Source organism: Rhinoraja longicauda, chromosome 6 (genome assembly GCF_053455715.1).
Source record: "Rhinoraja longicauda isolate Sanriku21f chromosome 6, sRhiLon1.1, whole genome shotgun sequence".
Classification (NCBI taxonomy): domain Eukaryota; kingdom Metazoa; phylum Chordata; class Chondrichthyes; order Rajiformes; family Arhynchobatidae; genus Rhinoraja; species Rhinoraja longicauda.
In genome coordinates this window covers 70,577,523-70,678,793 of record NC_135958.1, presented here as the reverse complement: position 1 = coordinate 70,678,793, position 101,271 = coordinate 70,577,523, and the positions used below count along the sequence as shown (strand labels likewise).

General features: G+C 40.4%; 2 protein-coding genes and 1 long non-coding RNA gene across 3 annotated transcripts; 1 reads left to right on the top strand and 2 right to left on the bottom strand.

Moving 5' to 3' along the window:
* Nucleotides 1-712: 712 nt before the first annotated feature.
* Nucleotides 713-16,511, bottom strand: amz2 (archaelysin family metallopeptidase 2). Its single transcript, XM_078401871.1, has 6 exons — nt 15,902-16,511; nt 13,248-13,421; nt 10,830-10,958; nt 9,009-9,172; nt 4,493-4,674; nt 713-851 (listed from the first exon to the last, which is right to left on the bottom strand). Exons 1-6 carry the CDS (start codon nt 16,155-16,157, stop codon nt 713-715), a joined length of 1,044 nt encoding a protein of 347 aa, XP_078257997.1. The 5' UTR covers nt 16,158-16,511.
* An 11,502-nt stretch (nt 16,512-28,013) lies between these two features.
* gna13a (guanine nucleotide binding protein (G protein), alpha 13a) lies at nt 28,014-92,150 on the bottom strand. The gene is made up of 3 exons (XM_078401303.1): nt 91,617-92,150; nt 50,177-50,227; nt 28,014-30,208 (listed from the first exon to the last, which is right to left on the bottom strand). The coding sequence occupies exons 1-3, from the start codon at nt 92,127-92,129 to the stop codon at nt 29,636-29,638; spliced, it is 1,137 nt and encodes a 378-aa protein (XP_078257429.1). The 5' UTR covers nt 92,130-92,150; the 3' UTR covers nt 28,014-29,635.
* LOC144594582 (uncharacterized) lies at nt 91,716-96,090 on the top strand. Its single transcript, XR_013547407.1, has 3 exons — nt 91,716-91,997; nt 95,654-95,814; nt 95,943-96,090. It is a non-coding gene; the product is annotated as an uncharacterized LOC144594582 (long non-coding RNA).
* The last annotated feature ends 5,181 nt before the right edge of the window (nt 96,091-101,271 follow it).

Here is a 101,271-nt window from a genome sequence, read left to right as displayed (position 1 = left end):
CAGCTGCAACTAGCAACCCATAAACAAGGGTGGGGAGATAAGTACTCAAGATCCCCAAGCCAGCCAACAACAACAGCAATCAAGAGGGAAGTTGGGTCAGAAGTGTCTACTAAATTTACAGAAGAATTGACTGTTTATTTTATAGACATTAGGTGGGGTTGTTTGCTCTGAATATACCTTGCAACAGAGTTTGTTGCTTCAGGCCAAATCAACTTGCAACATGGACCTCAAGAAGGCATTACTTAAAGCTACTCCTTACTTGAGATAAATAGTTCCTGCTTCGTTTTTACCATTTAAAATGTGTGTGGGCTTCCTTAGGGACCACATAACACTCAAAAATCAGACAGTGAACGGTTCAATTTCATGTTCACAATTGGGTCCACGTGAATGTATTCGCTCCCATGTCAAAGTTGACCAAAATAAATCCAGCTAATTAAATGTTCAAAAAGCAACCCAATATTTTAAAATAAACTCTTATGACAGACTTTTAAGAAAACTCACTGTGAAACCCAGAAGTGAGTTTATAAAGCATTTGATGCCAACATTTTTAGAGTTTCAAATGAATATGTTCTCCAATACCATTAAAGGTTGAAGTTAATCAGCATGTGATTGCATTATAACGAATTTAGTGGAGTTTGCACAAGAATAGGTTTAAATACAGGTCTAAAACGTTATACCTGGCCATTTCATAGTGAATCAAGCTGATTAAATTTCACTCCTCCAAATGCTGCAGACACTGCAGTAACCACTCTTTCCAGTCTTTAAATGCTTCAGTGGGCTTGTGAGATACTAACATGGTTTGAACCAAAGGGTCAGATTTGGAATCTTCCTCAATCCACCTCAACAGTGCCCTAAAAACAAAACCGCAAGATGACACACATACTTCTTCAAATTAGATTCAGTTATTCACACACCTTCAATTACTGGCCAATTCCCTCATTTGATATTTAAACTACTGAGCTTATTTTAATATTTGCATCACTTGGCTGGAAAAACATTTTAGAAATTCAAGCAATAGTTTTTCTTTGTCCATTCATTTCCTAAAATATGGCTCTTCTAAAACCTGTTCCAAATAGAGAACAACAAATAATTTATTCATCGTATATTATACAATAAAGTCTGGCCTAATTAATTAATAAGAAATATCTAACATGGTCACAAAAAGATAAATAATGTCAGAATGTTTTTTCTTAATTCTGATTCCCAATAGAGACCTATACTGTTCCATTAGTTGGTTTCTCTCTTGGAGGCTCAAGATACCAGCAAGTTGGAGAATTTGAACCAGCAATTGATTCTGACCAGTTCCTTTGAGACAAACAAAACCCAGACAGCAGACGATGGGACAGCAGACCCTTCACCAGTCTGAAGAAGGGTCCAGAACAAAACGTTGTCCGTACATGTCCTTCCACAAAAACAATGCATTGTTCCTTGGTAACTGGTCCAACCAATCCCAGTGACTGTCAGATAAGACTACCTGGAGATGATGAGAATGTCGTTAAAGAAGTGAGTACAAGCAACAAGAATTGGATGGAGTGCAAAGCCAAGATGAAACAGAAATTGGGAACGTGGGAGCGGCGCTCCTTCTTGACAAAGCGAAAGTGCTAGGTCACCAGACATGTCATGCTCTCGGTGTTATTGTATCTGATGCAAGTGTGGCCATAACGTGATCCTGTGCTGCAGAAGTCCTATATCTCAGCCGGAGATACAAAATGAATTGTGGCCAAAGTCACACAATGTACAACTCTTCTAAGTAGAGTTGGGAGCAAAACCGCACTCAACATAGCCCTTGACGACTACCACAGTGTATGGCGGAAGCAGCCTGGGATAAACCTTTGATAGCAAACAAAATGTGTCACTACATGCTGAAGTTCTATCTGTCTCTGGTGTTGTAAAGGCCTTGTTGAGACAGAATATTTTATTCAGTTCAACTAGAACATAATACCTGTCCCTGGAAGAAAAGTTCACACATAGAAACATCATTGACCACAAGTCAATCAGGCAGTGGCCTGAATAGAATGTCGCCAAAAGTGCTATCCTCAGCTAAGACCCTGCTCTGCATTGTCAAGAGGAGGGAAGACCCTATACTGTGGCCTTTCCCTAAGATTTTTTTCAACAGTGGAACCAAGGTACAATGAATGCCTCAGCAAGTAGTTCCATATTTGCCAGTCTGCAGCACTTCATTGGAGCTAACTACCTGTACTAGAAGGTTACATTTCAGGCAACTAAAGTGCAGTTTTCACCAAGATGCTGATCAGAGCACTTTTTAAACAAAAAATCAATATATACATGTTTTCTAAATTAGCATTTAATGTGTCCAGTTATAAACAGGTTTAACATATTCTGCTAAATTACAGTACATTAAAAAATATATATCAGTTTCCTCTCCTGACTACACAGCTGCATTTCAGTATTTAAATCAGCTGATGAAACTGTTTTACTTCCCCAATAATCTCTTATTCACATGGAATTTTTGACTGGCAGTGATTTTGTTTCAATAGGAAGTTAGAAAATATTTAAAATGTTGATTCTTGTTAAATCTTCATTGTCAGGCGGTATTATGTGAACAGGAGAAAAATAATTAGGGCAATGACCCTGATATCTATTTAATCTTTTCATACACCAGGGATTGGAAATTCAGTTATCATCTTATCCTACACTGTCCACGTTATTTGGAATGGAATACTTTAATGTCACATGTGACTAGGCACAGTGAAATTATTCGCTTGCACACCCAATGTATACAAATACCAGCCACCTACAGCGCTGACAAAGTTACAAAGCACGCCGGCTCCTCCTTCTGTTCTCCCTCTCTCCACCACCCCCCCAACCCCCCACATCATTTCCCCTATGCGGGTCACCATTGTCCTTTGTTCTCCCACCCCCTCAATATAATATACATTACATTATACCGATATGGTGACAATGGTGACCCACTTGCATTTGCAAATGTGTGTGATATGTGCTGTGCATACGTTCTCCCAATTGTTCAGCAAAGAAAATTCAAAATGATTATAAATGTAAATTAAGCATTGAACAGATTTTTAAGGAATCATATGCAATGTTTTTCAGAAAATTTAGAACATAAGAAAGAGTATTTCCTTTTGTATTTGTCTCACATACCCACTCTGTTATTCAACAAATGTGACAGATCTATTTCCTCAGCACCCCTTCTCTGCGCTAATTCTCTATCCAAAAGTTCCCTTTATGTCTGAAAATCCATTCACTTTTCGCCTGAATATTCGCAGTGTCTGAGCATCTGGAGTCTAACTGGGTGGAGAATTCTAAAGATTCACTACTCTGTGGAGAAGACATTTCTTCTGTCCTTTACTGCTGATCTTTAATTTGGAATCTGTGCTCCTTGAATCTATTCAGGGATCATCAATCCATATCTACCATGAGAAAGGGCATGAGAATTTTTTTTAACCAATCAATGAGATCATCACTCATTCCTTTAAACGCAAGATAGCAAAGGCCAAGTCTCCTCATAGAACAACACCACCAACCCATGAACCAGCTTGATGAACCAATGCTGCACATTTTCTATCACAGTATAAGGTTCCTTCGGTAGGGATACCAAATCTATACATTTCATTATATCTATACAATACCATCTCTCTTGAACACTCTATTTCTCTGTTGCACAATGTGACAGCTCTAAGATAGCTATTCTTACTTTGCTTTTACATATTCCTTTATGATTTCTATTGACTTCTGCACCTTTGCCAATTAATCCACCCAATGCCCTAATGTGTGTCATATTAGTTAGTCACAATTTTATTCTTGTTTTGATACATTAATCTCTAAATCACAGGGCACAAAATCTAAGTACAGTATCACCAAATATACTACTAACAGATAAAATGTAAAATCGAATCTCCAGTTGACCTCCCAGATGCATGCAAAAGATTTGCTATCGCTTTTTCAAAGAGAGTAAGTAATCTTCGGGATTCTGCAAAATCCAATCTCTCACACGAGTACTACAAAAACAAATTATCTAGTCATTAACACAATTACCTCTGTAGTCACTGTTATGTAAACATTCCAGCGGTCAGTGTGTTCTTTGGCCACTGCAATAGCCAATGTAAAAATTAACATCTGAATTTCTTACATAAAAGTGACCACATTTTAAAATGTATCTCATTGTTTGTAATGCCCGGAGATTATGAAAAAACAGACTTCTTGCTCCAGATTTGTTAGATCAGCAGTACTGATCATTGCATAATCAGCAGTATTGATCAATGCATTCTGAATATTTTATGTTGAGCAATATTCCCAAGCCGCCCAAAATCTAATTATGAAGCGCTGTGCAACATACCTCTGTATTGAACAGCATAAGAGGTTCCTGATTTTGAAATCTAACCTTAAAGTTAAATCAATGTGATGAAATTATAAAGGATTGTAATAACGCAACTTCTACAAATTAATGAACAATTTGCCAAATTTTCATTGAAACATTTCATAATATATCCCTGATAAAAAAAGCAACTCAAACACTACCTTAAATCTCTCTTTAATATCAAAATTGATGGCAAACTGCAGCTTTCGTAGGCATATAGGGCATAAGACAATAGGGCACTGATCGGACTCGTCTAAATGGTTGGATCCCTGCATAATGCAATGCAGCCACTGGCAGTGCTGCATGCCAAAAATGTGCCCAATTTCATGAGTTAAAGTCTGAAAATACAGAAATATTTTTGTAACCAATTCTGATGTAAAACCTTGAGCAGTAATTTTAAAAAATCATTTAATATAATAATTTTGTAATATTATATCTAAAAACTGTATTAATTAAATGTGTACACTTTAACAGACCTTAGTTAAAATTCCACTCTCCATAAATGTATTGCAGAGTAATATTTTTGTTCAAGATTACTATAGAGAGAGAGAGGAGAAAGAGAGAGTATGATACAGGAGAGGAGAAAGAGAAAAAAAAAAAAAAAAAGAGAGAAAAAAGGAAGGGAGGGACAGAGACAGATAGATAAACAAAATGTGTCACTACATGCTGAAGTTCTATCTCTCTGGTGTTGTAAAGGCCTTGTTGAGACAGAATATTTTATTCAATTCAACTAGAACATAATACCTGTCCCTTGAAGAAAAGTTCACACATAGAAACATCATTGACCACAAGTCAATCAGGCAGTGGCCTGAATAGAATGTCGCCAAAAGTGCTATCCTCAGCTAAGACCCTGTACTGCATTGTCAAGAGGAGGGAAGATCCAATACTGTGGCCTTTCCCTACTATTTTTTTCAACAATGGAACCAAGGTACAATGAATGCCTCAGCAAGTAGTTCCACATTTGCCAGTCTGCAGCACTTCATTGGAGCCAACTCCTTGTACTAGAAGGTTACATTTCAGGCAACTAAAGTGCAGTTTTCACCAAGATTCTGATCAGAGCACTTTTAAAAAAAATCAATATATACATGTTTTCTAAATTAGCATTTAATGTGTCCAGTTATAAACAGGTTTAACATGTTCTGCCAAATTACAGTACATATAAATATATATATCAGTTTCCTCTCCTGACTACACAACTGCATTTCAGTATTTAAATCAGCTGATGAAACTGTTTTACTTCCCCAATAATCTCTTATTCACATGGATTTTTTGACTGGCAGTGATTTTGTTTCAATAGGAAGTTAGAAAATATTTAAAACGTTGATTCTTGTTAAATCTTCATTGTCAGGTGGACAGGAGAAAAATAATTAGGGCAATGACCCTGATATCTATTTAATCTTTTGGAAATTCAGTTATCATCTTATCTTACACTGTCCACGTCATTTGGAATGGAATACTTTAATGTCACATGTGACTAGGCACAATGAAATTATTCACTTGCACACCCAATGTATACAAATACCAGCCACCTACACCGCTGACAAAGTTACAAAGCACCCTCCTCCTGTTCTCCCTCTCCCCACCGCCCCCCCAACCCCCCACATCATTTCCCCTATGCGGGTCGCCATTGTCCTTTGTTTCCCCCCCCAAAATAATATACATTATATTATACCGATATGGTGACAAAGGGAAGAAAAGAGGAGAAAAGGGGAAAAAAGGAAAGAAAAAGGGAGAAAGGGGAAAGAAAAGAGGGGGAAAAGGGAGAAAAAAGGAAAGAAAAAAAGGGGGGAAAAGGGAAAAAGGAAAGAAAAGGGGAGTAATAGGGAAGGAGAGAAAAAGGGAAAAAAAGGAGAGAAAAAGGGAAAAGAAAAGGGAAAAAAAGGAGAGAAAACGGGAAAAGAAAAGGGGAAAAAAGAAGATAAGGGAAAAAAGGAGAGAAAAAGGGAAAAGAAAAGGGAAAAAAGGAGAGAAAAAGGGAAAGAAAAGGGGAAAAAAGGAGAAAAGGGAAAAAAGGAGAGAAAAAGGGGAAAAAGGAGAGAAAAGGGGAAAAAAGGAGAGGAAAGGGGAAAAAAGGAGAGAACAGGGGGAAAAAAGGAAAGGAATAGGGGAAAAAGGAGAGGAAAGGGGGAAAAAGGAGAAGAAAAGGGAAAAAAAGGAGCGGAAAGGGGAAAAAAGGAGAGGAAAAGGGAAAAAAGGTGAGGAAAAGGGGAAAAAAGGTGAGGAAAAGGGAAAAAAAGGTGAAAAGGGAGATGGAGAGAGAAATAATTACAGATGATGGTACACATCGAAGGCATGACAAAATGCTGGAGTAACTCAGCAGGTCAGGCAGCATCTAGGAGAGAGGGAATAGTCTGAAGAAGGGGGACAGACAGACAGACAGACAGACAGACAGACAGACAGACGCCAATATACAGTCGCGAGAAAATAAGGTGGAGACAGAGCAAGATCGATTTACCAAAGGGACATGAGGGAATGTTGTGTGCTCTATCTCATAGTGACATTACTCACCCTAAGCTCCCCAGGCTCTCTCCTGGAACATCTAACATGGAAGTGACGTCCCTTCTATCTCCCAAGGGAATTCACCTCCATTATCTAAGACCCATGCTACCCTGGCCTCAATCTCATCTCACTCCTCCCATCAGGAAGAAGATACAGGAGCCTGAAAACCGTGACCACCTAGTTCAAGAATAGCTTCTTGCCAGCAACCATCAGGTTGTTGAACATTACACACCACTAACCTTTACAACCATTAACTTCTATGGACTATGTCTTTGATTGCACCATGGACTGTTTTTTGTACTTGTATTAGTTAATGGGAGGAGTTGGCTGCGCCTAACGGCTGCGGCTCTCTGGCAGTCTGTTGTCTTTTTTTCTTTTTTTTTTGTTTGTGTCGGTGTTGGGATGGTTTTTGTTTCTGTTTTTGGCTGTGTATGTGTGGTGGGGGTGTGGGGTGGGGTGGGGGGGTGGGGCGGGGGGAAACCTTTATTTTATTAGGTCTCTTCCCCGGGGCGCGGCTCGGCTGCGGGCCTTAACATTGCCGGCGCAGCTCGGCTGCGGGACGTTTCAGTGCCCGGTGCGGCTCGGCTGCGGGCCTTAACATTGCCGGCGCAGCTCGGCTGCGGGACGTTTCAATGCCCGGTGCGGCTCGGCTGCGGGCCTTAACATTGCCGGCGCAGCTCGGCTGCGGGACGTTTCAGTGCCCGGTGCGGCTCGGCTGCGGGCCTTAACATTGCCGGCGCAGCTCGGCCGCGGGACGTTTCAGTGCCCGGTGCGGCTCGGCCGCTGGACTTAACATCGCCCGGTGTGGCCGCGGGACGTTTCAGTGCCCGGTGCGGCTCGGCCGCGGGACGTTTCAATGCCCGGTGCGGCTTGGCCGCTGGACTTAACATCGCCCGGTGTGGCCGCGGGACGTTTCAGTGCCCGGTGCGGCTTGGCCGCTGGACTTAACATCGTCAGCGCTGTTCGGCCACGGGACGTTTCAGTGCCCGGTGCGGCTCGTCCGTTGGACTTAACATCGCCCGGTGTGGCCGCGGGACGTTTCGGTGCCCGGGGCGGCTCGGCCGCGGGGCCTTCCATCCCCTTGCGGGGGCTGTGCGTGTCGTTTGCCTCGGTAGGGGTCGAGCTGCCTGTCCGTGGGTGCGGGGGGAAGAGAGGGGAAGTTTTGTTGCCTCCATCACAGTGAGGGGGTGTTTGGAGTCACTGTGATGGATGTTTGTGTTGGGGTCGGGTGTCCTGTGTTCTTTTCTTTTTTGCTGTATTTTGTGTGACTGCTGAAATTTCGCTCGGTGTTGTGCCGAGTGACAATAAAGTGTTGTTATGGTTATGGTTATGGTTATTGAATTTGTTGATTGTGTGTATTGTGTTTACAGGTCTGCTACAAGATAGAATTTAATTATTCTGTTGTTGGTACACGAGAATGAAACACTCTTGACTCTTGAGATTCACAGAATTTAATTTTGGAGGAGATGATCATTACAAACCATCTCAGACAAGGCTGTGTCAGGTACTTTACAATTTGCTTCAATATTTGTCAAATGCTTACATTTCCCAAGGTTCATACTCCTAATTACAATACAATCCTTGGACTACGTGTTTGTGTACATTAATTCAGGACAATGGTTGATTATGTTTAAATATCATTTAAATATCAATTAGTCTGATGACTCATCCAGAAAATACACATAAATTACAGCCACTTAGTTAAGCTAAGACTTTTGAATGGTATTTTGCATGAAATCAATACTTAAAGAGAAGTTTCAATTATTTTACATAATTATTGGTCCTTAAGCTTCAAAGATCAAAATTAATATTTTTGAATATTTCATATTTCTAATAACGTCTTGAAAGTCTCAGATTTACTCATTTAGCTAAACCTGGATCCAAAGTAGCTCTCACTCGCCTAAATATGTTCTCATTGACAATGAACTGATTCTAATTAGGTCAAGCTGACTTAACTATCAGGGAGTACAATTCTTCTGTAATTTAAAACAACCACAAAATCTTTATTTCTATTTCCACATAAGCTTGTCAGAGAGATCAATAGGTTTTTCGACATTAGGAAATATTGAGATGAGATGACAGAGATGGCTTATTTAATGGTGGATCAGATGCAAGGGGTTGAGTGAACTACTACTGCTTTTATTTCTTTTGTGCTTATTTTATACACACCTACCTTGCATGATCTTAGCAACAGCTTGCTTGTTATGGATGGTGTGTAATATCCATCAAAGACTGAATAATCATCAGAAGCTACAGGCTGCTTTACTTTCAGTTTTCCCTTATAATTCATGGTGTAAAAATCATCATCGTATCTGGCAAAGCTGAAAATCCCCATTCCTGCATTAAAGAGAAATAGTTTACTTTAACTGAGAATTTCAGCATTTCTCTACAAGAAAATTAAATGTTTTTTAAAAAAAAGTCTATAATCAATGCCTCATCTTTTGAAAATATATTAAGATTATAGCATAATGTTAAATTACTTAATTTCCAAAGAAAGAAATACTTCTAATAAAGAAGCATGTCGAAAATGCTTGCTAGATATTCAAATGATCAAACAGAATTAACTTTTTTCTAATCTTGTGCCAATAATGTCACAATTCAGAATCTTCATGTACATGAGAGTGATCTTGGTCATTGTATCACAAAATGCTGGAGTAACTCAGCAGGTCAGGCAGCATCTCAGGAGAGAAGGAATGTGTGACGTTTTGGGTCGAGACCCTTCTTCAGACTGATGTCAGGGGGGCGGGACAAACAAAGGATATAGGTGGAGACAGAAAGATAGAGGGAGAACTAGGAAGGGGGAGGGGAAGAGAGGGACAGGGGAACTATCTAAAGTTGGAGAAGTTAATGTTCATACCGCTGGGCTGCAAGCTGCCCAAGCGAAATAAGAGGTGCTGTTCCTCCAATCTTACAGATGTGGCTGTGGTAGCGAATTTGGGTCAAAACGTGGTTGTAGATTAGGAGGGCTGGAGAAATCACAGAGGGGGAGCAGCGAGAGAGCATGTTGCTAAACTCTCGTCGAAGAGAGAACTTCTTCAAAGTAGACAATGGTCATTGTAAATCACCATATTATTGGCAAAATAATGGGGTAATAACCACCGAAAGGTATTTATTCACAAAATGCTGGAGTAACTCAGCAGGTCAGGCAGCATCTCAGGAGAGAAGGAATGGGCGATGTTTTGGGTCGAGACCCTTCTTCAGAATAATACCCTATCTTCAGAATAGGTAGATTATTCGCACAAGGAGTCAAAGCAGAGTTGATGTTTGAGAGAGAATAAGTTGTAGGACTACAGGGAAATTCGATTAAATACTATTATTTAATCTAATGGGCTGAATTGCCTCCTTCTGTGCTGTTATGAAAATAAGAACTATATTGAATTGCTGGTTGGAATTTGAATAGCTGTCTAATTTCATTAGTTGCCTTACTTGAGTAAAATGTGCTCCATTTGTAATCTTTTCCACCACATCAGCACAAAACCTCAAATAAATTGAATCAGGAAAATAAGATGGTACTTGTGAAAGACCTTTGAGTGTAACTTAGATTTGCAGCTTTATCAGTGGAAATAAAAACAGACAATAATGTCAGCCCTCCTTTGCAAAAGCACAATAATAAGTCTTAGATTTTCAACAGAAAATCTTTTCAAGTGGGATTTCCAAGTCAAGTGGGAAGAATTACAAGGCACGTGTCAGCCCAACATGCTTCTGTCAATAGAACTGGCAACAGTTCCTCTAGACACTTCACACGGGCAAATCAGCTGTTCCTACATGTGCCTTTTTAGTTACTTTGTTGTGGCTTCATTATGAAGCAGCCTAAGGCCTGAAATTAATATACAGCAAAGATATACACAAACAACTACTGTAATGATTTCTATTCTGTAGGTTTCATCCTAAATTAATGGCCAAGAGTACACCAAGAATGGCCAAATTAGTAAATATTTTTTGAATGTTAACACAAACAAAAAGTACAGGAAATATACTTGCTGAGTTTCTATACCTTCTGTAAGGGATGCTTGTCCAAACACAAAATTCCAGGAATCTTGTGGATAAAGGTCAACCATTGTAATTCCAACAATGCAGAATGCATCTTTGGGCTTGCTCTTCTTCAGGTATTTAAGAATACCACCTATGTAAATATCAAGAATTTTAACATGGAAAAATAAAAAATTAACATTACCTACAAAAATATGTGTTTTTTAGGTTAGTTTAAAGATACAGCACGGATACAGACCTTTAGGCCCACCGAGTCTGTGTCAACCGGCAATCCCCATACACTAGCATTACCCTACACACGAGGGACTATTTACAATCTTTACCAAAACCAATTAGCCTACAAACCTGTCTGTCTTTGGAGATGTGGGAATTTAAAAAAATGATGATTTTAAAATCGTTAAGAACATTACCGACGCAGTGGTGCTGGTTTCCAATGGGCACGTTGACGGACGCACCACACATCTGTCCTCCATACTGCTGGCAAGCTCCTATTTTGTCTCCACATATGCGTCTTCCATCAATATCTTCAGCATCGTCTTGATTGGTTGGCCCGGGTTTCGTCTTCCATGGGACAGCACAACCTTATTTGCTGGTATTTCCGGATGGCGGTGGCAATGACCAGCGAGCCTCATCCTTCTCGACCTGATCTTCTCGGTTAGAGGTGGAATCTCCCCATAGAGCTTGGCGTTGGTGATGTGGTCCCTCCAACTGACATCCAACTGAGATGTGGGAAGAAACCCTAACACCCGGGGAAAACCCACGCGGTCATGGCGAGAACGTACAAACTCCGTACTACACCACCCATATGAAGATCAAACCCAGGTCTCTAGCACTGTAAGGCAGCAAATCTACCGCTGCACCACCATGTCACCCCTCAAAATTGGATACTGACAGAACAAGGGGCCACAGTTTAAGAATAAGGGGTAGGCCATTTAGAATGGAGATGAGGAAGAACTTTTTCAGTCAGAGAGTGGTGAAGGTGTGGAATTCTCTGCCTCAGAAGGCAGTGGAGGCCAGTTCGTTGGATGCTTTCAAGAGAGAGCTGGATAGAGCTCTTAAGGATAGCGGAGTGAGGGGGTATGGGGAGAAGGCAGGAACGGGGTACTGATTGAGAGTGATCAGCCATGATCACATTGAATGGCGGTGCTGGCTCAAAGGGCTGAATGGCCTACTCCTGCACCTATTGTCTATTGTCTATAATCTGCATACATTAACTCAAATTACTGACCTTCTTCAACAAAGTACTAAAATCTATTGTTCTATTTAACAGACAAATAGCAGAAACTAACTGGCATGCTGATCCATTAGGTTTCCTCCACACTGTGACCACTGTTGCCTCCACACTACTCCCATCTTTTCAGGATACTTTTTTTGAGACTTTAGCAAAAACTTATTAAGGTCTTAATATCCAAATCATTCTCAGTCCCCACTCAGTGGCAGTCCAGTTTGCTCATTTAGGATGCTGTTCCAGAATGCTTAAAAATGGGGAAAATTGACAAAAGGTTCTTGTGAACTACTGATGATGTTACTTTATATACAGCACAAGTACACGTGTCCAGCTGACTCAATTTAGCTGGTATTTCTAAGCAGACATAAAATCACGAAACCGCTGTTAATTTCTTCTTGATTTTAATGAAAAATCTTATATTTTATATATTTAATATTAACAGCTGAACGAACAATGTGATAGTTTTTTCTAATCTAATGCCCCGACGTGCAACAACAGCGGCAGCGACAGCGACAGCGTGTTCGCCCGCCCCGGATTGGACTTATCATCGGCGGAGCCGGCCGTCTTCGGAGGCTGCGGGAGCGGCTTCGGGAGCGGCTGCGACGCGACTCGCCTTGGGCTTGGCCCGCTGTGGACCGTCCGGTGCGGCCTGCAACCACAACAACCTGACTGCGGGCGAGGACAGCGGGAGAAGGGAAAGACATTGTGGCCTTCCATCACAGTGAGGAGAGAGAGGATTGGAGGAGACTCACTGTGATGGATGTTTCTTTGATGGATGTTTCTTTTTTTGTGTGTTTTTGGGGTTGGGTGGTTTGAGTGCCTGTTTGATGCTTTTATTGTTGGACTGTGTTTTTGGGGGTTTTGGGGTGTGTGATTTGAATGCCTATTTAATGCTTTTATTGTTGGACTGTGTTTTGGGGGGTTTTTGGGGTTGGGTAATTTTGGGTGCCTGTTTAGTGCTTTTATTGTTGGACTGTGGGTGATTGAATTAACATTTTGTTCAAGATGGCCGCGCCGTTGTGTTTGGCTGCCTGCCACTGTATGTTTCTTTTTTTTCCTGGTCAGATGTGCAGCACTTTGGTCAACGTGGGTTGTTTTTAAATGTGCTATACAAATAAATTGACTTGACTTGACTTGACTAATCTAAATTCCGATAAACACCATATTTTAGTAAAAAAATATGAGTAACAGTACCTGTATGAATCTGCAGATTTTCTGAATATTTATTGATACGAAACATACAACCAGTGTGGGATACTGGAACTGACTCCTGGAATTTGACTTTCAGCCCAAAGAAAAATGCTTCACAGTATTCCTTTAACCAATGTATGTATGTGTTAGTTGTTGCCTCCGAGTCACCAAATGTACCTGAACATGCCACATAAATTATAAGGAAAGAATTCAAGAACATTTTTAAAGTCGAATGAAATTCTAGATTAACCATCTACTGCATACAATGATTATTGAAAAGTGATTTGATTTCATATTAAAGTGCATCAGTGAAAACCAAATAACTTGACAAAAAATGTCTCGAACGACCAAAATGGCAAAATAAAATGTAAGTATAATATTGGTACATCTATTACTTCCCGTCTACAAATAACTGGTAATTACTTATAAAACAGACGGGCAGAAAAAAAATTAACCATGGCCATGGTAAATGGATTTAATTATGCAAGAGTTTATTTATTTTCAACAATTACAGTCGAGGTTTAATGTTAATTGATCTTTCATGTTTATTATTCTAGAACTATTAAACAGAATACCATTAAATTTATTTGTCCACTTGATCTAGTCTTATTGAGGTCTTAATATATTTTCTGTGTAATTCACAAATTTAAGATGCTTTGTGATTTTATTTCGTCACGGACAATGGTGCATGTTGAACTATAAACTATTGCAATTATTATTTCCATTTTGCCTTTACTATCATGTGCCAAGTCCTTATTTATAGATGAAAATGCAGACAGCATTAATAAATTAATATACCACACTCATGTTTTTGACAATCTATGTAGTTTTAATTAGATTTTTTAATCTATCTATATCTGTTAGCTTCTTTATATAAATTGTGGAAATTCACATATCTACAATAATCCAGTTAATTGTCCAGTCATCTCTTGACATCCTTAAGTCCCTTTAGAGCATTCTCCTTATGCCAAACATACTTTTTTTATTCTCAACAGGTTTCAAAATAAGATTTATTTCTCAATCCAAATAATATTCTTTTACCCACAACTATTTTCTGTTCCCAATTAATGCAGCTTCAGTTGCTCATGCTGTGCTGTTTTTCATTTGGCATTCTATGAAACACTCTATTCATTATATTTTGAACATCCAAGCACACCACACAGACTGAATTCTCTTTGTCTATAATATTGATGCCTGAAAAACTGTTGCATTTGTCAAACACAACTAAGCTTTTAATAGTTCTTTCTGGCTTTTCCTTCATTAATTATTCATTTTATTTGTTTACTACTTTTATTCATGAATAATGTAACTTAAGTGTTTATCACAAATGATAGCAAGAAAATTTAAAATATTTTAATGGATGACTTGTATTTAACACTTGCAATTAACATTTGAGTGATCCAAGAATCTACAGTAATTACTCTCCATGGTCTTAAACACTTCATTCAACTGCACTTTCAGTATTGTTTATCAAACAATACATTGCTACTGATCTAAACAGGAAGTCCTCTATCAAAGATGTTTTCAGTTCAGAGGTAATGGCATTCACCAGGTATCCAGCACTAAATGATACTGCAATATCTTCTATTTGCACCATTTGTTTTATCTACTCTTTTTCAAGACTAGGGACTGGAATAAAGGAATCTTAATCATGTGTCACGGTTCACCTTGAAAAGTGAATTTAATTAAATATTTCAAAGCTTAAATGAACAACATGGAACTATGAATTATTCACATTGTTTATCCAATGAATTAAAAAAAACTTAATTTTCTTTCATTATACATGGTAAACAGAATATTACACAGCAAAACATGCTGCAGCTTCAAAATTAGTCTTGCTACTCTATCAGCTGGGACCTGAAAATTTATCTGGCTTAAAGACAGCCCAAATGTATCATTCAGCTTTACATGCTGCATAAAGTGATATAAAAGCCAGTAATTAAATGGATTATTCACACTGACTTTAGTTCAACAATTTGGCACAAGTTTTCAGTTACTTGGAAGTTTGTCCACTCATATTGAAAATGTTACTTCTGGTAGAATATAGAAACTACTGACAATCTGTAATTAAAGTTGAATAAATTGAACAGGACAGAACATATCATCTATGCTTGCAAAGTTTCATGAAATGTTTGACAAAGAAACTGAAAATTCCACAGCAGTTTGTTTTCTGTTCATGTTTCTGTTCAATGTTTCTTGGTTTCAATGCATCTGATATAATCTTGCCGCATTCACTTGCATATTTTTAATGTGTATTTATTAAATTGAACAAGAAACCTTTTTTATAGTTTGGATGTTTCAAGATTATGGACTAGAATTGCACAGGTGTTGAACAGTGAAGAGGAGAACAAATAAATCCAAGATTTTTAAAAAGGAATACTGGAACTGACAGTAATTGAGGAACGTTGGGTCAACTAGATGCCAGAAGGAGGTAAGAAGGGAAAATTAGATGGTCAGGAAATGAAATATAGGAAAGTATAAAACTTTTACAAAATTCAATGACAGTGTTAGATGGAAATCAAGGCAGCTGTGCATCATGAAGGGCTTCATTTATGGACAGAAAGTGCTTTTTATTTTCTTGAATCGTCAATTAACAATCAGAATCATTTTGTAATCCAGTCATTTTATCCGAGTGAAATAATTTTATAGAATCTTACCAATGATCTGAATGTAAATAATGTTTTTCCCAAGAACTGGTGTTTTTCTGTGTGAGTTGGTGTAATATGTGTAGAAATCTTGCTTTGGTTCAGGATGGCTCAGGATCCAATCGGACTTTGATTGTAACTCAATGGGTTTGAAAAGAATACTGTTTGCCTTAAATGCTTCTTCGAGGAATCTTTTCACATTGGGACTGTACTTCTGATACATGTCAATAAGGTCCTTATGATTAGAAATTAGGGCAGTCCTCAGCATCTCTTCAGTGTGTTTGATTGTCTCCTTTGAAAAAACAGATGACTACAAAACAAAATTAAAATTCAGTGTTAATTTCATTTAAATGCTGATGTGACCATCACTCTGCCTCTTCAATCCTCCACATCACTTAACTGGCAAACGTAGCTATACCTGTGTCCATGCATTCTCGCGTCACCAAATCAAGCCATCATGTCTGTTAAATAATTCTACTCTCCTGGATTGTCACTCTCAAAAATAGCTTTGTTCCATTTTGATCACCAGGTCTCTTATTTCCATCAAAAACTGAGGAAGTAGAGGTTAGGAAGTATAGGTAGATCTACAGATATCACCTAGCAGAAATGGTGGAAGTCATTGGAACCCCAGTGTACACGGTCAAAGATGAGACCTCTCAATTGCCCAATGACAGGACTAAATGTCTGTTAGAACACTGACTTGATGATCATGTGCATATCGATAATTTCAAACAATCTTTTACTGACGTTGTTCACAGCATCACATCAAGTGCATAAGATGGGGAAGTGGGGATAACATGGTGGCGGCCATACTCACTCACAATGCCTGAGCTCACTGTCTGAAGGTGCACTGTCACATGACTTTTCTGCAATCATGTGACAACTCTAGATTTTCCGTTGAATAGCAGCAGTTAGAGAGATTTTCAGCAGTCGCTCAATTTTTAGCGCTATAATTTCATAATTAAAGATATGACTTTCGAGACCTGAGCATAAATTCCTCGGCTCCACTCCACTATGGAACTCAAGTGAATGCCAAAGACTCCATGGCATTACTCTGAAGAAGCACAATGGTGTTACCCACATTTTTGTCAGCAAATGTCACTTCCTAAAATGCCTCTGTGAACTTACCTGTGACACCCAGGGGTTTAAAGTTAAATGCCTATTTCTTTGCCAAAATATTTCTTTAATAATTACAATTTTTTGTGGATTTTGCCGTCCATCGTGGGTATTGATCTTCCCACCATCAAAGGGATTTACAGGCAGCACTACCTCAGATGCCATCCTATAAGGTTGGTAATTTCTAGCATTTTCTGATGTTACAATATCTGTATAGGCACAAAACTAAACAAAAAGGATTAAAAACTTGATCTGTCAGAATTTTTCATTTGCACTACTTTCAGGCGATAAATTTAAAACTAAATACTTAAAACCTAAAGTAAATGATGACCATTATTTACGTGATATAAAATTTGTCTGAGAAACCTAGTCTTAAATCAGCAACTGCAGTTCCATGGGTCTACCGAAGAGCACCCAAGTCAGACTTTCGACATTGCTTCCCTTCAACAGGAAATTCTATCGTTACAGTTTCAGCAGTTGTTGCCACATGACACCAGAATCCTTCCATGCTTTGTCACCTTTGCTTTTGGGGGGGGGGGGGGGCAGGGCAGTTTCTCAAGCAGGCCGTCCAAGTTCAGAACTGCAGGCCGAACGCACACAGAGCAGGAGCGGGTGCACACTCTTATGTACGGTGGGCCCGGTCGCAGGCCCACCGCACTCGTAGACACAAGGATTCCCACACGCAGCCAGGATCGAGCCCACCCCAGCCAGGTCGCCGCCTGCCTGGGGCGCTGCTGCCGCCACCGCCATTCGCTTCAATGGCGACGACGACGACGACGACGAAGCGCAGGCGTTGGCGCGCCCTAGTAACCGTGAACGCACGAGCGTGCGCGAGCCGTGGGGGGGGGGGGGGGGGGGAGAGGGGAGTGCAGGTGACGGGCGCGGGCACGAGCCTTGGGGGAAGTGCAGGTGATGGGCACGAGCGGGGGCACGAGTGGGGGGGGGGGGGGGGGGGGGGAACAGGCCACGGGCGCCTCTACTTTCAGCAGCCGACAAGATGGAGGAGTGCGGATGTGCGCAATGGGAACTGTGTGTGGTTTGTCTTCTCCCCAAACCCAAACTTGTCATTGTCTGTATAACTGGTTTTCACACAGCACACAGCTAACAATGGACCGTTTCCTTGATCATCGGATTTTTTGGTCAGTCTGAAGAAGGGTCTCGACCCGAAACGACACCATTCGATCTAACCAGAGATGCTGCCTGTCCTGCTGAGTTACTCCAGCAGTTTGTGTCTACCTTCGGTTTAGAACTTTATCCCAGGAGGGAAATCGATTCGCCAACAGTCATAAAAACACAAAATACATGAAACATACAACATGAAATGAAAGTGACGGGTGGAAAGGCTTGGGGGATGTGAAAAGATTGGGGAGTGGGGTCAGTCTCACGACAGAAGGGGGAGGAGTTGTTAAGTTTGATATCCACAGGGAAGAAGGATCTCCTCTGGCGTTCTGTCCTGCATCTTGGTGGAACCAGCCTGTTGCTGAAGGTACTCCTCAGGTTGATCACCGTGTCATGGAAGGGGTGAGCTGTATTGTCCAGGATACTCCACAGTTTGAGCGTCTTCCCCTCCAAGACCACCTCCCATGAATCCATGCTTGTTGATCTTATTGGCATCCGCAGCCTTCGCCCTGCTGCCCCAGCACACAGCAGCAAAGAAGATGGTAGAACATCTGCAGCATCTTACTGAAGACATTGAAGGAGTGGAGCCTTCTCAAAAAGTACAGCCGGCTCTGCCGCTTCTTGTACTCCCTGGTAAACTGAACATCCACACCTTTGATGGAGACAGGGAAGAGGGGTGTCCCCTTCCTCCTAAAGTCCAATTTAAACCAGCATTTGCAGTTCCTTCCTCCACGTTACTTTTATGCACATCTCTCATATGTTCTACACTGTCTATATCTCTAGTTTCCCTTTCCCCTGACTCAGTCAGGTCTCAACCTGAACCGCCACCCATTCCTTTTCTCCAGAGATGCTGCCTGACCTGCTTACTCCAGCTTTTTGTGCCTATCTAATGTTTAAACCAGCATCTGCAGTTCCTTCCTACACATTAACTGAGGTTTGCGTACTAGGCGTTCACCGTGTTGAATCATCTTCGAGTTCGGTTAAGTAGGTCGAATCATTGCCTAAGTCTGCAGGTTTTTTGTGTGTGTGAAGGGTGGATGTAAATCAGCAGGCAGGGTTGATCTGTGGGTTGCGATGCGCATAATAAATGTAATTTTGCCAGTGACTTACGATATAATACGTAGGAAGGAACTGGAACTTCCTACTGGAACGATATAACTTTTTGGTTTACACCGAAGACAGACACAAAATGCTGAAGCAACTCCACGGGTCAGGCAGCATCTCTGGAGAGAAGGTATGGGTGATGTTTGGGTGGAGACCCTTCTTCAGACGGTGCCAGGGGAATGGTGTGGTGTTAATTGGCACCTTCTAAATAAACCAGTACCATATGCACTTCATTCTTAAATGTGACCCCAATTCAATGTTCAAAAAAATGCCCTACAGTATCACGTGGACTAGTTTATTATACTAGTAAAATCTGGCCCGCTGGGCATTTTCCATGATTTCGCTATTTATTACACAAAGCATAGGCTAGTGCTAACTGTACTCATTGCCTATATGCCCTCGCCTTATCAAATATGTTGTAGTTGCTCGATCTATCCCTCCCCCATATTCTCCTTCTTTCCCCAAGCCACCCCGACCTGAAATGTTAACTTTTTTTCTCACAAATCCCACTGAACCGCCTAGTCATTCAGTTATCTAAGCCATTGTCCCAGTTGAATTACAAAGCTTATACTGACAGTGTTTCTTCCTCTTTTGCTTGTACTGACACCAGCCCTACAAATTAAACCCATTTCTTCCACACCAACATTTGAGCCGTCTTCAATTCTCTAATTTTATTTATCCTCTACCAATTTGTACACAGCTCGTGAAATACCGAGAACATCGATCCACTGTCTTGACAATGGGCCTATTCTTTAAAGTACAGTTACATAAAAGTTAACACGATTCAATGTTTGACATCCGGGTAGAGTTTGATCCTGTCCTCCAGAGATAATGTTTCAAGATGTAATTTTATAGTTGGGGCTGAGGACAAAAATGGTCCGTGACTGCCGCATTGATATCTGCTAAACACACGAGAAGGGGTCACGTGGAATGTTGGACTGGATACAATCTAACATTTTCTAAACAGATTACTGGTTAGATTACAGAAACTGACCACTACAACCTCTTAATTCCACATCGTTAGATAACATTATGCAATGTTAAGATTAAGTTTCAACAAATGTTACAATAAATAATCCACAAAAACATCAGTAAACCAAACCAAAGAATAAAGATTCTGCCCAATGTTGAACAGCCAAAATCTATACTTCCAACAGTTGGAAGAAGCTATATTAACAAGTTATCTAAAATATAAATAAATAGAACAATGGCAGTGATTTTTATTCAAAATATTGCACACTGCAAGCACGTTTATAAAACTGATGAAATAATATTTTAAGGCTGACAGTAGCATCAGTGCAAGGAAATGCTAGCTAGTAGCAACAAATTTAAGATTAAAGTTAGTGAATTCATAAAGAATGATTGATATATGCAAATATATTTATGAGATAATGGAGTGAATACCTGACTAACTGGGCATTTTCATTCCTCTGAATCAATCCCCAAGTCTTACATCGGCAAATGCTTCGGGGTTGCCTCCTACACCTGTGCAGAACTCATTGCTTTCATCAATTTTACTCCTAACTACTACCCTCGGACTATCTCTGACACTGCTCTCCTCTTTCTGAATCTCTACGTCTGCCACAGGGAAAGACAATGTCTACTGAAAACGCTCTGACTCTCACAACTGCCTTAATGACACGTCTTCCCACCCTCTCTTGCAAGGTCACCATCCCTTACTCTCAATTTCTCTATCTTCCACATGTTTCCAAGATGAGTCCTCTCGAGGACATCCGTGATGTCCTCCTTCTTCAGCTCCCCCCCCCCCCCCCAGCTGCTGTGGATGGAGCCCTCGCCCATGTCACCGTGCCCCAGCAGTTCTGCTCTCACTGCCACTGCCTCCCCATAGAATTAATAGTTCCCCTGATCCGTACCTTTCACCTCACCGGTCTCCACATCAAACATCATATTCTTTGACATTTCAGCCACTTTCAACATGATCCCACCACCAGTCATATCCGCCTGTCCTCATCTCTTTTGGGAGACCTTGTTCTGAAACTCTTTGGATCACTCACCCCTTCCCACCTAACCTACTCCCTTCCCATTGCAATTGCAGGTAATGTAGCACCTGCCCATACACCACCTCTCAGTTCCATCTTGGGTCCCCAGTGGCTCTTCCACATGAGACAGATTCACATGTACCTCTTTCAACCTCGTGTATTTCATTCCATTCTTCCGGTGTGGCCTTCTTTACATCGATGAGACCAAGCATAAATGAGTCAACCGTTTCGCGAACACTTGCACTCTGAACAGCAAGACCTGATAAGAGCTTCCAGTTGCTACCCATTTTATCTCCCATTCCCAAATCAACCTTTGTGTCCTTGGCCTCTTCCATTGCCAGAGAGAGGCAAACTGGAAGAACAGCAGCTCATTTTCCACTTGGGTAGCCTAGTACCCAACAGTATGAACATCAAGTTCTCCAATTTCAAGTAATAACCCCCACTTTCCCGCTTCCTCACTTCAGTGCACACACATTTCTCCGCCATAATCACCCTGCTCCTTACCTCCATCGTCATCGCCTTGTGCATCTCCCATCCCCAATTCTCAATTATTTTTTATTTCTCTCTCCCCCCCCCCCCCCCTCCTCATCCTATTCCATCCTTATCCCTCCCTCTGGCTTTACTTTTCATTCCTCTTTCTTTATCGACACTCTGTCTCTTTTTCACCTCATATTTGTCACTTACTCCACCTATCTGCCAATCAACCCCCCTCACCTGTATCTACCTATCCATTGCCAGGCTTTGCCCCAACCTATCCTCTCTTTTCCTGCTTTCGTCCTCCAGCTCCATCAGTCTGAAGGGTCATCTGTTCATTCCCTCCAGATGCTGCCTAACCCACTGAATTCCTGAAGCAGTGTTTTGCTCAAGATTCCAGTATCAACAGTGTCTTGTTTTGAATTAATTTGTGCCTTTTCTGTTAGTAATTCCAAGGGAAACTCCCGTTGATACCAATAGGTGAGATTGGGATACAACTGAAAATTATAACTTGCTAAATGAGGATGTTCCCTTTGCCTTCCACTCTACAAAGACAATTATTAAAACAGATAACGATTTAATCTTAAAATTGAACAGCACCATTTCATTCCATTTGGGTAGCCTACAATCCAACAGTATGAACATTGAATTCCAGTAATACAAAGTCATGACAGACCAAACAAAAATTGTATATGTTTAATACACGTCAGTAAATTTAATTTTAGGCATTAATGGCTGCAAAGACAAACTTCTGCATGGTATGTACAGACCAATATAACAGCAGCAGTATAATGAAACAGCATTACTATTAACTAAAGCATTAAATCAAAACAAGCAGTTACTCTCAGCTTTCCAATCGGAATAATTTACTGCCATTTCTGAATGAAGAAAAATATACAACAAAAAGTGAAAGTAAAACGATGTAAAAGATTCAGTCCATATCCACCCCCCAAATCCATGAAGATATAAAACCACAAAAATGTTCCTATACAATAGTATACTGGTTAAATGAATAGTTAAAATACTTTTAGCTAAAGCATTGTTTAACCATTTTTTGCTTTTATTTAAAAGAAAACAATTATTGAATTAATCCCTGTGCTAAGAGCCTACTTTCTATAAATTTGGATATTTTGCTTAAAATATTTCCAATTCAAGTAATGCCACTGAAATTATCAAGATTCAGATAAGAATGTCGAGACTAATGGAGCATGTTGTACAAATTCAGAAAATATGCATATTTCTAAAAACTGTTTTATCAGAAACTAGGCAATATGACTAAAGTCACACACCAAAAGGTAACAAAAGCAAACAAATTCTTCTAGCAGCACCTTACCACTAACATACATTACAAATAAAAGAAAGCCTTAATCTGACTTGAAAAAAACATGTATCTTCTTGATCTTTGACACCATTTTATTAAACCGACAACTCAAATATTAACTAAGTACTGCATTAATAATGTGAAGACAATTGCATGATACACTAATATCTTTATTAAATGGACAAATTGCCAGCTGTGAGGGATCATAATTAGTAGAATTAAGTCTGTTTATGGCAATACATTTTTAAAAGTTTTGCTTTGGCTTCAGCAATGCACAGTTATGTGTTAAGACATCTCTCAACCAATTATTAACCTTTCTCCAATAATAGTAAAAACATCAGAGACAGCAATCTTCTGCCAACAGAACACAAAGGCAGTTCTACATACTTATGGAGTAGTATACATACTAATTATCCACACCACCTCACATTTAAACAGAATGAATGTCCTGATAAAGGCACTCAGGTGCAGAACAAATCAAAGAATCTAAAAATCACAGGTTTATTTCCAGTTTGTGCTGAGATTCCTGAACTCGAATCAAATAGTATAGAAGGGGGGGGGGGGGGGGGGGAGAGAAGTAGAGCAAGTACCCTCAGTAACTAATTACAAACAGACGACAACTTTGCTGGAAAGTGCACATTAATTTTCAATAAGAATTAGGTACGGAAGTGACGTAACCTTGATTGCATAGCCTGCCCAAGTCAATAGGTAAATGTTGGCTAATACATAAAGAGTGTATGGTTTCTGGTATTTTAAAAACAGCTTTCAAGTGTAAAAACTTTGAGAAAAGATGACAATTGCAGGGATGAAAATTAAAGAGAAAATAATTAAAGATCTTTAATTTCTCATAATTATGTTTTTTTTTTAATATAAAGTCACTTTTCTTGCCAATTTGCTGAATAAAGTTGAGAATAATAATTAAAGGTACTGGAGATTTTCCAATGATTCAGTGTCTTGAACATGAACTTCACAAAGCAAATGAATTACAACCCTAAAACTGTACTTCAGCTACCCCCTTGAGAATGAAACCTGGTCTAGCACAGTATCAGCACTATTTTATTTGCACATTACGAGCCAAGCATAGTACCAGAGGACCGTTATTAGCACCCATGAAATAGTACCTCAAAAGCCAGTGCCTCCAATAAACTAGAAAATTGGGGAAAAAAACACATTTGGAAATTGGAAGTAGTATTTGCAAATGAACAGAGGTCACAAAGTTAGGTGTTCACATGCACTGTTTCAGTAGCATCAAAACCAAAATCTACTTTGAAAATATCACATGGTGTCCTCTAGCATGCTGCCTCTTCGATTTTCAAAATCAATATACTTATAGACCAGAATTTCAATTCTAAAGACACTCACTGGGGACCATTTTTTCCTCCCATCCTCTAAGCTGAATAGGTAGTCACAAAGTTCTACGCTACTCTTTTACATTTCATGCATGCTGGAGATTGTGAAAACAGAGACCGTTTTGAATGAAGTTGGGACATGCCCATTCTGTTTAATAGGTCCGTCTGAAAATGTTACTCTAGACTGCATATGTGGATTGTGACATTGTCAGTTTCTTCTTCTCATGGTGTAACACTCCAATGTAACTATTGTCTAATCAACATACAACATATAGGAACTATATTCTTTATTATTAAGCTTTTGAGAAAAGTTACCTTTGTACATACCATTAATGTTATTATCCAACTATTAGCAAATTAACACTGGCTGGTGAACCAACCAAATTACAATAATCATTAGCCATTGATTCCTATAACTAACTTTTCATTCATCATACTAGTTTAGGAACAATGATGCAACATTCATTCATTGTTAGTATTACTGACAACAGCCTATACAGAAATTCACTGATTTTGTTGCTACAGATTTATTTTATTAGCTTGTTAGACATCCAATTTGAATACAATTAATGTGGACAAGCTCACAAACATTAATGAAAAGCAAATTTAACTATTTCTGGATACTTTGGATCTATCTTCTGAAAATAATGACTCACAATTAGTTTTGATGTTTAAGACTGCTGTGAATTTTATACACTGTTATTTATTGCTTTTTTTTTAATGTTGCATCATTTTTAAGACTATAAAACTAATTTTTAATATTTTCAACTTCAAATTTATTGGAAAGTGCATTTCAATAATCGGCACATGCAAAGAGAATCTAAAAATAAAGACAAATCAGAGATATCTCTGAAAATAAAATGTATTTTGTATGACATAAGATGACATAATGGCATGAACCTTGTCTGCATAGAAATTGATATAGTACATAGGTTGCTATCCTGTTTAAGGCCTAAACTCAGCAAGACTATTAAATGAATGATGCTCACTTATTGACTAAGAGTACCTGAATGCAAGGTTTAAAAAAATATCCTTGAATTAAATGAAAGAACAAATTAAATAAATAATTAAGTGGGCTAGTGCAAGAAGTGGCATACAGGTTCAGAAACAGCCTTGAGGAGTCATTGGCAATTTAGATCAATGTAGATAAGTAAAGTTAAAATCTTTTTGAAGTTTTAATAAGCTGTCTTATTTTCAATAAATGAAGTTAAACATACCTCAGATTGATTTACCAGAGCGCTAAAATGAAGGACAAGATCAAACGCCTTCACTAAAGAAAGTGCCGACCTTGTACAAAAACCAATGGAAGCTTAAAATTGGCACACAAGTATTGCCTAATGTTCATCTTAAATTGCTTACAGAATTGAGCAAATAAACAGCACTTTTGGAAGTAAAACTTTCACCAGAAAGTCCAGAAAACAATCGAGTTTTCTGTGTGTTTACAAAGCATAAAGGGTTATGAGTGTCATATTCACATTCAATAAATCAAGCTAGTTAGTTCTATGATTTGGTTTTGCAATCTTTGTCATAAGATAAATGGAGGACTCAGTCTTGGGTCTAAAATCATCTATGTATTGCAGGAAGATTTTTTCTAGTTTTTTTTTAAAATTGCTCTGAGCGTCTTAGAACTGTACATACATGGAAACAGATCCTTCAGCCAAACTCTTGCAAGCCAAATGAGAGTGAGAGAGAAAGAGAGATCGAGCAGCAGTGCAGTGTAATTTACCACTATTTATGCAACAATGGTATAATGAAGATATCTTTTAGTTTAGTGCCATGCCTTTTTGTAGAGAAAAGGGTACCAGTACATATATAACAGTTCGTGCCACACTATTAGCTGCTGCACATAATCTAGTTTTTACGTTTTTAAGAGAAGCTGGTACACTGTACTGGCATGTACCATCACAAAAAGAACACTGGTTTAGTGTACAAATTATTGAGTCTGCATAGAAGGAATTATTTACAGTATTGACTGCAAGTTCGTCTTCAACTGTGTTTTGGATTAAGTGGAGATGAACATCCTTAAGAATCATCTTTATTGCCTCACAGAATGGAGATGATTACTCGTTTACTGAAGAGTATTATACTTTTAGTTGTCAAATTAGTAAAGATTGCTTATTACTGAAGGCACTTTTCTATCGTACTAACCATCCTTAATTGACAATCTCAATAGATGACGAAAATGAGCATGGTACCCCCCAGCAAATGTTAGGCAAAAAGTTATATTGTTAAAGCCTTTAGCCAATCAACACCTACGTCCAATGAAGGCCTTCAATGGGCAAGAAAAAAGGAAATGCATAACACCATTTATTCAAAACAACTCTTAAGAATAGTCACATTTAGTATCTGATCCATTTAAGCATTGGTTTAAGTAATCAATAGCACAGATGTGTTTGTCTTGAATATGTGGTTATTTTTTAAAGTCTTGAGTTCAGTCAGACGAGCAACTATAGTTTCCAGTTTTCCCCACAGATTTATAGTAACTCAAATGAAAATTAAGGCTTTTACAATGTCAGCATAAGTCACTGCATAGCGGGCACAGTCTATTTTGGAAGATTTTGTCAAATGCAGTTTGATAATCTTAAGACAGTATAGTTTCTCCAGTCATAACAGCCTAATGCGTCACAGTACATTTTAATACATTGCGTAGACTACACTGGAACATGCTACTTTAAAGTAGACAGATATAACAAAGATTTAACCCATGTCCTAGTTCTTGCCAAATTCATTTTCTTCAAAGCTACATTCAATGATACTGTCTGTATTCATAACATTTCCTAGGATTTTAATATAGTTTTTATGAAAAGGTAAATAAAATCCATGCGTACTGAACAAATCAATAGTAAATTTTGTCTAACAGAAATCAGAATTACATCAAAGAATATTTTTCACGAAGCATCTTCGAGGCTTCACAATATTCTGCCCACCAAATGTGCCATAAACTTTTTCTTTGGTTCTCATCATATAATTGACAGATAAGTGGCTCAACTAACTTCTAGTTATGAAAACAAGCAATATACTACAAGATACTGGAAATCTGAAATTAAAAACAAACTACAGTGAATACTCAACTGCCTGGCTGCATCTCTAGAGAAAGAAATTGAGTCAACTTTCCATATCAATGTTTTTCCAACAGTCATCAACTTTTATAAGCCATCAAATTGAAGCATAGGCTGGAAATCGAAAATAAAAACAGAAATTGTTGTAAATACTCAGGTCAGGCAACATCCGCAAATAGAGTCAATGCACCATTAACAATGAAGGATTTTGAATCAGTTTCTCTTTCTACCACATCTTACCCAACCTGTTGAGCATTTCTTCCATTTTCCATTTTTAATCAGCAACCTACACTGTTTCTTCCTCCACAAATGCTACCCGATCTGCAACATGCCCAGCATTTCATCTATATTCCAAATTCTGACTTTTTCTTTAAAGAATGCAAATTCAGATCATCTTAAAATGTATTTGACAAATTGGTGGTCTCTGCAGACCTGTCCCCCGAACTGACTTTCTCTTTGACCAAAACCACTGAAAGACAAAATCAGGTAGGAACCAGCTGCAAACATCTGCAAATGGCACTTTGACAATGAAAATATTTGTATCATGCAGAATGTTAAGAAACCGATATAAAAGACAGCATATAATAAAAAAGTTTTGATTTATAAAACTATTCAAATAGAAAAAAGTAAGCAACAAGTGTGACAAGCCTGTTATTCAATAGGGTTAGAATTTACTACTTTCTGACAGCCCAAACATTGAGGCACATGTTTTAAATACTAAAAAAGGCAGTAATATATTTTAATAGATGCTACAGTTAAGAAAACCCACGATAGAACATACTGTTTTCCCTGCAATTTTCAGTTATTATAGTTTCAGCTTTAACAACCAATGTTTTTAACAAAACAATGGACAACATTTTCACTGTAAATTGTACATTGATAGATTTAGCAAATTGTTATTAATAATGACTGCTCAGCTGAATGGGCCTGCAGACACGAGTGAATTCTAAACCCTGTATTTAATTAGGTCAAATTTAAAACTAATTTAAAGTCAAACTGTTTAAAAAGCAAGTATTTATCCATGATTAGCACTGCAATAGTAGTATTTTGCAACACTGCAGTTTAAGGAAGTAAAAGCTAATTTTCAGATAACTTTCAAAAAAGGCAACATTAATCATAATTATATTAAATTATGTCATTACAATTTTAAACAAACAGTGGGTATATTTCAAGCACACAGTAATATCAAATACCTTAATATCAAATATATTAACTGCAACTTGCACTGAAGACCACTGGATCAATAATAGAAAAAACTCTCATTGCTAAATAGAAATTTAATGGGCATTTTTACTGAGGTATGATCCACAGATTAAGCTGTTAATGACAAACGTTTAGGTCGGGAACTTTTTAAAAAAACAGCCCATTTTACTGTAGCACCAAACAGTAAATTAAATTTTGGCTTACTACATTAGGTTATGATCAGTTGGTATGGCATGGTTGTATCAGCACTATTCTAAACAGTAAATTTGGCCACAAATCTAGTACAATTATGAAGCAATTCTGCTAAATTTGTCAAGTCGGTACTATTATAATACTATGTTGCAAGACTGCAAACATTAAACAAATTCTCTTTTCTGTGAAACTTCCAATAGGGAGGTGTTTCCCTTAAATCCAAATTTACACAAATTACAACTGCTTCACATTTCAAGATGTTCCACACTTTGACTATACCTCAACAGTAACCAAAAGGCAAAATTTAAAAACTTTCTAGGAAGATTTTAAAAACAATCTGAATATAACAAAAGCAATACTCACTCCCTAAAGGAATACTTAAGGCGTTGCTTACTTGTTTTTGTAATATTCAAAAACATTTTTTGCACTGAAATAGCCCTTTTTATTTTGGGGGGTGGGGGCTGGTAAGGGGTTGAAATAGGAAGATAGTAGATATTAATGTTACAATCCCCACAATGAACACCACAGCTTTGCATTATCTGGCAATTTTTTTCACATATCTTCATTTTTGAAGAAACAAGATCGTAAACTTGCTGGGTTGTCTAAGTGCACGCACAGAATACCTTAGCACTACCCAAATGGGAGCAAAAGCAATTGAAAAGCCAAGTCAGAAAAACAAATTTGGCATTAATCTGATTAAGCAGTTTACAGCGGCTGCCTCAAGTTTCTGAAGAAAATGCAACCTTAATCACACAATGGTGTAAGCTGTTGTCAATGCCAAAAATTAAAATTAATGAAGAAAACTGATGTCACTGAAGCATCAGCTGCTTAAGGTTGTCATGGAGAATAGTGTCTTTGACGTCACGGAAGACCAGACGAATATTTTCGGTGTTAATGGCGGTGGTGAAGTGATGGTATAGTGGTTTGTGTTGCTGGTCTCGACGTTTGTCACGAAAGCACTGCACAAGGAACTGTTGGACATCAGAGAGCTCATGGGGACTTCCCTCATATTGAGGAAAGTAGTCTCTGATACTAATAGTTTTAACCTTTTCTTCTAGCAAGTCCGTCTTATTAAGGAAAAGAATGATGGAGACATTGCTAAAGACTCTGTTGTTGACTATCGTCTCGAAGATGTTTAAGGATTCACTCAGGCGATTCGTCTGCCGGTCTTCCATCAGCACTTGGTCAAATTCACTTGACGACACCAGGAAGAGAATGGAAGTCACGCCATCAAAACATTCAAACCAACGCCTCCGTTCTGATCTTTGTCCACCTACGTCCACCATCTTGAAGGGCACATTTTTAATTTCAAAGTCGTATTCATGTATTCCTTTAGTGGGCCTTCGTGCCAGTAGAATGTCCTGTTGTGTTGGAAGATATTCCTAAAAAAGAAATCAGAGCCAAATTAATACCAAGTACACAGGTGGCAATGGTTCAAGCCAAAATCTAACATATCATTGTACAAATAAATGGATACAACTTCTTCATGCGCATCTGGACGCAGCATCTGTGGATTAGACTAAATGCTTAAAAAGATTAGAGTTCATTTTGTGACACAATACTCATTTCATGAAAACAGCCTACAAACATCACATATAATTAAATTCAATCCTTCAGGACCCCCAGCATTCTACAGTGAATTAACTTGTTTCTTACAACAATTTTCCCCCCAGAAAATAGCACCCAAACGCCATGAAAAGATTTCTACCAAAATTTCAAACTGAAGGTGGATAAATTGTTGGAGGGGATTCTTAGGGACTACCATCATTTGGATAGGTACACCTGGCTTTTGTATGGGAAATAATGTCTCACAAATGTTAAAAAAAAATAAAAAATTTTAAGAGGTCACCAAGAGGATTGATGATGGCAGGGCAGTGACAATGTCTCTATGGACTTTAGCTAGGCCTTTGACAAGGATCCAATTGGTAGGCCAGCTTGGAAGGTTACTCGTATGGATCCCAAGGTGAGCTAGCCAATTGCAATCAAAATTGACAATGGAAGGAGTCAAAAGGTAGTTGGGAAGGGTTGTTTTTCTGTTTGGACCGCCATGACAGTGGATGGGTCTGCTGCCATTTATTGTGCAGTAAACCTTCACAATTAGGAATCTCTATGTAACGGATTTCAGTTCCAAGGTGTCCTTGTTTGGTGACGCTTGGCGGGCAGCACAGCTCTAGGCAATGGAAAGGCACAGCAGAGAAAGAGCAAGCAGCAAAACACTCTTGAAGAGCGTTGCATTGGGCACAGGTTTGCAGCAACTGCCACAAAGCAAGGACCTGAGGTGTTGGATGCAGAGGCAGCTTGTGCCACTGCGCCTGCGTTTCCCTGGCAACACATGCCTCAGTCACTTGGTAATGGCGTGAAGCTTTCGTTGCATCACCCCCCACTTCCGCAGGTTACCCTATCATCTGGTGCCACATGGTGGACATCCGGTTGTGGGAGTGGAGAGAGCAAGCAGCATGAAGGTGGCATGTGTACCAGGCATACATACCCCTGGCGCACCATGTGTGGGGCCGGGGGCTCCGTGGCTCCCCAACCTGTGAATTCCCTCTAGTTTAACCCCACCACCCACCGATGCCGCATTTCCTCCCACCCAACCTTGGGTTAAACTAGTTAATATTTACCCCCCTCACTTGGTTATACCAGACAACCGCAATAACAGATAAACCATGTCAAACTACTTGCACGGTACATGGTAGAACCCTGGAGTGTGTTGCAGAACAGAGATCTGGGAATATAGGTGTATCTGGGAGTACGGGTGTCTAAAGTGACAAGCTAGCCTTAATTGGAAAGGTAATTGAGTGCAAAATGACATCATGATGCAGCTGTACAAGTTGTTGGAGTATAGTGTGCATTTACGGTTGCCGAGCTATAGATGTACGTCATTAATTTGAAAAGGGTACAGAAGGCTTGAGTTATGGGGAGACGTTGGATAGGCTGGAAGGAGGCATCATGAGGGGCATGGGTTAAGCTGAAGCACACAGTCTTTTTTTCCCAGGTTTGAAGATTCTAAAACTCGACAGCACAGACTTACAGTGTGAGGGGAAATATTTAAGAGGGAACTCAGGGGCATTCTATTCACTCAGAGGATAGTTGGTATCTGGAATGAGGTGCCGAGGAAGCAATCAGAACTGATAAAATTATGACTTTAGTATGTACAGGTTTGTTTACACCAAGTTATTTGGCTTGGTGTAAATGTAAAAATTGCCCCTGGTAGTGTTATTGTGCGGAGATCGCTGGTCGGTGTGGACTCGGTGAGCCGAAAGGCTTGTTTCCGCAGCTGTATCTCTAAAGAGACATTTAGACATGCACTTGAATAGACAAAGCACTGAAGGATATAGATCTAGAGTAGGCAAATGAGATTCTGAAATCAGACAAAAAAGTCAGAATGGACATCGTGGACCAAAGGACCCATTTCTGTGTTGCACAATTCTTTGACTCAATTATATTGTTTCTGTTGACCTGATTATTATTAAAATTAAAACATCAATGGGATCAATAGTTTATACAAAAGTAAAATACTAAAAAAAATCTTAAGGCTACACTGGGGAGAAACAATGAACATTTCAAGTTGAAAACATTTAAAATTGACCTTTCATCAGAACTAGGAAAAGATGAACATTGTTTTAAAATGCAAAGTGGGAGTATTAAGTTGGGAGAAGTAAATAATTGCCACAGCTGGAAAGCGTATTTGAAATTTTAGAGATTGGCAAGGGAGGAAGTGAAAGACCTAGTATTACATCTCTTATGATTGCATGGGAAGTGCAGTATTAGTATTAGATGGAAAAGTGACCCACACTGCACAAGAAGGAACAGATCTTTTGAAATGATGGAAAAAGAGGAGGGGAGGAAAAAGGTGTCTGGTTATGACTTCATATTAGAGATATTGAAAATTAAGGAGAATGAGCCACTGACTATAAAAGCTGCTGAGATGAAAGGCATGGTAAAGGGGAATCCAATCTGATACTGACAGGGCGAAGAAAGGGTAAGACCTCAGTTGCAGGAAATCAAATACACATGTCACATAGAAAGCACCAAGGAGAAAGGGAGGCATTAGTAAGGAAGGTGGCAGAGTGAAAACAGATGCAGCATAGACAAAAGAATGGGAGTGTGTCAGGGCACAACAAACAGCAAGAACAAGCACATACTCCTGACAATTCCTGAAACAGCAATCAGAACATCAGGTTGCACATCTCAAAGCACAAACTTGTTAGGATACAGTTGCATCGCACTGGAAGTGCTTTGACATCTTGGGTAATTGTCATTAATCGGGAATGAAAGCAGCACATTGCGAAAGATTTAATAGAAAGCAAACAGAAGCAGGGACAGTATTCACATTTCTTGTGATTAATCTTGACTGTTGAAGTGACTCTTTGAAGTAAACTAAATTTATTTTTTGAAGAATATGCAGATGATGGCCTTGCATTCCAGGAAATCATAATCATTTTTGAGGAAAACAGAGGACACCTGCACAGTAACAATGGTCTAACGTAAGGAAGCATGTTGGGAGAGAAGGAATGGGTGATGTTTCGGGTCAAGACCCTTCTTCAGACTGGAAGCATGTTGAAGCATTGGAAGTAGCTTTGTGGTGATTTACTAGACTGTTAGCCATCTTGAAAAATCAGTCTTTCAAGGAAAGGTTGGATGGACTAAGCTTGTAACCATTCACGTTTAAAAGAATGAAAGGAGAATGAAAAGAATGAAAGAATGAAAGACGATCAAACCAAAATCTTGAGTCTTGATGGATGGGATGTTTCCTCTCTCTTATTCTGAAAAACTATGATTAGGGTGCACTGCTGTTTAAAATGTGTCACCCTGTAAAGACTGAGGCAAGGTGAAATTGTCGTTTGGAACTCTCAAAGGATATTTTAACTTTTAAGCCAAAGATAGTTAGATATTTCATAATTCCTTGGGACGATGGGAATGTAGAGTTGAGTTTTATATCAGACTAACCACGATCTCATGAAATGCTTGAATAGCCTAATGGCCCACTCCTGCTCCTACTTCATATGTTTAAACGTTTGCACATAAATCATTTTCGGATTTAATAACTAAATTTAGGGGAAACTGTACAAGAGTTCTGTTTAAACCACTTCCTGAAAAGGCTATGGGAGATTAAAAACGTTCTCATACTATTTACATAACAGATGGATAAATATGCAAGATGGATCGCCCACATTTTTGTTTGGACAAGATATGGGAAGTGGGATCAGTTTAGTTTAGAGATACAGCACGGAAACAGGCCCTTCGGCCCACCGTCTCACCGGCCTGCGATCCCAGCACATCCAACACACATTAGGGACACTTTACACTTATGCCAAGCCAATGAACCTGCAAACCTGTACATCTTTGGAGTGTGGGAGGAAACCGAAGATCTCAGAGAAAACCCACGCGGTCACGGGGTGAACGTACAAACTCCGTACAGACAGCACCCAAAGTCGGGATTGAATCCGGGTCTCTGGCGCTGCAAGCACTGTAAGGCCGTAACTCTACTGCTGCGCCACCGTGGCCACCCACGGTTGGGTTTTGACCTCGAGCGCTGAATGATCTATTACAACTAATCAGATAATGATAAAATTAATGAGTATACTACAATCTCCTTTGGGTCCCTTCTGCCATTGAATACAATTTGATCTTGCACGTCAACCCAAGTTGCCTGTTCCAGTCTGATATCCCTTGATTTCCTTATTGCCCAATCTATAGACAATAGACAATAGGTGCAGGAGTAGGCCATTCAGCCCTTCGAGCCAGCACTGCCATTCAATGTGATCATGGCTGATCACTCTCAATCAGTACCCCGTTCCTGCCTTCTCCCCATACCCCCTCAATCCGCTATCCTTAAGAGCTCTATCCAGCTCTCTTGAAAGCAGCAGCAGTCTCCATATGGGGTACTGATTGAGATTGCAGAAGCAGCAATCAAAAGCAAAAGCAGCAATCAGCAGCAGTAGCAGCAATCAGCAGCAGTAGCAGCAAGCAGCAAGTAGCAGCAAGCAGCACCAAGCTGTGTTGCTTGGGAAGTATTGTGTGGGGATTGTGTGGGGATAGTAAGGAGTAAGACCTGTGTGATCTCCCGGACAAATTTCGATCGCCTAGCTTGGGGTCGGAGAGGAATTTCCCGGATTTTTTTTCTCCCAAATTGGCCTGGGTTTTTTATCCGGTTTTTCGCCTCTCCCAGGAGATCACTCAGTTCTTTGGGGTGGGCGGTTGGAGCAGCGGCCGGGCGGTAGGTTTAGTAACCGAGCACGGGGCTTTGTTTGGGGAGTATGAGTGCCAGGGCAGTTTTTTGTTCTGGGTGTCGGATGTGGGGAATCTGGGAGTCTGATAGTCTTCCAGACATCCACATCTGCGCCAGGTGTGACGAGATGGGGCTCCTAAGGGACCGTATTAGGAACCTGGAGCGGCAGATTGATGACCTCCGTCTGATCAGGGAGAGTGAGGAGGTTATAGATAGGAGTTACAGAGAGGTGGTCACTCCTAGACCACGGGAGGTAGACAAGTGGGTCACTGGTAGGGGGGGCAAGGAGCAGAGGCAGGGACTAGGGAGTACCCCGGTGGCTGTACCCCTTGGAAATAAGTACTCCTGTTTAAGTACTGTTGGGGGGGGACAGCCTACCTGGGGGCAACGACGGCGCCCGGGCCTCTGGCAAGGAGTCCGGCCCTGTTGCTCAGAAGGGTAGGGAAAGGAAGAGGAGAGCGATAGTAATAGGGGACTCTATAGTGAGGGGGTCAGATAGGCGTTTCTGTGGACGCAGTCGGGAGACCCGGATGGTGGTTTGCCTCCCTGGTGCCGGTGTCCGGGATGTGTCTGAGCGTGTCCAGGATATCCTGAAAGGGGAGGGAGAGGAGCCAGAGGTCGTGGTACATATAGGTACCAACAATATAGGTAGGATAAGGGAAGAGGTCCTGAAAGGAGAATTTAGGGGGCTAGGAAGAGAGTTAAAAAAAAGGACTTCCAAAGCAATAATCTCAGGCTTACTGCCTGTGCCACGCGATAGTGAGAATAGGAATGGAGTGAGGTGGAGGATAAATACGTGGCTGAGGAACTGGTGCAGGGAACAGGGTTTCAAGTTTCTGGATCATTGGGACCTCTTCTGGGGGAAGTAGGACCTGTACAAAAAGGACGGGTTGCATCTGAACCTGAGGGGAACCAATATCCTGGCGGGGAGATTTGCTAAAATAATTGCGGAGACTTTAAACTAGTACGGTTGGGGGGAGGGACTCAAACACAGATAGCTAACAGGCAGTGTGTGAGGCAGGAGGCAGAAAAGGGAAACACTCAGACCCAATATGTAGGAGAGAAAGAAGGGAAAATAAATAAACTGAGAATAAGAAATGATGGGTCCCTTAAATGTGTATATTTTAATGCTAGGAGCATTGTAAGAAAGGTGGATGAGCTTAGAGCCTGGATTGACATCTGGAAGTATGATGTTGTGGCGATCAGTGAAACATGGTTGCAGGAGGGTTGCGATTGGCAATTAAATATTCCAGGATTTCATTGTTTCAGATGTGATAGAATCGGAGGGGCAAGAGGTGGGGGTGTTGCATTGCTTGTCAGGGAGGATATCACAGCAGTGCTTTGGCAGGACAGACTAGAAGGCTCGATTAGGGAGGCTGTTTGGGTGGAACTCAGAAATGAGAAAGGTTTAGCAACACTTATAGGGGTGTATTATAGACCGCCAAATAGGGAACGAGAATTGGAAGAGCAAATATGTAAGGAGATAGCAGATATTAGTAGTAAGCACAGAGTAGTGATTGTGGGTGATTTCAATTTTCCGTATATAGACTGGGAATCACATTCTGTTAAAGGGCTGGATGGTTTGGAGTTTGTAAAATGTGTGCAGGATAGTTTTTTGCAGCAATACGTAGAGGTGCCTACCAGAGAAGGGACAGTGTTGGACCTCCTGTTAGGAAATGAGATGGGTCAGGTGACGGAGGTATGTGTTGAGGAGCACTTTGGGTCTAGTGATCACAATGCCATTAGTTTCAATATCATTATGGAGAAGGTCAAATCTGGACCAAGGGTTGAGATTTTGGATTGGAGAAAGGCTAATTTTGAGGAGATGAGAAAGGATTTAAAAGGAGTGAAATGGAAATTTTTGTTTTATGAAAAGGATATAATAGAGAAATGGAGGATATTTAAAGGTGAAATTTTGAGAGTACAGAGTCTTTATGTCCCTGTTCGGTGGAAAGGAAAGAATAATAATTTGAAAGAGCCGTGGTTTTCCAGGGAAATTGGACACTTGGTTCGGAAAAAGAGGGAGATATACAATAAATATAAGCGGCAGGGAGTAAATGAGGTTCTTGAGGAATATAAAGAATGTAAAAGGAATCTTAAGAAGGAAATTAGAAAAGCGAAAAAAAGATATGAGGCTGCTTTGGCAAGTAATGTAAAAGTAAACCCAAGGGGTTCTACAGATATGTCAATAGCAAAAGGATAGTGAGGGATAAAATTGGTCCATTAGAGAGTCAGAGTGGACAGCTATGTGCTGAGCTGGAAGAAATGGGGGAGATATTAAACAATTTCTTTTCTTCGGTATTTACCGAGGAGAAGGATATTGAATTATGTGAGGTAAGCGAAACAAGTAGAGTAGTGATGGAAATTAGGAGGATTAAAGAAGAGGAGGTACGGACACTTTTGAAAAATATAAAAGTGGATAAGTCTCCAGGTCCTGATAGGATATTCCCTAGGACATTGAGGGAAGTTAGTGCAGAAATAGCAGGGGCTATGACGGAAATATTTCAAACGTCATTAGAAACGGGGATGGTGCCGGAAGATTGGCGCATTGCGCATGTTGTGCCTTTGTTTAAAAAAGGTTCTAAAAGTAAACCTAGCAATTATAGACCTATTAGTTTGACATCTGTGGTGGGAAAATTAATGGAAAAGATACTTAGGGACAATATATATAATTATTTGGATAATCAAGGCCTGATTAGAAACAGTCAACATGGATTTGTGCCTGGAAGGTCATGTTTGACTAATCTTCTTGAATTTTTTGAAGAGGTTACCAGGGAAATTGATACGGGCAAGGCTGTGGATGTTGTCTATATGGACTTCAGTAAGGCATTTGACAAGGTTCCACATGGAAGGTTGATTAAGAAGGTTAAATCGTTGGGTATTAATAGTGAGGTTGCAAGATGGATTCAACAATGGCTGAATGGGAGATACCAGAGGGTAACGGTTGACAATTGTATGTCAGGTTGGAGGCCAGTGTCTAGTGGAGTACCCCAAGGATCTGTGTTGGGTCCACTGTTGTTTGTCATTTACATTAATGATCTGGATGATGGTGTGGCAAATTGGATTAGTAAATATGCAGATGATACTAAGATAGGTGGTGTAGTTGATAGTGAGGTAGATTTTCAAAGTCTACAGAGAGACTTGGGCCTTTTGGAAGGGTGGGCTGAAAGATGGCAGATGGAGTTTAATGCTGATAAGTGTGAGGTGCTGCATTTTGGTAGGACAAATCAAAATAGGACGTACAGGGTAAATGGTAGGGAATTGAGGAATGCAGTGGAACAGAGGGATCTGGGAATAACTGTGCATTGTTCCCTGAAGGTGGAATCTCATGTGGATAGGGTGGTGAAGAAGGCGTTTGGTATGCTTGCCTTTATAAATCAGAGCATCGAGTATAGAAGTTGGGATGTAATGTTAAAATTGTACAGGCCGAATCTGGAGTATGGTGTGCAGTTCTGGTCGCCAAATTATAGGAAAGATGTCGACAAAATGGAGAGGGTACAGAGGAGATTTACTAGAATGTTGCCTGGGTTTCAGCACTTAGGCTACAGAGAGAGGTTGAACAGGTTGGGTCTTTATTCTTTGGAGCGTAGAAGGTTGAGGGGGGACTTGATAGAGGTTTTTAAAATTTTGAGAGGGACGGACAGAGTTGACGTGGGTAGGCTTTTCCCTTTGAGAGTGGGGAAGATTCCAACAAGGGGACATAGCTTCAGAATTGAGGGACAAAGGTTTAGGGGTAACATGAGGGGGAATTTCTTTACTCAGAGGGTGGTGGCTGTATGGAATGGGCTTCCGGTGGAAGTGGTGGAGGCTGGCTCGATTTTATTATTTAAGAGTAAATTGGATAGGTATATGGATAGGAGGGGATTAGAGGGTTATGGTCTGAGTGCAGGTAGATGAGACTAGGTCAGGGAGAATGGTCGGCGTGGACTGGTAGGGCCGGACAGGCCTGTTTCCATGCTGTAGTTGTTATATGGTTATATGGTTATATGGAAAGCATCCAACGAACTGGCCTCCACTGCCTTCTGAGGCAGAGAATTCCACACCTTCACCACTCTCTGACTGAAAAAGTTCTTCCTCATCTCCGTTCTAAATGGCCTACCCCTTATTCTTAAACTGTGGCCCCTTGTTCTGGACTCCCCCAACATTGGGAACATGTTTCCTGCCTCTAATGTGTCCAATCCCCTAATTATCTTATATGTTTCAATAAGATCCCCCCTCATCCTTCTAAATTCCAGTGTATACAAGCCTAATTGCTCCAGCCTTTCAACATACGACAGTCCCGCCATTCCGGGAATTAACCTAGTGAACCTACGCTGCACACCCTCAATAGCAAGAATATCCTTCCTCATTTTCATAATGAATAAAGTTAATGTTTGACTATTCTCTGTCTTCCAAGATTGAACATTCCAAGATTGAACATCCCAAGTCTACACAACCCTCCGTGACCACCTAGCAATTGACTCTTCAAACCAAGAAAAACTTTTTTTTCTTGAACAAATGTCTGAACAAATAACTTGTAATTTTGATCTTTTTCAGAATCCATCATCCACCTGAACCCATATTGGAAAACATGAAAGTTTATAAATCACTCAAAACACAAAAAAAAGCTATTAAACAAACTCAATACATAATTTAGACACAAAATGCTGGAGTAACTCAGCAGAACAGGCTCTGGAGAGAAGGAATCGGTGACGTTTCGGGTCGAGACTGACCCTTCTTACTCAATGCACAATTTCAGTCTTCTAACCATGGTATTAACTAGACATCATAATAAAAACGCTGATAATCCAAACTAGATTTTTTTAGCCTTTGAAATAACAGCAAAGAATATTCAAAACTGATACTTCTTTGCATCAGAGCAGGGCTCAATTATTTGTTTAAGCCTTTGTTCTGGAGACACATACAGGATAAACATTACTCTGAACACAAATCTAATTTGTATGCAAATATATGCAGATCTTTTAACAAGAGGTTTATTGATAGCAGCAAACTGCTGAGTGGAGTTCTGTCAGTCACAGCACAATATCCACTCAATTCAGCACAAGATCAATGTAACATACTCTTGTATAAATAAATATATATAGCACACTCGATTATAGAACCATGGGCCAGTTTAATTTTTCTCACCAGATTCCAGATCTGACCAGATCCAAGATCCGATAAAAGCCACATCTAAAAATTTACCCTAGTTTATAATTTTAAATAATTTCCATAAGTATTCACCATTTTAATATTTGGACATGTAAGCACAACAATTCTTTATTTATGGTGCATCTTTGTGTACATATTGTATCTTCCAGTCGCCACTGGTGGATGAATCTAAAAACAAGCACGACAAATAAAAATAGTTCTCAGATTTTAATTCTTTAGGTTATGCGCGTGACAAAGACAAAAAAAACCAGCTACAGCTAGAGCAAGTTTGCGTTTTCACTTTGATAATTAGAAATTCACTGATGCGGAGTGAAATATGCACACAAAAGACACTGCTGAGCTTCAGAAGAAAAGAATTACTGATGGGAACAATGTTATTTTTTTTAGAAACTTTGCAAATGACAATATAAATTAGATGGCACTGTTTTAACAAGGGTACAAGATCCCTTGTAAAGAGGGTTGGAACAGATGTTAAATGTGTAAAATTCTCTAACATGACGGCACAGGAAGAAAATCGGTTTTAAAAGTGCATATGACATACTAATCTTTGCAACAGGAGGTACAAAGTAGAGTAAAATGAATGTGGCTGCTAAATATTACTAACACCAACTAAATTCGAAATACGAACTGTCTTGGTTGCACTAGGGACTTTAGGTTTTTGTCTTGGTTTTTTGTACTTGTATTGCTTTTATAAATTCAACTTATATTTTGTTCATTATATTATCTATTGAGTACTGTGTTTACAGATCTGTTATGCTTCTGCAAGTAAGAATTTCATTGTTCCATTTCAGTACTGATAATTCTCTCATGTAAACACAGAACTCAATAGCCACACAAAGAAAAATGTGGTTCCATGAGCCACACAAAGAAAAATGTAAACATTTAAGAATAATTCAGAATATATTTACGAAGACAATTCAGGTGTGACAGATTTCAGTAATGTAGATGACGCTGGAATTGTTCTTTAACGATTGGAAAGGGATCGCATGAAAATACTTTAAATTATGCAGTTTTTAGGAAAACCATATGTTTGAATGGGAGAACCATAGAATGAAGATGATTGGCAAAATAACCAATACGCACGCAGGCACACACACACAAAGGAAAAACTATGTAATGAATGGTTAGGGTTTGGAATGCTCTAAAAGTGATAATAGTAGAGGCAGACAAAATTACATAATTCAAAAGAACTGAATAAATCTAGGAAAGAATTTACATAGTTGGGCCATTCTTTGTCATGTGTGTGACCAAAAAAACAAAAAAATTGTGGAATACATCTCTTCTAATTCTGAAAGCGTTATAGGTATATTGTTTTTTAACTATATATATGACTTACATATGTTGAAGTTTATCAAGTGAAATTTTTATGTTATGCTGGCAATGTTTGTTTTGGGTCAGAGGTCAAATATGACTGGTCACGAGCGTGACCTCACACGGAAGCATTTTTTTCATAACTCAGTTTTATCTTACAAACTGTGAATTTAAAAAAAGACATGCATTATAGTTCTGTAGGTAGGAAAATAGCAATGAATAAGATTAATCTCTTACAAGAATTTTTAAATGTATTACTTTATGTGATGATGTCTGGTCACATGTGTGAGATTTGGTTCACTTTCCAAAGAATGGCCCAGCTACGGGGAGTGGGAAGGTGAGCGGGACATGTTGAATTGTTATGTTGCATTGATACAAGCAACAGTTCAAATGGTCGTCTTCCACGCTGTAACTACCCTGTGGTTCTACAGTAAAAATCTGACCAAGATGCTCTAATCCAATCAAACTACAACTAGCTAAAACAGCATTAGGATTATCTATATTAGTGGTAAAAGGATGGTAATGACAAAACAGAAAGTAATATTTGAACACAATTTACTTGTAATAAAACTCCAATGATCAGGTACCTTTAAGATTTTGATAGTGCCAGACTGCATATTTTTCATATGACTGGACATTACTCCTATTAATTCTGAGACACATTTCAACTTTTATGAAAAACATTACATAGTAGTAAAATAGATGCTAGTGAATCCGACAAGTTTAAAAGAACAGGAAATACACAGGGAAGCTGGCTTGAGCTACAAACCTACTCATGATTCCTGACACATGCCTTTCTGGATTCCAACAGTTTCCAGTTGCACACCCAGCTCACAGTATGAACCCATTCCGAGCTGTACTCTGAGCCAGTCACTGTGGTTGTACTCTAGACACCAGGCTCACTCTCTGGACTAATATGTGAGCCCGACTATAGATCATCAGCTATTTCTGAACCTTTGGATGCCTAATTATCAGAGTTTTGCAGTACATATTCAAAAGATCCAACAACTACCATTATGCATGGCTGACAGATGTAGAATTAATGAATTGTAGTGTTTTGTAGTTGATTTGACATCTTCAATTTCCCCGTTGTCTTAAATTGTAATGGTAATATGTCATGCAAACCACAAGAGTCAATTCCTAGACTATATTAATTGCATGATATTTTAATAAAATTTATAAAGAACAGGTTTTTAAATTGACAAGTGAAAACCACATATAGCCAAAGTGAGAGGATGAGAACTTGAACATCCTCTAAATTCAGGGATGCTAGTTTTCAGATGTTTGACATTTAAAGAATATCTGAGAAGTACATTATTGAATATGATATTCTGCAATATCATGAAACTTTACACTAATACATTACAGTACCATTATTAAAAAAATGTTACTCCCAAATACACAGTGAAATGTGCACTCGCTTGTTCTAGAAGAGTTTGCATCATTCCGAGTCAGATTAGTTCTAGAAGTGTGGAGGGTATTAGGCACTTTCTCATCTCCTGTTGATTCCTTGGTGTTTCCCTTATTGTTGCTGTTCTACATATTTCCTATTGCTATCTCTTTCTAAAACCAGAGAACTGGTGTGAACATCTTGTGAACTGTTATTTTACATGATCCTTCTGCGCTTTTCTTCCAACCAGACACAAAAGACCTATGGCGTTTAGTAGAAGAGCTTTAGATTTACACTCTTCACAAGGTGACAGAGAGTGGTGGACTCAGCCCAGTCCATCATAGGCACAGTCCTACCCACCATCAAAAAAAGAAAGTGGCATCTATCATCAAGGATCCCCACTATCCATGTCATACCTTCTCGCTGCTACCGTTGGACAGGAGATACAGAGCCCAAAAGTCCCACACCACTAGGCTCATGAACAACTATTTACCCGCAACCATCGTGTTTTTGAACCGACCTGGACGACAATAATCTTACCTCAGCAATGGAATACTACGGACTAACTCTTCTGCTACCATGAACTTGGTTTTCTGATTGTGTTTTGTAGTAAAATCTTGCTTTTCTAATGTTTTTCTTTTCACTATCTTTTTATATGTGATTTGTTTTGTGTATCCAGGCAAGTCTACGATGCTGTTGCAAGATTTTCATTGCACCTGTAGCTCAACGTACTTGTGCTTATGACAATTATCTTGACTTGAATTGAATGCTAAATACTTCAATTTACTTGCAGGGAGAGGGTCCATTATGATAAAGCACAATCTGAGATTTGGGACCTTGCTTTTAACAGTTGATTTCCTTTTTCATTCTCTCCATCACTGCGCACAGTGGCTGCTGAAGCACATCTACAAAATGCACTGCAGTTAGTTGCTTGAGCCTCTCCCAAACTTGAAAACCCTACCACCAAGGACAAGGACAGCAAATGTGTAGGAACATGTGTAGGTTCCCCTTCATGACAACTACTATCAGGACTTGGAAATTTATCATCAATCCTTCAATGGCACTGGTTTATAGCCTGGAATTCACTATCCAACATCACTGGTGGGACTATCTTCATCACAATGATTGCAGCGGCCAAGATGGAATCTCACCACCGCCATATCAAGGGCAACTGGGACTGCAAAATTAAGAATTAGCAAAAATAATGACCTCATCAACAATGCCCAAATCCCCCCCAAAATTAACAAAAGGTTGTGAACTAGCATGCAAAGAATTCCAGTTATGAAAGGAACACATTACTGGAAACTGTGTTTAGTGATATTTTGTAAAAATGCTGTAAAAAGTACTTTGCGGGAATTTTGCTACAATGCATTCTCATGCACGTATACCCCCAAAAATTAAACCAAATATTTGTAAATTAAACATTTAGATTTAGAGATACAGTATTGGAAACAGGACCTTCAGCCCAGCGAGTCCGCGCGAAACAGCGACCACCCGTGTACTAGTTCTATGTTACCCCAGTTTCACTTCCTACACACTGGGGGCAATTTATAGAAGCTAACTAACCTACAAACCTGCACGTCTTTGGAACATGGAAGGAAACCGGATCACCCGGAAGAAAACCTCAGTCATAGGGAGAACGCACAAGCTCCGTACAGACTGCGTCCTGTCAGCATCTCTGGTGCTGTAGTGCAGCAACTCTACCACTGCACCACAGTGATTTACAAATACCAGGCAGTATGCTTTCTGAAAACATAGGGGGAATATATGCCACTTGCAGAAAAGATAACATTGTGTTTGTAATTTATCACCCAAATAGGATAACCGATTCAGAAGCAAAATTTAGAATTGTTCAAATTAATTAAATGTCCAACAACAGATTCCTCTAATGCTACTTGGTTTAAATCACCAAGGCATATTTCTTACTTCTTTACTGCTAATTGATCTACCCTCATCTCCTTAAATCATTCTCAAATATCATTGGCAAAGGCAAGCTTCCTATTAAATTGACAGGGACGTCGCTGGAGCTTCTGGGAGCTACACCTGCAAGAACTGTGTCCAGGTGCAGCTCCTGAAGGGACGTGTGGTGGAGTTGGAGAGGCAGTTGGATGACCTCAGGGCCATCCGGGAATGCGAGAGTTTCCTCGACAGGACCTATTGTGAGGCTGTCACGCCAAGGGTCCAGGTCGAGCGAAGGTGGGAGACTGTTTCAGGGGGGAGTGAACGTGGACGTGGACTACAGGAGACCCCAGTGGCTGTGCCTATTGCAAATAGGTATACCCTCTTGGGAACTGTCGGGGCAGAAGACGTTTCCAGTCCGAGTGGCGGACCTGTTGGCAAGGATACTCGACAGGGGAGACCGAAGTCTGGAAGAGCCGTAGTGGTCGGTGACTCCATAGTCCGAGGGACGGACAGAAGATTCTGTGGCAGCAGGAGGGACTTGAGGATGGTCTGTTGCCTCCCTGGTGCCAGGGTTCAACACATCACAGACCGGCTTCAGAAAATCCTAGTGAGGGAAGGCGATCAACCTGAAGTCGTTGTGCACGTGGGCACGAATGACGTCGGGCGGAAGAGGAAGGAGGTGCTACAGCGGGAGTTTAGAGAGTTGGGAAAAACACTGAGAAGTAGGACGTCGAAGGTGGTTATCTCTGGACTGCTACCGGTACCTCGTGCTGGTGAGGCCAGGAACAGAGAGATAGAGGGTATGAATTTATGGCTGAGGGACTGGTGCAGAGAGCAGGGATTTAGATTTCTGGACCACTGGGATCTCTTCTGGGCTAGGGGTGACTTGTACAAAAGGGACGGGTTGCATCTTAACAGCAGGGGGACAAACATTCTGGCAGGCAGGTTTGCTAGTATGACACCTGTGGCTTTAAACTAAGTAGTGGGGGGAGGGGTTAACAAATTGTGAATATGAAGATGAGGTAAAAGGGAATACAGGAGATATTGCAAAAGACTCTCGGAAGAATGGGAACAGAAGTTCTAGAGGGGAAAAGAAATTAAGGGCAGGGCCAATTGTGAACGATGTGAGAGGGGAGGTAAATACAGAAGTTAAAGTGTTGTACTTAAATGCGCGTAGTATAAAAAATAAAGTGGATGAGCTTGAGGCTCAGTTAGTCATGGGCAAGTATGATGTTGTAGGGATCACTGAGACATGGCTACAAGAGGACCAGGGCTGGGAACTGAATATTCAGGGGTACACAACGTATAGAAAAGACAGACAGGTGGGCAGAGGGGGTGGGGTTGCTCTGATGGTAAGGAATGATATTCATTCCCTTGCAAGGGGTGACATAGAATCAGGAGATGTTGAATCAGTATGGATAGAAATGAGAAATTGTAAGGGTAAAAAGACCCTAATGGGAGTTATCTATAGGCCCCCAAACAGTAGCCTCGACATAGGGTGCAAGTTGAATCAGGAGATAAAATTGGCGTGTCAAAAATGTAATGCTACGGTGATTATGGGAGATTTCAACATGCAGGTAGACTGGGAAAATCAGGTTGGAAATGGACCCCAGGAAAGAGAGTTTGTAGAGTGCCTTCGAGATGGATTCTTAGAACAGCTTGTACTGGAGCCTACCAGGGAGAAGGCAATTCTGGATTTAGTGTTGTGTAATGATCCTGATCTGATAAGGGGACTAGAGGTAAAAGAGCCATTAGGAGGCAGTGATCACAACATGATAAGTTTTACTCTGCAAATGGAAAGGCAGAAGGGAAAATCGGAAGTGTCGGTATTACAGTATAGCAAAGGGGATTACAGAGGCATGAGGCAGGAGCTGGCCAAAATTGATTGGAAGGAGGCCCTAGCAGGGAAGACGGTAGAACAGCAATGGCAGGTATTCCTGGGAATAATGAAGAGGTTGCAGGATCAATTTATTGCAAAGAGGTGGAAAGACTCTAAGGGGAGTAAGAGACACCTGTGGCTGACAAGGGAAGTCAGGGACAGCATAAAAATTAAGGAGAGGAAGTATAACATAGCAAAGAAGAGTGGGAAGACAGAGGATTGGGACTCTTTTAAAGAGCAACAAAAGTTAACAAAAAAGGCAATACGGGGAGAAAAGATGAGGTACGAGGGTAAACTAGCCAATAATATAAAGGAGGATAGCAAAAGTTTTTTTAGGTACGTGAAGAGGAAAAAAATAGTCAAGGCAAATGTGGGTCCCTTGAAGACAGAAGCAGGGGAATTTATTATGGGGAACAAAGAAATGGCAGACGAGTTAAACCGTTACTTTGGATCTGTCTTCACTGAGGAAGATACACACAATCTCCCAAATGTTCTAGGGGCCGGAGAACCTAGGGTGATGGAGGAACTGAAGGAAATCCACATTAGGCAGGAAATGGTTTTGGGTAGACTGATGGGACTGAAGGCTGATAAATCCCCAGGGCCTGATGGTCTGCATCCCAGAGTACTTAAGGAGGTGGCTCTAGAAATAGTGGAAGCATTGGAGATCATTTTTCAATGTTCTATAGATTCAGGATCAGTTCCTGTGGATTGGAGGATAGCAAATGTTATCCCACTTTTTAAGAAAGGAGGGAGAGAGAAAACGGGTAATTATAGACCAGTTAGTCTGACATCAGTGGTGGGGAAGATGCTGGAGTCAATTATAAAAGACGAAATTGCTGAGCATTTGGATAGCAGTAACGGGATCATTCCGAGTCAGCATGGATTTACGAAGGGGAAATCATGCTTGACAAATCTACTGGAATTTTTTGAGGATGTAACTAGGAAAATTGACAGGGGAGAGTCAGTGGATGTGGTGTACCTCGACTTTCAGAAAGCCTTCGACAAGGTCCCACATAGGAGATTAGTGGGCAAAATTAGGGCACATGGTATTGGGGGTAGGGTACTGACATGGATAGAAAATTGGTTGACAGACAGAAAGCAAAGAGTGGGGATAAATGGGTCCCTTTCGGAATGGCAGGCAGTGACCAGCGGGGTACCGCAAGGTTCGGTGCTGGGACCCCAGCTATTTACGATATACATTAATGACTTAGACGAAGGGATTAAAAGTACCATTAGCAAATTTGCAGATGATACTAAGTTGGGGGGTAGTGTGAATTGTGAGGAAGATGCAATAAGGCTGCAGGGTGACTTGGACAGGTTGTGTGAGTGGGCGGATACATGGCAGATGCAGTTTAATGTAGATAAGTGTGAGGTTATTCACTTTGGAAGTAAGAATAGAAAGGCAGATTATTATCTGAATGGTGTCAAGTTAGGAGGAGGGGGAGTTCAACGAGATCTGGGTGTCCTAGTGCATCTGTCAATGAAAGGAAGCATGCAGGTACAGCAGGCAGTGAAGAAAGCCAATGGAATGTTGGCCTTCGTAACAAGAGGAGTTGAGTATAGGAGCAAAGAGGTCCTTCTACAGTTGTACCGGGCCCTGGTGAGACCGCACCTGGAGTACTGTGTGCAGTTTTGGTCTCCAAATTTGAGGAAGGATATTCTTGCTATGGAGGGCGTGCAGCGTAGGTTCACTAGGTTAATTCCCGGAATGGCGGGACTGTCGTATGTTGAAAGGCTGGAGCGATTGGGCTTGTATACACTGGAATTTAGAAGGATGAGGGGGGATCTTATTGAAACATAAGATAATTAGGGGATTGGACACATTAGAGGCAGATAACATGTTCCCAATGTTGGGGGAGTCCAGAACAAGGGGCCACAGTTTAAGAATAAGGGGTAGGCCATTTGGAACGGAGATGAGGAAGAACTTTTTCAGTCAGAGGGTGGTGAAGGTGTGGAATTCTCTGCCTCAGAAGGCAGTGGAGGCCAGTTTGTTGGATGCTTTCAAGAGAGAGCTGGATAGAGCTCTTAAAGATAGCGGAGTGAGGGGGTATGGGGAGAAGGCAGGAACGGGGTACTGATTGAGAGTGATCAGCCATGATCGCATTGAATGGCGGTGCTGGCTCGAAGGGCTGAATGGCCTACTCCTGCACCTATTGTCTATTGACTAATCTTCCTAAACCTCACCTCAAAGTAGTCTGCTCACAGTACACAGCAGAGTTTCACTAAAGTGGCTCAGGGATGGTGGATTTGCTGCATGGGGAGTTAGAGCAGACTGGGGCTACACATAGAAGTTTAGAAGGATGAAGGAAAATCTCATCATGACTTGCAAAATTCTTAAAAGACGGCAGAACAGACAGACAAGGTGGAAAATTTACCTGCGTTAGCCAGGTTATGGAAAATAATAGCTCTATGGTACAATTTTACCAACTTGGTATATTTGGCTGTGTGCAGATTTCTATCACAGGTAACCAATACTTTGGAAAAAAGTAAGTGTTTAGAGGGAGAATGTGGCAGAATTTGACATTACTGAGAGTTTCAAATGACTTCACTTCACCCTTCAGGAACAAAGATCTTTCCATTTCAGCATGCACCTGAACTTGAAGATTCCAAGGTTTCTGTGCTGCATCCATTTCTGAACTCTATATCCATTTCAATAGCAGCCCCAATTGTCTTTTTGCAGCAAGAATGCATATTGAAAAGGAAATCCAAAAATTAGTAATACCTTATTTGATCTATATGCAATCTATAACATTTTACAAAACTGAGACTTTGAAACTAACATATAAAAACTTGCTCTAGCCACTTACTGACCTAATGGAATTGCAAAATGATGGCAAGTTTGTTAGCAAACTCATTAATAGCACAATGGCTTGGTTTATCTAACACTAGATTTCACACCTAATTGTTTGGTAAACCATTGCTGCAATGTAACACACTACTGTAGGAGGCAAGCTCATAACATGACCTCATGCAGGAAGTTAAACACAGGAACGATAATGAACATTAGTTTATAAGAGATAAATCATCCCAGATTGTTTTCTTGCCCTGATGAAATCTCCACCATCACAGGAATAACTTTTTGTAAACAGTGAATGGCACACCCAAAGACCTGTGAACATTTAGCTCTGTGAATGGCATGAAGGGCTGGGAAGAGAGAGAAAGGGGGAAATGATAAAATACTAATTTCACTCTATTTACATATAACTAAGCCTGATGATATGCACATTATTCAGAATGTTCTGGTTGACACCAATAAAACAAATCCTAAGAAAAAAACAAAATCAAAGTAATCGCTTGGAATTATATCATTTCAATATTCAATCCCATTTTCCTCCATTTTACTTGTACATGCTGCAAATCTTTATTTTCTCCAAACAATAGTTATAAAAATTATGACTTCTCCATATAGAATGCAATGGGGTGATGTTTTTAATATCCTTGTAAGAGTATACTTAAGATTCTAGAGAAAACTATGTATTACTTACTGGATCTGCTAATCTTTCCAAATTGTCCAGGAAGTATTTCACAGATTCTCCCTGAAAATAGAAACAAACAAAAATGTTATTCAGTAAACTTGCAGTTGAAAACTAGCTTTAATCTAATTATTTTGCCACTGATTATTCAATTATTTTGAAATAAAAATCAATAATTACTCCGTGTTAGAAAAGACTGGTTATCTTGAAAATAATGTGTTAACTTTGACTCAATTGATAGGATGAAGAAGGATGTAGATTAAACTCTAACTCCAGAGAGTTGAATACAAAAGCCTTGGCTGCAATGTTAAGAGGAAATGTCATTCTGTCCTCTGATGTTTTGTGCAATTTGTACATTGTCCCTGTGACTGCATGGATTTCTGCCAGTGCTCCAACTTCCTTGTACATCCCAAGAACGTGGGGATGGGTAGATCAAATGATCACCTCAAATTGTCGCCCATGTACAGATGTGCAAGAAAATATATGGGTGCCCGATGGTCAGCATTGACTCAGTGAGCGCAAGACCCATTTCTGCTCTGTTTCTCTGTATGACTCTTGTACATTGTCTACCTTCTCAGTTGGATGTAGCATTATTTTATTTGGACAGGGCCAGAGGGTAATCCCCAGTAACGTGGGAAACATTAACCTCTTTTAATGAACATCACTGAAATAAACAAATTGTCTGATCATTCACACATTGTCGTTTGTGGAATCCAGCTTTTTGGAAATTAGAATGCAATTTCCCACATTTCATGAGTGACTACTTTAAAATCACTTGGAAATGACCTGATGGTCCCATATGAATACGTCTTTGTGGAAATAGCATATTTTTCTTCTGCAAACGAGATTAGGCCTATGTACACTTTTATGGTTTGCAGAGTGTTGGAATATTCTGTTATGTTGAAGATAGCAGGGCAAATTTTGCTGGCAATTCCAATCAAAACCATTAGCATTCAACCACTTAAACAAGTCTTGGATTGCCACACCATTGTCAAAGAGGGAAGTTTAGTCCCTCTGAGCAACAGATGGTGTGGCATACATTGCTATGCTCCATCACTGAACACCATGTAGAATCCATATCTGCCTGAAAAGGACAGGCCTAGCATGGGTAGAAAATATATAAAAATCGAGAAAGCATATGCCTCTTAGATCCTCCTTTTAGTGGTCCTAATCTGGTAATTATCATAAAGGCACTTTAGGATTTTGATATGCGATCAAAATTTTCCAACGATTAGACAGACAGAACCACACAAAGATATTGAATCTTGTAAAAATTCAAAATAGATCATGTGCCTACCAAGCTAGTGACTGCACAGTGCTGCGAAGTCCATTATTTTTTTGGCCTTTCTTAAACAGCCCCTCCGAATCAAAAGATAATTTATTACTACACAGATAGAGGTAATTAATTTGTACTAACCATATATTTTCCTCTATCAAGATTTATATAGAACATAGAAGAGTACAGCACAGGGACAGCACAGGGACAAGAATTTTGGTCCATGGTGTGCCAAACTATCCTATCCACCAGATTGATGCTCTTGAAGAAACCCAACACCATCACCTTTTTGATCTCAAAACATCATTATATGTTTTGTTTAGTTAGGAACATGTCAAAATACAAACATTTAAATATTATAGGACAAAAAATATACAATCTTCAGTGCAAGATTATTAATATGTACATCCGATCCTTATGCACTTTCAGTTTGTCAAGATACGTTAATAAAATGTATTTAATTGTTTTTCAGTCTTGGGTTTCAATAGTTTAAAGCATTTAATGCTTGATTTTTAGTTCCATGGTTTTTCATTATGAAAGCCTTTTGAAAGTTTTGGCAGCTAGTAAGCTTGAAGGGGGTTTGCCAGTTGGCAAAGCATTTCTGAAACAGTGATTGCTATTTTCAGCCTAAAGCCAAACAGCAGCTAACTTATGAACCAAGATACCAATCCTGTTAAACCAGATAGCAGTGTGCTGAACAGTAGATTTGACAGAACTATCCCACAGGTCAAATCTAGCCTACAGGCTACATGTTGTGTACCATGGTCGTAAAGCAATCATTTCTACTGAGGAAGACATGGCTAGCATTTGAAATGAATGAACTTTCATCAGAATACGAGTTCTGACAAAATATTAATGCTCCGTATTCATTTCTCCACAAATTCTACTTAACCCGCTGAGAATTCACAGAATTTTCTGTTTGTATCGTCTTACAGCTCTTTATACAAAATATGACCCGACTCCAAAGTTTTCCAGGGTGCCATTGACTTCAAAGCGGCACGGTAGGGCAGCGGTAGAGTTGCTGATTTACAGCGAATGCAGCGCCGGAGACTCAGGTTCGATCCTGACTACGGGTGCTGCACTGTAAGGAGTTTGTACGTTCTCCCCGTGACCTGCGTGGGTTTTCTCCGAGATCTTCGGTTTCCTCCCACATTCCAAAGACGTACAGGTATGTAGGTTAATTGGCTGGGTAAATGTAAAAATTGTCCCTAGTGGGTGTAGGATAGTGTTAATGTACGGGGATCGCTGGGCGGCACGGACTTGGTGGGCCGAAAAGGCCTGTTTCCGGCTGTATATATATGATATGATATGATATGATATATTTATGTGAGGAAACTAGCAATTGAATGATTTTGTTCAATAGAAAGTAAACTTTCTAGTAAAAGTCTAGTAAACTTCATACTTCATACAATAGGTTGATCATCCATCAGAGATAGACCTATAAAACATATTTGAAAACTATTCTCATTTGAATTCCTCTAGAATTCCTCCAGAACTTGAAGGACAACTGCAAAATCTAGCTGAATAGTAGCTCTAAGAGACAGCAAGAAACAAAATGTCTTTCAAAATGTGGGAGAAAACCGGAGCACTCATAAGAAACCCACGTATCACAGGGGGAACGTGCAAATTCCACACAGGCAGCACCCACCTCAGGATTGAACCTGACGCTGTGTGGCAGCACCTCGACCAGCTGAGCCACTGTGCAACCCTGCTTGGGTTACGGATGGTTCTAGGGAGCAGAAGAACTCTGTCGTAACCCAGGGAGGCTCCAAACACATCAGTTGCCTTATCTCGCAAAAATAAACTATCTTTTATTTTGCAAACTCATATGATGTTCATTAGTAAATCACTAGTATTCAAATTTGTCCATGAACCTCTAAATCAAATAGTTGTGGATTCCCTGTATAGACTTCAACACAAAATTTTGGATGATTGTTCATTGCAGTATTACACTGTCCAGGATGACGCAAAAACAACTTAATTCACTCGTTCTTTCAGATGAATGAGAAACTTCAGCAGTTTTTTTGAAGAGCAGCAAGGGAGTTCTCCCTTTAATTATCGGCAACGGTTATCCCATGACTAAAAATACAAAACTATTGCATAATCAACATTGCTTTTTCAACACTGCTGTGCATATATTGACCTCGAGGTTAACTATAAGAGTGTTGCACGTCAGATGTATGTAAATATCATAGAATTATACAGCATGGAAACAGGCCATGCAGTCAAACACATCCACATTGCCCAGTGGGCAAATGTCTATATGAATCCAGTCTACAAACATTAGGCCCATGGCCTTCTTTGCCTAGGCAATTGAAGTGGGGTTTTTTTAAAAAAATGCTGTCAGTGTCTTGAAAGATTATATAAATCTTTGTTGAAAAGTATTTAATGACCACTGCAGTAATATTCTAGGTATATTGAAGACCCTGCAAAGCTGTAGTAATATTCAGCAAATTTTAATTCGATCATGACCCTACAATATTTTCATTAAATAATGAAAAAAACTGAATGTGTTCATCAAAGCTAAAATTGCCCTCCTTACTTCGCTGCATAGGATATATTAAGATCTTTTTAAAAGGTCAAACCTCATTCAAAATTTATTATTTGAATATATCCGTTTTGCATTGGTGATTTCAGTCCACGATAGCAAGCCTTCACAAAGCAATCATTCTACTTTAAGGCTTTCATTAAAACCCATATAACTTCATAAGTATCATATTCTACCTAACTTTCAGACCTAGAATTCAAAATGGATTGCAATTGCAGCACTGATAAAAGTGTAGTACAGGCTGAACATCAATTTTCTGGCATCCTCAGTTCCAGAGCCTTTCTAGATTATCTGATTTTCTGTACCAAGAAGTCATGTGATAATGAAACGACAATACACCCCTGGCCCGCTAATAATACATTTTCTGTGCCTCTAAAGCACCATGGAGTGCCAAAAACCTAAAAATGAAATGTAAACTGAATGTGAATGGAATGACCTGCCGACCCATTCCTGGCTTCCACCGCCTGCCTCCCCCAGCCATTTAGAGCCACGACTCTAAATCTGTTGGCTCTAAAATCTGCTATAAGGGGGTCGTTAAAATGGTGGTTTACTGCATTGTCTGCGAAACATTTAGGAGAGAAGATTGAGAGCATAGTTGGAAAGTGATTTTGAGAAAAGTGCCCAGTAAACTGGAGAAGACTTGACAGGAAGTTGAGAGTTCCAGAGGGCAAGAGGAACATTGAACAGAATGGTGGGAGGAGGGGTTGTAGGGTGGTGCATGCAGGCCAGGCAGAAATGAAACACGAGAAACGTAATCATTGAGCCAGCAGAGATGAAATTAGACGATGCCAAGCAGGAATTTCCATGTTTAGATGTAAACAAATAACACTTTCGTGACGGAGGGACATGACTGGAAAGAGTGCTTGCCACACGCAATGCCAACTGTGGCCGCTCAGGAAATTTCAACTAACTTGTAATTTTGTCCGGATTTTTGGGGTGGGCGGACTATCAGTTGCCAGAAAATCAGTGTTCAACCTGTACTTTAACTTTATTTTGAATTGAACCAGCCATCTCATAGTTGAACTGAACTCAAACCACACTTGCCATCTTTTGCATTGTGTCAGAAGAGTGCTCAGTGAAGTAAGAAAATTCAATAGTTCTGATTAATGTTGCTGGTGATCAGATATTGCAAGATGTTCATGACTGAAAAAAGCACACAATAATTATCATAATGCCTAAGGTGTATTGGAGACACAAGAAACTGTAGATGCTGGAATCTTGAGCAAAATAAAATTCTGGAAGAGCTGAGCGGGTTACGCAGCATCTGTGGAGGGAATGGACAGACAATAATTGACATACAAGATGGAGGCTGGGAAAAGAGCAGGGTGATCAGGATTAGGATTTTAGTCTGTGAACCAGCCCAATCTTTTCTCACAAGTATTTTAAAATTTATAGAATTATCATCTCACTTCCCAGTGTTCCCCCATTGACGTATCAGTCACTTCCCAATTTCATTTCTTAATTGAAGTTCGTCAAGTTGTCACCTCTCTAGTAGGGCCATTGCAAACTTTTAAAGAAAACTTCCTGGACACATTTACCAAATTCCACCCCATCCTAGCCCTTCGCATTAGAACAGTCCCTGTCGATATCTGGGAAGTTGATACCACATACCATTATAACCTGACAGCCATCCACTATCTCCCTACATTTCTGTCTGCCTGCAGCTGTCTTGTTTTGAAATGTGCCAGGGAAAAATCATTCTTTCTACATTGACATTGGTTGGATCTGCCCAGCTCTACTATTTTTAGGTAAATAATATTTTGGCACTTGATTAATTAACCCTGAGCAAAGTGAGTTTTGGACGAGAGTCAGTAATTGATTTTGGAGCTTCTTTTGGAGCTTTGTCTCCTACCTTCCATTTTAAATAAAAGCGTTTATAAATAATCATACTACCATTTACAAATGCCCAGGAAGCACATTTAACTGTGTTTTATTTCTGTCAATGTTGACGCCTCTTTGGGCTTGTTACAAACCTCCAGGATAGATGCAAAATACTGGAGTAACTCAGCATTTCGGGGACAGGCAGCATCTCTGGAAAGAAGGAATGGGTGACGTTTCGGGTCGAGACCCTTCTTCAGACTGATGTCAGGGGAGTGGGCGGTACAGAGCTACCGCGGCACGGTGGCTTAGTGGTAGAGTTGCTGCCTTACAGCGAATGCAGCGCCGGAGACTCAGGTTCGATCCTGACTACGGGCGCCGTCTGTACGGAGTTTGTACGTTCTCCCCTTGACCTGCGTGGGTTTTCTCCGAGATCTTCGGTTCCTCCCACACTCCAAAGACGTACAGGTTTGTAGGTTAATTGACTGGGTAAATGTAAAAATTGTCTCTAGTGTGTGTAGGATAGTGTTAATGTGCGGGGATCGCTGGGCGGCGCGGACTCAGTGGGCCGAAGGGCCTGTTTCCGCGCTGTATCTCTAAATCTTTTTTTAAAAGAATGTAGTCAGAGACAGTAAGACTGGTGGGAGAACTGGGAAAGGGGAAGGGATGGAGAGAGGGGAAGCAAGGACAACTTGAAGTTAGAGAAGTTAATGTTCATACCACTGGGGTGTAAGCTACCCAAGTGAAATATGAGGTGCTGTTCCTCCAATTTGCGCTGGGCCTCACTCTGACAATGGAGGAGGCCCAGGCCAAAAAGATCAGATTGGGAATGGGAGGGGGAGTTAAAGTGCTGAGCAACCGAGAGATCAGATAGGTTAAGGCAGAGGAAAACCTCCATACTGCTATCCCGTATTTTGCCCAAATGTGAGCATGTCAGGAATGTAGTAGTGAGTTATCCAAACATGAATCAGATATATAAATGATCACAGGCAAGCAAGGCAATTCCCCGCATCTATAATAAATGTACACAATTTTCAGCAAGAAATCATTGCACATTCAAATAAAAACCATGGACAACCTTTGACTTTTCTAAGCTGGACAAGAAGCAATAAGAGAATCATTTCATCCATCCCAGTACAAATCAATGATATCTTTAGAATATTTCATGTTTGCATGCCTTATAATATTTTAGTCAGGGGATTCTGATAATTCTAACTCATTTTAATGTATAAGCAGTTCTATTTACACCATTGGCACACAACACATAATCCACTGCAATTTGCCGACCTTGGCAACTGGTCCATGGCAGACGTCATCTCCCTGGCCCTACACCCATCCCTGCAACAGACATCTACGTCAAGACTCCTAGCTTTCGACTGTTGCTCCGCCTTGACCACAATAATACATACCTAACTCATCTCCAAACTCTTGGACCTATAACTCAGCAACTGTGCCCCACAGGATGCCTTCTCAGTCCTTTACGATACTTCCTATGCGCCATAACTAGGTGACCAAATATTGCTCTAATTCCATTTACAAGTTTGCAGATGACACCACCCTGGTGGGTTGTATCACGTACAACGACAAGACAGAGATAGAAATAGGGAGCATAGTAACATTGTGTCAAGATAACAGCCTCTCCCTCAATGTCAGCAAGATGAAGAGGCTAGTTATTGACCGTGAAACAAGGTGTACACATCCTAATCAGGATCGGTGCTGCCAAATGGACATGGTGGGGCACTTCCAAGTTCCAAAGCATAAATATCATCAACAATTTGTGCTGGATCAATCATAAAGGTACAACCATGAGAGCATTATTTCCTCAGAGAAGAGTAAAAGTTTGGTATGTCTCCAACAATTCTTTTTATCAGGATGCATCACGGCTTGGTTCAGCAACAGCTCTGTGCAATACCACAAGAAATTGCAGAGTTGAGGATGTAGCACAGTTCATCACACATGCCAGCCTACCCACGCGTCTCTCCCCTCCATCGACTCAATCTACACTTCATGTTGCCTCAGAATAGCAGCCAACTTAATCAAGGACCATTTCCACCGCAGTCACTGCCTCATCTCCCCTCTCCCATCAGGAAGAAGGTATAAAAGCTTGAAAGCACATACTACCAGGTTCAGTAACAGCTTCTTCCCCAAGTTATCAGACTTCATAAGCTAGAGTGTAGCCCCAATCTTCCAATCTACCTCACTACAGTCTATGCAAGTGGCAGCTTGGGAGCTAATTGAAATAGACAATAGGTGCAGGAGGAGGCCATTTGGCCCTTCGAGCCAGCACCGCCATTCAATGTGATCATGGCTGATCATTCTCAATCAGTACCCCATTCCTGCCTTTTCCCCATACCCTCCGACTCCGCTATCCTTAAGAGCTCTATCTAGCTCTCTCTTGAATGCATTCAGAGAATTAGCCTCCACTGCCTTCTGAGGCAGAGAATTCCACAGATTCACAACTCTCTGACTGAAAAGGTTTTTCCACATCTCAGTTCTAAATGGCCTACCCCTTATTCTTAAACTGTGGATATAGACGAGAAGCTGGCCACTACACACGCTATAACACTATATTTTGCACTCTGGTATTTTTCTCTTTGCGCTACATACTGTCATTGTCCATGGCTTGATTTAATTCATGTGTAGTACGATTTGACTGGCAAGCATGCAAACAAAACTTTGCATAGTTTCTCTGTACACATGCCAATAATAAACCAAAACCAAATAGTCAAGCTTCAGCCCACAGTTGACACTTGCATTTGTACACATTCAAAAGCCATGTTTTGATGCACTTGAAGAGCTATGAAGTGCAAGGCTACAAGGGATGAGGTTCGGTATCACCTCTTCAATGCCTGGCAAATGATAGATGGATGCATGTGAAGGGGTTTTGAATGGCATGTGGGTGGAGTAAGTGGCATGGCTAGAGATGAAAAGGAGATAACAGTTCTTACAGAGATGTTGCCTGACCAGTTGAGTTACTTTGTGTTTTGATCAGCATTCCAGCATCCACAAATCACTGTGTCTCCAGATTAAACTATTCTGTTGGCTTGAGAAAGACTAGCTATTTAGGCACGGTACTGTAAAAGACAGTAGTCAGTTATAGTGGGCAAGGAGAATTCTCCCTTTGGATTGAAGGTGTCATCTCTAACTATCAAGTTTCATTTACGCACTAATAACTTGCTCAACTATGTTCAATTTGGGTTTCACCACCAGCATTCATGTCCATACCTCAGAATCAAAGTCATGCAACACAAAAACATGCCCATCGGCCCAACGTCCATGCCGACCAAGATGTGCATTTAAGCTTGTCCCATTTAAACACCATCGGTGTTTTGACCGATATCCTCTAAACCTCTCCTATTCGGGTCTGTGCAAATATCTTTTAAATCTTTATTACACCCTCAGTGTAAAAAAAGTTGGACCTCAGGTTCCTAGTAAATCTTTCCTCTCTCCATAGACAATCATAGTTGCTGAGGTTAGTGTTGTGTACTGTTCAAAGAGCCTAATGAATGCTGGGAAGAAGCTGCTTTTGAACGGTGCTCATGGTTGACAGCCTCATGATGGTAGAGGCAACGCAAACACATGACCTAGGTGGTGTAGGATTTTGATGACATTGGCTGTCTTTTTTGAGGCAAGGCCTTATATACAGTGCCCTCCATAATGTTTGGGACAAAGACCCATCATTTACTTATTTGCCTCTGTACTCCACAATTTGAGATTTGTAATAGAGAAAGAAAAATCACATGTGGTTACAGTGCACATTGTCAGATTTTATTAACGGGTATTTTTATACATTTTGGTTTCACCATGTAGAAATTACAGCTGTGTTTATGCAATGTCCCCCCCCCCCCCCCCCCCCATTTCAGGGCACAGAATGTTTGGGACACATGGCTTCACATGTATTTGTAATTGCTCAGGTGTATTTAATTGGCTCCTTAATACTGGTATAAGAGAGCTGTCAGCACATAGTTTTTCCTCCAGCCTTCCCATCACCTTTGGAAACTTTTATTGCTGTTTTTCAACATGAGAACCAAAGTTGTGCCAATGAAAGTCAAAGAAGCCATTATGAGAAACAAGAATAAAACTGTTAGAGACATCAGCCAAACCTTCGGCTTACCAAAATTTAGAACATCATTAAGAGGAAAGAGAGCATTGGTGAGCTTACTAATCGCAAAGGCCAAGGAAGACCTCCACAGCTAATGACAGAAGAATTCTCTCTATAATAAAGAAAAATCTCTAAACACCTGTCCGACAGATCAGAAACACTCTTCAGGAGTCAGGAGTGGATTTGTCAATGACCATTGTCCGCAGAAGACTTCATGAACAGAAATACAGAGGCTACACTGCAAGATGCAAACCACTGGTTAGCAGTAAAAATGGGATGGCCAGGTTACAGTTTGCTAAGAGGTATTTAAAAGAGCAACCACAGTTCTGGAAAAAAGGTCCAGATGAACTTATATCAGAGTGATTGCAAGAGCAAAGTATGGAGGAGAGAAGGAACTGCCCAAGATCCAAAGAATACCACTTTATCTGTGAAACACGGTGGTGGGGGTGTTATGGCCTGGGCATGTATGGCTGCTGAAGGTACTGGCTCACTTATCTTCATTGATGATACAACTGCTTATGGTAGAAGCATAATGAATTCTGAAGTGTATAGACACATCCTATCTGCTCAAGTTCACACAAATGCCTCAAAACGTATTGGCCACCGGTTCATTCTACAGCAAGACAATGATACCAAACATACTGCTAAAGCAACAAAGGAGTTTTTCAAAGCTAAAAAATGGTCAATTCTTGAGTGGCCAAATCAATCACCCGATCTGAACCCAATTGAGCTAAAGAGAAAACTGAAGGGGACTAGCCCCCAAAACAAGCATAAGCTAAAGATGGCTGCAGACCTGGCAGAGCATCATCAGAGAAGACACCCAGCAACTGGTGATGTCCATGAATCGCAGACTTCAAGCAGTCATTGCATGCAAAGGATGTGCAACAAAATACTAAACATGACTACTTTCATTTACATGACATTGCTGTGTCCCAAACATTATGGTGCCCTGAAATGGGGGATGGGGGTCTATGTATAAACACTGCTGTAATTTCTACATGGTGAAACAAAAAAGTATAAAAATGGCCTGCATTAAAATCTGACAATGTGCATTTTAACCACGTGATTTTTTTCCATTACAAATCTCAAATTGTGCAGTAGAGAGGCAAATAAATAAATGATGGGTCTTTGTCCCCAAACATTATGGAGGGCACTGTAGATCCATTCAATGGTGGAAAGGTCAGTACCTGTGATGGACCGGGAAGTATCCACCACTCTTGGTCTCCGTCATGCTTGAGCGTTCAAGTTGCTGAACTGGGACTTAACCCAAGCAGTATGTATGCCCTCTACAATTCACCTGTAGTAGTTCTGCAGAAGATTGTATCCATTCACCCCATCATTCCTCATGATTTGATATTCATCTAAAAGATCGCCCTCAGTCTCAGATGTTCTAAGGAAAAAAATCCCAGCCTGCCCAACTTCTCCCTTTAACTCAAGTCCCTCGATTCCTGGCAATCTCCTTGTATATCCTTTCTGTACTCTCTCTGGCTTAATGACATCTTTCCTACAGCAGAATATTCAAAACTGAATACAATATCCAAATGTGGTCGTAAAACTGCAATATAATATCCCAATTTCTCCACTCAGTTCCCTTACTGTAAGAAGCTCAGCACACCAAAAGCCTTCTTTACAACACTACCTGTAACATCACTTCCAGGGAACTATGTAGTCCTAAGTTCCTCTATTCTATTACACTCCCCGGAGCCCTACTGTTCACGGTGCAGGTCCTACCCTGGTTTGCAACACTTCACATTTAACTGAATTAAACTCAATTTTCCATTATCAGCCCACATGCAGCTGATCAAGATTCCACTGCACTTCTTGATAACCTTCTTCACTGTCTACATCATCGCCTATTTTAATGGCATCTGCAAACTTACTAACTGCATCTTGTACATTCTCAAGCAAATTGGTGATATAAACATCAAAACACCCAACAACAATCCACGGCACATCACTAGTTAGTTACAGGCTTCCAGCCCAAGAAGCAACCTTCCATCGTCATCCTCTAGTTGAGGATCCTTGATAAAACTGAAGTTGATAAATAGCAAGAAGCAAATGTTGCAATGAATGCAGTTGTATATCACACAAAGATAGGTGTGGTTAGTAGAAGTCAATTAATTAAATCGTTAGAATCAGAATCCCAATAATCTCGGTCGGAAATGGGAATTTTCACTGATGATTGCGAAATTTCCATTTCCATTCTTAAATCTAAGGAAATTGTAGCAAAGAGGAATGCAATCAATATTTGTGCTCCAAAGTGCCCAGCAAAGACCATTTCCAAAAATCAAACCAGCTATTCTTGACAAATCAGTGGCATTACCACTGGTAAGTCCCCAATCTCAACATACAAGGGAATCACAATTAGTCATAATCTCAATGTACCAGCCAAAAGCAGGTTATAGACCAACTATTCTGACATTCCAAAACCTGTCCCCATCAATAAGAACACTGATAAAACCCTCTCCCCTTGGCTGGATGAATTGCGATTGGAAAAATAATCCATTTATGTTCCACTTCCATAAACGAGTTTGTGGATTATTTTCAACGTGTATTCATTCACAGAATGTGGATGTCCCTGGTAATGCCATCATTTATTGTCCATCCCCAGTTGTTTTAAGGCATTTCTCTGAAAGACAATATATCCTTCCTGAGACCATAACATATATTTGAACCAAGCCTCTACATACAGTTCCATCAGAACTTTAAAAAAATTGTGCCAGAAGCTCCAGATATAAAGGAAGTTATTCCATTACCTTGCAGTTGATTTTCTGTAACTGTCCCAGACATTTTAATGATCTGCATACATTCACCTCAAAGCTTCCCTGAACTCTCCTTAGCTATTAGAAAGCACTCTATTCTACCTTTTTTAGGTTAGTGATAAATGAACTAATCTGCCTAATTTAAATATTAAAATCAGCATTCAATTTAATGCTTTAATTGAAAGTGCTTATCTTTGTGTTATTGGCAAAGGGAGATGACTGAATAAAAAACCACACTTCAATCACTGACAGATGACATCCCTTGTAAGTCCTACTAATTAGAAGTACCTATCCATTGGACTACTGCTGTGCTGCCAACTGAGGTCACATTAATAATTTGCCTTCATATTAATTGAGTTCCTTTTATTAAATTCTGTCTAAAAGACCATAGCGGTATAATTTCTCATTATGTAAATAAAATGCTTCCGTTGTTTTCCTTTTCTTGCCAAAATTGGTAATTTTACATTTTCCTTAAGGGCCTGTCCCACTTAAGCGATCTTTTTGGCGACTGTCGGCGACTGTCAAAGTCGTAGCAGATCGCCAAACTTTTCTTTTACCCAACAACAATGACCACGACAATGCCGAGTCAGGTCGAGATTACAGCATCTTCTGAAACATCATGAAAATTCCCACGCTGTCAATGCTTCTCTGGCGTCCTAATTTTCACTGAAATCACTGACAAGTCGGTAAGTACTTGAGAGTTTTGAACCATAACACCTTGTATGGGTTACTTAAAAACCAAGGTTCACTGTAACAAGGAATAAACTGGATTTACTTCCAGTTTACTAATAGCTGTATTAAAAAATTTTTTTTTTTAAAAGTGGTTCAGTGGAGTTTTGTGAAAAGTGTGTGGGCATTCTTTGAAAATGTAAGGGAGATGCATATCTGGTGTCTGGGTTGAATATCTGGGTTTGTAGCCCACTTTAAATGTAATGGCTGAGGCTAAAAACATCGCAAAAATTCCCACGCTTACCTGACTGTCAAACAGTCGCCTCCAATCTACCTGTCAAATGTCCTGACAGTAAATAAATTGGTTAAACACAAACATTTTATGGTATTTTAAAATCGCCTAAGTGGGACAGGCCCTTAAGATTATAGTTCATCTGCAAGAACTTTGCCCAGTCAGTTATCTGCACCCATTTGCAACCATCATCGGAACTTTTCACAGTTGCTTTTCTAGTATCTTTGTTTCGTCAGCAAATTTAGCAACCACACTTTCAGATCCTTAATCCATTTCTAAAAAATTGTATAAAATGAGGGAACAGTTCAAATCCTCGCTGCACAGCACTCATTACACCCAGCAAACCACGAGAAAAACCTTACTGTTTCCTGTGTGACAGCCATGGCAAGAGATTACATTCTACTTCATGAACTTTCATTTTTTGCAATAACCTTTAAAAAAAAAAAGAGTACCTCAAAAGACCTCATTGCCTCTAGAAATGCAAGTTTTTTTCTCTCTAGGTGTTTAAGACTATTTGTTAACATGCTGCCAATGACAGATGTTCAAGTCAACCAATAGTACTGCAAGTTTACCAAGGGAAAGCCATCAATATAATTATTTATTGCTCAAGGAGAAATAAATGCAAAAGTAGGTGATTATATTGTGCATCAGTGAGAAAACATCTGGACCAATTTGTAGACGATGAGAGGATGTTAAAGCAAAGAGGATAGTTTGCAGGTGGTTTATTATATTGATGTCTGGAACCGGTTATCTTAAAGTAAACATTGGACAGGCCAGGCTTGTACCCATTGGAGTTTAGAAGCGAGCAAGCCTGAGTGAAATATTAAGATCCCAAGGGGATTTGGCAGAGAAGATTTCCTCATGTAGAACTAGAACTTGGAGTTACGATATGAAAATAAGGGGCGACTTAATGTTTTCATGGCAGAGGCAGATAGAATCTTCACAAACAAAGGGGAGGGGAAGGATCTGGAAAATGCTGGAGAAGTGGAAATGCAGAGATGAGATTATAATCAGATCAAATAATTGAATGTTATTGAAAGGTACAGCTGACTCAAGGGGCTGAGTGCCCCACTTCTGCTCCTAATTCATACATTCCATAAAAGACCAACAATGGGGACTTTTACACGTGAAACTCAAGAACATTCAAAGCATGAATATTATGCTAAGTAATCTGATAATAAACCTAATCTGCTAAAATGAAGGCATACCATACACACATACCCAATGTGTGTATTTTTAACTAAGTTTAGACTTGCGTTTAAGGGAATAACTTCAAATAGAGATTTACTTTCATTCTAATTTTTGCAGTTAGTATCAGGAAATCAGGAACTTGACAGATAAGACAAATCTGAAAAATTACCTTAAATTGTGAAACAATGAACTGAGGCAGATACAGATTTTTTTTAAACAGCAAATTTAGAATTGAATACCTGGAATTTTAGAACCCACAATGATCAAAGAGAATGGATTTCCAGAATAGGCAAGTAATTGGATGATTAGATTTTTATGATTAAAATATCCTACCTCATACAATATTTCAATGCAGCTATGTCGTTCTAATTCTAGTTCAATTTCTGTCACATTTGCATCTTGCACATTTTAGATCTATGGACATGGAAACAGCTCCACAGAGTCCATGCAAACCATCAAGAGAAACACAGGGAACTGCAGATGCTGGAATCATAAGCAAACAACAAACTGCTGGAATAACTCAGCGGGTCTGGCAGCATCTCTAGAAGATATGGATTGTTGACATTTATGGTCAGAACCCTTTTTCAGACTAGTTCTAATAGAAGAGAGAAAGATGGAAAAAGCTAGAGATGAAAAGGAGACAAAACTGTAAGATAAGGAAAGAAGAGTGAAATGTGAAGCCAAAGAAATAGAGGTGGAAGGAGGGAGGAAATGGGTAAGGGGGCCCGGATAGTGGAAAAAATAGATGCACACCCGGGGGTGGCACAGGGAAGAGAGGGGAGAGTAAAACAAGTGGTGGGGGGGGGGGGGGGAATCTAAAATTAGAGAATTCAAAGTCAATACCACTGCATTGTAAGCTACCCAAGCAGAATACACGGTGCTGTTCCTCCATAAACGTGCTATTTCACACCCATCCCTTTTCCAGCTTTCTCCCCCCCCCCCCCCCCCCCCCCGGTACAATCAGTCCGAAGGCCCCAACCCAAAACAATGCCTAACCATGTCCTCCACAGATGCTGCCCAGCTCGCTGAGTTATTCAAGCACTGTCTTTTGCTCAAACCATCAAGAACTTAAGTACTCTCACCCTGCACTAATTTGAATTTATTCTCCTCACACTTCTAGCATAATAGCAGTTTCACATCTTTTTGACTACACAATGAATATTAGGGAACTTTAGTTGGTAAGAGGACAGATGTTTGTTTTGGATTTTCATCCCTGCTCTCCGCTACTTTCACAGTCCCTGAAAATGCTTCCTTTGACTAAAAATTGCATCCAAATGCTATTTTATTTGTATGAGCATTCACAAAAGAAATGCACAAATTAGTTGGTGGTACTCTCACCTCGGAGTCAGAAGATACTTATACCATTTTCAGAGGCAATACTGAGTCAATTGATTAAAAATTTCAATGCAAATAATAGCATCCTTTTTCTGCTTATGCAGATTATACTGGTAACTAAACTGTGGCAACTCGTCCCATCTCCACTCGTATTGCGTTAATTAGTTTTCCCATATCAAATTCTGTGATACTCAATTTGCAAATTGATATCATTGCATCATTAATGAAAAACCCAAATCAGAAAATGTGTTTTTCAACTTTTATTTCTGTTGGGCATAAAGTTAGACAAAGCAACACATTATGATGTAACAATTTGTCATGCAAGAACCTAGAAAAGGAGTTATTGAGCTACACCGTATAGAAACATGCCCTTTGGCCAAACTTGTCCATGTCGATGAAATTGCTTAACAGAGCTCACATCACTTGCCTGGCCCATATTCCTCCAAGCATTCCAATTCATGTATCTGTCCAAATGCTTTTTAAAAGTCATGAAGGCAACACCTCTCCCACTTCCTCTGGCAACTCATTCCGTACACATCCTTGGTGTGGAACTCAACTTAAGAGACTCTCTTAAATCTTTCTCCTCTCACCTTAAATCTATGGGCCTATAACCTTAGACACCCCCACCTTGGGAAAAATACTGGTTATTTACGTTATCTTTCCCTCTTACAATTTTATATACCTCCATATTGTCACCTTTCAGCCATCTGCACTTCAGATGGAAAAAACCTTGCCCTATCCAGCCTCTCCTTGCAACTCAAACTTGATAACAACCTCATATCATTTTTGCAGTATTTCAAGTTTACTATACTATTACTTGTACAAATGCCTTAAATCAATTAAAGTAATTAAGATACCCTGCTGTAGTAATCTTTCAGACCATTTTATTTCAGCTTGTAATATCAGCCTGAAATTAACTCATTCCTAAATCTAGCTAGAGTAAAACTCTTGGTAATCTACCGTTTGGAAATACCAATGGTTCAACATCTGACTAACCAGGCAAGGTTACACACGCATCTTTGAAACTTACCAGATCCCAGTTTCTCATGCTCCATTAAAACTCTCCGGGTTCACTGGAACCGTTATCATACTAATGTGCAAATCTAAAAAGAAAATTAAATAAAAATGTGCCGCAGTATTAATCAGAAAAAACATCTAATCTTCTGTAAAATCTGCCAATCCAGCACCACATTCTCATGCATGTTGGAGTAAAGGAGATTTTCTTCATTCACGTCCACCAAAATGTTTTTTCAATTCACCAGGCTGGTATCAAAAAAGCATGTTTTTGCGCATGTTCAGTTTAATAAATTACTAAAGTTGTGATTAGTTTTCTACTTTAACAAATTAAATTACTGTCCAAAATAAATCTGTTCCATTTTGGCTGTGATTCGTGATTTAGGAAAGACTTAAATATAAAGCAGGGCGAAGTTTGAGCAATATACGACATTTAGAGGTAACTTGGTCCATTAATGGTGGAATATGCACACAAATTAAGAATCTAAAACAATGAAATGTAAGCAGATATGATCGTAAGATTTAAAAGGTTTTTAGAAAGCCACATGGATATACAGGGAATAAGGGGTATGGGTATGTACATGCAGAAGGAAGTCTGTTCCTGTGCTGTACTGTTCTATGTTCCATGTAATCAGTATATCAACTGACTGAAGAAAGCTGAAATTTCAGTATCAAATGTTATACAATCAGGACCAAATATGTTTGAATGTAACTTGTATACTGGAGTCAATTAATCATCAATTGCAATGTGCTATTTTGAGCTTTCTACTGAACAAACTCATCCAATCCATGTAAAGGTTTGACTTCCACTTGCTATAAAAAAAACAAAATGAATTGTAGATTAAGAGTGCATTCACATTCAGACAGTAAAATGAAAAAAGCAAAACCATTTTACTCCAGTCAAGTTGCCTTTCCACTGGAAATAGCCATAGCTTCCACCAGCATTAGCATTGGTATCAATGCCTCATGACTTCACTTTTATCAAAGACAACTCAGGGTTTTGTCAATTGACATGGAAACAGACTAAGCTTGATTGTTTTAAATGAGATGTCAAAATACTACTTTATCCAAGTGGATATGATAAACTTAGCAAGATTTAAAACATTTTGATATTTGACCCATAATTTGTGAATATTTTATTACTTTCCTAAGCACTGTTGATTTTGCACAGATGTGATCTCATAACTGTCAATTTCCGGTAACATTTTCTTGACACAGCAATTTTCTCATGCACGTCAACATATTCAACTTGTTACCAGCGAGTTTTAAATCCACAAATAACAAGCCCAGAAGGTTATACAGGTTCTCCCCGGCTTACGATGCTTCAACTTGCGATAGTTCGACTTTGCAATTGTGCAAAAGGCAGCAACCCGTAGCAAGCCGCAGCTCACTTCCGGCCACGTGATCTCTTGTATTAAATACATTTCGACTTACAATATTTTCGGTTTCCGATGGGTTTCTCGGAACGGAACCCCATTGGAAGCTGAGGAGCACCTGTATATAGATAGAATGAGACAGAGAAAGATTGCTACTTTAGAATTGCTTATAATATTTAAAGTGTAACGTTTTGATGCAAAGTATCCCTCTGGATGTGATGAGAATAAATTATTTCAGCACTCAGATGATCAAATGAAGCTGTACATAACTTAGCACAAGTATTGTTATGTTGCTATGAAGCGAAGATGAGGTACATGCAAGCACTAATAAACCACTTCCTTGTTTCAGTACTCCCTGCATTGGTTTCTTTTAAACTGCAACCACTTTTAATTTGATCTCTTTTTAACCTTCAGAAATGGTTCCTTTTCATGCAAATTAAGTGCCACTTTCAAAGGAAGAATCAGCTCATTTAAATGTTTTGGCTGAGATTTTTCTTGTTCCCAGCATAACTGAATACATGCCCTGTTAATTGCTGTTTATACATCATTTAGTGCTCTAAACCTTCTTCATCTTTAAATCCTTCTGTGGCTTTGGCGACATCCCGTTGCAATATAATTTAGCTTTGCATTTCTCTCCAAACCCTTGCCCCTTCTAAGAATTTATTGTTACGGATGGTGATGGCAATGCACAAATTCCTTGCTTAAATCACTTTTGTTTCCTCAAAAAACTGCATGCTTTTTGTCCCAAATTTATGGTCATCTCCAACCCTGACAATTGCGTCAGCCACTAGACCTCTAATAATTTCATCAACCTCTGTTTTTATTGTCTGTGTTTCCTATTCTTTCCAACACTTAAATACATCATTTTTCTCCGCTTTAAAAAAAGCTTTGAACATGCTTTCAAAATATCTATATACTCTCGTTTGTTTGTTTATTTGTGATCGAACTACAGCCAAAACGGTACACGATAGCGCAACAATTTTAGTCCCATCTTACTCACCGTCATCACTTTAATGGTAAAGCAAGTAGTTTTATTGAAATCGGTGTTATATTTTTAGTTATTCACATTTTAAAGTTTAAATCTATCTCCTAGGGAGGGAGGTGGGGGGAGGGGGAAGGAAGGAGGTGGATAAGGGGGGTTGATGGGGATGGAGAGGGGGAAGGGGAAATGGGGAGGGGGAGGAGTAGGAGAGGGTGCTGCACCAATGCAGGAGGTTTGGGCCCAACGGGTCCATTTGGTCTAGTATCCCATAAAAGCAATCTTTAATTCTCCATGAAATGTGCCCATCAGCTTATGCTAAATTATATGCATTTAAATTTTAGCAAATCTGGCTGAGACTCAAAACACATTTCACATATCACCTATGTAGTCCTGAAGGAAAAAGTAGAGACCCATAAGGCAATGATTTTGTCATAAAATGTTCCGTCTGAAGAAGGGTCTCGACCCGAAACGTCACCCATTCCTTCTCTCCAGAGATGCTGCCTGTCCTGCTGAGTTACTCCAGCAATTTGTGTCTATCTTGTCATAAAATATACAATCTGAATTATCCTGACGTGCATTGAGCAATTAAGCTTCCATTTTATTTCTTAAACAGATTCACTAATGATAAACAAACCAGAATATTTTTCTACTTTTTTTGTACTGGAGCAGGCACTTAATCAAACATTATGGTGCTGCTAAACTGACAAAATCCACCAGTTCAAAACATGAAAATGGAATGAAAAGCAAATACACTGTAATGTCAGTCTCATCTCTGTGGGCAAGAACACTGTGGTGTTGAGCTCTACTTCGAAGAATTGTGTGCATAATCTAAGATGACTTTTCAGTGCATGCTGCGGGAGGGCTGCACTGTAGAGCATTCAAACCTTCAGAATATTCAATCTTTTGGAGGGTGTTCCTAAACCAGGACAATGGATACTCTCAAGTGATCATAAAATTCCCCTATGGCTTTAAATGTTTGTTGTGCTTCTCTAGTTAAGAAAAATCAGATTTTAAACTGTACAGACCACAAAAATGCATTAAAGTTTAGTCTCTCCAACATCATCTCACAACTCCTACATGTGAACTGCTTACAAACTACCCTGCATACCAATTGTTTAAACATATTGAAAGCTGTACCAAATGAACTGATATTCTGAATCAAATTTGATTCTGAACATTAAAATAATGATTTACACAAGAGTTTAGTATGTGGAGTGTGAGATATGAATACAAGAAAACAAAAAACTCTAAGCAAATAAACAAAACAATCAAAACATTTGTCCGTTTTCAAGCGATTGCAATTAATTAAACAAATTTCACAAATTAACTTTGGGTTTTTCTATTCCTTATGCCAGTAGGACCAGCCACACACTTTTTAAACACTCCAACTTAAAATCGCACAATACATTGGGCTGATGAGAATGCATATAAATTTGCAGAATTATTGAAAAATTCAGCTTATTGAGAAACCAAAATGGCTCTACAGAAGATATAGAAACAAACATGCACAATCATGTTCCTGTAACAGCTGCAGAAAAGTCTCCAAAATAGAGAAAATGATATTTCTTCAAGCCACCTCAAATAAATAGCTGCTGCCTTGACTTGTATTCACTTGGCGAGGATGCTTGATATGTACGGAATACACAGAGGATGAAAAGATTTGTACTTTCAGATGTCATGATGCTATCTAATCAATGACCATCTAATCAATGACAATGACGATATACATTAATGACTTAGATGAAGGGATTAAAAGTACCATTAGCAAATTTGCAGATGATACTAAGCTGGGGGGTAGTGTGAATTGTGAGGAAGATGCAATAAGGCTGCAGGGTGACTTGGACAGGTTGTGTGAGTGGGCGGATACATGGCAGATGCAGTTTAATGTAGATAAGTGTGAGGTTATTCACTTTGGAAGTAAGAATAGAAAGGCAGATTATTATCTGAATGGTGTCAAGTTAGGAAGAGGGGATGTTCAACGAGATCTGGGTGTCCTAGTGCATCAGTCACTGAAAGGAAGCATGCAGGTACAGCAGGCAGTGAAGAAAGCCAATGGAATGTTGGCCTTCGTAACAAGAGGAGTGAGTATAGGAGCAAAGAGGTCCTTCTACAGTTGTACCGGGCCCTGGTGAGACCGCACCTGGAGTACTGTGTGCAGTTTTGGTCTCCAAATTTGAGGAAGGATATTCTTGCTATTGAGGGCGTGCAGCGTAGGTTCACTAGGTTAATTCCCGGAATGACGGGACTGTCATATGTCGAAAGGCTGGAGCAATTAGGCTTGTATACACTGGAATTTAGACGGATGAGGGGGGATCTTATTGAAACATATAAGATAATTAGGGGATTGGACATATTAGAGGCAGGAAACATGTTCCCAATGTTGGGGGAGTCCAGAACAAGGGGCCACAGTTTAAGAATAAGGGGTAGGCCATTTAGAACGGAGATGAGGAAGAACTTTTTCAGTCAGAGAGTGGTGAAGGTGTGGAATTCTCTGCCTCAGAAGGCAGTGGAGGCCAGTTCGTTGGATGCTTTCAAGAGAGAGCTGGATAGAGCTCTTTGATGGTGGGAGGAGCCAGCGCTGCCGTCGCAGCTGCGGCTTGCCTGCAGTCCGTCTGTCTTTTGTGTTTTTTGTTGTTTTTGTATGAATTGTAGTTTTAATATGGGGGGGGGGGGGGGGGGGGTGGGAGGGAACGGGAACTGTAAAATTCTCTCTCCCGAACGGAGACGCGACCTTTGTTTCTGTGTCGTGTCTCCGTTCCCGCTGCGGCCTACCATCAGCCATTCACCTGGGACCACCTGGGGCTCTGGTTCGCAGAGCCCGCGGCCCGGACTCACCACCTGCGGCGCTGGCTGCCTGCGGATGCTACGGGAGCGGCTGCGATTCGTCTCCGGAGGCTCCGGCGCGGGCCGCGTGGACGTCGGAAGCCCGCAGGCCCCTGGATGGGGGCCGACATCGGGAGCTCCGGCAACGGCAGAGGCAGCGTGTTCGCCCGCCCCGAATCGCGGGGCTTGGGTCGGCCCGCCGTGGACCTTTCACCGTCCGGCGCGGCCTGAAATAGGCCGTTGACCTTTCACCGCCCAGCGGCGGCTTCAATATCGGGAGCCCCGACCGCCCCGACGTGGCAAATCCAACAGCCTGACCGCGGGAGAAGACGGCAGGGAAGAGAAAAATACATTTTTGGCCTTCCATCACAGTTAGGAGGGACTGGAGGAGACTCACTGTGATGGATGTTTCTTTTTGTTTGGTGTTAGTTGTGATTGTATGTGTTATTGCATTTTTATTGATTATTCTTATTGGTCTTATTGTTTAACTGCGGGTAATGTTTCATTTCATTACACATTTATGTGTATGTGACAAATAAACGACTATTGACTATTGACTTAAGGATAGCGGAGTGAGGGGGTATGGGGAGAAGGCAGGAACGGGGTACTGATTGAGAGTGATCAGCCATGATCGCATTGAATGGCGGTGCTGGCTCGAAGGGCTGAATGGCCTACTCCTGCACCTATTGTCTATTGTCTATTATCTCAAACTAGCAAACTGAGCCATCCTTCTGATAAAGCAATTGTATGATTTTTATTTGCTTCAGGCACTTTTCCACCCTGAGGAATGGGATACAACTCACCAATCATTTATTCCATGCACTTTTATAGTAAATAATTTTCTAATCTAGTGTTTAATTCATTACCTTTCCATCCAAGTTATCGCTACAAGTGGGCATGTTTTGGGGAGGGGGTCAGATGTCTTCCCAATTAAGGAGGCTGCTTTATCCTGGATGTTGTGTCATTGGGATTGGTGCCCTGCAGACGTGGAGAGTATTCCACCATGTTCCTGACTTGTGCCTTGTACACACAAATGGACTTCATGGCATCAAGTGGTGAGTCACTGGTTGCTGCATATCTATTCTCTGAGGTGTTCACATTCCTACAGCATGTGGGCGGCTCGCCAGTGAAGATTTTAGTTTAATACTGATCTCAAGAATGTAGGTGACGTTTGGCATGATATTCTTAATACTATTAAATGTCATTGAACATATTATGTGGCACATAAGAATACAGAATTCCTTACACAGAATGTAATTGCATTTGTATAGCATTATTAAACTTAGGAGTCTTTTGGAAATATAAATCAATTCCAAAATGCAATTAAATCAGCAACTACTTATTTTGCTTTGGGAGGTGTCAAGCTGCTCACGCTAGCTGCTCAGCTAAGATACATAGCAATTTTCTTTTACATTCTCATGTCAGCGAGCTTTCATTCAGTAATAAAATTTCCAATCTGTTCATGAGTGAATTTAGTAAATATCATATGAAATGGGTGATAGACTAGTGGAGAAATACAAACAAAATTATTTATGCACAAATTCTGACCAAAACCAATAAATTACTTAAATAGTAATTTGTTGAAAAATCCACAAAACATCAAGTACTAAATCTTCCACCAGGAAGTCAGAGAACCATTTATAACATTATATACAAAAAGCTGGAGTAACTCAGCGGACAGGCAGCATCTCTGGAGAGAAGGATGGGTGATGTTTTGGGTCGAGACCCTTCTTCAGACCCGAAACGTCACCCATTCCTTCTCTCCAGAGATGCTGCCTGTCCCGCTGAATTACTCCAGCTTTTTGTGTCTATCTTCTGTTTAAACCAGCATCTGCAGTTCCTTCTTACACATAACATTTTACACCATGTACAAAGCCTTTGTGACAAGGGAATGCGGCAGGCATCAACCACTGTTTGTCATAGAATGAAACTAGTTAAACCAGTATCTAATAAAAAAAAATCCTTTATTCGTCCCACTAAGGTATTCTAAAGTAATACCTTGACTACTTTAGGTTGCACTGATTGAATAGAAATGCCTTCAATTACTTACCACATTCAACATTCTACCAAGACATTATATATCCCAAAGAGAAACATACTAGTTTGTTTACCAGGTTGTTTCAGTATTGAATAGAACATTCACAGAGCAACAAAATTTGTTTCTCTGAACATGTCAACCAATGTGATCACCAAGATAACTAGAACATTGACATGCAAATTGTTCACATACATTCAGAAATAATAAAAATGCTACCTGTTCTTAAACCATTAAAAAAAATTAAAGAATTCTTGGGGGAAAAAACAAATAGACTTAAGGCATGCAAGTCCTATCCAAGAAGCATGAATGAACTGAAAAGCTTTTTGCATCTAGTAAACATAGCACAAAAAGTAAGGAAATTTGTGTTTGGTAGATTATTTCTTTGTTGTAACAATGCTTCTTGGCAATAAATCTTATACCGTTGGAAAGCCTGTTTATTTCCCTTTTAAATGGTGCCACATTTGTAAGGAACATGCATTTGTGGGATGAGCAGCAGAGCTGAGTATATGGGTTGCGCCCATGAAAAATTTGCCAAATCTTCTCTGCCAATGCCAAACAGCTTATTCTGCTGTTGCTATTGACTCTTGTTTTGAGCTTCTGGTACCCCCAGGTGCTGACAATCAGGTGCCTGATTGGCACCTGATTGGCAGCATCTGTGAGCATGGGCCCTGCTACAGTGGTCAGTAGGTGTCTGCTCCAAGAATCGGCATGCCACGTTTGACTGATCTGGATAGGGCCCGTGCGATAGGGCAACTTCAAGCTGGTGTTCCGCAAAACCAAGCTGCGGCATTATTTGGAGTGAGCCCTAGTACCATCTCCAAAGTGAAGGCCAAGTTCCATATAACGGGGGATGTCAGAGACAGGCCGCGAAGTGGGCGTCCCAAGAAGACGACACCTGAAGAAGACCGTTTCCTCACCCTGTCAGCACTTAGGAACCGTAGGCTGTCTTCTACAGATTTGCAGTCAAGGTTTGCAGGACGATATAGCCGACGGCTCTCTGCCCAGACAATGTGGAACAGACTGCACGCAGCCGATCTCCGGTCTCATAGGGCTGCCAGGAGGCCTGCCATGACTGCCCTTCACCGTCAGGCCCGTTTGCGCTGGTGTCGGCAACACGTGCACTGGAACCTGAACATGTGGAGGAACGTCATGTTCAGCGATGAGTCCAGATTCTGCCTACGGCAGTTGGATCATAGGGTCAAAGTGTGGAGAAGACGCGGAGAACGCTATGCTGATTGCTGCACCGATAGAGTAACATCTTTTGGTGGAGGCAGTGTGATGGTGTGGGGCGGCATCTCCCTCACTGGAAAAATGAGGCTTGTCATCATTGGAGGCAATCTCAATGCAGAGAGATATCGAGATGAGATTCTGCAACCAGTGGCAATCCCATATCTCCACAGTCTGGGACAGAACTCTATCCTCCAAGATGACAATGCTCGCCCACACAGAGCAGGGTTTCTCAGAGACTACCTCCAGAATTTGGGAGTGGAGAGGATGGAATGGCCTGCCAGCAGTCCTGACCTCAACCCCATTGAACACTTGTGGGATCAGCTTGGGCGTGCTGTCCGTGCCAGAGTGACCAACACAACCACGTTGGCTGACTTGCGACAAATGCTGGTTGAAGAATGGGATGCCATCGCACAAGTGTGTGACCAGGCTGGTGACCAGCATGAGGAGGTGCCAGGCTGTTGTGGCTGTGTATGGTTCTTCCACACGCTACTGAGGCTCCTGTTTATTAAATGAATAAATTGTTAAATTGCCAATATGTCTTGTTTTTTTCAGACTTCAATCATCCAATCCACCAAACAACACCGAACAAGAGTCAATGGCAGAATAAGCTGTTTGGCATTGGCAGAGAAGATTTGGCAGATTTTTCATGGGCGCAACCCACATACTCAGCTCTGCTGCTCATCCCACAAATGCATGTTCCTTACAAATGTGGCACCATTTAAAAGGGAAATAAACAGGCTTTCCAACGGAATAAGCTTTATTGCCAAGAAGCATTGTTACAACAAAGAAATAATCTACCGAACACAAATTTCCTTACTTTTTGTGCTATGTTTAGTTGTGTTATTCTCTGTGTTCTTTCCACAAGGAACAAACCAGTTATACAGAGAATATTTTGTTGCGTACATTCTCATGGGTTGTAACAGTTCAGAAACAAATAACTCTTACTTGAAGGCAAAAGAGATTGCAGATGCTGGAATCTGGAACAAAGAAATGGAACAAGGTGAGAATGTAAATTGCCCATTAAGCTAGTCTCATTTGCCTGGATTTGACCCAGATCTTTCTAATTTATGCATGTCCAAGTCTTCTTAAATGTTGTTATTGTCATTGCCTCAACCACTTCCTTTGGAGGCTTATTCCATTAATGTATTATGCCGAGTGGAAAACAGTTGTCCCTCAGGTTGCTATTAAATCTTTCCCCTCTCACCTTAAACCAGGTCTCGATTCACCAACCCCGAGAAAAAGATAGTGCATTTACCCTATCTATGCCTTATGATTGTATTTTGATTCGGACATCAGAGGCCTTATCAAAGGCCTTGCAGAAGACCATACAGACGACATCAACCACATCATTGATTTTCTGGGTTACTTAAAAAAACTCAAATTTGTAAGACATGATCTCCCATACACGATGATACGATACGATAGAACTTTATCCCAGGAGGAAAATTGATCTGCCAACAGTCATAAAAACACAATACACATGAAACATGAAATTAAAATAACAAGTGGAAAGGATTGGGGATGTGCGAAGATTTGGGAGGGGGGGGGGGTGGAGCCAGTCTCAGTCTACCCCACGACAGAAGGGGGAGGACGTACAGTTTCACCACAGGGAAGAAGGGTCTCCTGTGGGGTTCTGTCCTGCATCTTGGTGGAACCAGTCTGTTGCTGACGATGTGCAAGAAGGAACTGCAGATGCTGGTTTAAACCAAAGATAGACATAAAAAGCTGGAGTAACTCAGCGGGACAGGCAGCATCTCTGGAGAGAAGGAATAGGTGACGTTTCCGGTCGAGATCCTTCTGCAGACTGTTTAGGGATAAGGGAAACAAGAGATATAGACGATGATGTGGAGAGATAAAGAACAATGAATGAAAGATATGCAAAAAAGTATGCAAAAAATGATAAAGGAAACAGGCCATTGCAAGCTGTTTGTAGGGTGAAAATGAGAAGCTAGTGCAACTTGGGTGGGGGAGGGATAGAGAGGGAATGCCGGGACTACCCGAAGTGAAAGAAATCAATATTCATACCACTAGGCTGTAAGCTACCCAGGCGAAATATGAGATGCTGTTCCTCCAATTTGTGTTTAGCCTCACTCTGACAATGGAGGAGATCGAGGACAGATGGTCTGTGTAGGAATGGGAAGGAAAATTAAAGTGTCCAGCAACCGGGAGTTCAGGTTGGGGTTCAGGCCGGCTGAGCGAAGGTGTTCCGCGAAACAATCGCCCAGTCTGCATTTGGTCTTGCCGATGTACGAGTCCACATCTTGAACAATGGATACTGAAGATGAGGTTAGAGGAGGTGCATTGAACCTCTGCCTCTGGTTGACCAGTGTGTTATGGAGGGGGTGAGCTGTATTGTCTTGGATGCTCTGCAGTTTGAGGAGCATCCTCCCCTCCAAGCCAACCTCCCATGAATCCAACTCCACCCCCAGCCTTCCTGATGAGTTTGTTAATCCTATTTGCGTCCGCGGCCTTCGCCCTGCTGATCCACCACAAGGTGCTGCTGACATCTTAATCAACCAGTCTTTCAAAATGCCTCTAATCCCTCAAAATCTGCTCCAGTAAATTACCTACCACAGATGGTAAGCGTACTCTATTCCTATCCTAGTCTTGGGTGCCAAAGGACAGTATCTGTGATTGCTTGGGCATAGTGCCAACACAGATAAAGTGGGAGAAATAGACTCCATCTACAATTCACACGCCTTGGGAAAGCAGCCAACTTAAAGAATCACTCAAACCCTGGACATTACCTCTTCTCCCTTCAACAACTTGAAAGCCTATAGTACCTGATTAATGAACTGTTTCCTCCACACTGTTATCATATTATTGATCAGACCTCTCATAAACTAATTTCCTGAACACACCAATTTCCTGAACTTTTTTGTGGTGACTTTATTGCTCTGATTTTTAGTTGACTCTCAATATTAGAGATTACTAGCCGACCCATGGACCCGTTGGATCCAAACCTCTCCTGCATTGATAAACTTCTAAACACAATTTTATTTACCCCAAAAGCGCTCAGCAAGATTCCAGGATCGAGGGCTGCCGCCGGGCGCGGCAAACCTCCCCCAACTGCGCAAGCACGGATACAGGGCCCGGCAGCCCTCCCCCAACTGACAACCCGTGGACGTTGCCAGCCGGGGAGTCTCCCCTGGGGCCAGGGGCAGGCGAGGGGGAAGAGGGAGACACTCACCCCGGCCGGCCAGCAGCAGGAGAGTGGTCGCAAGGCGCTGCTGCATGTTCGCCCTGCTGGAGGCCATCATCTTTGGCCTTCTCTCTGATGCCGCACTGCACCACGGGAGGAAGGTCCGCGCTGCACCATGGGAGGAAGGTCAGGCGTGGGGAACGCTGGGACAGACGCCGGTCCTCCCCAGCAACCCTCCCACAACTGCGCACACGTGGATCCGGCGGCCATCTTACCATTGTGACGCAAGATGAACACGCAAGTGTTAGATCAATGGGCCCCAACTGCGCAGGCATGACGGCTGCCGGGCCCATTCATAGTATAAAGTCTATAAAGCGAATAACTTAAAATATAACAACAATTTGAACGAAACTTGCTACAGCACACCGCATGCCAACGGTGAGTAAGGTGGACCTAAAATTGTTGCACTATCGTGTACCGTTTTGGCTGTATTTCGGGAGCTCACATAAATACAAATGTTTATATACATACAAGATGAAAGTTTTAGTAATATGTAGATATCTAAATGTAGATGCTTGCTATAAACAATTTTTTTCCCCACAACAGTTACTGCTATTATTTCCTGAATTGTTTAAAAAAAAATTTAAAAATCTTATACATCGTTGCTTGGCTACTTTCCTGTCATTGATCTGTTTATAGATATGATCTTTGTATTGTCTCTAGCTCCAGGCCATGTCCCAGAGGACTCTACAGTAGCTAGTGTTGTTCCTCTGTGTAAGGAGGACATAGGTTAATCTAGGAATTTATTGGCCGGTGTGCCTCATGTCAGTGGTAGGGAAGCTATTGGAAAGGATCCTTAGGGATAGGATTTACTCGCACGGATTTATTAGATAGCACGACTTGCTGCGTGGCAGATTATATCTTACAAACTTGATAACATTTTTGAGCAAGTGAAGATAATTGATGAGGATGGTGCAGTGGATGTTGTTTAAATGGATTTTAGTGAGGCATTTGACGAAGTCCCTCATGGTAGGTTGATGCAGAAGATTAAGATGCATGGGATCCAGTGATCTGGTCGACTGGATTCAAAATTGTCTTGGACCTAGGAGGTAGAAGCGGGGTGTGGAGGGGAAAGAGTGGGAGTACTATTCTAACTGGTGGTCTGTAACCAGTGATGTTTCGCAGAGATCAGCGCTTGGAACCTCTGGTGTCTCGGATATATAAATGACCTGGAAGAAAGTGTAAATGGGCTGATTAGTAACTTAGCAGATAATGCAAAAACTGGTGGAGTTGTGGATAGTGAAGATGGTTAGCACAGGGTACATACTATTTACAGATATGGGTAGATACATGCACATGCAGAGAATGGACAAATTATGGATCATGTGCAGGTAGATAGGGTTAGTTTAATCTGGCATCATGGTCAGCACAGACATCATAGGCCAAAGAGCCTGTTCCAGTGCTGTACTTGTATGTTCTATGTGAGATAGACAACATTCCATGAGAACATTGTCTAACTCATTGTGTAAGAAGGAACTACAGATGCTGGATTAAACCGAAAATAGACACAAAAAGCTGGAGTAACTCAGTGAGACAGGCAGCATCTCTGCAGAGAAGGAAAGGGTGAAGTTTCAGGTCGAGACCCTTCTTCAGACATTGAGTCATTGTCTAACTCATGAGTGGGCACACTACATCTTGGGGAGTGACAAACTAGAAATTACCTCATTGCAACAGTAACAAAGCTGAAACAATTAGCAACGTTAAACGACTACTGTCTTGCCTAGAAGATACATTTTGCCTTACAATGGTGCAAGTGAGCATAAATTTGAATTCAAGTATTTCCATTAAAAACATGTAACAAAATTGATAGGACAGTCTCAACTCATTTCACGCCACTTGTCATGCAACAGATGCAAGAGCTTAAGATGTTTGAACCATGTTTGCAGGCATTCTCAGTATGTTCAATATATTTAATAAACAAGTTACGATCCACAGTATGCTCAATTAAATAAGCAGAGCATTCAGTTCCACTGAAACAATCAAGAAAATCTGAATCAGATTTCATCACAAAATTGAATATCACATTCATTCTCTTTCCCGATCTACTTAAATTCATTTGCACCCAACAAATTATCTTTCTCCTCCAAAAAAATGCAATGACGTAGCATTCACAGCCCTCTAGTAACAAATCCCACAGGCTTACCAAGCTTTGAATGAAGATATTTTGCCTACCTCTCTGTCTGAAATCTCCTGCTCAGCAAACTAACATTGTGACCTGACCTGACCACCGCCCCCCTCCCCCCCTAAATACCTTGGGTAAGTAAAATATCTTCCATACAACCCGTTCAAGATTATGCAAGTTTCAGTGAGATTCCCTCTCATTTTTAAACTCTTACAAGTACAAAATCTAGTCAATATAATATCTCCTGGTGTGGCAGTTTGCCATTCAAGTGCAAATGTATATCTTCATGGGAAAGGGGACCAAAACTGCACGCATTACTCCAGGTATGACAGTACCAACGTCCCATATAACTGTAGTAAGACTTCCTTGCTCCTATACACTCGTCCTCTTGCTATTCAGCACAACCTACTATTTGTCTTCTTAACTGCTATACACACATGCTAGCTTTCATTGACTAATGTACAAGAAGTCTCCATGTAAATCAACATTTCACAAATAAATATTTTAAATATTACAATGTTTGTCCTACTGAAGTGTATTTTCTTCACAATCCCCAAATTTTGTTTAATCAAAGTTCTAAACATTTTGTTCCTTCATCCAAATCATAAAAGCATTGATCCCTTCAGTATTCAACTCTTTATGCCTGCCATCTTGAGAAAGACCATTTTCTCCTACTGTTTCCTGTCTGTGAACCAATTTTTAATCCATGCTAATATATTACCCCCAAAACCTTGTGCTTTGCATGACTTTTATGAAAGGTTTTCTGAAAATCCAAGTACACCACATTGATTGGCTTTCCTTTACCTCGTCTATTAGTTACATTCACAAAAAATCCCTTTTCCATTCCAGAAATACAAATTAACTTTGTCTAATATCATTGATACTTTCCAAGTGTTCTTCATCCCATCCTTTATACCATAATTTCCCTTTCTCCTCCTCGAGTGTGATGCCATCATTAATTATCATTACCCATGGTTGGGTCATTATGATTTTGAATGCTTAAACCATCTATAAATGTAACGCAAAGAAATAACATTTATCTAATTATTTCTGGAATTACATCACAAATTTCAGTTATTTATCCATGTTAAAATCGTGCCCTTCATTACGTATGCAATAGTAGACATCATCTGACTTCCTTTCTAATTGAGACAAGATCTGCTAAAAGATAGAAAAGAAAGTATGTGACCATTATACTTATAATATAAACTAGATTATAAACTAGCATCTGGAAATAAAAAGCCAACCGCAAAGTCTCAAGTTTGTTAAGGCTCTGTTCTAATAATCTAATAAAATGAATGTCCAAAATTTTGTAATCTATCTTCTGTCTCTGCAGGCACTGGCAATTTAAACCATAAAGCCAGAAAACGTTGGACGAAATAAAAATCAACAAATCAAGCAATAATGAAGAGGAAGAGTTAAGTGGTGGCTACAGTAAGATGAAGAATTAATGTCACAAATAGTACACTGCCACAGAATGGCGCCATGGAAAATTTGAACACTCACCCCTTTGAAACATGATAATAACAAACATTGTCTAGTGCCCCTCAAAGCAAATTTCTTAAATTTCCCCTCTTTTTGTTTATATTTACTACAATTTGAAATAAAATGAACCTTGCATCAACTGTATTTTGGAAAACTAATGTTAAAATAGCAAATACTCAAACATGAAATCACACAGCATAGAAGTTGGGATGCTATGTTACAGGGGCAGCAGTAAATTTGCTGCCTTATATAGCTATTTGATCTAAACTACAGGTTCTGACTTTATGAAGTTTGAACATTCTACCTGAGACCTCGTGGGTTTTCTCCCAGTGCTCTGGTTTTCTCACACTCCAAAGCGTGCAGGTTTTTGGTCAATTGGCTTCTGTAAATTATCCACATTGTGTTGGATAGTGTGTGGGTAATCGCTGGTTAGCATGGGCTCAGTGAGCTGAAAGGCTTGTTTCTGCGCTGCATCTCTAAATTAAACGTGTTGGCGAGGCTGCATTTGGAGCAGTTTTGGTCATCCTGCTCTCGGAATTATGTTGTTAAGCTGGAAAGAGTGCAGAGAAACTTTACGAGGACTTGAGGCCCTCTGGCTATAGGAAGAGATTCAGCAGACGAGGACATTATTCCATGAAGCACAGGAGGGGTTGATTCCCGTTTAGTCCCGGGAAGCAGTGTGTGCGGCAGGAGTGTCCCAGGGAGCCGCGCGAGCCCGATCCACCTGCCTAACGACCATGCCGCCGCTGAATAGAACGATGACCGAAGACCGATCCCCGGTAGGCCCGACTCGCTCCACAGGCCTTCCAGGGGATTGCAGAGAAGGCGGGCAGCGAGGCCTTTCTGGGCTGAAGGAGCCTCAGCGGTGGCAGCGCTGGGAGCCTCGGTGGCAATGTGGGCATCAGGGTCGATGAGTGTGAGGGGGAGACAATGGGGACCCGGCGTGGGGAGACCGCCGTGAAGAACAATGGGGACCCAGCGTCGGGGGACCGCTGAGAGGGATGGTGGGAGAACAAAAGGGGACCCGTTGGGTGTCGGGGGGGGGGGAGGCACTCTAGTTTAGAATCCTCTGCCTAGGGAATTAGTCTGTATTTGTTTGTCCATTTGTTCTGGTGAAGGCACTGTGCACACTGCAGCTATCCAACAGTCGCTTGTCTTTTTCTTTTGTTTTCACTTTTAATTTCAGGTTTTTGTGTACCTTATGTGTTGTGACTGTCGGCAGACCAATTTCCCGCCGGTACCAATTTATAAAGGTACATAAGATCATGAGGGTAATAGATAGGATATTTACAATGAGTCTTTTACACAAAGGGAAACATAAGAAAATAGGTGCAGGAGTAGGACATTCGGCCCTTCAAGCGAGCACCATCATTCAATATGATCATTGCTGATCATCCAAAATCAGTACCCCGTTCCTGCTTTTTCCTCACATCCCTTGATTCCATTAGCTCTAACAGCTAAATCTACCTCTTTCTTGAAAATCAAGAACCAGCGGACACAAGTTTAATGGTGAGTCACTGCATGACACTATTGTCTCTGGCCTATCAGATAACCAAATATAAATGTTGATATCCTTTTGCAAGAATGCAACCAGACCAAATAGAACTTTTTAAAAATCTTTCCCCAAACCTGAACATCTCCAAATTAGCTGCCAGATTGACCGCCGGATCCGCGCGTGCGGTCGTGGGTCCGTGGACCCGGTCGTGGGTCCGCGCCTGCTTCTGTTTCACAGGAATTTTAACTACCCTAATCACAGTCAGTCAAAGGTTTATAAATGGCAGAGATATACTTTTTTTAAAAATTTAAAGGCTGTGCTGTGTGGCTAAGAATCACACAAATGTCCAATCTACACCATTTAATCCACCTATATCAGAAAAATCTCGCTAACTACATTTTTATTTCTAAAGATACGAATTACAAAAACACAAACTTTGCCAATGTTACTCGAGTTAAAGTATACAATACAATATATCTTTATTGTCATTGTACAGGGGTACAACGAGATTGGGAATGCGCCTCCCATACGATGCAATAAATTAATTAGCTAGTCAGTATTAATTTAAACAGCCCAATGAAACAAATTAGAACAGTTTTAAAACAGAATAAAGTGCAAGTAGATCTGTGCCGGTTCACTGTGCGATGTGACCATCCGGCTCAGCAGGACCGGTTCATAGCAGCTATGGCCCTGGGGATGAAGCTGTTCCTGAGTCTGGAGGTGCGGGCGTAGAAGGCCTTGTATCGTCTGCCCGATGGTAGAAGACAGCAGGGGTGTGAAGAGTCTTTGTGGATGCTGGTGGCTTTTCTGAGGCATCGTGTGTTGTAGATGCCCTCCAAGGCTGGTAGCTGTGTTCCGATAGTCCTCTGAGCTCTATGGACTACCCGCTGAAGAGCTTTCCTCTTTCCCTCCGTGCAGCTGAGATACCACACAGGGATGCCATGTGTTAGGATGCTCTCTATGGTGCAGCAGTAGACGGTTGTCATCAGCTGTTGGGGTAGACCAGACTTTTTCAGTGTTCTTAGGTAGAACAGTCGTTGCTGTGCCTTCTTGACCAGCGCAGCAGTGTTAGTGGACCATGTTAGGTCCTCCGAAATGTGAGTGCCCAGAAACTTGAAGCTGGACACTCTCTCAAAAGTATATTGAATTTCTCATTGAAATACCTATATTGCCCTTTCAATTTATCCTCAAACACCACCAGTACCTCCAGAACACCTGCAATAAGGTGCACGAGTAAAGCAAGAATTGCATAAATAAAATAAGTACATAATTCAGCACTGCTTAGTTTTTATTTATAAAGACTTGCTTTATTCACACCATTATTTCAATCCTAAATCCTAAAGGTGATATTGACTAGATGACAGCATGTTTGTCTGACATTACTGAAGATATGACCAAGCAACCATTTTTCCCTCTTGGATCATTATGTTGGTGTGAGTAACAACACTGGGCCATATTTGCAAGGTAAATAGTGCAGAAATGGAGAGTAAAGGCCCATTCCATTCCTTTCAAAAGCTTTTGATCATGGTAGCTTATTTGGATTGCATATTTCATTTTGAGATATGTGGTAGAAAGCACCACGTCTTTATCCACTAAGAGATCTGTTCACCTGCTTCCATTTTAATACTTAAAATAAATTTCCTGCAGGTCAACCAATCGCACCAATCACAGTGCAAATGCCACTATTATTTCTCAAATTTCCATGCCATTCTCAGACATTCAAAATATATTTAAATATTCATAATAAGATGGGATGGGTAAAACTTGCTTACAAAAACTTCACTGTAACGACTTCGCATAAAATTCTTCAAATATACTCTACTTCCCAATAAACCAATTTTAAAATATAATATTTAATCAGCTGCATAAACTGTTGGGAAAACTCAGCTATTGCATACTGAATGAGATCATCTGGAACGTCAGCTGTGGGATATAATGCAAATTAGTGTAGTTGCAGATCATAAACACCCTGTGCAAATGACAAAGATATCATAAGCAAATGGCCAATTCTCTGAATGCATTCAAGAGAGAGCTGGATAGAGCTCTTAAGGATAGCGGAGTCAGGGGGTATGGGGAGAAGGCAGGAACGGGGTACTGATTGAGAATGATCAGCCATGATCACATTGAATGGTGGTGCTGGCTCGAAGGGCCGAATGGCCTCCTCCTGCACCTATTGTCTATATCAAGTTCACATGGATGAATTGTATCTCTCCCTTTTCCCAAAATCTGTTCAACTAATTAGACCCAGCAGGCCTTGTCAGTAGAAATTAGCTCAGGAGTAGCAGGCACTGAATATTATGAATTAATGTCTTAATCAACATCTACAAGTAATCTAATTTAATACTTCCCAACACCAACTGGCTTCACTACGGTTCTATACCAGTGGTTGCTTTTTGGGAACCAAGGTGAGCAATCCCATGCTGCAAACCAACAACCACCACGTTCCGAGGCAAGACTTCCTGAATATATTCAGCACTAAACTTTGTGATCGGCAGGGGCTCAAGTTGTATTTTCTATTAATTGAGAACCGAAATCAACCCAGCTTCCAGATCAAACAAAACCAAACTATAAAGTTCAGGCACCCAATGAGATTATAGATTTATGTATCTGTTCCAATGGACTAATAGCAATTGAGCTCACCAAATGTTAGCATATAATACATTACACAACTGGTTTATTGTGTAATAGTCCCAACAGGACACCAAGATTACCTGGCATTTAGACTCATGACTTCACTCAATATTTAACAAATAAAGGATCATTATTCTTATGCTAAACAGACAGAGAATATTGGATGTGCGAAATTGGCATAAATTACTATATTGCATCAACTGCACCACAAGATCCAAATCAAATCAAAACTTTTGACTTTTGGAACAAAACCAAAATGAAACTGCCTGGTCATCTGTATTTAAGGTATTAAACCAACTGAGCATTCAACAATTTGTAAGTAGAAAAACTACAGAGAAAGAACCAAGTGAGAGAATGCATTGCTAATAACTCATACAAAATTCAACCATAATAATGCACTAGAAAGCATAAATGTCAAACAAAAATAAATACACAAATGTAAAGAATTCCAGTAAAAAGATTTCATGCAGTCTCCTGGTGGGGTTTCCCTGTTCTTCCCACAATCAAATGCATACATTGTAACTGCTCCATTTCCTTTTCATACTAAGAGAAAATATCAATATGTTTATACATTTCAAACACTAATCTGTAGAAATTCAAGCCTACAACTTTGAATATCATATGCAAAATCAAAGGCAGAAGGCAGGAAATCCATAAACAAAATGGTGTTCCGAACAGACTATTCTCCTTCATTACTCATCTCAGCACACTGCCCAGTCAAATAAAAAGGGAAGTGATGAAATTGGTGGCAACAATGCCTGATTTTTTCCAACTGCTGCATCTTATTATTCCAACATATAATGTCAATGAAGCATTACTATAATACTGCATTTTTCTCCAGAAAGCATATCAATCCCCCCATCAAATACCAATTTGCACAACACAAATAAACCAATATTACATTTACTTCCCCTCCAATGCGGAAGATCTACATTTTTTATCCTGCAAAAGTGCACAGAGCCTATGAGAATCAATTAGCACAAAGTATTTTATTAGCAAGCACAGATTGTCAAATAAATTCACCCATTAATGTTTGTCCATGAAAAATGTCAAACTTCCTAAACAAGTATTTTATCAATTAAATACAAACCAGCATTGAGAAGAGGTTCAAAATCATTTGAACTCTGCAAATTAACTTTGAGAGGGTGAAAGGCTTCAAATGAATTGGATCATTTCCCATTTGATCAAAGCACCGAATGTCAAATCAGAGGACAGTGCCAAGTAAAATAAGCCAAAATCAGACAGCATACAAATGACTTACAAAATCTGAAATACTCAAGATGAACTACAGCAATATATTCAAAGGTTTCTGTGAAAAAATGAAATAAATGCTGAAAATGTTTTGTCAGTCGAGCAGCAGATACTCCTGTGGAGAGAGAAAGATAATCTTCAGGTTATAACTTGCTAGAAAACATTGGTTGCACCACTGTAAATGCCAGAATAGTTCTGCAATAACCAGTACCCACAACCTTGAGAGCCCCACCCAAACAGAGTAGCCCAGGAATTGCTGGCCACAAATAATTAGCATTTCACTAAACAGTTTTCAGCAGTGAAAAGCAAATTTGCTGCAATGCCAGTACCTGCATTCGGCAATCTTTGTAATAAACCCAAACACATCAATTCATTTCAATTGAACGGAATGGTTAATAAAGGCATTAGTATTTAGTAACTTTTCTTTGAAGGTGAATTTAGATTCTAATTATTTTCTATTTAAAATAGAGTATTTTCCAATCTTTGGTATGTACTCTTCCAATTATTTTTAATATTTGCAAAAGCATTTTCATGTCAGGGACAAAGGGTTCTGAACAGGAGGGGCAATTACTGACCCTTCTGCATGATGGCACCATGTGGCCCAATACACTAACTGTTGGACAATATTTCTTCACTTAGGCTCAAAATGGCATATACCAGTCAGTTAACAGCACCAGATACACAAAAGGTAAGTTTGCCTTTCTCAGAAGCCCTCAACAGTATCATGGATGCTGCAAATAACTGGGAATGAAAGGGGAGGGGGAAAGGTGAGATGAGGCAAAGGCAGCCAGAGGCAGAAAGGGAAGAGCCAGGGAGGGAGAGGGGAGGAGGCAAAGATGGCAGCAGGAAAGGAAGAGAGCAGCCCAGAAGAGGGGTTGAGAGGATCTGTGGGGATGGAGTGAAGGGGGCAAAATTAATGTGGGGTGATAAGAGTAGGGGTATGGGATAGGGGATGGGAAGACCCAAGCGGCGGGGGGGGGGAAGGAGGGGTGTGGAGGTGTGGAGAGGTGAAGCGAGAAGACCTGGGGAGGGTGGGGGGGGAGCAGGATGGGAAGACCCATTTGGGTGGGAGTGGAGTAGGGTGAGGCGGGAAGATCCGTGAACTTGGGGGGGGGGAAGAGAATTTGAAGCAGCTGGTTTGCGTGAAAAGTGGTGGCAGCCGAGTGAGGCAGAGAGGTGTGACAGCCAGGGCGGGGACGACGACGACGACAGTGGGGTTGGGTGGAGGCCTTTTGTCAAGTTGGGCAAGTGTGGGTTGAGGATAAAAGTAAAGGCAGGGTAGAAACGAGGGTATCCAGGTTGTTGGGGAGAGAGTGGGGTCAGCAAGTGGGGGAGATAGGGAGGAGAGTGGAGCTGGTTGGTGAAAGTGTGGGGGGGGGGTGTGAAGAGGATAGTGGGAGCTGCCAGGGGAAAGAAGAGAGAGTGGGCAGTCATCATGTGGTGGGTGAGAAGCCAGGAGTGGAGGGTTGGGAAGAGGGTGAACCAGCAGTTGGCCAAGGAGTAGAAGAGCGACTGGGAAGAGGGCAAGGCATCTGGCGATGAGAAGTTTGCAAATATTAATCACTTCCTGATATCTCGGTCAAATGTGGAATACATTGTCTTGCATTATGCTGTGCATGACAGCAGGAAATACTTTACTCGTTATTCCCTATTTCTGCTAATAACTATTGATTAGATAGAGCTGATAGTTGAGTATTTCTTTGTAATTCTATATCCAATACGAACTCCAATGCCAATATGCTGCTAATGCTGAAAGATAAGACGTTATTTTCCTCAGCAGGTCACGCTGCATGTGTGGAGAGAAACACAATTTCTGCACAAACAGCAGAATTAAGATCAGATGAAAGGACATTGACATAAAATGTTCAATGTTTCTCTCTCCACAGCTGTTCTTGGATTTAAGTATTTCCAGCCATTTCAGCTTTTATTTTAGCAAATATTTAGTATACATTTGAAAAAGGCTTCGCATTTATTTTTAAGCCTGCTTCCTTCTTCCTCTTGAATAGCTAAGCACATGGTGACCTATACTTCTCATTACTGATTATGACTTTAAGCAAGTTTCTCATTATATTGTATTCACATTCAACCCAATAATTACTGACATATCTACATTTGCAAAACACACAATTAATCATATAAGTGACTGAAACTATTTTTTGTTTTATCCCAAAATCAAATTAGTCAAAAAAACAACTGATTTTCCAGGATATTTCAAATTACTCAATCAAGAAGGACAAACAATGTGGAGAACAGTACTCAGTTGATATTCCACTCAATCATAAATCAGTTGAAATTTACTTTCACTTCAGGACAAGGGTCTACATTGAAATCAACATATCTTTGGGTCTGAGTTAACAGAACTGATTTTACAAGAGTTCCAATTGCCTTCAGTTTTTAAACCTCAAAGTAATTCAACATTAGTACATCTTAATTTCATCGCGAGTACAATTGTCTTACTATCAGAACACTGAGAAATCAAATTCCTGGACAGTCTACGAATTTGATTCTCCCATATTTGCCAAATTCCATCAGACTTTAACCAAAGCACTATCATGAACTGCACCCATTATATAACCACAAAGCAGAAACATGTTAGCGATCATAATTGGTGCTATTTCACCAAGAACACCCAGCCTCCCAGCTTGAGATTTAGGATCACAAAGAAAACAACCAACATAAAATTGCAGAGACTGATACAGGAAACAAACCATTTTTTTTTGCTAATTATAGTGCACTACATTTGCAGAGCGATCAAAGGAAAAACTATGAATTTATGCAGGTAATTCCCAACAGCAATCAACTCATTTACCTAGAATGTTATTATTTCACTTCCTCTCTCCTTACATTTTCGTTTTTTTCTAATGTACAGAAACACTTTTGCAATAATATGCAAGTTCAATGTAACATGCACATTACATCCATCCAAACTGCACAATATGGAAGTAAGAATTTCTCCAGATGAAGATACTTTGCTTGGAAAATGCACATGTCCTATTATTTTTAAAGAGGGGGCATAAAGATTGTAGTAATTCGAAACACAATAATACAATATAGAAGCAAATGCATGCATTATTTAAAATAAAACAAACTTTAAAACTACAAGTAGTCACAAACTCAACTTTTTTTTCCATGTATCAGGCAGGCACTTATATTGAAGACATACTTCAGTTTTGTTGTAAACAATACCATCTTCATGAATCAGAAATACATGAAAATCCAGGCCTTCAAATGAATCAATGAAAGTCGATTCCATTAATGTGCCAACTGACAAGCAAAAGTCAGTGATCCTGAGCAACTCAAATCTTCATAAACTTGTATCCACAAAACATAACTACCTTGCAAGTCATTCCTGAAGATGTCACGTCTTTGAGAATTATAAATTTCTAATGCTACATAAGATTAGATCGGTAGAAAATGATACAAGACTGTTGAGAAAAAGGTCATCAAAAATCCTGCTCACTTTCGACTTCAGCTATCACATATATTTGTGTTTGAAATAATGCGTGTTCTGTAAACATTCAAATATACGTCCAACAACTAAGACACACTAAAAATGTTGATGATATCGGAGAACCGAGTAGCCCATTTATAAATGGACGAGCCAATACAACGATAAATATAGATTTTTATAAAGAAATTAAAAGTTGATTCGTGCTAGTTTGCAAACTAGAGAAGCCCTCCACCCGCCCAAAGTTCTGACACGGAACACACCCTCTTCAGGAAGACGCTGGCTTCTCGTTCCTCTCCAAGCCAGGCCTTCCCAACCAAGCCCGCGCGTCTTTTCCACCGCATCGGCTCCGAGTTACTCACCAGCTGGAACTCCCTGCGCCTGTCGTACGCATTCTGGATGCCACTGTCTTCCCACAGCGATCTTAAGGCGGACAAGTACTTGAGGAAAACCCGCGTCTCCACGAGGCCCGCGGCGGCCCCGGTCAACGCCCTGGTGTCGACACTCATCAGGAACTCGCCGTTCTGCTGGTTGCCGGGGTCTCCCCAGGGGATACGGAGCTTTTCCCTGGCGTCCACCAGGACGCGAACGCCCTTCAGGATGTTGCTGTAGATGGTTCCCCTGAACTCCTCCTTGGCCTTCTGATCAAAATCCTGGCCGTGGATAATTCGCATCTGCTTGAGGAAAGTGCTTTTGCCGCTCTCGCCGGCGCCGAGCAGCAGGATCTTCACGAGTCGCCGCACGTAAGTCTTATCCCGGGAGATGAGCTCGTCTATCTGTTTGCTTTTGCGAAGCTGCTCGGCCTCTCGCTGGTTGAGAACGCAGTTCGGAAAACAAGCGGCGAGGAGAGAGCGGGACGGCAGGAAATCCGCCATCTTTACCACTCGATAACATAGTGAGGAGGGAGCGACGAGAACGCGCGTTACCGCCACTCGCGGCCGCGCACGTCGCTCGGGGCTGCCTGCAGCGGCTCCTCCGGCTGGAGGAGTAACATGCCGGATGCAGTGCCCTGCACAGAGATGCCACTGTCTTCCCACAGCGATCTTGACCCTGCTTAACTCATCCCAACCCACCCCCTCCCCATGGACCTTCCCTTCAACCGCACGAGATACAACACCCGTCCCTCGATTTTGTCCAGGGACCCCCACAGTCTGAAGAAGAGTCTCGACCCGGAACGACACCCATTCCTTCTAGCCGGAGATGCTGCCAGTCCTGTTGAGTTACTACAGCATTTTGTGTGTATCTACGGTGTAAACCAGCATCTGCCGTTCCTTCCTACACACCACTACAGTCCTTTCAGGTTATGGGAGCGGTTCACTTGCACCTCCTCCAACCTGTATCCATTGTTCTTGGTGTGGACTCGTACATCAGCGAGACCAAAGGAGTCTGGGCGATCGTTTCACTGAACACCTTCGCTCAGTCCACCTGGGCCTACGTGGTATTCCAATTGCCAAACGCTTTAACTCCCCTTCCCATACTGACCTTTCTGTCCTGGACTTCCCCCACTGTCAGAGTGAGGCCAAACACAAATTAGAGGGACAGTACCTCATATTTCGCTTGGGCAGCTTACACCCAAATCCGTGGTATTGATTTCTCTCACTTCAGGTAACTCTTGCATCCCATCTCTCTCCGTCCCTCCCCCACCTTTACTTTAGTTTAGTTTAGATACAGTGCAGAAACAGGCCCACCGAGTCCACACTGATTAGTGATCCCCGCACACTTACACGATCCGACAATTTACAATTATATCAAGCCAATCAACCTGCAAACGTACCATTTACTCCTGTTACTCAAGTTACTCCAGCACTTTGTGTCTTGCGCCGTATAGTGTAAGATAATATAAGTTATACATACAATTCTGAAAGATAATAAAATAAAAAGTCTGTGCAAAAAAAGAACCGGTCATTGGTGTAAAACACAATTTTGCACTAGTGCAAAGTTGTCATGAAAAAAAGACACAAAGTGCTGAAGTAACTTAGCGGATCAGGCAACATCTGTGGGGAACTTGGACATTTTGAGTCCCTTCAGCCTGTTTCAGATTGTCATAGGCACAACATGGATAGACAACGTTTTGGATGAGAATCCTTCAGACTGCTGTAGATTGCCATATGCATGAGTACGTTGAGGTGCAGCTACAATGATCTTACAAAGTGCTGGAGTAACTCAGCGGATCAGGCAGCATCTCTGGAGCTCATGGATAGGTGACGTTTCAGATTGGGACCCTTCTTCAAATTGTCATATGCACACATACAATGAGTTGCAGGTCCAATGAAAATCTGACAAAGTGCTGGAGTAACTCAGCAGGTCAGGTAGCATCTCTGGAGAACATGGATAGGCGACATTTAGGGTCGCAGAGTGAAGAAAGGTCCTGACCTGAATCGTCGTTTCAGTGAGAAAGTTGCCCCTCAGGGCACTTTCAAATCTTTTTCACCTCTCACCTTAAACCTATGTCTTTTATTTTTGATTTACCAGGCAATATTTCTTACCAAAGGATGCAATGCTTCGCACTGTTAGTTCTCTGAGCCACAACAGCAACTATGCTACTTTGAGAACATCTCATGACGACATATTTTCCCTGGCATTCAATAATTCTTCATCAATTTGCCCACTCTTCTGCAGGACTTACAACTGTGAATCCTTAACTATGGATTTTTTTAAATAATTAAATTTGAAACTTCATCATTTGGAAAATTATTGCTTTCTTTGTACAGATTGACAGATATGGGCAGAGAAATGGTAGATGGAGTTTAAACTGAGCAAGTGTGACATGTTGCACCTTGGGAGGGTGAATATAAGGGAAAAGTGTACCGTTAATGGCAGGACCCTTAACAACATTGATGTGCAGAGGATTCTTGGAATTCAAGACCATTGCTTCCTGAAAGTGGCAACACAAGCAGATAGTGTGGTTTCAGCTCAATATTTCATAATTTTTACAATTCTATATGTACTTTCTCTAACTGCCCTCATTTCATGGCACTTTAATGTACAATTGTTAATGTTTTCTCTCTCTCTAATCTAATTTATTGGCGTGTCAAACTGATGACATCATCAGTCGTGTATTCCCATGCCAACACTGGATTTGCCTTATCAGATATAGTTTCCGTGTCCTATCCATCCCTCCCTCACCCTCTCTGTAACTTGAAACTAACTACGTAGAGAAGAACTGCAGATGTTGGTTTAAATCGAAGACAGACACAAAAGGCTGGAGTAACTCAGCCGGTTAGGCAGCATCTCTGGAGAAAAAGAATAGGTGACATTTTGGGTAGAGAAGAGTCTCGACCCAAAACATCACCTATTCTTTTTCTCCAAAGATGCTGCCTGACCCGCTGAGTTACTCCAGCACTTTGAAACTAATTAGTTTTCTGTCTGAAGGATTCCGACACAAAACGTCATCTGTCTATTCCCTCTACAGATGCTGCCTGACTCACCAGCACTCTGTGTTTCACAGCATCTGTGCATCCTTGTATCTCTAGTTTTCTGCCTTTCCTAACTGTGACAAAGGGTCTTCGACCTAAAGCTTAAACTCTGATTCTCTTTTTTTGTGCAGATGCTGCCTGATTCGTTGAGTTTTATTTGCATCTGGCAGTGGCTTCATGACCATTCAGTGTGGCTGAGTTCCTCCATCAGTTTGTTCTTTTGGTTTCAATGAGGTCTGTTTGCCATGTGTGTGGGTGCATGGGGATAGTGGTCATGACGTCCAACACAAGGAACAGCTCCAGATTTCATTTACCCTCATGACCACAGAAACTGACATGGCAACAGTTTCTTAAATACTGACTTGTTTCCCTCTGACCAGTATGGCAATGACAAAGGCAACTGTGCAGTATTTGATATAAACCGCACTGATCCCATTTTGACACATCAATCTAAATGTGAAATCCCCTAATGCTGCGTTTAATATATTTTTGCCCAATTTCATACAAGGTTTTCGACAGAACTAAAAAACTATTTATTCTATAAGCAACAGATATAGCTCACCAAAATAAGGTGAATTCCTGTTTCTAGGCAACTGAGGCTTAAACAAACAAGGAAGAAATAAACTAGAATAATTACTAAACACAATAGCCATGATATACATTGCACTACCATTGTAATACAGTGTCCACTGGGATACTGTTGTCAGAAACTAACATAAAAGAGATATGGAATGAGCAAGACCAGGCAGATTTTCAGCAGTAGCAAAATTGTTCAAATGCTCACCAACTAGAATAAGATGAGTCAATGCAATAAGTGTGGAGCCTCTTGAGATAAATAAGAAGACTGTGGAACTGAGAAGAAATGATCTGTTAAATGTATCATCAAACTGAAACATTAATTTTCTTGAATCTCAATACGTTTGCAATCGAGTAATGACATAAATTTAAGAAGGCAAATTGCATGTTGGTCTTTGTTTTTATAGGATTGGAGGTTTTGATACAGTTGACCAGAGTATTGATGAAAGCAACAGTGCACAGTTTTCATCCCCTTGCCTGAGTAAGAGCTATAGTCGCATTGAAAGCAGTCCGGAGGAGATTCACCAGGTTAATTGATGGTTGGTGTGAGGTCTTTGTGGGTGAAAGGGTATGTTTCTATGCTGTACCTTTCTAAACTAAACTAAACGATGTTAAAGATGCATTATTTTATGCAGTTTATATTTATCCGAACAACCCATCATTAAAAAATAGTATGCCTTTTTTATTGCTTCTCAGAACTTCTTCAACTCTAAAAATCTCAAGAACAAGGCTGGTATTCATTCAATGAAGGGCCATTGACCAGAAACTTCGGATGGTGCCTGACCTGCCGTGTGTCTCCAATATTTTCTGTTTTGATTTCAAAGTCTGAGGCCACCTTGGCAACGATGGGTGTGTTGAAAGGCTAGTATGATCTATTCCTAGGGCTACATCAAACTGCGTGTTGGTGCAACACCACCTCCAAAGTAAAATCAGTAGCACCCCCTTGCCTTCCATTCCAAGCTATCAAGTGCTGCCCTGCTCACTACTTGTCCTCACTGAAGAATGATGGCTGACAGCTAAGGATGTACAGCAGATAGTTCTTAAATTGAGTCACAAGTTAACATTATTGTTAGTAGATAAATAAGTTTTTTTCAAAAATATAAATAGTACATTTATAGAATAAGTTGCTTTGCCCTTCTTAAATATAAATGCCCGTTGACGTTTGCAAATTGTCATTTTTATTTTAAAAACTCGGCATACATTTTGCACAATTTTCTCCAAGTTGTCCACAAGTCAGTTAAAATTCCTTAAACATCAATTTATGTGAGGCCCATCTATTTCCCAAATTGAACTGAAAATAATACCAAGGGACTAAAACACAAAAGGTTTAAGTTTATGCTTCAATTATAGAGCCTTGGACACACCCCAACAGTTGGGCTCTATTCAGCCTGGGATAATTGCAGCTCAGGAAATGTATAATGCCTTCCAGGGATAAGTTATCAGAGTTTAACAAGTTAAGATCAATAATTCTGGTTTGTATTGTCTTTGATTTAAGGAGCTGTTTAAAAACGATGAGAGGATTAAAAAGAGATGCACAACAACTGTAAATTAGTGCAAAAACTCAGAAGATGGGAGCATAATCTCCAAATTAGAGTTCGGCAATTTATGAGTGAAACTATTTTTTAAAACTCTAAAAATGACATCATACAGATTGTTGTTACCTCATATGGGAATATTATTAGGGTAATTTTGCAGATGCACTTTGCTAGGTTGTGGAAGAGGGGGAGATTCCTTAATGAGTTACTTTATGGTATTGAGAAAACTTCCTTCTATTTTAAAATACAATAGGAATCTTAATGGAGTGGTTAAATTACTGATTAGCAATCAGGAGACATGAGCTCATACCCCATATGTTGAGTTTACATTTAGTTATCTAAATAAATCTAGAATTAAATTAATGCACGTAGCAGTAAAATCAAGATTATTGTAAAAACACATCTGGCTTACTAATTCTGGTTTACAAATTCTCTCTGGGGAAGGAAACATGCCAGACCTATCCATATGCAAGTTGAGACCAACAGCAATCTGGTTGGCTCTTAGTTGCTCCCTGAAATGGCCTAGCACCACTAGGTTGAGTAAAAACACATAAATATCTCAACAGGTTACAACACTCAATATTGACTTGGGTATGGATTCAGAAATGGCAAAGCCACACTTTGCACTGGTAAGCCTGTCCAAACAACGAGAACGTTCTCATCTACCAGTCAAGCAACTCACTGGCATAGCCATACTCACAATTTATTTCAGTCAAAGTCCCGGTTGACGTGTGTAGGAAGGAACTGCAGAGGCTTGTTTAAATCGTAGACACAAAAAGCTGGAGTAACTCTGCGGGTCAGAAGAAGGATGTTGATCCGAAACATTACATATTCCTTTTCTCCAGAGATGCTGTCTGACCCACTGAGTTATTCCAGCTATTTGTGTCTATCCCAGATTGCTCTGTTGTGACCCCTGCTGTCTTAACACAGTGGTATATTGTCAGGAATGAGTGACTACAGGAGCGGTTGGTCCACGACAGATTGTTGGTAATATTAACGCCAAGGAACTTGAAGCTCTCAACCATTTCCACATCTACACCATTGAATCCATCCACAATCTGTGACATCATGGCCCAACCACTCCTTAATCTTTAGCAATTGATGAAGGGATAATTTGTAATGCACAATTTGTAAGTTATCTGACATTGGCAATTTGATTTTTCTTAAGCTTTCAATAGTTTTCCCTGTAAAATATTTGTAGAAAAGCAAAGGCAAGTTACATTACGAGGAAAGGTTGTTGAGGCTTATCTTGTATTCCTGTTTCCCTTATTTGTTGCTTTCATTCTTTGTCCTTCAGACTGAAGAGGGAGCTAACGGGAATTCCAACTGTCTATAATTTTGCTCATGACATAACATGTTCAGCTAATCTCAGTATTCAAGAGAGAGCTAGATCGAGCTCTTACGGATAGCAGAGTCAGGGGGTAAGGGGAGAAGGCAGGAACGGGGTACTGATTGAGAATGATCAGCCATGATCACATTGAATGGTGGCGCTGGCCCGAAGGGCCGAATGGCCTACTCCTGCACCTATTGTCTATTGTCTAATCTATGTTTGCAAAGTTCAACAAAAAAGTTTTCTCTTCAACCTCAAAAGTAAAGTCCCTTTATGTGCCAAATCAAAAAAAATGGTCATTATTCAAGACTATTAACATCCTTCACTGAAATTAATGTTGGCAATCTTATTACAATCAATTAGAAAAATAATAATTTCAATATGAGGATACAATGTGTGAATACCCACAAATTAGTTCTAAATCTGACAAGCACAGTTGAACAGTAACACGGGAATTGTAATTGGTTTCATGATCATTCACCAAGAGCAAATAAAGTCAATTTCACCATATTATATTCATCTTGGTTTCACAGTATACTTTGAAATACTGTATATTTCAAAGAATACTGTGAATTTCTTCACTGAAGCTGATGTTTACAATCTTATTTCAATAAATCGCAAAAAACATAATTTCTGAAGAATAATATTTTTGGAAATTCTAAATTATATTTCTACGGGTTTGCAATATATTACATACAGTTGTTTTATTAAGTATTTTGAGGTTCACTACCTTTCCTCATTCTTATCCCTATATCATTTTGTCATGCAATGGTTTTTACTTTCACTTCTGGTGAAATTATGGAATCAATTCCCACACAATATACTTTGAAATTAATACACCGAAACCAAGTGGAATATAGGGTGAAGTTGACTTAATTTTCCCTTGGCACACAATCATGAATCCTAATGCAATTCTGGTGCCACTGTTCAGATGTGTTTATTGGACTTGGAACTGACCATGAGGTCTCCATATACCCAATCCTCATATATCATCCTTAGAGGGCCAAATACCACATTTACGACATTAATGATCTGGGTTTGCTACCACAATGGTGGACTATGATTATGAACCTATAGGCTGAAACATACTGGGAAATCTTTTGCAATGAATTGTCGGCATTTACCAGTACCTCCCTCACCTCCGACCTCCATAAATGTAAGGATTCTGAAGACCTACATGAATGTGGAAGTCTTGAATATTCTGGCCAAACTCTTCCAGGTATTTCATAACTCACTGACCCTAGACTCCCCATGGAATTCAGAGGTGGAACATAAACCTATTGAATCCTGCCTGTTGAACTTACTGCAGATTACATTTGGCAGAGGAACCAGAATTGCACTCATTTCAATGGAGGTGAAATAGCTGCAAGGGTTTAAATGCTTTTAATTACTTAGGCATTTCAATTAAAAATAAAAAAATTGTTCATTTAATGCTATAATAGATTTTTTAATGCTTCTGAATGGGTGAGGGATGTTCAGAAACATTCATAATCTTTGGAAGCTTTGACAACCAGCAACATATACAACATGATTTCTTATCACTGTCAAAGTCATCATTAAAGGTGAGACTTTATTATTTCAGGCTGAGCCTTTTAGTTTGAGTAGATTTACTAGTGAATTGATAATGGGGGATCTGCAAAAGTTAAATACATATTTACTTTACAAATATCGGCAATAATTTGACAATTCCAGTGGAAGTCATTGTGGCTCATTATTATTGGAGCCTCTGCAATATTCTTTATTCTTTGAATGTCTACCCTTTAAAAAAATATATAGCTATTTGCATGCTATTAAGAATATGATTTGTTCAATAATCCACGGAAGAATATTTATTTCACATCCTTTTAGTGTTAATACAATTGGGAGAATGCTGGTGGTTAGCTTCTAAGCCTTGAAAACTGGGCCATGAGTGCTGGTAAATAGATAATCTAGCTACTGTATCTTCAAATTCAAGTGCAGTTATCTAATTTCAAGCATATGTGATCTTTCTGCCTTGATCAGATCTTTAAAAAAAACTGCATTTCCCAGAGGTTTAATTGGTGTAATCATTGTATAACTGAGCAACAAAGCTGTGGATCTATTTCAACAAAATTCTGTATCTTCAAGTGAAGAACTGTAGCGTGTTGCTTGTATCATAATTTACATTACAAAAATTAAATAAAATTAAGATATTCTCCTAGATTTAGATCATTCCATAAACACCAAACTAAAGACTTAAAAGTTTATTTAGCATTGAAACCAGTCATTGACTACATAATGTCTCTCAAATGCTGCATTATGTATTTCTCTTACTTTCAGGAAGTGATAAATGCTATAACGACTGAGGCTATATGATAACCTACAAGATGATTTATTCTCCATGAATCATACCACTGAACAGAAAACAGTTATCAGCAAATTTCAATCTTATCATTAGTGTCTTTGAACATATTTTCGGCAAACTTGGTTTGATGATGAGCTTAGCTTTTACAAGTCAAACTCCTCTTGACTAGAGAGAATTTTCACTGCACTTATTTTAAAACCAAATTCTCCTCAGGTTCTGCTTGTTTCAATTTAGAATATAAAGGTAAAGACGTAACTCAATCCAAATGACACACTGCCCGACTGAACTAACCTAAGCTTAATTTTGAATCGATCTTCGGCTGCTCTCTAAGATTGTGTACATTGGCATCCACTTTGTATTGGATCACTAAATAAGACCATTCCAACACATAGAAATCACGAAAGAAATGAAGTAATCCAAAATCTCAAAGTTAAAGTGGCTGATAAGGACAATTCTGTCAGACATTTGGAAGGATAAATTGATCTTTCTATCATTCTTAGTGCCAAAAACAGTGACAAACAGGAGCAATTTCTGGCCTGTGTCACCTTCAGTTGATTGCTGTGTTGATAAAGGTAGCTCATTTTGTTACAAATCAGTTCTGAGATCTGCTTCAAGACCACTTTGTTATTCATCTGGAGAGGGTGGAGCAACCACTATGCAACCAATACCTAAGAGGAACTGCTTAAAAGAGCCTTTATGAGGGCCAACAAGAATTGATTTTCCAACAACTTAACCTTCCAAGTAAGAACACAGAATAGTATAGAACAAGAATAGGATCTTTGGCCCTCCATGTCTGTATCGAACGTTGCCAAATTAAACTAAACCTTTCTGCCTCCA

Coding starts and splice junctions, on each gene's coding strand:
- amz2 (XM_078401871.1), bottom strand. CDS start 16,157: ATGCTGAGGACTGCCCTAATTTCTAATCATAAGGACCTTATTGACATG. Junction 9,173..10,829: donor ACAAGCATCCCTTACAGAAG/GTATAGAAACTC, acceptor TCTTTAATGCAG/GAATGGGGATTTTCAGCTTT. Junction 852..4,492: donor AAAGAGAGATTTAAGGTAGT/GTTTGAGTTGCT, acceptor TTTTGTTTTTAG/GGCACTGTTGAGGTGGATTG.
- gna13a (XM_078401303.1), bottom strand. CDS start 92,129: ATGGCGGATTTCCTGCCGTCCCGCTCTCTCCTCGCCGCTTGTTTTCCG. Junction 50,228..91,616: donor GGCGCAGGGAGTTCCAGCTG/GTGAGTAACTCG, acceptor TTCTATTTTCAG/GGAGAATCTGTGAAATACTT. Junction 30,209..50,176: donor TGGAAAGATTAGCAGATCCA/GTAAGTAATACA, acceptor TTTCTTTTTTAG/GAATATCTTCCAACACAACA.